Source organism: Bos mutus, chromosome 9, assembly GCF_027580195.1.
Source record: "Bos mutus isolate GX-2022 chromosome 9, NWIPB_WYAK_1.1, whole genome shotgun sequence".
Lineage (NCBI taxonomy): Eukaryota > Metazoa > Chordata > Mammalia > Artiodactyla > Bovidae > Bos > Bos mutus.
The window spans coordinates 90,023,851-90,168,029 of NC_091625.1; positions in this window are offsets into that span (position 1 = coordinate 90,023,851).

The following is a 144,179-nucleotide window of genomic DNA, read 5'->3' on the forward strand; positions in this document are numbered from 1 at the left end:
TGGATGGCATCATCGACTCAATGGACAATGAGTTTGAGCAAACTCTGGGAGATAGTGAAGGACAGGGAAGCCTGGTGTGCTGCAGTTCACGGGGTTGCAAAGAGTTGGAAACGACTGAGCAACTGAACGACAAAACATACATAGAAAAGTGCTAAATTGCTTAACTTGGAAGATCTGGTTTTCTTTAGCAATAATCTTTTGATGTTCAGACTACTTGCCCTTTGTTGCAAAACTTCTATATAACCTGGCTCCTTCTCTCACCTCCTTGGAGCAATCCTCTCAGGGTTACTTGTGATGCTTTCTCCTAGGCTTGAAGTCCTAAAACTACCCATAAAATGAAACAAAACTCTCAGCTTTTAGGTTGTGAATATTTTTAAAGTTGATAATATATTATAAAAAATTGTCCAAACTATTTCTTGCTTGAAAAGGCATGCACTTTTTTCCTTTCACACTCTATTTGAGAATTTCATATTTTTTGATTTGGATATAATTTTCAGTCACATTAAACAAAAGTAATCCTAATTATGAATAGACTTTTCAGCTACATTTAATGCACTCAAATACTATTTCTAAAGGATAGATGTCTAATGGATACAAACTGCAATGAAAAGAAGTGATGAATGAAGCTGCTATCCTAAAAGATAACAAATACCATGAGCAATTTCTTTTACAGTCCAAAGGCCAAAATTCCCTTTACAGTCCTTGGACAAATTTATTAGGAAGTAAGCTCTTTGTTTCTGTTTTATCTTCCCTATGAGAGAATTCCCTCTGTGGAATTCTCAAGAAAGTGCAGATCTACGTGAACAGCAGATAAATTCCTTCAACGCTCACCAAATATTGTTCTTTGTTTCTTTTTTTGTCTCCCATTCTTTTTCTGCCTCCTCTGACTTTGAGGTTTTTAAATATGCTCTATTTGTCAATTCATGGGACAATACTTTATTTCAGTTCAGTTCAGTTCAGTAGCTCAGTTGTGTCCAACTCTTTGTGACTCCATGGACTGCAGCACATCTAGCCTCCCTGTCCATCACGAACTCCCAGAGTTTACTAAACTATTTTAATTATAATATATTTTAAAGTATGAAGCGGAAGGCCTAGTCTGTCATTGGAGCTTTTTTTAATTCTTTAAGTTTTCTTACATGTTTACTTTTCTATATGAACTATAGCATTAACTTGTCTTACTCAATATAAAAAGATTTTTTTAATCGCAATGTGTTAAAATTTTAAATCAATTTTAAAAATGATATTTTATGATGTTGAATCATTCTTTAAAAAGGAAGAATGTCTTTCCATGCATCAAAACTATCATTTGTCTCATTTAAAATTGTTTAAACTTTTTCTAACATAGGGTTTGTATTTTTCTATTATAAATTTATTCATAAGCATTTACTCATATGATGTGGCTCTAGTAATACATGCCTCACCAAAACAAAATTAAGAAGTAATAGGATATCAGTTATACTATAAGTATTAAAGGAATTGCATCATTATTCAAAATGTTTCATAAAGAAAACCCAGAACCTAAAAAGTTTCATATGCAGTTCTGCTGATCATTCATGAAACAGAAACTCTGATAATAAAAAAGTCTTTAAAATATATTAAAAACTGAAGATGCTCTAACTAATAATACAAGGCTACCATAGCTTAGAACTCAAAACAAGATTAGTACAATATAAAAAAAGGAAAATCATAACATAGACTAAGAAAAATAATATATTAGCACAAGTTCAATAATATAGATAATAAAATTTATAGTGAAAAATAGTGGTTTATTCCTAGAATACATGTTTAGTTTATATTAAATATATTTAATCTAATTCATGACATTACTAAATTAAAGAGGAAAATAGAAAATAACACAGTTCAACAAAATTTATAATTTAGTATAAAAATTAAAAATTTGAAGAAATTCGCTTAACCTGAGAAAAGACATTTATAAAACTAAACTAAAACAAAATAGCTTATCATTATAATTACCATAAATTACTGTGATACAAGCATTAATATATATGCAAAGAAAAGAATGAGTAGGGATATAAAAAAGAAAATAATAAAAAGCCTACAGTTAAAAACAGGACAAAACAAAATAAATACACCAGTCTGTTCATGTCAACTTCTCCATTTATTGAAAACTATTTTGAAAGACATCTTTTTAAAAAAGAGACTATCTAGAAAGTTACCAAATAACTGAGGAGTGCACACAATTTCACTGTTTCTGTTGTGTTTACCATTTACCACATCATCAGGGATACTGTCAAAAGAAATAATACTCTTAGTTCAGTTCAGTCGCTCAGTCGTGTCCTACTCTTTGTGACCCCATGAATCGCAGCACGCCAGGCCTCCCTGTCCATCACCAACTTCCAGAGATCACTCAGACTCACGTCCATCGAGTCGGTGATGGCATCCAGACGTCTCATCCTCTGTCATCCCCTTCTCCTCTTGCCCCCAATCCCTCCCAGCATCAGAGTCTTTTCCAATGAGTCAGCTCTTCGCATGAGGTGGCCAAAGTACTGGAGTTTCAGCTTTAGCATCAGTCCTTTCAAAGAAATCCCAGGGCTGATCTCCTTCAGAATGGACTGGTTGGATCTTCTTACACTCCAAGTAACTCTCAAGAGTCTTCTCCGACACCACAGTTCAAAAGCATCAGTTCTTGGGCACTCAGCTTTCTTCTCAGTCCAGCTCTCACATCCATACATGACCACTGGCAAAACCATAGCCTTGACTAGACGGACCTTTGTTGACAAAGTAATGTCTCTACTTTTGAATATGCTATCTAGGTTGGTCATAAGTTTCCTTCCAAGGAGTAAGCATCTTTTAATTTCATGGCTGCAGTCACCATCTGCAGTGATTTTGGAGCCCAGAAAAATAAAGTCTGACACTGTTTCCCCATCTATTTGCCATGAAGTGATGGGACCAGATACCATGATCTTTGTTTTCTGAACCTTGAGTTTTAAGCCAACTTTTTCACTCTCCTCTTTCACCTTCATCAAGAGGCTTTTGAGTTCTTCACTTTCTGCCATAAGGGTGGTGTCATCTGCATATCTGAGGTTATTGAGATTTCTCCCAGCAATCTTGATTCCAGCTTGTGTTTCTTCCAGCCCAGTGTTTCTCATGATGTACTCTGCATATAAATTAAACAAGCAGGGTGACAATATACAGCCTTGATGTACTCCTTTTCCTATTTGGAACAAGTTTGTTGTTCCATGTCCAGTTCTCACTGTTTCTTCCTGACCTGCATACAGATTTCTCAAGAGGCAGGTCAGGTGGTCTGTTATTCCCATCTCTTTCAGAATTTTCCACAGTTTATTGTGATCCACACAGTCAAAGGCTTTGGCATGGTCAAGAAAGCAGAAATAGATGTTTTTCTGGAACTCTCTTGCTTTTTCCATGATCCAGTGGATGTTGGCAATTTGATCTCTGGTTCCTCTGCCTTTTCTAAACCAGCTTGAACATCTGGAAGTTCACGGTTCACGTATTGCTGAAGCCTGGCTAGGAGAATTTTGAGCATTATTTTACTAGCATGTGAGATGAGTGCCATTGTGTGGTAGTTTGGGCATTCTTTGGCATTGCCTTTCTTTGGGATTGGAATGAAAACTGACCTTTTCCAGTCCTGTGGCCACTACTGTTTTCCAAATTTGCTGGCATATTGAGTGCAGCACTTTCACAGCGTCATCTTTCAGGATTTGAAATAGCTCCATTGGAATTCCATCATCTCCACTAGCTTTGTTTGTAGTCATGCTTTCTAAGGCCCACTTGACTTCACATTCCAGGATGTCTGGCTCTAGGTCAGTAATCACACCATCATGATTATCTGGGTCGTGAAGATCTTTTTTGTACAGTTCTTCTGTGTATTCCTGCCACCTCTTCTTAATATCTACTGCTTCTGTTAGGTCCATATCATTTCTGTCCTTTATCGAGCCCATCTTTGCATGAAATGTTCCCTTGGTATCTCTAATTTTCTTGAAGAGTTCTCTAGTCTTTCCCATTTTGTTGTTTTCCTCTATTTCTTTGCATTGATCGCTGAGGAAGGTTTTCTTATCTCTTCTTGCTATTCTTTGGAACTCTGCATTCACATGTTTATATTTTTCCTTTTCTCCTTTGCTTTTCGCTTCTCTTCTTTTCACAGCTATTTGTAAGGCCTCCCCAGACAGCTCTTTTGCTTTTTTGCATTTCTTTTCCATGGGGATGGTCTTGATCCCTGTCTCCTGTACAATGTCACGAACCTCATTCCATAGTTCATCAGTCACTCTATCTATCAGATCTAGGCCCTTAAATCTATTTCTCACTTCCACTGTATAATCATAAGGGATTTGATTTATGTCATACCTGAATGTCTAGTGTTTTTCCCTACTTTCTTCAATTTAAGTCTGAATTTGGCAATAAGGAGTTCATGATCTGAGCCACAGTCAGTTCCTGGTCTTGTTTTTGCTGACTGTATAGAGCTTTTCCATCTTTGGCTGCAAAGAATATAATCAATTTGATTTCGGTGTTGACCATCTGGTGATGTCCATGTGTAGAGTCTTCTCTTGTGTTGTTGGATGAGGGTGTTTGCTACGACCAGTGCATTTTCTTGGCAAAACTCTTTTAGTCTTTGCCCTGCTTCATTCTGTATTCCAAGGCCAAATTTGCCTGTTACTCCAGGTGTTTCTTGACTTCCTACTTTTGCATTCCAGTCCCCTATAATGAAAAGGACATCTTTTTTGGGTGTTAGTTCTAAAAGGTCTTGTAGGTCTTCATAGAACTGTTCAGCTTCTTCAGCATTACTGGTTGGGGCATAGACTTGGATTACTGTGATATTGAATGGTTTGCCTTGGAAACAAACAAACAGAGATCGCTCTGTCGTTTTTGAGTTTGCATCCAAGTACTGCCTTTTGAACTCTTTTGTTGACCATGATGGCTACTCCATTTCTTCTGAGGGATTCCTGTCCACAGTAGTAGATATAATGGTCATCTGAGTTAAATTCACCCATTCCAGTCCATTTCAGTTCGCTGATTCCTAGAATGTTGACGTTCACTCTTGCCATCTCTTGTTTGACCACTTCCAATTTGCCTTGATTCATGGACCTGACATTCCAGGTTCCTATATAATATTGCTCTTTACAGCATAGGACCTTGCTTCTATCACCAGTCACATCCACAACTGGGTATTGTTTTTGCTTTGGCTCCATCCCTTCATTCTTTCTGGAGTTATTTCTCCACTGATCTCCAGTAGCATATTGGGCCCCTACTGACCTGGGGAGTTCCTCTTTCAGTATCCTATCATTTTGCCTTTTCATACTGTTCATGGGGTTCTCAAGGCAAGAATACCGAAGTGGTTTGCCATTCCCTTCTCCAGTGGACCACATTCTGTCAGACCTCTCCACCATGACCTGCCTGTCTTGGGTGGCCCCACTGGCATGGCTTAGTTTCATTGAGTTAGACAAGGCTGTGGTCCTAGTGTGATTAGATTGACTAGTTTTTTGAGTATGGTTTCAGTGTGTCTGCCCTCTGATGCCCTTTTGCAATACCTACTGTCTTACTTGGGTTTCTCTTACCTTGGACGTGGGGTATCTCTTCACAGCTGCTCCAGCTAAGCACAGCCGCTGCTCCTTACCTTGGACGAGGGGTATCTCCTCACCGCCACCCCTTCTGATCTTGAACGTGGAATAACTCCTGTAGGCCCTCCGGCGCCCAGGTAGCCACCGCTCCTTGGAGGTGGGGTTGCTTCCTTGGCCGGGGCCCCTGGCCTCCGGCATGGGGTAGGTCCTCCAAGCTACCTCCCCTGGGCTTGGGCATGGGGTAGCTCCTCCCGGCCACTGCCCCTGGCCTCGGACGTGGGGTAGCTCATCTCGGCTGCTGCCCCTTACCTTCGGACCTGGGGTAGCTCCTCTCCGGGGCGCTAAATGTGCCAGTCGCAGCTGCCTGCGCTAAAAATAATACTCTACTACATCACAAAAAGTATTATCAGTTCAGTTCAGTCCCTCAGTCGTGTCTGACTCTTTGCGACCTCATGAATTGCAGCACTCCAGGCCTCCCTGTCCATTACCAACTCCCAGAGTTCACTCAGACTCACGTCCATTGAGTCGGTGATGCCATGCAGACATCTCATCCTCTGTCATCCCCTTCTCCTCCTGCCCCAATCCCTCGCAGCATCAGAGTCTTTTCCAATGAGTCAGCTCTTCGCATGAGGTGGCCAAAGTACTGGAGTTTCAGCTTTAGCATCATTCCTTCCAAAGAAATCCCAGGGCTGATCTCCTTCAGATTGGACTGGTTGGATCTTCTTACACTCCAAGTAACTCTCAAGAGTCTTCTCCAACACCACAGTTCAAAAGCATCAATTCTTGGGCACTCAGCTTTCTTCACAGTCCAACTCTCACATCCATATGTGACCACTGGAAAAACCATAGCCTTGACTAGACGGACTTTTGTAGGCAATGTAATGTCTCTGCTTTTCAATATGTTATGTAGGTTGGTCATAACTTTTCTTCCAAGAAGTAAGCGTCTTTTAATTTCATGGCTGCAATAACCATCTGCAGTGATTTTGGAGCCCAGAAAAATAAAGTCTGACACTGTTTCCACTGTTTCCCTATCTATTTTCCATGAAGTGATGGGACCAGTTGCCATGATCTTTGTTTTCTGAATGTCAAGATTTAAGCCAACTTTTTCACTCTCCTCTTAGTATTATAGTCATGGCTAATTCAAATGTGAGATAGAGCTGGTCTGCAGTTGAACTAGAAAGGCTTTGTCACTAGTTTAGGGTATGCATGCATGTATACATTTTGTCTCTTACTACAATGCTTATCTGCAGCCTTTTGTCTCTTCCTTCACCATACTGTTTGTCTTTAAATAAAAACTTTATGTTAAATGAGTCTGGTCACTCATTTCAAATATACAGACTGGGGAAAACAATAGGAGTACCCACACAGGCTTACCTGGTGGCTCAAGCAGTAAAGAATCTGCCTGCAAGTCAGGAGACCTGTTTTTGGTCACTAGATTGGGAAGTTCCCCTGGAGAAGGGAATAGCGACCCACTCCAGTATTCTTAGCTCAGCTGATAAAGAATCCACATGCATTGCAGGAGGCTGCAGTTGGAGTCCTGCGTCGGGAAGTTCCCCTGGAGAAGAGATAGGCTACCCACTTCAGTATTCATGAACTTCCCTGGAGGCTCAGATGGTAAAGAGTCACCTGCAGTGGGGGAGACCTGGGTTCGATCCCTGGTTTGGGACGATCCCTTGGAGGAGGCCATGGCAACCCACTCCAGTATTCTTGACTGGAGAATCCCCATGGACAAAGGAGCCTAGCAGGCCACAGTCCATGGGGTTGTAAAGAGTCAGGCGCGATTTAGCCACTAAGCACAGCCAGTATTCTTGACTGGAGAATTCAATGGACAGAGGAGCCTGGTGAACTACAGTCCCTGGGGTTGCAAAGAGTCAGGCACGACTTAGCGACCAATATGTTTGCTTTTCACCCACTCAGCATAGCCAGCTGTCAGTAAAATTTTATATTTTCAGTGATCAGGTATGTACTGATTTTGTTTAATTCCAACAATCAGGTAGCTGAAATTCTTCTCTACAGCGGAAGCATATTTCACTGAAACAGTGTTCTTTTTCAACACTGATTAACAGGCTAACCAAAAGAATGAATTGTCATTTTAAAATGAGTATACATTAAAAAAAAAAAAAAAACAAAGACAGTGATCGCATTTATGACAAATTCTATTCCATCTGCTTAAAATAAAAAAGCATTAGTAAAATAAAAGTGACAATATATTTATCCCAAATCAGTAAATTAGTTTCAGCAAAATAATTATACATCAAATTACATTGATTTTAATATTATTGCTTTAGGATATTTTAAACACTATTTGTAAATATATTTGCTTTGAGGGTTATCTAATTGCTTTCAATTTAAAACATTATAACTTTATGTAAATACATACTTTTTTTTTTTAGTAAAATTCTTATTATACTGCTCAGTTTGAGAAAATGCTTTAGAATGTTTGTTCATTCACCTTTATGAATTTTTCCCTTATTATATTTTATGAACAGCCAAAAATCTAGAGATATCACACCCCAAGTGTAAATATTTCAACACTTGGGGTTATCCAAACTTAGTCAATTTTGTGGTCTGAAATTCTAAGATTTTTTTTCAAGAATCGCAGTGTGGAACTGTTTCTCCATTTTTATGGGTATGCCCCTCTGTCTATGCCAGCCATCTGATAGGTGCACTTAAGCCTAACCTGTTAGGTTAAATACCACTGGGTGCGTGGGTGCATGCTAAATCACTTCGGTCTTGTCTGACAGTTTGCTACCCTATGGACAATCCATGGGATTCTCCAGGCAAGAATACTGGAGTGGGTTATCATGCCTTCCCACATGGTGTTTAGTGGCAAAGAACTCGCCTGCCAATAGAAGAGACATAAGAGACCTGGGTTCAGTCCCTGGGTGGGAGGATCCCCAAGGAGGAAATGGCAACCCACTGCAGTATTCTTGCCTGGGAAATCCCGTGGACAGAGGTGCCAAGTGGGTTACGGTCCGTGGGGTCGCAAAGAGTTGAACACGACTGATGGACAGGGAGGCCTGGCATGCTGTGATTCATGGGGTCGAAAAGAGTCAGACACGACTGAGCGACTGAACTGAACTGAACTGAACTGAAAGCGACTTAGCACCACACCAGTACCTTCTCTGTACCAAGAAGATGAGGATGACTAAATCTCTAGAAACTCTTCTTTTAAGAAGTTGTTGTTTAGTCACTAAGTTGTGTCTGACTCTTTGTGACCCCATGGACTGTAACCTGCTAGGCTCCTCTGTCCATAGGATTTCCCAGGCAAGAATACTGCAGTGGGTTGCCATTTTCTTCTCCAGAGGATCTTCCCCACTTAGGGATTGAACCCGTGACTCTTGCGTTCTGCATTGGCAAGCAGATTCTTTACCAATGAGCCACCTGGGAAGCCCTTCTTTTAAGAAGAAAGAAAGTGAAGTTGTTAAGTTGTGTCTGACTCTTCGCGACTCCATGAACTATAGCCTACTAGGCTCCTCCATCCATGGAATTTTCCAGGCAAGGGTACTAGAGTGGGTTACCATTTCCTTCTCCAGGGACCTTCTAGATCCAGGGATTGAATCTGGGTCTCCTGCATTGCAGGCAGATGCTTTACCATCTGAACCAGCAGGGAAGCCCACAAGGTGCTTCTTTTAAGAAGGCAAGCACTTAAATCCCAATAACAACTTTACCCTTATTTGCTTAGCCTGCCTGGTAACCTCCTACTTCTGTCTCTCTCACCAACATCTACTTTTATCTTTTATTGGAGATGGCATTAAAAGTGGTGGTGTGGGCCATTTCAAGGAGTTATGTAGTATTCCTGGTCTCTTTCTTATATACTGAAAGTATACAGGTTATTAAACTTCTGTTTTTCTTCTGTTAATCTTTTTTTTTTTTTCTAAAAGCAGGGAGATCTCAGCCAAGAAACTAGAAGGGTAAAGGGAAATTTTTATTTTCCTCTCCTATAGAGTGATTTCAGAGAAGACCCAGTAGGGAGCCAGGAGTTTGATCCCCACTGGATGATAATGCAGCCCATTCTATGGTGTCATTACCCTTGCTGATTTCCTGATCTCCTGCAGTACTGCTCTGCAGAAGCCAGATATAGCCCCTGGCCTCCTAAACTGATATTCAATAGAGAGGGATGAACAAAAATAAGTTTATTTATTTATTGTTTTGTGAGATTTGACACCTCTCTAGACCGAATGTTGACCCCTGTTCCATAGCAAACCTCTAAATTCTGAATATACAGTGCCCATTGGAAATGGGTTGGTTTACTTTTATTTTTCCTACAGTCAGTTAAAAAACAAACATCATGTTCATAGTGTTATTAGAAATTTAATTTGCCTTGTTCCCAATAACACTAAGACTTCTTAGTCACAGGTGCTGCCCCCTCAGTCCTTTCCCTGTCTTCCTCCTTTTCAAATCTTCTGATTAAGGGCAGCCCACTATGAAGCCTTGGGTAAGGCTATCGATTTAGAGACTCTAATAGAGTCACATACTAGTAATTGATATTGTGTGAACGAACCTTTCAGAGCAAGTCCGATTTGATAGCTTGAGACCAGAGGGCCTGACTGTCCAGAGGCACTTGTGACAAAAGGGAAAAGATGTGACTGATACAAAGAGCTTCTAGCAGGCTGGCTTCTCTCAGGATCCTTGAATGTTTCATTCATTTGTTTGTTTTGTATTTTTGCAGTTCCTGCTTAAGTTTAGGTAACTGTTGCAGCCATTACCCTGAGCAGTCCCTTTGTCTGCCTCTGGTAGATACATGCCTGCCTGGCATACATTTTTCTACTCTGATTTTCAGGGTAGGTCTTATGCAGGTGCCTCCATGATGGGAGCATAGTGGGGACAGACATATTATACAAGCCAGGATCTCTTTCTTGCCTTGAAACTCCCTAAATAGAGAGTTATGATCGATGTTTTATAAAACAATGTTGTTAACCATCTGGTTCTACAAGGATTGAGTGATTGGCCCCTGAAGTTACTGACCTACAGTATGATCTGAAGAGCATTCAAGGGCAGAGGTCAGGAATAAGGCACTCTGTGCTCTGGGAAAACAGGCAGAACAGGCCCTCAGATACTTATTTTCAGGGAAAATTTGCATTAACCCAAATTCTTACATCTTCCCATAAATAGAAAAGTACTAAAACCATTGACTAATATATGTTCCATGTGACTAGCTGGCACCATCCTTCCATTGAGATGTGTGCCTGATTATAGGTACTCCCTTACCAAAAAAGCATATATACTGAACTCCTCCCCTTTCCTCTTTGAAACACTTTCTCTGAGATTTCTGTGAGGCTGTCTCTTGGGCTATAGTTCTCAGTAAGATGTGAAATAAACTCAACTTACAGCTTTTCGTGCATTTTTTTCCCCTACTCCACAGTTTTTTCACCATTTCCTTCTTAGTTAAAGAGCTTAAGAATCTGCCAGTTGTCTTCTTGTCTGCCTGAAAATATATCAGTCCTTGAGTGACTGTAGTATATTGGTACTATAAAAATTTCATCCTTTCCAACCATTTGCAGGTCTGGGCATCCTCCCTAAGTTTCCTGAGAGCTTTCTCTCTTTCTTTGTTTTCTCCTCTTTCTCCCTTTGCTGATATAAAACATTTCTTCTATCAATGCAATAATTATGGGCACAAATTATAGAAGGTGTCTGGCTGTCATCCTTGCACAAATAACTATTCTTATTCTTTTTTTCTGGAAATGATTTACTTATAAAAGAGTAGAAGACATAATTTCAGGTTATCATATTCTAGATCTCGGTACATTTTCAGTTATCGCTTCAAGAAATTCCATGCCTATGGATGGTTTCAGTAGTGAAATAAGTCTCTAAAGACATTCTAGAACAGGATACTTCTCCTAATTGTGGCCTTTAATAGGGCAGATATTCTAGCTGTGGCAAACACTGTTGCAAGCACCTTCACATTCAGCAATCTGCCCTGAACCCAAGAGCATCCAAGAATCTCTAGGAGGTCAGAATCAAAATAATGAGGTTAACACAACTTGTTAACCTCCAGCAAACTCATACTTACTTAGTTATATGCCATAGAAGCAGGATGAGAAATCGATTTACCTCTGTTGTTTAGTTGCTCTGTTGTGTCCGACTCTTTGCGACCCCATGGACTGCAGCATGCCAGGCTTTTCTGTCCTTCAAATCTCCTGGAGTTTGCTCAAACTCATGTCCATTGAGTCAGTTATGCCATCCAACCATCTCATCCTCTGTCCTCCCCTTCTCTTCCTGCCTTCAATTTTTCCCAACATCAGGGTCTTTTCCAATTAGTCAGCTCTTCACATCAGGTGGTCAAAGTATTGGAGCTTCAGTTTCAGCATCAGTCCTTTTAATGAATATTAAGGATTGATTTCCTTTGAATTGACTGGTTTGATCTCCTTGCAATCCAAGGGACTCTCAAGAGTCTTCTCCAACACCACAGTTCAAAAGCATCAATTCTTCAGTGCTCAGCTTTCTTTATGGTCCAACTCTCACATCCATATGTGACTACTGGGAAGACCACAGCTTTGACTATACAGAACTTTGTTGGCAAAGTAATGTCTCTGCTTTTTAATATGCTGTCTAGGTTGATCATAACTTTGCTTTAAAAGAGCAAACATCTTTTATATCATGGCTGCAGTCACCATATGCAGTGATTTTGGAGTCCAAGAAAATAAAGTCTGTCACTGTTTCCATTGTTTCCCTATTTATTTGGCATGAAGTGATGAGACCATATGCCATGATCTTCATTTTTGGAACGTTGAGTTTTAAGACAACTTTTTCACTCTCCTCTTTCACTTTCATCAAGAGGCTCTTTAGTTCCTCTTCATTTTCTGCCATAAGGATAGTGTCATCTGCATATCTGAGGTTATTGATATTTCTCCCAGCAATCTTGATTCCAGCTTGTGCTTCCTCCAGCCAAGCGTTTCCCATTATGTACTCTGCATAGAAGTTAAATAAGCAGGGTGGCAATATACAGCCTTGATGTATTCCTTTTTCAATTTGGAACCAGTCCATTGTTCCATGTCTGGTTCTAACTGCTGCTCTTGACCTGCATACAGAATTCCAAGGAGGCAGGTTAGGTGGTCTGGTATTCCCATCTCTTGAAGAATTTTCCAGAGTTTGTTGTGATTGACACAGTCTAAGGCTTTGGCATAGTCAATGAAGCAGAAATCGATGTTTTTTTCTGAAATTCTCTTGCTTTTTCTATGACCTAACAGATGTTGGCAAATTTGGTCTATGGTTCTTCTGCCATTTTAAATCCAGCTTGAACATCTGGAAGTTCTCAGTTCACGTACTGTTGAAGCATGGCTTGGAGAATTTTGAACATTACTTTGCTAGCACGTGAAATGAGTGTAATTGTGTGGTAGTCTGAACATTCTTTGAAGTTGCACTTCTTTGGGATTGGAATGAAAACTGATCTTTTCCAGTCCACTGTTGAGTTTTCCAAATTTGCTGACATATTGAGTGCAACACTTTCACAGTACCATCTTTTAGGATTTGAAATAGCTCCACTGGAATTCCATCACCTCCACTAGCTTTGTTTGTAGTGATGCTTCCTAAGGCCCACTTGACTTCTCATTCCAGGATGTCTGGCTCTAGGTGAGTGATCATACTACCGAGGGGTCACACCATCATGGTTATCTGGGTCATGCAGATCTTTTTTGGACAGTTCTTCTATGTATTCTTGCCACCTCATCTTAGTGTCTTCTGTTTCTGTCAGGTACATACCATTTCTGTCCTTTATTGAGCCCATCTTTGCATGAAATGTTCCCTTCAGTTCAGTTCAGTCGCTCAGTTGTGTCTGACTCTTTGCGACCCCTTAGTATCTCTAATTTTCTTGAAGAGATCTCTAGTCCTTCCCATTCTATTGTTATCCTCTATTTCTTTGCATTGTTCACTTAGGAGGAAGGTTTTCTTTGGAACTATTGCCAATCTTTGGAACTTTGCATTCCAACTGGTATATCTTTCCTTTTCTCCTTTGCCTTTAGCATCTGTTTTCTCAGCTATTTGTAAGGCCTCCTCAGGCAGCCATTTGCCTTTTACATTTCTTCTTCTTTACCTAGATGCTAAACTTGTGGACTTAATTCAAGTACATTTTAATGAATGTCACTTTTCTATGATAATAGACCATGCTGATTTGGCCAGAGGAACTCAAAGAGTTAATTGCTAGTCACAGTTTTCAGTGTAGAAAAGATTAGCTCAATTTCGTAATTACTTTTTTTAATTCATGCTTGTGTCCTAAGACACAAGGGGAATTATAAAGGAATCGATGGGTTTTCTAGTGAAAACAACTGTCATAATTAGGAAATCAAATCAAAACATAAAGAAATTCAGGTCTTCCCTGGTGGCTCAGATGGTGAAGCGTCTGCCTGCAATGTGGGTGACCTGAGTTCGATCCCTGGCTCGGGAAGATCCCCTGGAGAAGGAAATAGCAACCCATTCTAGTACTCTTGCATGGAAAATTCCATGGGCAGAGGAGCCTTGAAGGCTACAGTCCAGGGGTCGCAAAGAGTCAAACACAACTGAGTGATTTCACTTCACTTCTTCAAAGAAATTCAATGTCAAATGAATTGACACAGACTTTTTGAAAGCTTCAATGAACATTTCTGATTTTCTTATATCTTTCCTTCCTCATATGCATCCCCATCCCAGATATATTTCATACTTGCTATAATTGTTTACATAATACACAAAGATATTTTTATGTAAAATTGAAAATCCCACATCAGTATCCACAACTCATTTTCTGCCTTATCCTTTGAGCAAATGTTATTATTAAAGTACTATGCACCACCATTTGTCATCTTTTTAAAAGAAGAGGTTTTAACTTCTCATAAGAAAATACATAATTATTACATCAGTCAGATTAGCTAAAAAATACATCCCATGTAATTATTTACCTTTTTTGAAATATTCCTGCTGTAGAGAGACCAAAAAATCCTCACAAAATGTATGATGTGATATGAATACAATACATTCTGAGTATACTAAGATATGATATTAATTTAGAAAACAAATTTGTGATAAAACTTGCAAAATTCTAAAATCATACTTGATGTCTAAAACAACTATTTTATAATATTATCAATAGTCTAGTTAGTAAAAGGAATTTATAATATGTGATAATATTTCACGTCATAATTTTTATCTGAGATTTTAAATTTTAAAACTTAAGTTTTAAAAATGATTTATGTTCAAATTGAAGTTTTCATACAAAGAACTTTATACATGAATAGAAGATATAGCAAGTATAAAATATTAACTACTTTATTTCCCAGTGTGCAATATCATAGATCTTAATAATTTTTGATGACCTTCTAGCAAATATACTTAATGTTATACTAAAATGGTGGTCTCAAGACTATATGACTCACAGTGATGTTGCTTCCTTGATCTAAATTTCAAACAGAAATTAATCCCAGAAATAGTTCTAGGGGTACAGAACCTTAAGGAAGGACTCATTGATTTAGATCTGGGCTATCAGCCATGATTCTCTGATCTTATTTGATTTAAAGGAACGAATGACTCTTTGCTAGTGGAAAAGGGGATACTGGTATTCCACAGCATGGATCAGCAACAGTGTTCATTAAGTCATATATTATAGACACCTGTAATAATTACCTATAGATGGCAATACTTTAAATAATAAGTAATTGCTGGCCAAGAAGGTTTTTACTGAAAAGAAAAAAAAAAAATAATTGTAGCTGGTCAACTGTCTAAGTGTCTGAAAAACTTTGAGTAGAAAATACTCAGTTTAGAATTGTGAAATCCCATCTGAAGGCCTGAGTGAAAAGGAAAAGCTTATGTTCATATTCTCTTGCAGCCACAGGGCTGAACTTGATGATACTGAACTCAACATCTAAACCTGTGAGTGTTTGAATCACAGTGAAATTGGATTCACAATAGCTCAGGGTCCCACGTGTTAAAGCAAAGGTACTGACTGGGGAGAAGGAGGGTCCCAAAAACTGGAACGAAGACCCATGAATCCTAGAGATTGTCAGAAATAGTCATCTTAAGGAGTTAAACTTCTTTACCTGAGGAAATTCGAACATCCTCCCCAGAGATGATTGCCTTCAAGAGAACTGTATATCGTTCTCAGGATCTGCTCCTACCTGTAAGTACTTCTAGACTGATAAGCATCCCAATTTCATCAGACACCAGATGGTAAATACAAAGAATACAAATGTGACCTATGGAGGGGATGCAATGCTTCTACAAAGCCACAGTCCACAGCTATAGAAGGAGCCATACAAGGCAGCAGAACATTACAATAGCATTGCCTTGAACAGTCAAATAAAATAAATAAAGCGTGGCAATGAATTCTTGATAGAATTCTTATCACATTTTTTAAGCCCTTATATTATTTGAGCAGTTTTAGTAGCTTTAGGTTTACAACAAAATGGAGAGTGAGATAGAGATGTCCCATGTACCCTCACACCTTACACATGCCTGGCCACCCCATTATCAACATCCCTCACCAAAATTGTACATTTTTTAAAAAAGATGAACCTACACTGACATATCATAATCACTCAAAGGCCATATTTCACCTTAGAGTGTGCTCTTCTCAGTTATTCCTTTTTTGTCTGCAATTAATACTTAAATCTGTGGACAGATACTTAGAATCAGTGCATGCAAACTTTCACATAGTAGTTTTAAGATCTATTTGTGATTCTTACCTGAATCATCTATTACCATAGTGTTGAAACTAATAATTTTCAAATACCATTTACACTCTTTATTTGACATGTTTCTGTTAGGATGAGATTTCCCTTCTCCTGTGTGTATGTATGTGTGTATATGTATTCACATGTATGCACACATATGTCTTTGATATATGTATGGATTTATGGAATCCTATTTTATTGGGTTATAATCCATTACTGTCTTTATTTATATTGATTCTCAGCTGTCTCAGATTTGGCTGTGCAAATACTTTTAATCTGACTTTGATTTTTATGTCATGTAGGGCGACCCACTCCAGTACTCTTGCCTGGAAACTCCCATGGACAGAGGAGCCTGGTGGCCTGCAGTCCATGGGGTCACTAAGAGTCAGACACAACTGAGCGACTTCACTTTCACTTTCATGCATTGGAGAAGGAAATGGCAACCCACTCCAGTGTTCTTGCCTGGAGAATCCCAGGGATGGGGGAGCCTGGTGGGCTGCCGTCTGTGGGGTCCCACAGAGTCAGACACGACTGACATGACTTAGCAGCAGCAGCAGCAGCAGACTTGGTTTTATGATTTTGGGGGCACTTCCTAACTCTAGCACAAGATACTGAAGGTTGAAATTATACCTAGTTGCTCTAGTTCTTAATTAAACTATTTTTTTCAATCAACGCCAGGCTGCAGTCCACGGGGTCTCAAAGAGTCGGGCACAACTGAGTGACTTCACTTTCACTTTTCACTTTTCACTTTCATGCATTGGAGAAGGAAATGGCAACCCACTCCAGTGTTGTTGCCTGGAGAATCCCCGGTACGGGGGAGCCTGGTGGGCTGCCGTCTATGGGGTCGCACAGTCGGACACGACTGAAGTGACTTAGCAGCAGCAGCATTACCTTTTTACAAATGGTTTTTGGTTGTCTCAACATACACACATATATATTTGGAGAGAGGAACTGCATTTGTTATTTAATTAGCTTCAGGAACAGAAACACTTGAACTTTTCTTATGTCATTAAGAGAAATAATAACGTAGGGAAACTTTAAAAATACAATTTTCTGGAGGGAATTTGTTTCCTCTATAGTCTGTTTTTCTCAAGTTTTGTGACCCTTGATTCATAAGCTCTTCTGGGCATATTTTTGCTTCATTCTTCTTTATCTGTGTTTAGCTTTTCTTTTGCACTTGTTTATTTAGCACATTTTTTGTGTGTTCTTTTTGCTTCAGTCATTTTTTCCTCAGTTGTCTCAACATATTTTTTGCATTTTTACATTTGCTCCAATGTTTTGATGTTTCAACTATATTACAAAATAATTTGATATTTCAACTATATTATATAATAAATTTTTATATGTTCTCATATCTATATATGTCCCTCTGGTTGATTTCAAAGTCTTATCTATTCATGTTATCATACTGTGTTAAGTACAGAGGCATAATAACATTTTAATATTGATTTAATATTATATATTAACTATTTAATATATATTTGACACATTAATGATATAATATTCCCTGGACAGCTCTCTATTTTCTATTCTTGCATGTTTTTTTTTTTCATATCTTTTTCCCCTATGTTACCAACTTCATTAGGTCCAGAAAATACAAGTATTAGAGAAAACTTAAAACACGATAAAGCTCTTTTTTGTTCAAGTATGTTTTGTTTAATTTTTTATCTTTTAGATGTTATTATTCTCTAGAAAAATATGCATTTTCCATTGGTAACATAAAAATCTTTCACTTTGAAATATTGAATAAAAATTGAATTTCAAGCACAATCATGCAGAGCTAATCTAAATCAAATGATGGCTAACAAACACATGAAAAGATGATCAACATCACTCATTATCAGAGAAATGCAAATCAAAAATATAGGTACCATTTCACACCAGTCAGAATTGATCCAAAAGTCTACAAATAATAAATGCTGGAGAGGGTGTGGAGCAAAGGGAACCCTCTTACACTGTTGGTGGGAATGTCTTACAGCCACTGGAGAACAGTGTGAGATTTAAAAACTGGAAATAGAACTGCCTTATGATCCAGCAACCCCACTGCTGGCATACATACTAGACACGTGTACCCCAATGTTCATCGCAGCACTGTTTATAATAGCCAAGACATGGAAGCAACCTAGATGTCCATCAGCAGATGAATGGATAAGAAAGCTGTGGTACATATACACAATGGAGTATTACTCAGCCATTAAAAAGAATACATTTGAATCAGTTCTAATGAGGTGGATGAAACTGGAGCCTATTATACAGAGTGAAGTAAGCCAGAAGGAAAAACATAAATACAGTATACTAACGCACATATATGGAATTTAGAAAGATGGTAACAATAACCCGGTGTAGACAGCAAAAGAGACACTGATGTATAGAACAGTCTTATGGACTCTGTGGGAGAGGGAGAGGGTGGGAAGATTTGGGAGAATGGCAATGAAACATGTAAAATTTAGGAAACGAGTTGCCAGTCCAGGTTCGATGCATGATGCTGGATGCTTGGGGCTGGTGCACTGGGACGGCCCAGAGGGATGGTATGGGGAGGAGGAGGGAGGAGGGTTCGGGATGGGGAACACATGTATACCTGTGGCGGATTCATTTTGATATTTGGCAAAACTAATACAATTATGTAAAGTTTAAAAATAAAATAAAATTGGAAGAATAAAAAAAAAAAAAAAAAAAAAAAAAAAAAAAAAAAAAGACAATGTAGTACATATATTGTGTTATTAAAGTGATAGACTGTGTCTGTAGTACCTACTATTGAATTTTTAGAGCCAATACATTCTGGAACATAGGGAATACCCAATATACATCTATTGACTAGATAAGACTACATCCTGCACTAGGTTATTTTTCTCTACTCAGCTACTGCACATAGATAGGCACACTATGAACTGCAATTTCTTATTATTTAACCAATGACAAGACAAAGAAAATAATATGCTCATATAATTGCTGACATTATTAATCATATTCTGCGTACAAATACAAAAGGTAAACAGTCAGTGAAGAGTGTGAAAAGATGTGAAAATGAAGTCAGTTGAGGAGCAAACTGTTATATAAAGAAGAAGATTTGATTAGGAGTTCAATTTACCTGAAAGCTAAACCCATTAAGCTGAAAAGCTAAAAGTGATCCAGAGCATGGGAAGTAAAAATTGGTAAATTACAGTAGTGAATTGTGCACTACAACAAAATGATCTAATAAACCAGTAATTTGCCATATTATTATGAGCTACAAAGACAATTTAATAAAAACAATTTGGTTTATATTGCTTCCAGCCTACTTGTGTAGTTTCACAATCATCTTTTTTAAAAAAAGTATAATAGTTTTAGTCATAGGATGACATTCTTATAATTGAAAATTTGTACTACTAAAATTGTTACATAAAATATACCTTGTTACTACTTGAGGCACTTGCAGAGAAGCATATTTGGTAATGAATTTTAAAAATCTTCACTTTTTAGATAGATTTTTAAGAGTGCTCAGTTAGGGAAAGATTACATTTACCATGCTGATGTTGATTTCCTATAACTGTTCTGCACAAAATGTCCTCGGCTTTCTTTTTCCAAATCCTTGCATTGGTATCCATGACAACCAGAATATGCTTCCCCTGTTTATCAGATCGTAGTTCCTTGCTGTGGGGCAGTAAAAAGGTTACCACATATCCAAGTAATTAATATGATGTGGGGTAGTGCTGAAGGCCTGAAGCCAACAAAAATATGAATATTTATTCCTCACCCCATTTCAAGTGATAGTAATTAAATGCCAGAAAAGTAGCATATATAGTTAAATTGGATAATACGTTTCTGCCTTTTCACTGCCCCAATACATATTATAATGAAACTTTGCCCTTTATGAAGTCCTAAAAGATATATTTAATTTTACAGAAGATCAGGAACTGAAAACTGTAACACTCAGAATCATAAATCTACTAAGATAACTTTACTACTCTGCAAAACCATTGCTTCTGTCTTTCCTATTAAGAGGTTAAGCATGACAACAAAAATAAAAATTAAAAACTAAAAATTTAAGAGACTGAAATTATTCCACAAAATAGTATTTATAGTTAGACTTGAAAACTTTAGTTTGTTTTAGGGTTGGTGATTTTCTTACTTTTGCAGAAAAACAAGTCTCTGATCAATGTTAATATGTGTGAAATGTATTGGAGAACTTTAGAATTATATTTTGAGGTCAATATTAACTTTATTATTGTATAAACTTGAAAATAGGATTAGCTCCTCTGGATTTAGGCAAACATCTTGGTTTCTTCTCTAGTAGTTCCTTCAGCCTGAACCAAAAAAAAAAAAAAAGTCAAAATCCATTTTATTGAAGTTAAAGTCTGGTGAAAAGTACAGCAAGGCTGAGAATGGTGAGAGATTGGAGGAAGACACATCAGATCTGGGGTGTGGGTGTCTGTGCCAAGATAGTGGAGGTAAAGAGAAAGAACTCTTCAGTCTAGCTTCTTCCCACTGAAACTGCTCTTGCTAATACTGATTGCCGCCATCTTCCCAGAATAAATGAACACCAAACAGTCCTCATTTTGCTATTTTTCTTTTTCCAGCAGATTAGACACTGCTGGCCGTTTTCTACTTCCTAAAGTGCCTCTACTTTTTATTTTCAATGTTACCACTTCCAAGAAAGAAAGGCTTATTTCTTATTCCATCTGAAATAGGGACACTCCTATTCTCTTACAGAGAAAAATTATATATTTTTAGTCTATTCCATAGTACAATTTTAATTATAAGATTTATTTGTCTTTTTGGTGCTCTCTTACCCTAGACTTTGAGCTCCTAAAGATCAGGGACCAAATTGACACACCTGACGTGCAGCAAAATTTAGGCTCTTGGGAATTTATTTATCCTGATTCATTTCACTGCTTTGTTGTTCCAGCTCCAAATTTATTGCCTCTCTGCTGCAAATGTTCCTTTCAATATATGCTGTGCTAATAGAATTCCTTTAAGCATTTGTGTTTTAAAGTGCGCACCATAGTAATCTTTCTCAGTAGAGGGCACAGGAAGGACATTGTGGAAATAGGGGCCCTCTGGAGGGACTGTGGGCTTCCCCAGTGGCTCAGACAGTAAAGAATCTGCCTGCAATGCAGGAGGCCTGGATTCAGTCCCTGGGTTGGGAAGATTCCCCTGGAGAGGGGCATGGCTACCCACTCCAGTATTGTTGCCTGGAAAATTCCATGGACAGAAAAGCCTAAGCAGACTACAGTCTGTGGGGTCTATAGCCCTGCAGATACCGTGATCTTGGTACACTGAAACTAGTTTCAGACTTCTGGCTTCCAGAACTGTGAGGGAATAAATGTCTGCTGTTTTATGCCACTAAATTTGTGATTATCTGTTACAGCAGCCATAGAAAATTAACATAAGTGGACATTAACCATTTCTACTGCACTAGTAATCTAAAAAGGTACATTTAAAAAGATACATTATTTTAACTAAAACATTTCAAAAATTTAAATAAATAATCGAAGTGTTAATGTGAAGGTAATTATCTCTGGATGTCCAGATTCTTGCATTTCTATTTTATAGGTAGAAAAAATTCTAAAACAAAAACGTAGATGGCGTGTAAGATATAATAGAAAGTTCTCAGGAGAAAGAATGGAAGAGGCTTGCTGAGTTTACCCCTAACTTGGCTAAAAGTAATTTTTTATGTTCTAAATTATTCCTATTTGGAGTTATACTGTAAAAGCCAAAATCTCCCATATCCTCTTTGATGCGTGGCCCTGGAGAACCTACTGGTCAATATTCATGGATTTAAGGTCCAGATGAATTTTAGAGACATAAAGTGACAGGTACACTGTTACATAGCTGGTAGATGAATGTATCAGAACCATTTAAGAACAGTGCTTTTAATGTTTGTCTTCTTCAACGAATAGGGACTTTTTCTAGGTAAGTAATAAGACATTTGAACACAGATTTACCTGCAAGAGTTCTAGCCAGAGTTAATTTAAAATGGTTAAAAAACTAGACACTCCTTGGATATCCAGTGAACTCAGGGAATGGGTATGTACACTATGGTGTAATCAAACTGTAGATTTTTATACAGCCATTAAAAATCTTACCTGTAAAGACTGTTGAGTTATATACGGAGAAATACTATCAAGAAAATGTTCTATTGAAAGAGCAGACTCAATGTAACTAACTTTATTGTGTACCTACCAAGCACTTTAAAAAGCTGTGTTGCTTCTTTTTATCCTCTTAGCAATGTATTATATAGATGTATATTTTTAAAAGAATTTCCATTGAACGATGAAGAAACCAAGCCACAGGAAAGTCAACTAACTGGCTCAGAGTTACACAGGCAGAACAGGGAAGGTTGATTCCGTAGACAACCAACATGTTATATCAGACAGAAAACGAAAGGAAGACTTTTTGTTTCCTCAGTGGTTCCCTTGACTACCAATGCCCAATACCCTGGGCAGTTTCAGTTTCAGCATCTGAGTGTCAGCTTAACTTCCACCAATCACCCTGCAGGAACTTAATCTTAAGGAGAAGCTTGTTGACAGGGATTTCATTCTCAGTGGCTGGCATATCCGTACAGCAGCATCTACAGTATGTCAGGATTATGAACCTGCATATTTGAATATTTTCCAAAAATGCTACATAAAACTAGCTTTAAAAAAATCTCAAGTTATAAAATAAGATAATTTAGAACTAGAAAAGGAGGAGATAAAAGTGAACTCAAGGAACAAGAAAATCTGCAGCAGAAAACTTACTGCAGAGTGCCAGTCTCCAGTTGTTTCCGGGATTGAAACACTCTATAAAATAGATAACCAAGAACCTACTACACAGCACAATAAACCATACTCAGCACCTTGTAGTAACCTATAATGAAGTAGAATAAGCACATAAACATGTATAACTGAATTACTTTGCTGTAAATTTAGTTTAAGTTTGTTGTTGCAACATATGATATGTCTGTATAAGAACTTGCTAAATAGTCCATGTAGAATAAATACTGGATCCTTTCCCTCTTTCAATACTGAGGACCATGAAAGGTTAAGAAGAGCAAGACAATCTTAAATGTCCAAGGAAGTATTTTTCAGAATGCTATAAAGTATTTTTTAAAGTGTCATCACTTTCTCCAAGAAATAGAAAAGCTTACTGTTGCAATGATCATTTTATTTCATAGGTTTCAAACTATGAGAAATTTTAGTTTAAATTTAGTTTAAGTTTCATCACAATGCTGGTAGTTTCTATGTCCTTTTATAGTCAATATTGAAAGAAAATCCCATGGACAGAACACCTGTCCATGTTGTTGATGACAACAACTGTGTCATCACAAAAGAGTTGGACACGACTTAGTGAATAAACAATGACAACAACAACAAATCGAAAGTCAATGGAAAATCATGGCTATATCAATACTATAAATATAAAAATAAAAATAAAAAGAAGTACAAAAAGTGTTCCCATATGTTCTACACATAATATCTGAGTATAAAAATAGAAACTGAATACTGTATTCCATTTTAATCAGCATTCTTTGTCTTGATTTTTAAGTTTGAAGAATATATGTAGAAGCAATCAGGGAACAAAGAAAGTAATTTTTGAGGCATCTGATTAATTTTGTCTTTCAAACTATTTAAATATCTACTCTTCCTGTGCCCAGGGCTCAATCCTTGAGTCCTTTCTGTTCTTTGTATACCTTCACTTCATATAGCAAGGTGATCTCACCTAGTCTCATTTTTAAAAATAAAACCTGTTTTGTAATGATTTGCAACTTATATCTTCAATCAAGTCCTATCCTCTGAACTACATTTTAGAGTATTTGGGCCGACTAAAACATGAAAGCATTAGAAAAGATGTCTAGAGTTTGTGATTTACTGATTTTATATTGTAACATGACTTGCTTTACAGATTTAAGATTATCAAAATTTCCATATAGCTATCTAAAGGGTGTCCCAAAATGAAAATATCTAAAACAGTGCCTAGTTTTAATCCTACCACCAAGATTCTTTAGTAACTCTCTCTTTTTTTTTAAATCTCAGTTGATGGTGATTCTACTCTTCTTCCTGCTCAGGAGAATAATCTTGGTATCATTCCTAGGTGCTGTCTATCTTGTACCCCACACCTGATTAATCGGCTATCAATGCTGGTTCTGCCTTTGAAATGTACCAAGAATTCAAACACTTCTCATCTCTCCTCTTGCAACTTCTCTAGTTCAAATCTTCATGCAATGTGTGTGTGGTCAGTCGTATTTGACTCTTTGCAACCCCATGGAGTGACTGTAGCTCACCAGAGTTCTCTGTCCATGGAATTTTCCAGGCAAGAATACTGGAGTGGGTTGCCATTTCCTGCTCCAGGAGATCTTCCTGACCTAGGGATTAAACTCACGTCTCTCATTGTCTCCTGCATTGTCAGGCAGATTCTTTACCACTAGTGCCACCTGGGAAGTCCTTATCTTCATGCCTCATATAAATTAATACATCAGTCTTCAAACCTCCTTTGGCCTCTGGACACCTTCAGCCTGAGTATTTAACAGAAGAAAAAAATAATAATTAAAAACATTTCTTCAGACTCATGGAATTATAAATTATGAGTGTTGGAAGTCATTAGTCTCTGATTCAATATATTTATCTAATAAATAAGGAATTTTTGCCCAGAGGATTTTTCTCAGACTTACACTGATAGCCGCAAAGGGGGCCAGAAAAGGCTATAAATGAGGTGAAAATCAATCTGATATTATGAGATATAATAGCTTCCTATTACATCCTAAAGATGGGAACAGCTTTTCTTGCTTCTTTATAGGCAACAGTACGTGAACTGAGAACTTCAAGATCTTCACGCTGGATTTAGAAAAGGCAGAGGAATGAGAAATCAAATTGCCAACATCCATTGGACCATCAGAAAAGCAAGAGAGTTCCAGAAAACCGTCTATTTCTGCTTTATTGACTACACCAAAGCCTTTGACTGTGTGGATCAAAACAAGCCATGGAAAAGTCTTCAAGAAATGGGAATACCAGACCACCTTACCTATCTCCTGAGAAACCTGTATGCAGGTCAAGAAGCAGCAGTTAGAACTGAGCATGGAACAACAGACTTGTTCCAAATTGGGAAAGAAGTACATTAAGGCTGTTTGTTGTCACCCTGCTTATTTAACTTATATGCAGAGTACTTCATAAGAAATGCCTGGCTGGATGAAGCACAAGCTGGCATCAAGATTGCCGAGAGAAATATCAATAACCTCAAATATGCAGATGACATCACCCTTATGGCAGAAAGTGAAGAAGAACTAAAGAGCCTCTTGATGAAAGTGAAAGAGGAGAGTGAAAAAAGTGCCTTAAAATTCAGTGTTCAGAAGACGAAGATCATGGCATCCAGTCCCATCACTTCATGACAAATAGATGGGGAAACAATGGAAACATTGACAGACTTTATTTTTGGGGGCTCCAAAATCACTGCAGATGGTGACTGCAGCCATGAAATTAAAAGACGCTTGCTGCTTGGAATAAAAGCTATGACCAACCTAGACAGAATATTAAAAAGCAGAGACATTACTTTGCCAACAAATTTCCATCTAGTCAAAGCTGTGTTTTCCAGTAGTCATGTATGGATGTGAGAGTTGGACTATAAAGAAAGCTGAGCACTAAAGAATAGATGCTTTTGAACTATGGTGTTGGAGAAGACTCTTGAGTGTCCCTTGGACTGCAAGGAGATCAAACCAGTCAATCCTAAAGGAAATCAGTCCTGAATATTCTTTGGAATGACTGATGCTGAAACTAATGCTCTAATCCTTTGGCCACCTGATGTGAAGAACTGACTCACTGGAAAAGACCCTGATGCTGAGAAAGATTGAAGGCAGGAGAAGGGGACGACAGAGGATGAGATGGTTGGGTGGCATCACTGACTCAATTGACATGAGTTTGAGCAAGCTCTGGGAGTTGGTGATAGACAGGGAAGCCTGGCGAGCTGTAGTCCAAAGAGTCGGACATGACTGAGCGACTGAACTGAACTGATAGTCTATTCCAAACAAAACAGTCAGTGTGATCCATGTAACGCCTAGTTTAGATCATGCCACTGCCAAGTTCAAAGCACACTATCCATATTATTCAGAAAGAAAAGGAACAGAGGGAGAGATGGGTGCCTACTTGCACCTAAATGTTTCAGCATGATGCAGTTGTGAGTTAATTTTAAGATCCATCTCCCATTTTTCTCCCTCTGCTCTCTCCACAGTGTGTCACTAGAGCCACATTGTTCCTGGAACACATCAGCTACATCAGGGGCATTGAGCTTACAGTGCTGTCTGCTTGGAAACTCTTTCCCCGTCTCCATTTCTTAGTCTTTTCTCAGCAGTCCTCCTCTGTGAAATATTTCTTAGCTGTCTCCTCTAAAGTTCCCTCTCCTCTGATGCTATTTTATTCTCTCAACTGCATTAAGTTTTTAATTCCCCCACTGTTGGCATTTTTTATTACTTAACAATTTTTTTTTTGCTATTTATTGCTTGAATAAATAGCATAAGAATAAATTCTTATTTGTTGTTTTTCTTCCCCCTTAGACTATAAGCTCCATAAGAAAGGGATTTTCATTTTTTTCTGTGAATAAAGATTAACTGTATTACTAACTATTTGCAACTTACTCAGAACATGTTCGCTGCTTAATAAGCATATGTTAAATTAATAAATAAATGTTACCTCTGTTTTGAATTCTTTTATTTTATATGACTCCATTTAGAATTCTCACTTCTTGAGTAACATCATCTTCTACCAGTTTATGTATTTATGCAATATTATAATTTCTCCAAAATTTTCTACTGCACATTCCCATGAAGTTTGTTGAATATCATGATGTATTATATGCCTGACCAACAAATTGTTACATGTTTATTGGGATTTTTGTATTTGTTTAAAAATATGTTTTCATATTAATATCACATTAATTGGATTTCTAGGGCTTCCCTGGTGGCTGACAGTAAAACAACCTGGTAAAGAACCTGCCTGCCTCTGACCCGGAGAAGGTGGTCTCCGCCTTCCTGAAGGTGCCCTCCGTGTTTAAGGAGGAAGCCTCGGTGAGGACAGCCATACAGGATGCAGTAGATGTTTTGATGAAGACGGCCTTCAGCTGCTCCACCTTCTACTCCAATGCCTTCCTCACCCGCTCCTCATCCACATGGGTCTGCTCAAGAGTGAAGACAAGATCAAGGCCATTGCAACCTTGCCGGGAGCCGGCGAGAGACATTCCACTCGTGACAAAGGTCATGAGGAAGGAGGCTCGGCATACGCAAAGGCGGGATCGAGCCTCAGGAGTCCCCCCGGATATTCTCGAGCATCTACCCCCAAAAAACCAGAGTCTGCCTACTTTATTGCTTTGTGCTCTCACCTCTGACTTTACTGGGGGCTGTCCCCCACCAACATCTCGCTCTCTCTGACAAAGAGTTAACTTACAGCTCCAATTAATAAAGTTCCTGGGCAATAAGGAGTGTTTAAATCCAAACCCCTCAGATGGCTCTCTAACTCGCCTGACAAGTTTACCCGGACTCTACAGCTATGCATACGATTGTTTACAGTCTCCCAGCCTCGAGAGGCACGGGAAGCTTAAGATATTCAAATAGCTTAGAGCCTCTCAGAGAGTTAGAAACTGTCAGAATAAAACTAGTAAAGGATTTCATTGATGAAAAAAAAAAAAAAATATGTTTTCAAGAACTATTTTGAGAATACTGTCTTTTTAAGTGTTGGAGGTGATATTGCTGGGGAGAAATAAACGTACAGAAAATCAAGAAAATTAGATGAAAAGAAAATGAACATGGTCCTATTTAATGTCCTGTGAAGTGAAAACACATCAAAAGACTAATCACATGGGGTAAAGAGGCTACACTGGTACATTTTCTTTTTCATTCAACTCTTCTCTTCCATCTTACTGGTAGCTGTGAATGCAAGCATGTGAAATAAAACATTAGTCTTAAAAATAGCTATCTCTTATTTATCTTTGCATTTTGCAACCCTCCTTAAAAAATTATAGTTGAGTGTATATAAAGAAGAAAAACTTTAAAATTTCTTTTCCTCTATCTCTTCCCAGATCCAGTTTCCATGGAAATAAAGCCAATGATAGAAGTCAAGAAGGAATCTCAATGAATGAATAATAAACATAATAGGAAACATTTTCCAGGGTCCTTTGGCTACTTTGTTAAGCACTTTAACACATTATGTCATTTAATACTATTATATCATCTTGGAGGGAAATTGAGTCTCAAAGAAAAGAAAGTTTTTATATAGTCACAGAGTAAGTAAGTCTTAGAATCATAATTTAAGTTAAAATCTGTCTGACCCAGATTCTGAGCTAACACCTAGGACATTTCTTCTAAATTTATGCTTGCTTTTTTTGTTTTTTAACTCAAATAACTATTTGATTTCAATGGATTTCTGTGAAATATCAAACACATTGAACATTTAAAATTTCACTTAATTTACATAATAGAATTTTTTTAATTTAAGGAGAGATATTACCTTGTTTTTTCATAGGGATCATATTGAAAAAATATTACAAAGATTTACTGAAAATTCTAACATTAATTAAAAGAATATAAAACAATATGAAAAATCTTCTATAAATTCATTAAACAAGTAGTAATGTTATAATAAAAAGCCCAGTAGCCTCTCATGTTCTGAAATCATTTCTAATACTAAAATGTTTATAATCCTCCTGAGTCCTTTAAAATGTAGATCTTTAATGTTTCCTTTTCCTGAATCTGCTCTAAGTGTTCTTTTGCCTATAGAAAATGAAAATAGTGTTCTGATTTTAGGTTCTTTTTTATTACTTTTTTTCTGAGTGCTTTCAAGGTTCTTCATAATCAAATTGACTTTTCTCTTTAAAAATATTCACAAACATGATACTAGTTTTTGTTTAGTTTTTGTTTTTTTGAGAGTTATCTTTCATTTGGTGGACATACTGAGGGCTTCAAGCATGTGGGCAAGCAGCATTTCAAATAACCTGAGCAAACTGCTCTGAGGAGGCCAGGCAGGGTAGCCAGGATATATTGGAGTTTTACTATCTGCAACAAAGGGCAGATAGTAGGAATAAGAAGTTACTATTAATAAAAGAAAACTGGATATCTCAAGTTAAGGAATTTAGCACATTTCTGTGTATGGGAAGATGTAAGAGTCTGGGCTCACCGAGATATACCTTTGATACGCATCTCAGCTATCTGGAGCCAAAATCCTGTGTTTTCAACATTCTGAATTTCCTCAGGGTTCACCATATGGAGTGGCTGCAGTCTAAAGGCTGCTAGATGGCCGGTATTCTTTGTTTTCTAATTGAGATCTCTCAGGGATTAGCTTTTAGCAAATGAATTGTTTCTACCCAGCAAGCATTTGTCAGATTAAAATTAGGTTCTTGGCAACTTCTCAACTTTCTGTTGATCGAAAATCAGTGATTGCCTGCCAAAAACTTAAACACAGATCTTTAAAATAATTAGCACTTTATTGTGTACTGAAGGAAATTGCTTTTTATGAAAACCTGCAGATTCATAGTTCATATACTGGCAGAGCTGGAAGGAAAAACAAACAAACAAAAAAAACAAAAAACAACTTCCAGCTTTGTTTTCCTTCCAAAAACAAGTTGGCTCAAAAAAAATCTCTTTGAACCAATTTTCTCTTTTTGTAAATCTGGAAATCTATGCCCAAAGAAATGAGGTGATTTCCACAACATCACTTTGATAGCCAGAAAAAGAGTCAAGAAAAAAATATGGGAGAGCTAAAAGTCCATGGTTTCTGTTTAGAATATAACTTCCTAACAGTTTTCTGCTCCTGCTCATGATCTCTATAGCTTATTCTCAGCACAGCTGCCAGGATCATCTCTTTAAAATGTAAATCTTTTGCACTTTACTGATGAACCCTTGAAAATGGCTTCCTATCTCAGGATGATAGCCAAAATCTTCAAATGTCTCCAACTCTCCACATAATCCAGTCCCTTTTTAATCCTCCAACATTATCTCCTACTTTTACACCCTTTAAATGTCTTCAGCTATACTTAACTTCTAGCTGTTCTCCCAACTTGATTGCTGATATTTCATTGTTAGTTACCTCTTCCTGAAAGTCCTTCCACTGAAATACTGACATGACTAACATCCCCTCAAGTTTTAGCTCAAATGTCACCTTTTCAATGAATCTTGACTATCATATTTCAAACTACAACCCATACCTCTCCTTCAATCAGCCCTTTTAATTCCTCTTACATGCCTTTATTACTTTCACAGCTTGTAACATTTTCTAACAAATATACCTGCTTATTTATCTGCTATTTTCCTCTTCCTGCATTATATTGAAAACTCTGAAAGAGCAGATTTGTCAATTTTGTCCTCTGGTATATACTAAGCCTCCAAACAACCACAAGCACCTAATACATATTTAATGATTGAGCAAATACATGAATAGGCTAGCAGTTGTTTTAATCTTAGTGTTAACTAGACCTTAATAAAATTAAAGTCTGAAAAACCAAAAGTTAAACCAATTATTATAATTAAAAAAAAAAAACCCTAAAGAAAGCACATTATTCACACTACAATATAACTGGCACGGTGTCATATTATGTTCAGTTGCTAAGTCAAGTCTGACTCTTTGCAGCTCCATGGACTGTGGCCTGCCAGTCTCCTCTGTCTTCTCATATCTCCTGGAATTGTTCAAGTTCATGTCCACTGAGTCAGTGATGCTATCTAACCATCTCATCCTCTGCTACTACCTTCTCCTTTTGCTTTCAACCTTTCCCAGCATCAGGGTCTTTTAAATGAGTCTGCTCTTCACATCAAGTGACCCAAGTATTGGACCTTCAGCTTCAGCATCAATCCTTCCAATGAATATTAAGGACTGGTTTCCTTTAGGACTGACTGGTTTGATCACCTTGCTGTCCCAGGGACTCTCAAGAGTCTTCTCCAGCACCACAATTCAAAAGCATCAATTCTTCGATGCTCAGCCTTCTTTATGGTTCAATTCTCCTATCTGTACATGGCTTCTGGAAAAACTATAAAGTACACAATTATTCAAGTGCAATTTCTTCAGATTTGGAGAAGTATAATAGGAGCTAACTTTCTGTGGGTTGATACTAAAACTTAGGCATATGATTTTTGGAATAAGAAACTGACAATGCTAATTAATTGTGTCTCTGATGGTTAGTGTTTTATCACAAATGTTGCTCCAAATGTTAGCTTTTCAAACACTGCATGGTAAAAGCATAAACATTAATGTAGCATCTTGAACTACTAGTTTTCTTTAATTTAAAATGTCATTTTATGCAGTTTGAAATTTGGAAAGCACTTTCACATGGAGTATACCATGTGATACTCACAAATTTGTTAAACAGAGAAATGATTCCTTTTCGCATATCCTGAACTTCCATACTGCAACCTGGGCACCTTGTAGTAAACTCTGAGATTATAAATTACTGGAAAAATAGTTTACAAGCAATTCTGTACTGGCAAGATCTAGCTGCCACTTTCCCACCAATTAAATGCTATTTATTTTTCTACTAATAATTCAATTATTATCTCATTTGTTCATTTGCTCTTTCTCAATATTTCCATAGCACTTTGCAGTGCTAATATTTGTGATGATAGACTCAGATATACATTTTATCATATTTTAGTTGTACTCTATCTCTGTTTTTCCAATCAGAAAGTGTTCTAGCTGGGGCTATGGATCATATAATGGGAAGAGCACAGGATTTGGAGCACAGCAGATCTGAGCTACAAGCCCAGCTCTATCACTCACTAAAAGAATCAATTCAGTTCAGTCTGTCAGTCGTCTCTGACTCTTTGCAACCCCATGAATCGCAGCACACCAGGCCTCCATGACCATCAGCATCTCCTGGAGTTTACCCAAACTCACGTCCATCGAGTTGGTGATGCCATCCAGCCATCTCATCCTCTGTCATCCCCTTCTCTTCCTGCCCCCAATCCCTCTCAGCATCAGGGTCTTTTTCAATGAGTCAACTCTTCACATGAGGTGGCCATAGTATTAGAGTTTCAGTTTCAGCATCACTCCTTCCAATGAACATCCAGGACTGATCTCTTTTAGCATGGACTGGTTGGATCTTCTTGCAATCCAAGGGACTCTCAAGAGTCTTCTCCAACACCACAGTTCAACAGCATCAATTCTTCAGCACTTAGCTTTCTTTCGCAGTCCAACTCTCACATCCATACATGACCACTAGAAAAACCATAGCCTTGACTAGAAGGATCTTTGTTGGCAAAGTAATGTCTCTGCTTTTCAATATGCTATCTAGGTTGGTCATAACTTTCCTTCCAGTGAGTAAGTGTCTTTTAATTTCATGGCTACAATCACCATCTGCAGTGATTTTGGAGCTCCCCAAAATAAAGTCTGATACTGTTTCCACTGTTTCCCCCTCTATTTCCCATGAAGTGATAAGACCAGATGCCATGATCTTCATTTTCTGAATGTTGAGCTTTAAGCCAACTTTTTCACTCTCCTCTTTCACTTTCATCAAGAGGCTTTTGAGTTCCTCTTCACTTTCTGCCATAAGGGTGGTGTCATCTGCCTATCTGAGGTTATTGATATTTCTTCTGGCAATCTTGATTCCAGCTTGTGCTTCTTCCAGCCCAGCATTTCTCATGATGTATTCTGCATATAAATTAAATAAGCAGCGTGACAATATACAGCCTTGACGTACTCTTTTTCCTATTTGGAACCAGCCTGTTGTTCCATGTCCAGTTCTCACTGTTGCTTGCTGACCTGCATATAGGTTTCTCAAGAGGCAGGTCAGGTGGTCTAGTATTCCCATCTCTAAGAATTTTCCACAGCTTGTTTTGATCCACACAGTCAAAGGTTTTGGCATAGTCAGGAAAGCAGAACTAGATGTTTTTCTGGAACTCTCTTGCTTTTTCCATGATCCATCGGATGTTGGCAATTTGATCTCTGGTTCCTCTGCCTTTTCTAAAACCAGCTGACCATCAGGAAGTTCACGGTTCGCATATTGCTGAAGCCTGGCTTGGAGAATTTTGAGCATTACTTTACTAGCATGTGAGATGAGTGCAATTGTGCAGTAGTTTGAGCATTCTTTGGCATTGCCTTTCTTTCGGATTGGAATGAAAACTGACCTTTTCCAGTCCTATGGCCACTGCTGAGTTTTCCAAATTTGCTGGCATATTGAGTGCAGCACTTTCACAGCATCATCTTTCAGGATTTGAAATAGCTCAACTGGAATTCCATCACCTCCACCAGTTTTGTTCATAGTGATGCTTCCTAAGGCCCACTTGACTTCACATTCCAGGATGTCTGGCTCTAGGTGAGTGATCACACTATCGTGATTATCTGGGTCATGAAGCTCTTTTTTATACGGTTCTTCTGTGTATTCTTGCCACCTCTTCTTAATATCTTCTGCTTCTGTTAGGTATCCTTTAGTAAATTCTTGAAGTTCTAAGCTTTGGTTTCTTATTTGGAGAAAGAAAATTCTACTGATTGTCAGACTGTCATAAGAATTAAAAATATTTGTGCAAAGAAGTTGACCTATTTATTTAGCAAGTGCTAATATAATTCTTATGGAATATCAGGCAATGTTTTAACTGCTTTATATTTATTTACCTTAATCCTCATAATATCATGACTTTTGCTTTCATTTAGTTTATTTTACATATGAGAAAACTGATGCATGGAGAAGTTACTCAAACTTCACAAAGTCTTCCAGGCAAAAAACTATAAAATTGGGAGCCAAATCGACAGACTGGCTTTAAAGTTTGTGCTTTGACAATTTTGCTATCCTGATACTCCAGGAGGGCAGAAGCACAGTGTAGGTAAGTAAGTGGCGGTGGCAAGGTCACAAAGCCAAACGTAGTGCAAGTAGAATTAGCATCCTCATGATCTTCCTCCTAAATGAGATCGTAGTCTAATATGTCATACTTCTACTGTTCACTTTAAAAAGGCAAGTAAGAGTTGTGAGTGAAGTCTTATTTGAGGTTAAATGAGAACTTTAGCCTGAGAGACAGTATCCCAGATAGCTCTGAGAAACTGCTCCAAAGAAGTGGGGGTTGGAGGAAGGTCAATATATATGTGATTTTGGTGAAGGGGGAGTACATTCATTCAAACATACATTTTTTGCAGAAGGTTTCTGCTAGTCTCATGAAGGTTATTACTAGTCATGAGGAGCAGACATCACCATGAATGATTTTAGTGCTTTTATAGATATAAGGAGATACAAGAATTGGGCTCATAGAATAAGCTCCTGAAAATATCTGACTATCTGAAAACCTGTTCTGCCAGTTTTTCTCAGAATACAGAGTGCCTCATTTCTGCTTTCCACCCCTGAACTCTTCAGAGGGTGTTGAAAATCAGCAGCTGCAGTAGCACATGATTTAATCCTTGTAGAGGTAGGTGGCAAGTGCCAATTTGTAGTTGACACTATCAATTAAGTGCATTTGTAAATTCATAAATCAAAGTCAACTTGAGTCATTTAAGTCTATGTAAGCTGTGGGTTCACTTAACCAGATAGCAGATGTTCTTTCTGCGCAGGAATCATGGGAATAATGTCTGCTACTGAAATCAGGTTCTGTCATTAAATAAGTCAGTTTATAATAATGCCTTTTGTAAAATGAGAAGTGCTATGTTACCAAAAGTGTTCAATACCAAAGTTATTGATTTTCAGAATAGACCACTTTCTAACATGTGAGTTAGCAAAAAGTTAGCAATAAACTTTTCAGGATAAGAGAAATGAGATGAGTTATGTTTTAACCTTGAAATTGCTATCTGGCAAAGATTGTGTTATATTCATTTATTATTTTTTCCTAATTTCTCTCTTTTTAGTCCTTTCAAGCAAACTTTACTGACTGTAACATTGATTATTGGATTTTTCACAGCCAGTGTGAGGATTGCCACTGAGAAGATTATGAACTTTCTTAGTAAGGAGATTTCAAATACTGTGTTTTCCCTCTAGGAAATTTGAGAAGTGCTTAAGTTCCTGATTTAAAAAACAACAAAATCAATTTCCCTTGTATTGCCATTTAAAATACTAATTTGGTAGATGGCCAATAATAATCTTCAAAGGTCACAAGTGGTTTTAAAATTTATTTTAATGGAAAAGTTTCAGAAATGAATTACAGACTTTAATTTTTACAATATTATGTATATTTGGTTTTTGCCTTCCTGGGATTCAGAATCACGTGAATTTTATGTAGAACTAGTAAAACACACTAAAACGTAGTAAATACTTTGGAATTTCATGTAACTTTATAGAGAAGAGACATAAAAATCCCAGATATGGATTAAATTTAGCTTAGTGAAAGTGAAGCTGCTCAGTCGTGTCCGACTCTTTGCGACCCCGTGGACTGTAGCCTGCCCAGCTCCTCCGTCCATGGGATTCTCCAGGCAAGAGTACTGGAGTGGGTTGCCATTTCCTTCTCCATTTAATATTCTAAGAAACATAATTTTTGTTGATTTTCTTGATTGTAATGGTTAATCTGCATGGGTTACCATAGAAACTTTAAAATCTTTACTGTATAGACTATTTTAGAGAGAGACAAAAATAATGGTCACTTAAATAACAGAGAAAACTTTTAAAAAGCACATATAAACTATTTTAAGCATGTATATAAATGTATTTCCTGGAGAAGGGCATGGCAACCCACTCCAGTGCTCTTGCTTGGAGAATCCGATGGATGGAGGAGCCTGGAGGGCTATAGTCCATTGGGTCGCAAAGAATCAGACACAACTGAATCAACTTAGCACGCAAGCATAAATGTATTTAAAAGACTAACAGATGTTGATAGACTGATTTTTTATAGTGGACTATGGTTTCAACAGTAGTTACCACTTTACTGACAACTGCAGAGAAATGCATCACTTTAAGTCCATATTCTGCTCACTTACTAGGTTCTCTAATATAGAAAAAGTAACATTTCAACATCCCTCTGGCTTCATTAACATAATGCCACATAATTAAGTTATAATAATTTACTTACAGGAAGAGTATTGGAATTTGGCATTGTGATAATCTGAAAGAGCCTTCCCTGAGTTCTATGTTTCATTTTTTAGAATGACTGGGAACCATTTGTATTTCTGCATTTTTTTCTAAATGAATGCACTTGTGTCACATTAAGTGGGGAAACTGGAGTTTCTTACTATATCCCCTATATCCAAGCTTCCTTCATTCTTTCCCTAATTTCTACTGAAAGCTCTAAAATAGAACAATTAGAACACTCCATATCTTTGGATATATTTATTAGTGTAGCGACTGGCAGATTACCTTTAAAAAAAGATGCCCTTTTCATAGTGTATCTTTGAACCTTTTTTCTGGGAGCTCTTGTCTTCTCTTAGAATGTGTGGTGTGTACTAAGTTGCTTCAGTCATGTCTGACTCTTTGTGACTCCATGGACAGTAACCTGCCAGGCTCCTCTGTCCATCAGGATTCTCCAGGCAAGAATACTAGAGTGGATTGCCATGCAATCCTCCAGGGGATCTTCCTGACTTAGGGACTGAACCCAGGTCTCCTGCATTACAGGCAGATTCTTTACCATTTGAGCCACCAGGGAAGCCCCAGAAGACAAAGGAGGGCATTAAACAATATAACGTATTTACCATTTGCCAGAAATTCTGCCGTAACCTTTAACTTTTTAAAATAGTGAAAACTTTTCCTGTGAAGACTGCTCCCTAAATCAAAATAATTTGAATATGTACTTTTCTATGTCAGTTAATATTTTGTCATAGACCTATCTCTTTTAATAGTTCATGAATCAATCTAATTCTTGAAATTTCAAGAATTTTCATTAGATTTATACAATGGGGATTAGGAAGAGTGCTCAATATGGCACAGTAGGAAGATCCTGAGCTCACCTCTTCCAACAGGCACAAGAAAATTATAAATACATGGTGTTGTTGTTTTGCCAGGCTCCTTTGTCCTCCTCTATCTCCTGGAGTTTGCTCAAATTTATATTCATTGAGTCAGTGATGCTATCTAACCATCTCATGTTCTGTCATTCCTTTCTCCTTTTACCTTCAATCTTTGCCAGCATCACAGTCTTTTCCAATGAGTCAGCTCTTCACATCAGGTAGCCAAAGTATTGGAGCTTCAGCTTCAGCAGCAGTCCTTCCAATGATAATTCAGGGTTGGTTTCCTTTAGGATAGATTGGTTTGATCTCCTTGCTGTCCAAGGGACTCTCAAGAGTGTTCTCCAGCACCACAGTTTGAAAGCATCAGTTCTTTGGCATTCAGCCTTTTTTTATGGTCCAACTCTCACAACTATATACAGAGCAATTATTGATGACCAAGACTAACAGAAAATATCTCCTACATCTAAATATATAAAGAAGGGACCACAATGAGAGGAGGAGGGGGGTGAAGATACAGTATAGTTGAGGACCCGTAAGCCCAGGGTGAGTGACCCACAAACAAAAGATTAAATATAATTGCAGAAATTCTCCCCAAAGAGCAAGACTTCCAAGCTATATTGGTCTCCCTAGTCTGGGTGTCCTGCTTTGGAAAGATGAGGTTCCAAAATGTATAGTTTTGAAGGCCAGTCAGGCTTAATTTGGGGAGACACAGAAGGCTAGCATGAGAAATAGAAATTTCATTCTTAAAGGGCATGCACAAAATGTCACAAACTTGGGGACCCAGGGAAGAAGCAGCAGTTTGAAAAGAGTCAGAGTCAGACCCATATACTGATCTTGGAGACCCTCCTGGAGAGATTCACCTTAGGGCTGGACAAGTGCTGTACCGTCTTTATCCACTGTTCCCCTTCCAGCCGGTTAATGAGAAATCCTACCATTTCTAACATATTTTCACTCTTATTGCTATCTGTCTGATTTTAATTCTGACCACTCCATGCATATAATATTATAAAAAGCTTCTTGGCATCTTCCTAACCTTCGATTTTTCTCTGCTCTAGTGTCAAATGAACTGTATTGAGATGTCATTTGCAATCAGGATTCTTCTTCATTTGTAATTCTTTGAGACCCTAATTTGCTTATCTCTTATAACCAAAGATGTTAAGCTAGCATTTGAAGGCTTTCAAAATATGATCCCACATCACATTTATAAATTTTCTTTTTGTGAATTCCCATGAAAATAAACTCTAAGTGTATATTAACATTCTGAATTGCATTCATTGCTTATGAAAGTCCCATTATTGGAATTCCTGGGGTTTCCCACTCTTTAAAATATTCCTTATTACTGTGAGATATTTTACCTATACAAAAAGCAAAGAGAGAAATGGAGCTTTCTAGCAATATAGTGCTAATAGCTGTTTTAGAGGAAACTATTACCTGAAATAAAAATTTGAACCATGTGAAAACAGTTTTTGTAGTTCAAAGAAAATAGAATAATAACAATATTAAATGGTTTGATATAATAAAACTAGGTTTTAATAAAGCATATTTAAGGTACATCTCTAGACTCATAAGAAGTAAACAAAATAGCTAAAGTCCAAAAATCAAATCATAAGTAAGGAAATTTGGAATTTCCCTGAGTTACTTAGGACAAAATGTTCTGAGTTTGAGACCTACTATTGGACTCATACAAGATGAGAAAACTGAAACTCAGAATGTTGCTGTAAGACTGGAAATAACCTAATTTGGCCCCCTGGCTAGTGTCATAACAAAACTATTCTCTTCATAAGAGATCAGTCCCAAATTAGGCCCCTAGTGTAATACCAATAAAGTGTGAACACATTCAAGATAAGCTACAACAAGCAAGAAACAAAATATATCCCTAAGCTCTTTAGTGGAGAAGGCAATGGCACCCCACTCCAGTACTCTTGCCTGGAAAATCCATGGATGGAGGAGCCTGGTAGGCTGCAGTCCATGGGGTCGCTAAGAGTCGGACACGACTGAGCGACTTCACTTTCACTTTTCACTTTCACGCATTGGAGAAGGAAATGGCAACCCGCTCCAGTGTTCTTGCCTGGAGAATCCCAGGGACAGGGGAGCCTGGTGGGCTGCCGTCTATGGGGTTGCACAGAGTCGGACACGACTGAAGCAACTTAGCAGCAGTAGCAAGCTCTTTAGAAGCAGAAATTATTGATGACTGCATATAAAATATCTGTGAATACATTGCTTAATAAATAAACAGTAAATATAAGCAAGATTCAGCTTCAACATGGAGATTTAGAGAGCTGAACATAACATGACATCCACTGGACAAACTGCAACATAATGACTTTTCTTGAATTCATCAGAAAACTAAGTTTTCAGGGCAAACAATCAACTGGAAATCTGGTGAGAGAAAAAAAACCCGTGGGGAGAAAATAGACCCAATAATCTGTTTTCCTAGAACAGATTCTTCTGTATCTTCTCTAAACTGGTAGAAGTTTCCACCCATAATTGCCTAACAAATGGCTAAAAGCAAGTGTACGCTAGGTGAGAGTATGAAACCCTGGAAGTTGAGGGGTTAGTCATGGGGAGCCTGTATGGTCTTCATCCCAGTGGGTTCTCACAAGAGAAGAGGGAGATTTGGAGATGTCCAACTGAATCCCCTCTCCAAGTATTGACTAGAGAAGAAAAAACAGATGCTGCTTTATCTGCAGAGATTCTTTTTCCTATTTCCCTTTTGGGATGGAAATCCTAACAGGCCTTAGTGAGTGAAATTTGCTCAATTGTGTCTTTGCGACCCAAAAGCATCAACTCTTCTGTGCTCAGCTTTATTTATGGTCCAACTCTCACATTCATACATGACTACTGGAAAAACCTATACAAAGTTGGCAAAGTAATGTCTCTGCTTTTTAATATGCTGTCTAGGTTGGTCATAGCTTTTCTTCCAAGCAGCAAGTGTCTTTTCATTTCATGGCTGCAGTCACCATCTACAGTGATTTTGGAGCCCAAGAAAACTAAATTTGTCACTGCTTCCACTTTTTCCCTATTTGCTATGAAGTGATGGGACTGGATGCCATAATTTTAAGCCAGTCTTTTTTCACTCTCCTTTTCAAGCCAGTCTTTTCACTCTCCTTTTCACCCTCATCAAGAAGCTCTTTAGCTCCTTTCACTTTCTGCCATTAGAGTGGTGTCATCTGCATATCACCCTATGACCTCATTTAACCTAGTTCCGTCCTTAAAGATCCTGTCTCCAAATCCAGTCACATGGGGGTTGGGGCTTTGCTATCCAAAGTTTGCAGACAAGCAATTCAATTCAATGAGATATATTAGAAACTGAGGTTTAGTTGTCTGAAAACAAGCATTACTTTTCCCTTCATAAAAAATGAAAATAAAGTTGGATGTAAAATTTTAGGTTGATATTTATTTTCTCTCAGCACTAAAAGCCTGCAATTATGTTCTTACAGATGAACTGCATTTAAAATTAAATACGGCAACTGAAAATTCCCTTTGAATTTGTAGCTGACAAACTCCTAACACTTTTTGAAAATCTCTTTTCTTATTTTTAATTTTTGAAGTAACTTAAAAAAAAGCTTTTATTTTGAGATTCACATGCTGTATAAAAATAAAACAAATAAATTTATATTAAAAAAAATAATAAAAATAAAACAGAGTGATAGTGCTATACCTATTTTCCCTCCATGGTAACATTTGGTATAACTTGTAGCGCAACATCGGAGAAGGCGATGGCACCCCACTCCAGGCCTCTTGCCTGGAAAATCCCATGGACGGAGAAGCCTGGTGGGCTGCAGTCCATGGGGTCGCTAAGAGTCGGACACGACTGAGTGACTTCACTTTCACTTTTCACTTTCATGCTTTGGAGAAGGAAATGGCAACCCACTCCAGTGTTCTTGCTTGGAAAATCCCAGGGACGGTGGAGCCAGGTGGGCTTCCGTCATGGGGCCACAGAGTCCGACACGACTGAAGCGACTTAGCAGCAGCAGCAGCAGTAGTGCAACATCATAGCAGTAAATTGACACTGATACAATCTATTCATTTTTTTCAGAAATCAACTTCTTTACATGTATTCATTTCTGTGTGTGTGCGTGTATGTGTGTGCATTCTGCAACTTTAAAAAATGCATAGTTCACATCCACCAACACAGCCAAAACACATACCAGTTCTATCACAGCGTTCACCTTTATAACCACAACCTTCCCACCTACCACCCCCAGCAACTACTAATCTATTAGTGGGTCTCAATCTTGATAATTTTGCCATTTCAAATATGTTATGTAAAGTAACATCATACGGTGTATACCTTTTGGGATAGATTCTTTTCACTCAGTATGTTTTCCTTGAGATCCATCCAAGCTGTTGTGTATATCAATGGCTTGTTTCTTTTTAAAGTTGAGTAGTAGTCTGTGGTCTGAATATTCTACAATTCTTTTAAATCATTCACCCCACAAAGTACATTTCACTTGTTTCCAGTTTCTGTCACATATAAATTAAGTTGCTATGAACCTCTGTGTACAGGGTTTTGTGTAAGCATAAGTTTTCGTTTCTTTCAGATAAATGCCCATGACTGCAACTGCTGGATCATATAGGAAGTACATGTTTAATTTTCTAAGAAACTAGCATATCAAGCCCAGTGTATGTACCATTTTGCATTGCTACATTCCCTCACATTTTGGCTTCTACAGTTGCTTTTTTTTTTTTTTTTTAATTTTATTTTATTTTTAAACTTTACATAATTGTATTAGTTTTGCCAAATATCAAAATGAATCCATCACAGGTATACATGTGCTCCCCATCCTAGTTGCTTTTAAGAAATTCACTTCAGTTTTCTTATCTTTACTTATCTTCCTTATCTCTATGATAAATCTGCCTTTTATTTCTGATGTTTAACATTTTCTTCTCTTTGTTGTTATTGTGTAACCCATAGGTAGGTTTATATTTACTTATTATGTGTAACAATAATTGTGTTTCATGGACATGAAAATTCATAGAGATTATCTACCTGCTACAGTTTCAGGCAATTCATGTTTCATACTCTCTTTCTCTGGAATCTGTTAAATGTATATTAGATCATCCTTTTATATCCTCTTTTTTTTTTTTATAACAGAGTTTTTTGTACTTACTTGGTTTTCTCCAAGGACATCAATTTGTTTATCTCTTGCCTGCTAATAGCTAAATGCATAATTTAAAACACTGATTTCTCCAGGGACTACTCTTGACCATGTTAGAAAGCTCAAAAAGCTTAAATCCAGCTTCTGACACAAATAACAATGGTGACACATTATACTGTAAATCATTCTCTTAAAAACAAGTTAATAATTAAGACAAACAGGGAAATTAGCAGAAGTGCTATGGTCCCAAAAATTGATGCCAGAATGAAAACAAAACATCTTTAGAGGGAAGATGATTAGATCAATTTGCATCCTTTCACTTGAAGATACTTGAAGATTAATTTCGATTTCCTCTTCTTTATCAGCTCTTACATTTTTATGCTAGATATTCTCAATTTCATTTTTAATGCAAATATTTGGCCATAAAATTGGAAAAAGTGTAAATTTTTTCCAAACAAAATAGTTTCCACTTTATCTATCTTCTTAAAACATCTCCTATTTCAACTTGAACTTCCTGTTTCATTGAAGTATTTTTATGACTAAATTGACAAATTAAGGGTAATTGAAGATATACTTATATTCTATATACATGTATTTTGGGGTAATTTCCAAACATATAGTCATATCGAGTTTGATCCAAAGTAGTTAAAATGTTATTTGAATACCAACGTATTTTATACTTGTGAAACGTATTATTTGAGATCTAGTTTCCTAGAAGACACTCAGTTCAGTTCAGTTCAGTAGCTCAGTCGTGTCCGACTCTTTGCGACGCCATGGACTGCAACATGCCAGACCTCCCTGTCCATCACCAACTCCTGGAGTTTACTCAAACTCATGTCCATCCTGGAGAAGGCAATGGCAACCCACTCTAGTACTCTCGCCTGGAAACTCCCATGGACAAATGAGCCTGGTAGGCTGCAGTCCAAGGGGTCACAAAGAGTCAGACATGACTGAGTGACTTCACTTTCACTTTTCACTCTCATGCATTGGAGAAGGCAATGGCAACCCACTCCAGTATTCTTGCCTGGAGAATCCTAAGGACAGAGGAGCCTGGTAGGCTGCCATCTATGGGGTCGTACAGAGTCAGACACGACTGAAGCAACTTAGCAGCAGCAGCAGCAGCATGTCCATCCAGTTGGGGATGCCAGCCAACCATCTCATCCTCTGTTGTCCCCTTCTCCTACCTTCAATCTTTCCCAGCATCAGGATCTTTTCTTGCATCAGGTGGTCAAAGTATTGAAGTTTCAGCTTCAGCATCAGTTGTTCCAATGAATATTCAGGACTGATTTCCTTTAGGATGGACACTGCACTCCTATAAATGAACATATTCTAGACAGCGTGTAACTGGCATTGTTTTGCTCTCAAATTATTTCCAGTACAAATTGAGGGATGAATGTGAATGCAGGTCACTATAAGAAACAAACATCACCCTTCTGTATGCTTAACTTCCTTTGGAGTTTATTCCATCTCACCCCAGAAAAACTCTCAGAGTTATGATGTTACCCACAGAAAGAAGCCTGTAACATGCTTGCTCTGTGGCACCATTCTTAGTGCTTTGTTGTTTAGTTGCTAAGCATCCAACTCTGGCAACCCCATAGACTATAGCCTTCAGGCTCCTTGTATCCATGGGATTTCCCAGGCAAGAACCCTGGAGTGGGTTGCCACTTTCTTCTCCAGGGGATCTTTATAAGTCAGGGATTGAACCTACATCTCCTGCATTGGCAGGCAGATTCTTTACCACTGAGATATCTGGGAAGCCTGTTCACAGTGCTACTATGCCTCCAACAGGCCTCTCTTTAGATACCTTCTTTAGGCGTTTCTGCTGCTGCTGCTACTGCTAAGTCACTTCAGTCGTGTCCAACTCAGTGTGACCTCATAGACGGCACCCCACCAGGCTCCCCCATCCCTGGGATTCTCCAGGCAAGAACACTGGAGTGGGTTGCCATTTCCTTAGGCATTTCTAGTAGAGGTCAATACTGGGGCTCAGCTGGTAAAGAACATGCCTGCCAATGCAGCAGATGCAAGAGATGTGGGTTCAATCCCTGGGTCAGGAAGACCCCCCTGGAGTAGGAAATGGCAGTGTAGGAAATGGCAACCTGCTCCAGTATTATTGCCTGGAAAATTCCATGGAAGCCTGGCAGGCTACAGTTCATGGGGTCACAAAGAGTCAGACACAACTAGCACATAAGCAAACTCATGCACACAGAAGACAGTATAAAAAACAACATTGCTACATCCTTCTAGCTACAAGTTTGTTCCATTAGAGAATGGAGAAAGGAGTAGGATGCAAAAGGTGTTTGCTTGCTGTTTCAGCTCTGAAGATTTAAGGAACTGGAAAGAGGAACTATCATTTATTGCACATACATAGAATTAGAAAGAATATTACTACATAGCACTTAAAAATACTCTATCACCGCAGGCACTACAGAGAACTTTTGTGAAACCCTGACAAGTTTCAGTGACTAAATAAAGTCTCAAGCTTTGTATTGGTAATTCATGATTATTTATCTTCTGAGTATTTTTTATTAAAAAGGACATTCGACGTTAACATTTTCTGAGTCTATTAACATTTCCTTGGGAGAATGAATCTAATACTTTAAATGAAATTTCAGATTTCATCATAATTCTAGGCATAAAACATTCAGTTCAGTTCAGTCGCTCAGTCGTGTCCGACTCTGCAACCCCATGAATCGCAGCACGCCAGGCCTCCCTGTCCATCACCAACTCCCAGAGTTCACTCAGACTCACGTCCATCGAGTCAGTGATGCCATCCATCCATCTCATCCTCTGTCGTCCCCTTCTCCTCCTGCCCCCAATCCCTCCTAGCATCAGAGTCTTTTCCAACGAGTCAACTCTTCGCATGAGGTGGCCAAAGTACTGGAGTTTCAGCTTTAGCATCATTCCTTCCAAAGAACACCCAGGACCGATCTCCTTCAGAATGGACTAGTTGGATTCCTTGCAGTCCAAGGGACTCTCAAGAGTCTTCTCCAACACCACAGTTCAAAAGCATCAATTCTTCAGCGCTCAGCCTTCTTCACAGTCCAACTCTCACATCCATATATGACCTCTGAAAAAACCATAGCCTTGACTAGATGGACCTTTGTTGGCAAAGTAATGTCTCTACATTTGAATATGCTATCTAGGATGGTCATAACTTTCCTTCCAAGGAGTAAGCACCTTTTAATTTCATGGCTGCAGTCACCATCTGCAGTGATTTTGGAGCCCAGAAAAATAAAATCTGACACCGTTTCCACTGTTTTCCCATCTATTTCCCATGAAGTGATGGGACAAGATGCCATGATCTTAGTTTTCTGAATGTTGAGCTTTAAGCCAACTTTTTCACTCTCCTCTTTCACTTTCGTCAAGAGGCTTTTTAGTTCCTCTTCACTTTCTGCCATAAGGGTGGTGTCGTCTGCATATCTGAGGTGATTGATATTTCTCCTGGCAATCTTGATTCCAGCTTGTGCTTCCTCCAGCCCAGCGTTTCTCATGATGCACTCTGCATATAAGTTAAATAAGCAGCGTGACAATATACAGCCTTGATGTACTCCTTTTCCTGTTTGGAACCAGTCTGTTGTTCCATGTCCAGTTCTAACTGTTGCCTCCTGACCTGCATGTAGGTTTCTCAAGAGGCAGGTTAGGTGGTCTGGTATTCCCATCTCTTTCTGAATTGTCCACAGTTTCTTGTGATCCACACAGTCAAAAGCTTTGGCATAAAACATTATGTATATATATTTAATTTGAATAAAGCTGAGAAAAATCAATTATGGGATCAGATATTAAAAGATACCATAAACAAGCTTCAGATACTCCAAGCATAAAAATGATGGGGCAAATTTTGATGTAAACAAGAGAGAGATTAAGATTTCTTTGGAAATGAAAAATAAAAACAATCCATATATCTTCACTGATAACAAACAAGAATATATTACTAATGAGCAAACAGAAATTATAATGTTATTATACTGATAATTACTCTGATAAAGGAAAAGAAGATGTGAGGTTTAGGGTGGAACAAAGAAGGAAAGTTTTCATATTATAATGATTTTCAGAAAGAATAAATTTATGTGCCAAGTAGATTAAAGGAAATACATAAAAATAGCATGGCTTACTTCAAATGCATTAGTTAGATGTTGAGATGTATGGGAAATTGAAATGTAATAGGTTAGACTGATGAATATGTCCGAGATCTCTAAACTACACATATATTATCTATATGTTGGGAAGTACTGTCTTTGAATATTGTGCCTACTGGTCTACTTTGCATACCCACTAGAATGGCAGCAACAGAAAATGACAAATCTGAAACTAATAATTAATAGGAGATTGCAAAATATTTAGGCTCCCCATGTCTCACCTCAGGTTTCAGAACTTCAAACTCTCAACCTAACCTACACTTGCTTTTAGCAATCCATTAAACAAACATATGTGGAAGCTCCTACCAGTTTAGAGAGCATTCAGCAGAATCTGTCCTAGGTGAACAGATGCTTGGGTCCAGTTTCTCCCCACGGGTTCTTGTCTCTCACCAGATTTCCAGTTGATTGTTTGCCCTGAAACAGTTTTCTGATGATTTCAAGAAAAGTCATTACATTGCATCTTGCCCAGTGATTTTCCTGTTGGAAAAGGTGGGTGTCATGTTATGTTCACTCTAAATCTCCATGCTGAACCTCTTGCTCATATTTACTGTTATCTATTAAACATTGTATTCACAGACATTTTATATGCAGTCATCAATAATATCTGTTTCTAAAGAGCTTAGGGATATAGTTTTGATTCATGCTTATTGTATCTTGTTATTTTGTATGAGTTCTTATTTTATTGCTGTTACAGCAGGGGCCTAATTTTGGAGTGCTCTCTCATGAAAAGGATAGTTTTGCTCTGACACTGGCCAGGGGCCACTTTAGGTCATTTCCGGTCTTATAACACCATTTTAAGGTGCGGTTTTCTCATCTTGTTTGGGTCCAATAGTAGGTCTCAGACCCAGAATTAGAACATTTTGTCCTCAGTGACTCAAGGAAATTCCAAATTTTCTTACTTATATCTTTCTTTTTTCTTTTACTTTAGCTGTTTTGTTTACTTAAATATGTTTTATTGAAAACCTGAACCTAGTTTATGAAGCTGAACTGTCTTGTCATAAAATTGTTTTTAAAATATTTTCTTATCAAAGAATAAAAAAAAAAGTTTAGGGTTTTTTACTTTTAAGATAGCAATTTGAAAAGGAATTTAGCTTTATCCTAAATTAAATGCATTTGAAAACTGAGCTGAAATAGTGTTTAATGGCAGAATTTATGCCCTTATGCCTTTGGCAAACCTTTTTTTAAAAGTTAAGAGCTAATTAAATTAACAGCAAATTAATAAAAATCAGATGCTTTTGGGTCACCAGTCACAGCTATTCATGAATATGAGTCTGCTAAGACACCTGGAATCAATGACATCCCATCTCTGAAATGTACTACAATTCACTTTCAGATCAGATCAGTCGCTCAGTTGTGTCCGACTCTTTGTGACCCCATGAATTGCAGCACGCCAGGCCTCCCTGTCCATCACCAACTCCCGGAGTTCACTGAGACTCACGTCCATTGAGTCAGTGATGCCATCCAGTCGTCTCATCCTCTGTCGTCCCCTTCTCCTCTTGCCCCCAATCCTTCCCAGCATCAGAATCTTTTCCATGAGTCAACTCTTCACATGGGTGGCCTGTTGGGGGTCAGAGTGAGGCACTCCGCCCGTGGCAAAGGTCATGAGGAAGGAGGCTCGACATACGCAAAGGCAGGATCGAGCCTCAGGAGTCCCCCTGGAAATCCTCGAGCATCTACCCCCATAACCAGAGCCTGCCTGCTTTACTACTTTGTGCTCCCACCTACACCTCTGACTTTATGGGGGGGCTGTCCCCCACAACCTCTTTCGGAGAAGGAGTTAACCTAGAGCTCCAGTTAATAAAAACTCCTGGGCGTGACAAGAATGCTTTAACCTACAAACTCCTCTGAAGGTCCTCTGGCCTGCCTGACAGGCTCGTCCGGCCACATGTGATTGCTCACAGCCTCCCAACCGTGAGAGGCACGGGATGCTTTAAACCTAAAAACAGGTTCTTTAGAGAAGTTGGAAAACTATTTAAGTATAATGGGCTGATTAGAAATTGTATTGGTTAAGGGTTTTTCATTTGTTGAGCCAATGTTTGTTGCTAAGTCTCCATATCCCCTGCCCTTACACACATTAATGAATATATAGAAGAAATAAGTATTAACCTTTGATATTAATCACGTTAGACCTTAGGCTAAGTAAATTCTTTCCTTAACTAAAACCCACTACACCCTCACCCTATAGGAATGTAACTATTTGGGGGGCGTCTGTTTTAAGAATAATCACCCCTGGAGAAATAAGTGTCCTGGTTGACTGACCGCTGTCACGAGGAGAGGGTCATAAATTGTCAGCAGGCCCCCTGGCCAGAAGACGATGTAACACCCCTAAGACCTCTGTATACATTTGTATGAAGCACCTGACTTTGATAAAAGTCAGGACTGCTGACCCCGCGTGACTTTTGCATAACATCTCAGTGTATAAAAGTAGACCATGGAAAATAAAGAATTGGGATCAGTTTCTCGAAATACTGGTCTCCCCATGTCTCTCTCTCTCTCAAATTCTGGCTGAGTCTCCATCTGGAGCACGGAACCTGCCATGCTTACTAATTATGCCTGGGCTTCTAAGATCCGACCGGGGAGGCCTCAGTGTCTCCTCTCCTTCAGGAGAACGGAAGGACGCCTGCGGCCTACCTAAGTGGTGCAAGCTTCTTGTCTCTAAGTTTTATTGGTCTCTGGCATAAACCAAGCTATTCAGCCTCTTTTCTCCACTGAATTTCCCTACTGAGCTATCCTCATTCTATTACGCTTTACATCTCTTATTAATATCTAATTGAAGCTATTGTATCCTAATCCTCGCCGACGCCATCCCGGCTTCGAACTCCCTGGATCAGCCGAGGCTGGACCCTGGCAGTGGCCAAAGCATTGGGATTTCAGCTTTAGCATCATTCCTTCCAAAGAAATCCCAGGGCTGATCTCCTTCAGAATGGACTGGTTGGATATCCTTGCAGTCCAAGGGACTCTCAAGAGTCTTCTCCAACACCACAGTTCAAAAGCATCAATTCTTCGGCGCTCAGCCTTCTTCACAGTCTAACTCTCACATCCATACATGACCACAGGAAAAACCATAGCCTTGACTAGATGAACCTTTGTTGGCAAAGTAATGTCTCTGCTTTTCAATATGCTATCTAGGTTGGTCATAACTTTCCTTCCAAGGAGTAAACGTCTTTGAATTTCATGACTGCAGTCACCATCTGCAGTGATTTTGGAGCCCAGAAAAATAAAGTCTGACACTGTTTCCACTGTTTCCCCATCTATTTCCCATGAAGTGGTGGGACCGGATGCCATGATCTTCGTTTTCTGAATGTTGAGCTTTAAGCCAACTTTTTCACTCTCCTCTTTCACTTTCGTCAAGAGGCTTTTTAGTTCCTCTTCACTTTCTGCCATAAGGGTGGTGTCGTCTGCATATCTGAGGTGATTGATATTTCTCCTGGTAATCTTGATTCCAGCTTGTGCTTCTTCCAGTCCAGCGTTTCTCATGATGTACTCTGAATATAAGTTAAATAAACAGGGTGACAATATACAGCCTTGACATACTCCTTTTCCTATTTGGAACCAGTCTGTTGTTCCATGTCCGGTTCTAACTGTTGCTTCCCGACCTGCATACAAATTTCTCAAGAGGCAGATCAGATGGTCTGGTATTCCCATCTCCTTCAGAATCTTCCACAGTTTATTGTGATCCATACAGTCAAAGGCTTTGGCATAGTCAATAAAGCAGAAATAGATGTTTTTCTGAAACTCTCTTGCTTTTTCCATGATCCAGCGGATGTTGGCAATTTGATCTCTGGTTCCTCTGCCTTTTCTAAAACCAGCTTGACCATCAGGAAGTTCACGGTTCGCATATTGCTGAAGCCTGGCTTGGAGAATTTTGAGCATTACTTTATTAGCATGTGAGATGAGTGCAATTGTGTGGTGGTTTGAGCATTCTTTGGCATTGCCTTTCTTTGGGATTGGAATGAAAACTGACCTTTTCCAGTCCTGTGGCCACTGCTGAGTTTTCCAAATTTGCTGGCATATTGAGTGCAGCACTTTCACAGCATCATCTTTCAGGATTTGGAATAGCTCAACTGGAATTCTATCACCCCCACTAGCTTTGTTCGTAGTGATGCTTTCTAAGGCCCACTTGACTTCACATTCCAGGATGTCTGGCTCTAGGTGAGTGATCACACTATCATGATTATCTGGGTCGTGAAGATCTTTTTTGTACAGTTCTACTGTGTATTCTTGCCACCTCTTCTTAATATCTTCTGCTTCTATTAGGTCCATACCATTTCTGTCCTTTATCAAACCCATCTTTGCATGAAATGTTCCTTTGGTATCTCTGATTTTCTTGAAGAGATCTCTAGTCTTTCCCATTCTGTTTACTCAGGGCTAATTTGCAGCTAATTTCTTTTCTCTGCCACAATGTGAACAGATGTTAATAATAGCGAATCAGATATGAATAATAGTGAATTAATAATAGAAAATAGGGTGAAAAAATTCAATTTTGTATCATGTTTCAGTATTTACAAAGCAATTCATTATCTTGATTTAATCTTTACAATACAATTGTTATATAGGTAGATCAATGGGACTTTTTGTTTTCCTATTGCTTTCATTTTTTTCTGATGAAAAAATTAAGCTCTTTGAAATTATGTGATTTTCCCAAGGACATACAATTAATGAATGAAAAAACCTGATTCTAGTTACAATAGTCCATCTCTTAATTCAGTAGATGCTCTTTCTACTTCATCATTCTATAAATTAGAGTATCTCAGAAGAATTAAAAAAAATATTCAGGATTTTTTCATTTCTATTAATTCCTGTAGATTTGCTCTTTTGACTCTGAGAGGAAAAAAAATCTAGTCTTTCTCATATTAATGCGTTTACAAAATAAGTTACTATTAAACTAGAGTGGGGTAGGGGGAATGTTTGGGCAGGAGAATATTAAGAACCAGAGAAGGAACAGATTGTTTTTTCTTCAAAGGAAAAATAAACTCAACTGACATTCAACATTACTTTTAAAGAACTTCTTAGAAAATGTTTCAGTTCAGTTCAGTTCAGTTCAGTCTTTCCGTTGTGTCCAACTCTTTGCGACCTCATCAATTGCAGCATGCCAGAAAATGTTTAAGCTCACATAAATTTCTATCTTGCTTCTGCTGTAGTTCAGAGTTTAATTTATTACATGTTCTGAGAGAGGCATCCTAGAAGAGATAAGTTGTATATCATTAGTATGACACACATGTGAGAAGGTTAACTTTCTGTTGTACTTAGAGATAAAATGTATATACATTACAGTACAGGTTATTCTAGTGAAAATCACTGACTCTCAATTTGGTCCAAAGCCTTGGAAAGAAGACATCAGTATCTTATACCCAGAATAAGGTATCCAGTGCAGTGATCTGCAGCTTCAGCAGCTTTGCTTACTGGACAGGCTAATCCCCCTTGATCATTACACAAGGGTGATCATCTTATAGCTCATGAAAAAAAGGAGAGCTCTTTCCCCTTTTGTTTGTCTATTTCAAATATCATCTCCATGGTGACCTTTTCAATTGGAAGAACAATGAGTGGTGTAGGATTTAAGCAGTACTCACTTTGAGGGAAGACTGTGACACTCAATCCCCAAACTTCCCCTGGAATCTCAGCCAGGGCTGCTGCACTTCACAGTTTTCATAACGCTTGGCAGAAATGCATGGCAGAAATATCTTTTGCTTTGATATGTGGAAGGCTTTTTAACATATTAACCAGGTGTTTTATATTTCTAACTTTCTGATAAATACAGATATTATAGTCATGTTTCTGAGAAAAATTATGTAAGTTCTTGAGAACCAAATTCACTGAACAAGTTACTGAAAACAAGGATGAAAATGCCTTTACCTAGAGGTACTTCTGCTTCCCTTGTGATGACTTACACTAATATTCTGTGGGCTGGAAACTTGCTGTGACACAAAAGCTACTTTTATCCGCCTTAAAGAATGAATTTTGGAGAGAGCAGTGGATTAAGAAAAAAGATACTATAAAGTTGACAATTTCAAAGTAAAAAATGTAAATCCAAAGATTTTTTTTTTTTTAAACCTCATTTTCTTTCAGTTCAGTTCAGTTGCTCAGCCGTGTCCGACTCTTTGTGACCCCATGAATCACAGCACGCCAGGCCTCCGTGTCCATCACCAACTCCTGGAGTTCACTCAAACTCACGTCCTTGAGTTGGTGATGCCATCCAGCCATCTCATCCTCTGTCGTCCCCTTCTCCTCCTGCCCCCAATCCCTCCCAGCATCAGAGTCTTTTCCAATGAGTCAATTCTTCGCATGAGGTGGACAAAGTATTGGAGTTTCAGCTTTAGCATCAGTCCTTCCTGTGAACACCCAGGACTGATCTCCTTTAGAATGGACTGGCTGGATCTCCTTGAATTATTTTGTATACAGGGGTTCTAATAGTACACTACAGTTAGCCAGTCCTATAGCTGCATTGTTTACAGCATATTGCCTATGGCATGACCTATCTATGGGAACCCATAACTAAGTTACTAGAAAAAAAATCCTGAACTAAATGCTGGAAGAAACAACTACTTTATTCAAGACTTCATGATATATCCTTGCCAAAGGTTACTTCTTTCCCCTTCACCTCTTTACTCACATTCTGCTCTTTTAAATATACTCCAAAGTGTATTCATGAATGAAAGTGCTATAAGAAATCATAGAGGTTTCCAGTAGTCATGTATGGATTCTAGAATTGGTTCATAAAGAAGGCTGAGTGCCGAAGAACTGATGCTTTCAAACTGTGGTGGTGGAGAAAACTCTTGAGAGTCCCTTGGACTGCAAGGAGATCAAACCAGTTAATCCTAAAGGAAATCAACCCTGAATATTCATTGGAAGAACTGATGCTGAAGCTGAAACTCCAATACTTCAGCCACCTGATGTGAAGAGCCAACTCATTAGAGAAGACCCTGATGCTGGGAAAGATTGAAGGCAGGAGGAGAAGGGCACGACAGAGGATGAGATGGTTGGATGACATCATCTACTCAATGGACATGAGTTTGAGCAAACTCTGGGAGATAGCTGAAGGACAGAGAAGCCTGGCAAGCTGTATTCCATGCAATTGCAAAGACCTGGACACAACATAGCAACTGAACAACAGTCTCAGAATGCTGTGGTTAGAGGGATCCATAGTTTTAATAAATGGAGCAGGGTCAATTCAGTTCAGTTCAGTCGCTCAGTTGTGTCCGACTGTCTGCAACTCCATGAACTGCAGCACGCCAGGTCTCCCTGTCCATCATCAACTCCCAGAGTCCACCCAAACCCATGTTCATTGAGTTGGCGATGCCATCCAATCATCTCATCCTCTGTCGTCCCCTTCTCCTCCTGCCCCCAATCCCTCCCAGCATCAGGATCTTTTCAAATGAGTCAGCTCTTCTCATCAGGTGGCCAAAGTTTTGGAGTTTCAGCTTCAACTTTGAAGGACTGATAGCCTTTAGGATGGACTAGTTGGATCTCCTTGCAGTCCAAAGGACTCTCAAGAGTCCTCCAACACCACATTTCAAAAGCATCAATTCTTTGGCACTCAGCTTTATTTATAGTCCAACTCTTATATCCATACATAAGGGTATTCTGCACTAAAAAGTGACATTTGGGCCAGTGCCTGAAGGAAGTGAATAATACATTTGGACTAAATTAATCCTTTGTCAGGTCACACATGTGTCTCATATCTAGAATTCTCTGAGAATTGGAAACCCCTTATAAGCAGAATCACTGCCTTAGTGATCACTTAGCATCTAGTTCAATATTTTATGATGAAAATATTTTCCTATATTTTGTCAAATATATTAACTGCATAGCATAAATCTAAAGTGAGATAGCAAATATAAGTTTATAAACATTCAGTACCTAAGACTTTTGCCTGCTATCTGTCAAGAATTTTTTAATTATCCAACTTTTAATTAACAAACTTTGTCAACAAAAAATTCATTTCTCCTAGAATTAATTAGAAGTCATAATCAGATGTTTTAGGGACATAAATTTAGAGTTTTTAATAATGGTCAAAAGGTTTAAATTGTATTAAATGAACATTTTATCATTGAATTTATGCTAGTTAATTCCTTGATAATATACCAGCCTGGCATATACAGTGGCTATCCTATTTTTAAGTAAAACATGCAATTTTAAATTTATGTCAGATGTGTACACTTCTAAATTCTACTTGACTTAGTAAATGACTTTTAAAAAATTGAGTAGTTTGGTTTTTTTTTTGGTAATTTTCAGCTAATAGAAAAACTGAGCAGATAGTACAGAGTTTCCATGTACCCTTTCTCTGTCTCAGTTTCCCTATTTTTAACATCTTGTGTTAGTGTAGCACATTTTTAAAAATTGATGGAACAATCCTGATACATTTATTTTTAACTTTAGTCTGTAAATTGCACTAGGTTCATTCTTTGTGTTGAATGGTTTTATGGGATTGGCCAATGCATAATGTAGGTATCATGTTAATGATGATACATTTTCAGTACTAACTAATAATTTTAACGATGGTTTGTTTTCCACAAACAAATCGTGGTAGGCTTGCTAGCCTACTAGACTAGAGGTTTTATTTTAGTAGTATCTTTGTACAGGAAAATAGCTGCTGCAGTGAAAACCTTGTCTCAACTATGAATTTTTAAAACAGATTATCTGGCAAGTATAACAAGGCTCTTTCTACTCTTAGATACTTTATTAATAGGTTTGCATTCTCACATGCTGTTACTCTCTAGTAACCTGTAATATACAGGCTCATGTGAGCACACACACTACACACCTGCCTATATCTGTATTCAAAATAAGATCAGTGTATGGGTTATTTTATCATGTATTTCTGTTTACTGGTATTTGTTTATCTGGGAAAGTATTCAACTTTGTGTAGTTGACATCATTTGGATAGCCATAGGGCTTCCCAGAAGGCACTAGTGGTAAAAAAAAAAAAAAAAAAACACATCTGCTACCAAAAGCAGGAGACACAAGAGACACTGGTTCAATCTCTGGGTCAGGAAGATGCCCTGGAGAAGGAAATGGCAACCCACTCTAGTATTCTTGCCTGGAAAATTCCATGGAGAGAGGAGCCTGGAGGCCTACAGTCCTTGGGTTCCCACAGTTGGACACGACTGAGTGAATAAGCACACACATTCACATATATGCACATAAATGACCACTACAAACATTAAAGATCAGTGACCATGAGACACACAATTAATTATTCAAAACAAATTTTGAGGTATCTTTTTGCTTTTATGATGTTCAAGCTAATAACAAAAACCTTGCATGCTAAGCTGCTTTCAGTGGTGTCTGACTCTTTGTGACCCTATGGACTCTCTGCCGGGTTCCTCTGTCCATGAGATTCTCCAGGTGAGAATAGTGGAGCGGATGGCTGTGCCCTCCTCCAGGGGATCTTCCTGAGCCAGGGATTGAACCCATCTCTTAAGTCTCTTGCCTTGGCAGGCAGGTTCGTTATCACCAGTGCTGCCTGGGAAGTCCAACAAAAATCTTAGTTGTTTTCTTTGAAAGATTTAAATATTCTATCTGTTCAGTCTTTGATAAGTCCTCTACACAGTAGTAGTAAATACCTAATTGTGCTAATTCCAAATTACTCTCTGGCATTTTGCCAGATAGACTGCCAGGGCTCTTTTTGACGGAACAGAATGTTCTGAACTGTTTTCTGTAAAGCTTCTAATTGACTTTGATATAAATTATGTCTCCTCTAATTTAAATCTCAATCAAATAGAAAATGTTATATTGCATTTGAATGTAATTAGGCTGAATTCAGTAATGGATTCCAAGACTGTTGATCTAAATACCAAATAATTCAGAGGCCATCAACGTATTCACACTTTAACATATTCAGATTTTGTTGAACATCAATATATTTTTGTATATATCTCAATTCTTGCATTTTTACAGATTATATTTCATAACGAATTAAGAGGAAAAAACCAAATTATCCATAAATTATCAACATGGAGTCCCTAACTATATTCTTAAACATTATTAAAGCCACATCTATTTCTGGAACTTAATATTGTAGGAATAAAAATAACTAGTGCAATGGGTATTAATATGCTATCATTTTTCAGGCATTCAGTAGAGAGTAGTCACTGACATGGAAGACAAACTTATGGTGGTGGGGTGGATAAACTATGAGTATAGGATTGACAGACACACACTTCTATATGTAATATGGATTAAAATATATCCATAAATAAACACTCTCAAGTGTAAGGTTTAAAAAAATGCATATAAATGAAATTCATAAGATAGAGTCCCTTGGACAGCAAGGAGATCAAACTAGTCAATCCGAAAAGGAAATCAACCCTGAAAGTTCATTGGAAGAATCAATGCTGAAGCCGAAGCTCCAATGTTTGTCCACCTGATTTGTAAAGCTAACTCATAGGAAAAGCTCAGATGCTGGGAAAGATTGAGGTCAGGAGGAGAAGGGGATGACAGAGGATGAGATGATTGGATGATGTCACTGACTCAATGGGCATGAGTTTGAGCAAACTTCCAGAGATAGTGAACAGGAAAGCCTGGCATGCTGCAGTCCCTGGAGTCGCAAAGAGTCAGATAGTACTTAGCAAATGAACAATGAAAACAATTTATAAGTTTATTTAGAGTTCTGATTCTGATAATTTCAGAATCCCTAAAAAATTAAATACTGTAGATAAAATAGATCAAGAAATAAACAAAAAACTGCTTGATAGTATCAGACGATACCAGAAGCAGACAGAAACTGGAGACATATAAACTTTGAAAGAACAAAACCACTAGATGGGAAACATTTTGTACTGCTTTCTTCCTAGGAAACTCCCTAGTTTTTACAGGGCATTGACAGAGCCCCTTATATCAGACTCTTGACATAAAGCATTAGTTTATAACATGTGGAAGTCGTATTCAGTTGGAAAATGGTACAAGCACGCTCACCTCCAAGACACGTTTAAGGCAAAGGACATGTATCAGCTACATGCGAAAAACTCTTATGAATAACATAAGCAGAATGACAAAACCCACTTATAAATGGGCAAAAATTTGAACCAACAGTCCACAAATTAGATATACAAATATTCAGTAAGTTCACACAATGATGCTTGTGATCTATTACACCACAACTCATCCATTGGAATGATTAAAATGAAAAGACTGACATTAACTCTCATACACACCTGGTAGCAATATTAAATGGCAGAACCACTTTGGAAAACTACTTGGCATTTCTTAATAATGTAAATATGCATCAACCATAAGATCCAACAGTTCTAATTCTAGATATTTACTTATGAGAAATAAAGGCATATGTCTAGACAAAGACTCTTGCATAGCAGCACTGTTCATAGCAGCTTTATTCATAACACCCCCAAACCGGAAGCAGTGAAAATGCTTGCTAACAAGTGAATGGATAGAAAGCCTATAGTGCTTTCTATGCCATGGGAGCGGAGTTTGGGGGAGAACGGATATATGTATATGTATAGCGGAGTCCCTTCACTGTTCTCCTGAAGGTATCCCAGCATTGTTGATTGGCTATACTGTACTACAATTTAAAATAAAAAAAATTTGAAAAAAAGAAGCACTATGGTACGTCCTTACATTGGAATACAACTACTAATAGAAAGTCACACACTATTTATACACTCAAGATGTATTGACTATCATAAGTAGTATGCTGAAGAAAAGAAGTCAGACACAAAGCACAAAATTAATTTAGTCAGAAAGGGCAAAATTAATTTATAATGACAGTAAGCATATTAATGACTAACAGAGAAGGGTGTGTTTGTGGAGATTTCTTGCCTTTGTCAAGGGAATTTGGGGGAATACAGAAGTATTCTGTGTATTAATTGCTTATACAAGTGTATATGTGCTGTGCTTAGTTGCTCAGTCATTTCCAACTCTGTGATCCCATGGCCTGTATCCTGCCAGGCTCCTCTGTCCATGGAGATTCTCCAGGCAAGAATACTGGAGTGGGTTGCCATGCCCTCCTCCAAGGGATCTTCCCAACCCAGGGATTGAAGCCAGGTCTCCCTCATTGCAGGTGGAGTCTTTACCATCTGAGCCACCAGGGAAGCCCACGAGTGTATATACTTGCCCTGAATTATCAAAGTGTGCCCTTAAAAAGATGTCCTTTAATTTGTAGCTTGTATCTAAACAAACAAAAAAATGTAAGCAATAACAACATGACTTCCATTCACTATATACAACTGCCTGTATTCTGTCATCTCCCTTACTTTTCCAATAGCTCTAATCTGACATATAATTTTTACTTCTTTACATATAATGTCTCCACCACTACAACATAAGCACTTCAAGGGCAGGGATGTTTGTTTGAATTAAATATAAAATAATTTCATTATGAATAGTCTGACATTTATAAATATTTTTAGAGTAAATAGTTGTTTAATGTGAATTTTCTTTCTCCCCTTTAATCTTATTTCCTAAGAGGAAGGTAGCTGAGAAGATATTTTAAAATAGTAACCTGAAAGTAAAAACAAAATATCTGTGCATAGTAGCCATGATTATAAAATATGTCACACACAAAACTTTGCATTTAAAACTTAAGAGGTCCTTTAATTAAGCTCAAGTATTTTGATAGTCCTTTCCTTGCTTAAATAATAATGGGGTTATCTAGTCACATCTCAAAAATGATATTTTTTTTGTGTGTGGAATCCATGTAATCTAACGCCATTTTCACAATTCAGTCAAGGTTAGCATTAAGAAATGGTAACAAGGTAGTTAATATTAAAACTTCTGTGAACATTATTTTTTGACTGACTTTATTTCACTTTACCAGCTTAATCTTCTATATTCTTTTTTCTCTCAGATTTCCAAGATGAGAACAGAAAGAAATCCCACTCTGATGGAATAGAAATAGCAAAGAGCTGTTGGTGAGGCTTGAGGACAGATCTGCGACTTTTACTTCCAAGAACTCAAGAGGCAAGACAGCTACAAAAAGAAACACTTCCTTCAAAATTCTTTTTCTAATCAGCAAGTATAGTTATGATACCTCTTAAAGCACAGTTCTACAAACACAGAATTGGTGAGTCTCATAGCAGAACAGATTTTACCAATCACCCACTTGAATCCATTATGACTTTGCTAATTTTGGAAGTATTATGAGCCCTGCAAAAACATTTACCTCCACAGTGAGGTTCTCATGCAGAAAAGATCATTGCTCAAAGCACTGGGGTTAGTTTCAAACTACTCCGGAAATAAATGGATTGCTAACACAAGTAATGACCTGAACGTTAATTAATTAAATAAAACAAAAATATTGTTCAGTTTGCTGTGTCTTAGAGGTGACTTTTGATATACAGTCTAAAGTAGCAATATAAGAAAACTTCTTGTAATGAAATAAAAAGATAATGCTTTTTTGTGAAAGGATTCATTAGTCTTTCTCATGCTGAAGGTACCTCATGCTGAAGGTACCTGGTAAGCTCAGAGATCAATCAAATGTATTGGGGAAAATGAATACACTATAGATATTAGATTCCTTATAAAGACAAAGAGGAGATATTTCTGCAGTCTTTTCGAAATGTGACTTTAATACTAAGAAAGGATACTCTTAATCTGCAACTGATGAGTCAAACCTCTCTCCTTAGAATCAATTCTTCCTAAATACCCAGGAAGAAAGATTTTCAAGGGAAATTTACATGGCTAGCCAGTAATCCCCACAAAGCCTGACAGAGGCCCCATTTACAGAAAAAGACATGAATGTCCAATTTGGACTATGAGAAGTTGCTGTTCTGTTACAGAAGGTAATTGTCTAGGAGAATATTATGAATCCTACATGGGAATTACATTGTGCTTTTTCTGGAAGAAAAAGAAACCCCATTTTCCTTAATCTCTGACGAGTTTCCTATGCTGAATCACATAATATGAATAGAAATCTTGGATTAATCAGAACAATACTGTTTTGAAATTCATCTTTCTTCATTTAATGGGCATTCCATTTGCTGCTGTATTTCATATCTTTTCTTTCCTTTTATCTCTTTCCTAGTGTTTTTTCTTGTTTTTGCTTTCACTCTTTTAGCAAGTACTATTTTACTCATCAAGTCAAATCATAGTCTTCTGACTTCTCATAGCTTTCCTTTACATCAGAATATTTATAGCTAATTTTCATCCAATTTTCCTAATTGCTCCTGCTTCTGAATTCACCAGTTCAAAATTACTGTGTTCTCCATATTTCCAACTCCAATATAATAAAAAGAAACCTACTGGGGACTATTTTGTTCTTTATTCTTAAGCCACAATGCAAGATTCCCCAAGCTACCTCTCATTCTCATGAAATGACTTCAGAGACCTGATCTTTAGAGATTTATACACCTGCATTCATACATTTTGTTGGAAATAATTATGAGGCCCCTGTTCCTTCACTTTCCAGTTTGTCACCGTTATCCATCCATTTACCTCCTTCCTGCCAAGTAATTCACATGTTTCTCAGTTTTTCTTTCACGGATTTAGTTCAATCCCTCATCTTCTCTCACTTGAACATAAAATTTCTCTTTGTCTGTATTCATCTCTTTGTAATCTTTCAAACTGACTTTAGAATGATATTCATAAAATCTGTCTTGTTTCATTATTCCCCTGTACACACATTAAGTAAATCTTTATAACCTGAATAAATCTTTAAATCTCTGCATCATATCCAAGAGACTTTAAGATTGGAAGCCTACTCAAAGCCTGCTTTAAGTACTCCTTAATGACAGAAAGTGAAGAGGAACTTAAGAGTCTCCTAATGAAGGTGAAGGGAGAAGGCGATGGCACCCCACTCCAGTACTCTTGCCTGGAAAATCCCATGGATGGAGGAGACTGGTGGGCTGCAGTCCATGGGGTAGCTAAGAGTCAGACAAGACTGAGAGACTTCACTTTCACTTTTCACTTTCATGCATTGGAGAAGGAAATGGCAACCCACTCCAGTGTTCTTGCCTGGAGAATCCCAGGGATGGGGGAGCCTGGTGGGCTGCCGTCTCTGGGGTCGCACAGAGTCAGACATGACTGAAGTGACTTAGCAGTAATGAAGGTGAAAGAGGAGAGTGAAAAAGCTGACTTGAAACTCAACATTCAAAAAATAAAGATTACAGCATCCAGGCCCATTACTTCATGGCAAATAGAGGGGGAGAAGTGGAAACAGTCACAGATATTATTTTAGGGGTTCCAAAATCACTGTAGTTGATGACTGCAGCTATGAAAATTAAAAGACACTTGATCTTTGGAAGGCAAGCTATGCTTTATTAAAAAGCAGAGACAATGGCCTGACAATGGCCTGTATAGTCAAAGCTATAATTTTTCCAGTAGTCACGTACGGATGTAAGAGTTGGACCATAAAGAAGGCTGAGTGCCAAAGAATTGATGCTTTTGAATTGTGGTGCTGGAGAAGACTCTTGAGAATCTCTTGAAGATCAAACCTGTCAATCCTAAAAGGAAATCAACCCTGAATATTCATTGGAAAGGCTGTTGATAAAGTGAAGGTCCAATACTTTAGCCACCTGATGTGAAGAGCCAATTCACTGGAAAAGACACGTATGCTGAAAAAGATTGAAGACAGGAGACAGGTGCAACAGATGATGAGATGGTTAGGTAGCATCACTGACTCCGTGGGTATGAATTTAAGCAAACTGGGAGATAGTGAAAGACAGAGGAACCTGGCATGCTACAGTCCATAGGGTCGCAGAGTCAGACATGATCTAGTGACTGAACAACAACAAGATATTTATTTTTCAACAATAAACTATTTCAATATAAGAAACTACTTGAGTCTCCCATGTCCTTTTGGGTATCCTCTTCTCTCTGCCAGGAGTGTTCTGCTCTCTATCTTTTCCTCACTTCTACTCATCCTTTAAATCCTACCTCACATAATACCTTCTATGTGAAGCCTTTCTTTAAGTCCCAGGATGATATATCTACTTTCTCATGCTGTACATAAATGCAGAGTCATTATCAAGCACAACTTAAAGTTGATTAAACTTATCTTTTAAAAATAATATTACAATACATCTTATTTATTAAAGTGAATAATTTCTCACTAAGAATTTCCTGTAGCTAGATGACCTCCCTGGTCAAGACTTCTTCAAATGCAGGGGTTGTGAATTCAATTTTTGGTCAGAGAGCTAAGATTTCCACATGCCTCATGGCCAAAAAAATCAAAACAGACAACAGAAGCAATATTTTAACAAATTCAATAAGACTTGGATTCAACAATTAATTCAATTATCTGATTAATCTGCCAGATTGTACTTGCCTCAAAATATGGACCAAAATGAACAAGGTTGTATTGTCATTTTAAATCATTTTCAATGTAGTTGTAATATTTGCTTTTGGGTTAAAATAAATCTAAAGCTGGATTGGATTTCCTGTGTGCTACTGGTATTTTAATCAGTAATGTTATCTCTATTCCTTCCGTGAATGTTGCTGCACAAGAAATGTAGCTTACACTATGAATAAACCTATCTATGCACATAATCCAAATGCATAATTGTTAGCTTGTAGATAGTTTCAAAAACTTGGAAATCCTTCAACAGACATAAAGGATTTTCAGAGGGAAGGTTGTAAAAGTTGTCAATGAAAAGCTGAGAAAGGTCAAGGGAGAATGAACTCTCTCACGTAGTCTGATTGTACGTTCCTGAAAAGGTTAAACCTGAGGTGGTCCACTGATTTTCTAAGTTCATAATAGTGAAGGAAAGTATAAAACAGCTTTGTGGTCTTCCCTTCACTTTCTGAGTTCCTTGACCCAAATGCACACAGCTGTGCATTTGTGAACTGTTTTTTAAATTAAAAATTACTCCTAGTTATATTACTAGCTGGATATAATGGAAAAACACAGAGGTATCCATGAATTCTAGACCCAGATCTGCTATTTACTTGTTCTGTGACCTTGGTTGGGTAATTACACTTAATCTTCTTGGCTTTCTTCTCTCAAATGAAGAGGAGCTTTCTCTACAGAATCCATGTGAGGATTAAATCACACAGTAATCTCAATGAGAGGAGGAGAGATAAACTGGCAGATCGGGATTGATGCATACAGCAGCAGCAGCTGCAGCTAAGTCACTTCAGTCGTGTCCGACTCTGTGCGACCCCGTAGATGGCAGCCCACCAGGCTCCTGCGTCCATGGAATTCTCCAGGCAAGAGTACTGGAGTGGGTTGCTATTGCCTTCTCCAATGCATTAAAGTGAAAAGTGAAAGTGAAGTCGCTCAGTCGTGTCTGACTCTTATCGACCCCACAGACCGCACCCTACCAGGCTCCTGCGTCCATGGGATTCTCCAGGCAAGAGTACAGGCATGGGTTGCCATTGCCTTCTCCACGACTATATATAAGACTTCCCTGGTGGCTGAGCTGATAAAGAATACACCTGCAATGCGGGAGACCTGGGTTTGATCCTTGGGTCGGGAAGATCCCCTGCAGAAGGGATAGGCTACCCATCCCACTATTCTTGGGCTTCTCTTGTGGCTCAGCTGGTAAAGAATCCACCTGCAATGCAGGAGACCTGGGTTTGATTCCCTGGGTTGGGAAGATCCCCTGGAGAAGGGAAAAGCTACCCACTCCAGTATTCTGGCCTGGAGAATTCCACGGACTGTATAGTTCATGGGATCACAAAGAGTTGGACACAGCTGAGTGACTCTCAGTTTCACTTTTTTATATAAAACAGATAACTAATGAGAACCTGTATAACACAGGGAAATATATTCAGTATTCTGACCTATATGGGAAAATAGCCTAAAAAAATAAAAAGAGTGATATAGGTACATGTACAACCGATTCACTTTGCTGTACACCTGAAACTAACACCGTATTATAAATCAACTATATCCAATAAAAATTAAAAAATAAATAATGGCTTGAGGTTACTTCGTAAATGCCAAAGTGCTACACCAATGTCAGGACTTATTTATTTGGCTGGTTAGCTCTCATCATTTCCCCCCAGCCTTCCCCTCTTCCTGTCTTCCTCTGTTATATTAAAAACATCACTCTCTGTCCATGACCTGCAGGTTGAAAACATGAGTCATTGTTACTCCACCTCTGAATCAGTTCAACCATCACTGCCTTCAATTAGGCCTAAACTCTGTCCATCAGGTTGCTCCCCTCTTGCTTTTTTCTATTCCCCAGCCAAAGTTTTTGCAGGCTTCATTATTTTCCTGACAGGCTGTTGACTGATCTTTTTTCTCCTCTTTAAGTTCATTGTCAAAAGTGGCTGAAGTTCTTTTCTACTAAAACAGATTTTTATCAGACAACGCACACACACTCCCCAGGCTGACATTTAAAGCCCACTAGAGATTAATAACTTTCCTCCATTCCTACTCTACATGTGGTTACAGGAAGTTCCAGTAACCAAAGCTTTACCTTCCATCCATCACACCCACTACAGTCCAGCTTTTCTGCAATAACTCAAACTATCCAGTCACTTTGGGAAAATTGTGTCCCTCTACCACTTATGAATGTCCTTCATCTCTTAAGCTCTATTTCATATCGCTTCTCCCACCTTTATCCTGGCTCTCTAGTTATAATACATTTCTCCCTTTCTCTTTCATCTAAATATTCTCTGTATTCACTGTCTGTATCAAATACAACCCCAAGTATTACCAGCTTAATATAGCTACCATTTACCATCTCAGGCAGTTTCTGAGGGTCAGGAATTGAGGAACGACTTACAGGGCTATTTCTAGCTCAAGGTGTCATCCCAAGACTAAACTGAGGGACTTCTCTGGGGGTCTTAGTGGTTAAGACTCTTGCCTTCCAACGTGTGGAGCATGGGTTCAATCCCTTGTCATGAACTCAGATCCCACTTGCCACACGGCACAATCAAAAGTATAAAAAATAAAATGAAATTCACAGCAAAATGATTAATGTACAGAAAAAATGACAATACATTAAAACAAATTTTTTATCTGAGATTGAAGATACTGTTTCCAATTTCACTCACCTAGCTGTTGGCATGAGGCTTCCATGCAACCTCACAAGGATGCTTCCTGAGGGACAAGGGTTTTCCCAGAGCAAGTGATTCAAGAAAAGGATAGTAGCACTTAAGACAGATACCATAGTCTGTTTATTCCTTGATGTCAGAAATGCGGATACTGTCACTTTTTCTCATGCTGTTGGTCTCACAGTGTGATATGGGAGAACATTATACAGCGAATGTATGCCAGGGGGCATGGATCTTTGAGATGTTGGAGACGCTCTGCGGGCACATTGTTTGTGGTCACTGTGATACCCTTCTTATGGCTCAGTGGTAAAGAATCTGCCTGCCATGCAGGAGACACAGGTTGATCCCTGGAATGGGAAGATCCCCTGGAGAAGGAAATGGCAACCCACTCCAGTATTCTTGCCTGGAAAGCACCATGGACAGAGGAGCCTGGAGGACTAGCTCCCATGGGGTCGCAAAGAGTCAGACATGACTGAGCAACTGAACAACAATAGACTCTTCACCATAGCAAGATTCATCTCATTCTGGGCTTCCCTGGTGGCTTAGAGGGTAAAGTGTCTGCCTGCAATGGTGGGAGATCTGCGTTCAATCCCTGGGTCGGGAAGATCCCCTGGAGAAGGAAACGGCAACTCACTCCAGTATTCTTGCCTGGAAAATCCCATGGACAGAGAAGCCTGGTAGGCTACAGTCCATGGGGTAGCAAAGAGTCGGACATGACTAAGCAACTTCACTTTCACTTTTTACTTTTCTCCTTCTAGGCACCAAACACTCTTCTTTTGTTCATTGCACTCTTATATCATCTGGAAAAATTATTTATACAGAATAAGTCCCAATTAAGTGCTATTTTACATGAATTCATATTTATTATGTTCAAAGTGAAAGTAAAAGTGTTAGTTGTTCAGTTATTTCCAGCTCTTTGTGAGCCCATGGACCATAGCCTACCAGGCTCCTCTGTCCTTGGAATTCTCCAGGCAAGAATACTAGAGTGAGTAGCCATTCCCTTCTTCAGGGGATTTTCCCAACCCAGGGATGGAACCTGGGTCTTTTGTATTTCAGGTAGATTTCTTACACCTGAGCCACCAGGGAAGCCCTATTGTGTGTGAGGTTCTGAATTATTTATAACCTTGAGAAAGGAGAGGTCCTGAGCTTGATTTTCTCAGGGAGCTAGTGAGTCATATGCTAAAATGCATGTATAAGTTGTACTCTGAACTTGAAAACACATATTCCAGACATATGTCAGTGTTAAAAAGACAGTTTATGAAAGACATTTGGGTAGCATTACTGTCATTTCATCACCACTATTAAATTTAGTTAATAGTACGTGCTCTATCAATCTACTGACGGTGGTTGAATATGCATACTTTTTTATAGAGAGAATGTGGTGGATGGCAGAAAAACTACAACCCTGAATATAAGTTTCAGAGGACTTATATTCCAAGATAAATTAACTTTTTTTAACTTTAAACAGTTTGAAGGGTGCCTGCTACCCTCAACATGAGATAAGTTTGCTCCAACTCTAAAAGAGAGATAAATTTTCCTCTTGTATAACTGAAATTTCTACTGAAGATTAGAGTAGACTTTGAATGTGAACAGGCAATGAAAAGGGTAAACATTTATCCAAGATGATAGCAAAATTTAACAATTACATATTCATAGCTTGAGACTTTCTTTATAAGCTGAGAGAGGTCTGCTTCTCTGTCTTTCTTTTCCATGTTTCCATCTTTCACCAACAGTGCCCAAATTGGTTCTGTGACATGCCATGTTAACACGGGACGTGAATCCAGGACACGTTCTCATTTGGAACTGACAATTTAGAGCCTACAATTGAAGGTGGTCTACTTCCACGGGGTCAGTATCTGCTTCTTCCTTCCTCTAAGAAAATTTTACCTATTAGGTTAATTGCTAACTTTAAAAATATGATTCCAAGCTCCCCAAAGACCAATTAAATCAGAATCCCTAGAAGCAGAACCCTAGCATTATCATTTTTCAAAGATCCTCAGTAAACTTTAATATGCATCCATCATTGAGGATCACTAGGGCATGGAATATGCAATGACAAAGAAGGACTTCCAGAAAGCAAGTAAAATGTGTAGTTTCATTTTGTGCTCAGCAAGTCACAGAATTGGAATTTTCCTAAGCTGAGAGAGAACAACTAGATTGGATGTGAGTCACTGAACTGTTAATATGCAGATGAAATATTCTCTTCTTGAGTAGTAAGTCCAGAGCCATGATATTCTTTTGGTCATGCTATTAATATCAATGTTTTTCATATTTAAGAATATACATAATTGCAAAAACTGGACTCATTTTCTAGTTTGTTTCTCTTATGAGTCATCATATATTTTCAAGTAAGAGAAGACCATACTTATTTCTCTGGCACAAATTATCAAAATAAATAGCAGATTTGGGACTAGACTTCATGTATTCAGACTGACAGCTCTATTTTCCCCCATTACATTGCAGTAAGGTCAGTTATACAACTTGAGGTATGATACTCTTGGTATATATGCTTAGCAAGTAGAGAGGGGAATTGTGTCTTCCTACAGATACCTGTACTGTTAACCAAAACAATGCTCAGATCTGATGGAAATTAAAACTCAGCCTAAGTTAACTTCTTAATGGACTCAGCTTCTCACCAACCCATTTTTAAACTGAGTTTCTGAAAAATCAAATTTCCTTTGTATGTGTTAAGGAATGCAAAGGAAAGATTATCTGTGATCTTGGTAAAGAGGGCCTCTATTTTTTGTACCTATGAAGAGATACTTTTAGTTACTAAAAAATAAACAAGAGAAAGCTTGTTTTTTTCTTTTTGGCTTCTTGTCTACTATCAAGTACCATTATATATAATTAACAGTAAGTTACAAATAAAATAAACACAAAAATATAATCAAGGTTTAATATAGTTTGAGAAAACATGACCTTCTAAGAAGGATGACCTTAATATAAAATGCCAAGTCTTTGATTTCATGTAAATCTCTCTCCTCATTAAAATGTTAAAACGTGCCACATCATAAAGATGAAAGCCAGTTTTCATCCAATATCAAAGCATTGAAACTTAAGTTTCATCAGCATTTTCTTTTAAATTAAATTATCCTCTCACAAACTAGATGAAAAATGAAATTATATTAAAATCAATGCTCTTCCTCATTTTTTCAAATATGAACTATAATAAGTTTTAAATGATGGTTATCAGATAATAATCATCTGCTTTAAGTTCTCAGCAAACTGGATTAACGTTGAGATGGGAATCAATTTGTTCTTATCATTTGGAGAAATAGCTTGGATATATTTACATATCCTTCAAGCTTTGTGCCATACAAATACAGTTTTTATTATGCTTTGTTTTCTGTTTTACTGTGAGGAAAGATTCTTTACAATCTGTTTTGTAAAATAAAAAGAATGTATGGTTTTATTGAACATGTGCTTGTGTGCAGCACAGCAGAAGGGACTCTGGGCTGGGAATCGGGTTAGGAGAGCTTCTCTCACTGCTAGTGTTGCAACAAAAACAGAAAGAGTGAACAACCCTTGGCACATACCGGCCAAACAGGCCTGTGCTAGACTCTCTGCCACCCGACCCCATAGACTGTAGCCCGCCAGGCTCCTCTGCCCATGGGATTTCCCAGGCAAGTATACTGGAGTGGGTTGCCATTTCCTTCTCCGGGGATCTTCACAATCCAGGAATCAAACCCAGTTCTACCTGCATTGCAGATAGATTCTTCACCATCTGAGCCACCAGAGAAGCCCAAAAGAGTTAAACTAATCTTAGTCTTTAGCTTTTACAGCTGCCAAACACTTGTAGCTGGAGTTGTCCTTCGCAAAGCTAATTACTCTCTGACTCCATATAAATTACACTCCGCACCTGCTACACTTTCCCGCTACACTCTCCTGTAGCATTCTGCATTTCAGAACGAAGGTCATGGGCTGATAGCGTCAGGGACACAAGTCTCAGTTGCTGAGTTGTCTGGTGCTAGCTGTGGCCATTTGGAAACTTTGTAAGAGAAAACAACAAAAAGCAAGATCTTCAAGAGGTTATAAATCCTCTTCCTATTCCTGAGAAAGGGAGGTGCACAGTTCTTGAGGCGCTAGCCTGCTGTGTTTTCCTTTTGCCTGGCAAAAATAATAATGTTACTCTTTTCTATTTCCTCCAAACTCTATCTCTGTATTTCTATTTGGCATTGGTGGACAGGGAGCCAAGATTTTGGCAACACTAGCAGTAGGGATCCCTTTAATCTCAGTCAGGGTCCATGCCTAGCACAGTAGATGGTCCTCAGCAAACATTTATAACAGAAGAATTTGAGGGTAAGAAATGCATGGTGAGGCTTTTCATTCCCTTCTAACTGTAAAATTACACCCAAAGAGTTAATGTAATTACATATGAAATACCAGTTCCCAAGTGAGTTTGGTCCAATTATTTATATTGGATTTGCCTTAAAATTTTCTCCAGAGATGAAGAAGTTATATTGTTTTGACTATGCCCCTGTGTTGACATAAAGTGATCACTGGTCCAAATTAACATAACATTTAGATATATTTTTATATCACTTGGGAGAGAAGACCTTTGTGATGGACACAGGTTATGCTGCTTCAACACAAAACAGTTTGATCTTATGACTTTCAAACTCATGCTCTCAACTGACAGCAAAGGAAGACTGACATTTGCTAAGGCATTAAAAACAATCCGGTTGCTACTGGCTCTGTTCAATTGACTTAGAAAAGGAAATGGAGCTTTTAGTTTCACAGCCTCTGACACACAGGAACATTCTAAAAAGGTTTAGGAATACAGGTATAGTGAACCAATCTATCACACTGAATTTAAATCTGTGTTATTAATAATGTATACATAAAGCATACTAAGGGATCATGAAATATTCAAATTTGATTAAGAAAAAAAGCATTTTTAATTTGGTAGAGTTTTTTGTTTGCATTATAACTATCACCAGAAAAAAATAATTCTAATAATTTTTATTTATTTATTTTTGGCCAATCTGTATGGCATGCGGGATCTTAGTTCCCCAATCAGAGACTGAGCTTGGTTCCTTGGTAGTGAAAGTGTGGAATACTAACCACTGGACTGCTAGGGAATTCCCCAAGCTTTAAAATTGTTAATTACAAATTATTACTATTGTAATATCATATATGTACTGACAAAACTGTGGGCTAATTTTCCTATGAAATATGATTTTTTTCCCCCTCAGATAGACATGAACTCGTTGTCAAAAGTGGCAGTTAGCTAAGGTATATGATCCAATGCAAATGGGAAGTGTCAATATTTTTATTATTACTGTTGCCAGTAACTTTAAAATTTGACAGTAAGTTGGGTTGGGAAGATCCCCTGGAGAAGGGAAAGGCTACCCACCCCAGAAGTCCGGCCTGGAGAATTCCATGGACTACAGTCCATGGGGTGGCAAACAGTTGGACACACCTGAGGGACTTTCACTTTCACTTTCAATATGATATTTCTCAGCAAGAGCTCAAATGATAATTTTATTATCATGACTTCTCCTAAATGAGTAGTTTTTAAACAAACAATTCAGAATCTCATCAGGATACAACCCCAAATTCTGGGAATTTCTCAATGCAGAATATTACTTTAGAATGTAAAAATCCATTTGGACAGTCATCTCAGAAAAATTGAATGATCAGATGACATGGATTTGGAATCTAAGTGAAAAGTTATCTACTGTCAGAATTTTTGTGATGAAAATAAAAAATCAGCATATCTACAGTTTTTAACAGTACCTAACAGAAAAGGGATATATATATTATGTAGCAAGCAAGAAATATTCTGTGTCACATGATTCTATATAGATAAACAACATAGCAAAAGTTTTGCATATTTGCATATTTGCATAACTTACCAAAACAAAGGCTTAGATAAAAATGTTTATAATTTACTGACATAAACAGATTTCCAGGATTTTTAATATTTGCATAGCTATGTGCACCTAGCTAAGTAGCACCATGTTTAAGAAAGACTGAGTAGTTTTATATGCCATCAAGTGAAATATCAGTCAATTGTATGATGAGAGTAACCAAAATGCCAAAGTAACCACCAACTCGGTTAATGCAAGGATGGTATTAAGGATAAAAGATATGGTGCCTCTTTACATTGTGTTGTTTAGTCATCAACTGGAGAAAGGATGTAGTTGTAAGTTCTGGGTACCACCCTTTAAAATGATATTAATAACTGTATACTGTTTAGAACAAGAAGAGTGAGTAAGTAATAAATGATCTTTAATCCATACCATATGCATAATAATTAAACAAAATAGACCAAGTTCTGAGTACAATAGGTCAAGATAAGAGTGTTTAAACCTTTGATTAATATTGAGCAACTTCTTAAAATTAGAAGTTTTTTGAAAATTAAAGCTTTTTTATGTCACAAAATGCTAATCTTTACTAACATTGCTAACATGCAAATACTTTTACAGGTATTACATAAGGGGGAGGTTAGCCTAGATACTCTTTAAAATAGCTTTTAAGATTCTGAGATTTCAGCTTTAATTCACTTATGTAATGACCTATTTGCTCAGTGTAAAGCAGGATAAAGCAACTATTTTATTTATCTTTTACAAGTCTGCACTAGATAGGTTACCAGTAAGATTGTTGTTCTTGTTGTTCAGTGGCCCAGTCGTGTCTGACTCTTTGCAACCCCATGGACTGCAGCACACCAGGCCTCCCTGTCTCTCACCATCTCCCAGAGTTTGCCCAAGTTCAGGTCCATTTCATTGGTGATGCCATCCAGCCATCTCATCCTCTGATGCCCTCTTCTCCTTCTGCCCTCAATCTTTACCAGCATCAGGGACTTTCCCAATGAATCATCTGTTTGCATCAGATGACCAAAATACTGGAACTTCAGCTTCAGCATCAGTCTTTCCAGTGAATATTCAAGGTTGATCTCCCTTAAGATTGACTGGTTTGATTTCCTTGCTGTCCAAGGGGCGATTGGACAGTAATTAAGATTGTGTGTGTGTGTGTGTGTGTGTGTTAGTTGCTTAGTCATGTCAGACTCTCTGCAACCCCATAGACTGCAGCCCTGGAGTAAAAAATGGCAACCCATTCCAGTATTCTTGCCTGGAGAATTCCGAGGACAGAGGAGCCTGGTGGGCTTCCATCTATGGGGTTGCACAGAGTCGGACATGACCGAAGTGACTTAGTAGCAGCAGCAGCAGCAGCAGCAGACTGTAGCCCACCAGGCTCCTCTGTCCACGGGATTCTCCAGGCAAGAATACTGGTGTGGGTTGCCATTTCCTTCTCCTAAAGGAACTATAGAAAGAAAGAAAGTGAAGTCGTTCAGTCATGTCTGACTCTTTGTGACCCCATGGACTGTAGCCTACCAGGCTCCCCCATCTATGGGATTTTCCAGGCAAGAGTACTGGAGTGGGTTGCCACTTCCTTCTCCAGGTAAGATTACTTCTAGCCAAAAATTAAAAACTGGACAGTAAGTAAGATTACTTCTACCCAAAAATTAAAAATAATACTCTTTCCATTATTGTAACAACTTTATCACCCTGGTTTTGATCATTTTGGTGGAAGGGTATATAAGAATACTCTGTGCCACTTCTGTCATCCTGCTGTAAATCCAACATTATTTTAAAATAAAAATAAAAAAATATTCTTTCTCTCAAATTGAACAGAATGGATAGTAAAATAGAAAAAAAAATAGAGAGTGACTTTTACTGGATTAATAATATCTAAAGTATTTTTTATTTCTTTTCTTAGCCATATGTATGTAGCATATGCACAGTTGAATACTACAGCTGATTACTTTTCTTGCTATTTTGTATAAGTATAGTCATTTCTTCAACTGCAAGCTAATTATACTTTGAAACAAATAGGAAATTGCATAGCAATATTCAGAGTATTTTATGTTCTTAACAGAATTTGCTAATCAAGTATGGATACCTGTGGGCATCCTCCTCTCTGGACCCTGCTGGAGAAGGGGTATGGGTGGGAAAGGAAGGGAATTTTACATTCCTTAGTGTTGGTAGCAAGAGATAGAGGAGTTAAGCAAGCAAGATCCAAAGCCATTGCAAACCCACTCCAGGTGTTGGAGTTTGGTTCCCTGAGAAAATATGGAGACTCTGAAATTTGCAAGCAGGAGCATTTATTGGAGCAGGTATTCAGGGAAAAGGAAAAAAAAAAAAAAAAAACCCAAGCTAAAAAAAAAAACCTGTGAGAAGTAACTTAGGCCTGGGTGGAGGTAGAGGTTGAACTATGCTGTGGTTGCCTCAGAGGCCACAGGGCTGGGACAGCCCTGCAAAACTGAACCTTATGACATCGCATTGATCCGTTGTTGTAGGTGCATGTGACTGGGGGAGAGGCCATGGCCTTGGATCTATTTAGCTGAATGTCACACGAGAGACATAGCACTGAAAACCGTCTGCCAGCAGCTTAGAGAAAGAGTCATTCCTGAGAGGGAGCTCTTCAGTGCAGTTCGGTTCAGTTCAGTCACTCAGTCATGTCCAACTCTTTGCGACCCCATGAATCACAGCATGCCAGGCCTCCCTGTCCATCACCAGCTCCAGAGTTCACTCAAACTCATGTCCATCGAGTCAGTGATGCCATCCATCCATCTCATCCTCTGTCGTCCCCTTCTCCTCCTGCCCCCAATCCCTCCCAGAATCAGGGTCTTTTCCAATGAGTCAACTCTTCGCATGAGGTGGCCAAAGTACTGGAGTTTCAGCTTTAGCATCAGTCCTTCCAATGAACACTCAGGACTGATCTCCTTTAGGATGGACTGGTTGGATCTCCTTGCAGTCCAAGGGACTCTCAAGAGTCTTCTCCAACACCACAGTTCAAAAGCATCAATTCTTCAGCACTCAGCCTTCTTCACAGTCCAACTCTCACATCCATACATGACCACTGGAAAAACCATAGCCTTGACTAGACGAACCTTTGTTGGCAAAGTAATGTCTCTGCTTTTGAATATGCTATCTAGGTTGGTCATAACTTTCCTTCCAAGGAAGGAGTAAGCATCTTTTAATTTCATGGCTGCAATCACCATCTGCAGTGATTTTGGAACCCAGAAAAATAAAGTCTGACACTGTTTCCACTGTTTCCCAATTTATTTCCCATGAAGTAATAGGACCAGATGCCATGATCTTAGTTTTCTGAATGTTGGGCTTTAAGCCAACTTTTTCACTTTCCACTTTCACTTTCATTAAGAGGCTTTTTAGTTCCTCTTCACTTTCTGCCATAAGGGTGGTGTCATCTGCATACTGAGGTTATTGATATTTCTCCTGGAAATCTTGATTCCAGCTTGTGCTTCCTCCAGCTCAGTGTTTCTCATGATGTACTCTGCATATAAGTTAAATAAGCAGGGTGACAATATACAGCCTTGACATACTCCTGGTCTAGTCAAATCTACGGTTTTTCCAGTAGTCATGTACGGATATGAGAGTTGGACCATAAAGAAGGCTGAGCATCAAAGAATTGATGCTTTTGGACTGTGCTGTTGGAGAAGACTCTAGAGAGTCCCTTGGACAGCAAGGAGAGATCCAAACAGTCAATCCTAAAGGAAATCAATCTTGAATATTCACTGCAAGGACTGATGCTGAAACTGAAGCTCCAATCTTTGGCCACCTGACGTGAAGAGCTGACTCATTAGAAAAGGCCCTGATGCTGGGAAAGATTGAAGGCAGGAGGAGAAGGGGAGGGCAGAGGATGAGGTGGCTGGATGGCATCACTGACTTATTGAACGTGAGTTTCAGCAAGCTCCAGGAGATGGTGAAGGGCAGGAAGACTGGCATGCTGCAGTCGGTGGGGTTGCAAAGAGTCGGACATGACTAGGCAAGTGAATAACAACAGCAATACCACAAGCAGTTTATCTCTTGCACTGCCTGGATCAAATCATTTCATATAATGAATCTGCACAGCTTCTCAAGGATTTTGACTGGTCTCTTTTCATAGATAAATGTTCAAGAGAAAAGTTAGAGTGACAACCTCCAACCTCAGCACAGTAACACACCAAGATTGCAAATGAGTGCTCATTACTTTTCTCCTCTACTACTCATTCTAGCTTCCCCTCATTCTCAGCTAGTTCCTCTTTGGGTCTCGGCGACTTACCTGGTAGGGTGGCCTGAGCACCATCTCTGTGAAGGCTGAGATGTTGTCACAATGCCCTTCTCAGGCTAAGGCTGCTGTTCTTGTCTTTTTTATCTTCAGAATATGGCGAGGAAGGACCAGAGCCTCTCCAGTGGATCACTTGAGTGTGAAATATTTTCTTACCAGGCCACTTGTGCAAAAGCAGCAATAGACCTCCTTTGGATAACAAGTGTATTACCCCTAACAGAAAGATGACTTTTTTGCTTGGTGGATGGTCTCTTGGAAATTTGCAAAAGGGACCCAAGAATAGTAATGACTTGAAGTATAATGGGTCTCTCGCTGTGTTTTCTGGTGGAAATCTTACTCTTCTGTAAACTAGACCATCTAGACATGTGGAACTTGAGATGAGAGAGAAGGCACAAGTTCCCCAAGTGGATCACTAAGAGCAAAGACAAACAGGCTTTCCTAATGCTATCCTTTTATTCCCAGACCATATAGGGGACATTGCATAACCACAGTGGGTATTGATTTAATCTTCACTTTCCATTATAAAGGATGATGCCCCATCATTTCAAGTTCCGTCTCTAAGCTAGCACTTAAGCTGCACTTTCAGAAGATGCATTGAAAATTTTCATGACAGCTGCAAAGAGGGAAAAGGATATACTTCTAGATCTATTTTATGTATGTGATCTTGGTGGAGGAATTATTTATTCTTAGTTGAGTTACTTAAGAATAATATGTACTGGGAGGAGGAGCTAAGATGGCGGAGGAGTAGGATGGGGAGAACATTTTCTCCCTCTCAAATTCATCAAAAGAACATTTAAACGCTGAGTAAATTCCACAAAACAACTTCTGAATGCTGGCAGAGGACATCAGGCACCCAGAAAAGCAACACAAGTCTTTGAAAGGAGGTAGGAAAAAATATAAAAGACAAAAAAAGAGACAAAAGAGGGAGGGACAGAGTTCCGTCCCAGGAAGGAGTCTTAAAAAGAGAGAAGTTTCCAAACACCAGGAAACCTTCTCACTGCCAAATTTGTGTGGAGCCTTGGAAGCACAGAGGGCAACATAACAGGGAGGAAAAATAAGTAAACAATTAAAACCCGCAGATTATGAGCCCTACGGTAACTCCCGTAGCGGAGAAGCAGTGCAGACGCCTGCACACGCCATTAGCAAGCGGGGGCTGGGCAGGGAGGCGCGGCGCAGGCTGCATCGCTTAGAGTAAGCATCTGGCCTGAATACCCCGAGCGCTATCTGAGCGAAATAATTTGGGCTAGCAAACCAGACTGTGGGATATCTATCACGCGAAAAGCCAGCCCTAACCTAAGACACCGCCAGGCCCATGCACGGAACAAAGGACTGAACAGAGATAGCCGGCTGCAGACCATCCCCCTCCAGTGACAGGCAGCCAGAGCCGGAAGGGGGCAATCGCAGCCCCAGAGAAACATTATCTATAAAACTGTAAGCAGGCTTCTTTGCTAACTAAGACTTCTTGGGGGTCTGGACAGTCAACATCCGCCTGAGAAGGTGTGCCGGTTGTACACCTAGATAACTGAGCGGCAGGGAGGCGATAAGTCGCAGCAATCGCGCTCACCAAACACCTCATCACCTGAGCTGCCTGGACCTGGGAAGGGCACAAAATGCAGGCCCAACCGAGTCTGTGCCTCTGAGGACTACCCGAGTGCCTGAACCTGAGCGGCTTGGACCTGGGAGGTGCAAGCAGCCCAGGGCCGGCCTCGGATGGTTCCCGGTGGAACAACCTAGAGCCTGAGCAGTGTGGGCAAGGGAGGCTACACGCGCCATGAGCGGGGGCAGGCCCAGTGTGGCTGAGGCACTGCGAGCACACGCCAGTGTTATTTGTTTGCAGCGTCCCTCCCTCCCCACAGTGCGACTGAACAAGTGAGCCTAAAAAAAAAAAAAAAAAAAGTGTCCTCCACCGTCCCCTTTGTGTCAGGGTGGAAACCAGACACTGAAGAGACCAGCAAACAGAAGAAGCTATAACAGAGGGAACCACCTTGGAAGCTACAGGCAATAGATTAAAACCCTGTGGTTAGTACCGTCTGCATAGGAAGGGGCCTATAGATCTTGAGAAATATAAGTCAGACCAAGGAACTAGCTGAAAATGAACTGAACCCACAATACCAACAACAAAACCAGAGAAAGTCCTAGATATATTTTTACTATTTTTACAATCATTCTTTCTTTTTTTTTAATTTAAAAAAATTTTAAGTCCTCTATTATTCCTTTAATTTTCACTTTTATAACCTACTGTTACTTTTTGAAAAAAAAAAAAGAAAAAAAGACCCTATTTTTTTTTTAAAGCAAACTTCATATATATATTTTTTATAATTTTTTGACCTTTTTTTTCGCCTTCTTTTCTTTAACATTGTATATCTGAAATTCCAAACTCTACTCTAGATTTTTAATTTTAGCTTTTTGGTATTTGTTATCAATTTTGTACCTATATATATTTTTTTAATAATTTTTGTCTTTTTTTTTTCTCTCTTTCTTTCTCTTCTTCTTTCATATAACATTGTATACCTGAAATTCCAAACTCAACTCTAGATTTTTAACTTTTGCTTTTTGGTATTTGTTATCAATTTTATACCTATATTTTCTTTATAATTTTTGTGACTTTGTTTTTGTTTGTCTGTTTGTTTTTCTCTCTCTTTCTTTTCCTTCTTCTTTTCTTTAACCTTGTATTTTTGAAATTCCAAACTCTACTCTAGATTTTTAATTTTTGCTTTTATGTATTTGTTACCTGTTTTGTACCTTTAAGAACCCAATCTTCAGGACCCATTTTTCACTAGGGAGCGAGATTACTGGCTTGACTGCTCTCTCTCCTTTTGGACTCTCCTTTTTCTCCACCAGGTCGCCTGTGTCTCCTCCCTAACCCCTCTCTACTCTACCCAACTCTGTGAATTTCTGTGTGTTCCAGACGGTGGAGAACACTTAGGGAACTGATTACCGGCTGGATCTGTCTCCCTCCTTTTCATTCCCCTCTTTTATCCTCCTGGCCACCTCTGCCTCCTTCCTCCTTCTTCTCTTCTCTGTATAACTCCGTGAACATCTCTGAGCGGTCCAGTTGTGGAGTGCACATAAGGAAGTGATTACTGGCTAGCCCACTCTCTCCTCTATTGATTCCACCTCATCTCACTTGGATCACCTCTAACTCCCTCCTCCCTCTTCTCTTCTCCATGTAACGCTGTGAACCTCTCTGGGTGACCCTCACGGCGGAGAAACTTTTCATTTTTAACGTCGATGTTTTATCAATGGTGCTGTATAGGAGAAGTTTTGAAACTACTGTAAAAATAAGACCGATAACTGGAAGCAGGAGGCTTAAGTCCAAACCCTGACTCCAGGGAACTCCTGACTCCCAGGAACATTAATGACAGGAGCTCATCAAACGCCTCCATACCGACACTGAAACGAAGCACCACACAAGGGCCAACAAGTTCCAGGGCAAGACATACCAAACACATTCTCCAGCAACAAAGGAACACAGCCCTGAGCTCCAAGATACAGGCTGCCCAAAGTCACCCCAAAACCATAGACATCTCATAACTCATTACTGAACACTTCATTGCACTCCAGAGAGAAGAAATACAGCTCCACCCACCAGAACACCAACACAAGCTTCCCTAACCAAGAAACCTTGACAAGCCACCTGTACAAACCCACACACAGTGAGGAAACACCACAATAAAGAGAACTCCACAAACTGCCAGAATACAGAAGGGACACCCCAAACTCAGCAATTTAAACAAGATGAAGAGACAGAGGAACACCCAGCAGATAAAGGAACAGGATAAATGCCCACCAAACCAAACAAAAGAGGAAGAGATAGGGAATCTACCTGATAAAGAATTCCAAATAATGACAGTGAAATTGATCCAAAATCTTGAAATCAAAATCGAATCACAGATAAATAGCCTGGAGACAGGGATTGAGAAGATGCAAGAAAGGTTTAAGAAGGACCTAGAAGATATAAAAAGGAGTCAATATATAATGAATAATGCAATAAATGAAATTAAAAACACTCTGGAGGCAACAAATGGTAAAATAACAGAGGCAGAAGATAGGATTAGTGAAGTAGAAGATAGAATGGTAGAAATAAATGAATCAGAGAGGAAAAAAGAAAAAAGAATTAAAAGAAATGAGAACAATCTCAGAGACCTCCAGGACAATATTAAACGCTACAACATTCGAATCATAGGGGTCCCAGAAGAAGAAGACAAAACGAAAGACCAAGAGAAAATACTTGAGGAGATAATAGTTGAAAACTTCCCTAAAATGGGGAAGGAAATAATCACTCAAGTCCAAGAAACCCAGAGAGTCCCAAACAGGATAAACCCAAGGCAAAACACCCCAAGACATATATTAATCAAATTAACAAAGATCAAACACAAAAAACAAATATTAAAAGCAGCAAGGGAAAAACAACAAATAACACAGAAGGGAATTCCCATAAGGATAACAGCTGATCTTTCAATAGAAACTCTTCAAGCCAGCAGGGAATGGCAAGACATACTTAAAGTGATGAAAGAAAATAACCTACAGCCCAGATTAGTGTACCCAGCAAGGATCTCATTCACCTATGAAGGAGAAATCAAAAGCTTTACAGACAAGCAAAAGCTGAGAGAATTCAGCACCACCAAACCAGCTCTCCAACAAATACTAAAGGATATTCTCTAGACAGGAAACACAAAAACGGTGTATAAATTCAAACCCAAAACAATAAAGTAAATGGCAACGGGATCATACTTATCAGTAATTACCTTAAACATAAATGGGTTGAATGCCCCAACCAAAAGACAAAGACTGGCTGAATGGATACAAAAACAAGACCCCTACATATGTTGTCTACAAGATACCCATCTCAAAACAGGGGACACATACAGACCGAAAGTGTGGGGATGGAAAAAGAGTTTCCATGCAAATAGGGACCAAAAGAAGGCAGGAGTAGCAATACTCATATCAGATAAAATAGACTTTAAAACAAAGGCTGTGAAAAGAGACAAAGAAGGTCACTACATAATGATCAAAGGATCAATCCAAGAAGAAGATATAACAATTATAAATATATATGCACCCAACACGGGAGCACCGCAATATGTAAGACAAATGCTAACAAGTATGAAAGGAGAAATTAACAATAACACAATAATAGTGGGAGATTTTAATACCCCACTCACACCTATGGATAGATCAACTAAACAGAAAATTAACAAGGAAACACAAACTTTAAATGATACAATAGACCTAATTGATACAGTTAGACCTAATTGATATCTATAGGACATTTCATCCCAAAACAATGAATTTTACCTTTTTCTCAAGCGCACATGGAACCTTCTCCAGGATAGATCATATCCTGGGCCATAAATCTAGCCTTGGTAAATTCAAGAAAATAGAAATCATTCCAAGCATCTTTTCTGACCACAATGCAGTAAGATTAGATCTCAATTACAGGAGAAAAATTATTAAAAATTCCAACATATGGAGGCTGAACAACACGCTGCTGAATAACCAACAAATCACAGAAGAAATCAAAAAAGAAATCAAAATTTGCATAGAAATGAATGAAAATGAAAACACAACAACCCAAAACCTGTGGGACACTGTAAAAGCTGTCCTAAGGGGAAAGTTCATAGCAATACAGGCATACCTCAAGAAACAAGAAAAAAGTCAAATAAATAACCTAAGTCTACACATAAAGCAACTAGAAAAGGAAGAAATGAAGAACCCCAGGGTTAGTAGAAGGAAAGAAATCTTAAAAATTAGGGCAGAAATAAGTGCAAAAGAAACAAAAGAGACCATAGCAAAAATCAACAAAGCCAAAAGCTGGTTCTTTGAAAGGATAAATAAAATTGACAAACCATTAGCCAGACTCATCAGGAAACAAAGGGAGAAAAATCAAATCAATAAAATTAGAAATGAAAATGGAGAGATCACAACAGACAACACAGAAGTACAAAGGATCATAAGGGACTACTATCAACAATTATATGCCAATAAAATGGACAATGTGGAAGAAATGGACAAATTCTTTAAAAAGTACAACTTTCAAAAACTGGACCAGGAAAAAATAGAAAATCTTAACAGACCCATCACAAGCACGGAAATTGAAACTGTAATCAGGAATCTTCCAGCAAACAAAAGCCCAGGTCCAGATGGCTTCACAGCTGAATTCTACCAAAAATTTCGAGAAGAGCTTAGCCTACTCAAACTCTTCCAGAAAATTGCAGAGGAAGGTAAACTTCCAAACTCATTCTATGAGGCCACCATCACCCTAATACCAAAACCTGACAAAGATCCCACAAAAAAAGAAAACTACAGGCCAATATCACTGATGAACATAGATGCAAAAATCCTTAACAAAATTCTAGCAATCAGAATCCAACAACACATTAAAAAAATCATACACCATGACCAAGTGGGCTTTATCCCAGGGATGCAAGGATTCTTCAATATCCACAAGTCAATCAATATAATATACCACATTAACAAATTGAAAAATAAAAACCATATGATTATCTCAATAGATGCAGAGAAAGCCTTTGACAAAATTCAACATCCATTTATGATAAAAACTCTCCAGAAAAAGCAGGAATAGAAGGAACATACCTCAACATAATAAAAGCTATATATGACAAACCTACAGCAAACATTATCCTCAATGGTGAAAAATTGAAAGCATTTCCTCTAAAGTCAGGAACAAGACAAGGGTGCCCACTTTCACCATTACTATTCAACATAGTTCTGGAAGTTTTGGCCACAGCAATCAGAGCAGAAAAAGAAATAAAAGGAATCCAAATTGGAAAAGAAGAAGTAAAACTCTCACTATTTGCAGATGACATGATCCTCTACATAGAAAACCCTAAAGACTCCACCAGAAAATTACCAAAACTAATCAATGATTATAGTAAAGTTTCAGGATATAAAATCAACACACAGAAATCCCTTGCATTCCTATACACTAATAATGAGAAAATAGAAAGAGAAATTAAGGAAACAATTCCATTCACCATTGCAAATGAAAGAATAAAATACTTAGGAATATATCTACCTAAAGAAACTAAAGACTTATATATAGAAAACTGTAAAACACTGGTGAAAGAAATCAAAGCGGACACTAACAGATGGAGAAATATACCATGTTCATGGATTGGAAGAATCAATATAGTGAAATGAGTATACTACCCAAAGCAATTTATAGATTCAATGCAATCCCTATCAAGCTACCAACGGTATTCTTCACAGAGCTAGAACAAATAATTTCACAATTTGTATGGAAATACAAAAAACCTCGAATAGCCAAAGCTATCTTGAGAAAGAAGAATGGAACTGGAGGAATCAACCTACCTGACTTCAGGCTCTACTACAAAGCCACAGTTATCAAGACAGTATGGTACTGGCACAAAGACAGAAATATAGATCAATGGAACAAAATAGAAAGCCCAGAGATAAATCCACATACATATGGACACCTTATCTTTGACAAAGGAGGCAAGAATATACAATGGATTAAAGACAATCTCTTTAACAAGTGGTGCTGGGAAAACTGGTCAACCACTTGTAAAAGAATGAAACTAGAACACTTTCTAACACCATACACAAAAATAAACTCAAAATGGATCAAAGATCTAAATGTAAGACCAGAAACTATAAAACTCCTAGAGGAGAACATAGGCAAAACACTCTCCAACATACATCACAGCAGGATCCTCTATGACCCACCTCCCAGAATATTGGAAATAAAAGCAAAAATAAACAAATGGGACCTAATTAACCTTAAAAGCTTCTGCACAACAAAGGAAACTATTAGCAAGGTGAAAAGACAGCCTTCAGAATGGGAGAAAATAATAGCAAATGAAGCAACTGACAAACAACTAATCTCAAAAATACACAAGCAACTCCTACAGCTCAATTCCAGAAAAATAAATGACCCAATCAAAAAATGGGCCAAAGAACTAAATAGACATTTCTCCAAAGAAGACATACAGATGGCTAACAAACACATGGAAAGATGCTCAACATCACTCATTATCAGAGAAATGCAAATCAAAACCACTATGAGGTACCATTTCATGCCAGTCAGAATGACTGTGATCCAAAAGTCTACAAGCAATAAATGCTGGAGAGGGTGTGGAGAAAAGGGGAACCCTCTTACACTGTTGGTGGGAATGCAAACTAGTACAGCCACTATGGAGAACAGTGTGGAGATTCCTTAAAAAACTGGAAATAGAACTGCCTTATGATCCAGTAATCCCACTGCTGGGCATACACACTGAGGAAACCAGAAGGGAAAGAGACACGTGTACCCCAATGTTCATCGCAGCACTGTTTATAATAGCCAGGACATGGAAGCAACCTAGATGTCCATCAGCAGATGAATGAATAAGAAAGCTGTGATACATATACACAATGGAGTATTACTCAGCCATTAAAAAGAATTCATTTGAATCAGTTCTAATGAGGTGGATGAAACTGGAGCCTATTATACAGAGTGAAGTAAGCCAGAAAGAAAAACACCAATACAGTATACTAACACATATACACGGAATTTAGAAAGATGGTAACAATAAGCCTGTATATGAGACAGCAAAAGAGACACTGATGTATAGAACAGTCTTATGGACTCTGTTGCAGAGGGAAAGGGTGGGAAGATTTGGGAGAATGGCATTGAAACATGTATAATATCATGTATGAAAAGTCGCCAGTCCAGGTTTGATGCACGATACTGGATGCTTGGAGCTGGTGCACTGGGACGACCCAGAGGGATGGTACGGGGAGGGAGGAGGAGGAGGATGGTTCAGGATGGGGAACACATATATACCTGTGGCGGATTCATTTCAATATTTGGCAAAACCAATACAATATTATAAAGTTTAAAAATAAAATAAAATTTAAAAAAAGAATAATATGTACTATCAATTAATTATAAGTAGATACAGTAGGTACAGATAGGGCTACATTAAGGGACTATGTGAAATCCAAGATAATAACATTTATTTTTTAAGTTGAAGTGAGAACACAAGTGATTTCTAAAATATATATATATTATTTAATCACTAAGAATCCAAGGGCACAGAGACTGAATTCATCAAAGATCGGTAAGCCACAGTGTTTCTGCCTTCATGTTCAGCCTAATAAAAAGTAGATTTCAGAGTCTGGGAGGCATGTTCATTTATTTGTTCTTCATTTATTTATCATATATTGTTTTAACATGTACTATTGCTTAACATGTCTGAAGTACAGTGTATAATAGGAAAAATGTGATCTACAAAGAGATGATGATAAGAGATAGGAAAATAAATAAGACATGGCCTGGATCGGGGGTGGGGTAGGAGAGGAAAAGTATTAGACTAATAATGTTCAAAACCTTTTAGAAAAAAAAAGTTATCTCATTTTCTCAGAGCAAGGACCACAGATGTGCTTTTATTACTCAGACAGTACAGATAAAGAAATCGCCATGCATTTTTAAATCTCAGGGCCAGTTTTGAAATCAACCTTTTTAAATTCAAGTATGAGAGCCTGATAATTAAAAAGGTCTTGTTATTATTTACAACCCTACAACCCAATTGCAAACTGCAATTTGCAACTTAATTTTTAAATTACAAACCCAATGTGAATTGAGAACTTTAGAAGATATACGATCTCTTAGGAGCAGATAGAGATTGGAAAACATAACCTAACTAATCAAGCCCTAAGCAACCTAGAATTGAGTTTATTGGGGTTCATGTGGATGATTGTGTATTCCAATGTACACCAAAGAGACACTTAGGAATTTTTTAAAGTCAGGCCTGCTGACAGCTAGCATGATTATTTTCATAAGTGAATTCCAAGTGGTCTGTTTCCAATCTCTAAATTTCTTTGGAAATTCTGAGAGCCATTCTTCCTCAGAACCTCCAAAACTAATTTGTAAAGTATTGGATTATAAAATTCATGTAGTGGTGATACTTTATCAAACTGTGCTTGTTCTTTTGTAGTCATCAGGCATTAGGATGTACTTACATATCTTAATTTCAAATGGGTTATTAAAATGTTAAGATTATATATTTCAAATGGTCATTAAACGGGCTTTTTAAACACATCAATCAGAGAAATGAGTCATTTTTCTTTTATTTCATACTTAAAACAATTACATTCAGCAAATCCCAGGCAGTGTTGGAATGACTAGATGCATTTTTACATTGACTTGTATTTGAATTTAATGCATTGACTTTAGGTGTAGATTTTCCATGACCACTCTCTTCTCATTAATGAGATAGCACAGTCAAGTGCAAAGATTCAGCATCAGGAAGACCTGATCCAGAAATTGCTCTAGTGCCATAGAGAGGGGTCTACATATCACAGCTAAGCTTTTGTTTTCTAACCTGTAAAGTGAAAATAACATGTCTACTTACCAGGACAGTTTTCAGGTAAGCAGAGTTGATGCCTGTAACTTTACCAACACATAATTAATATTCAATAACACAATATCACAGAAATGGTAGACAATGTCACCTAAAATGCTCCTTTCTTAAGGTATTTTATATCATCCTTTTATCTTGACAGAACTAATGCTAGTCATTTTTCATATCTGCCTTTTGTCATATCTAGCAATTGCACACCTAGCTGTGCAAAGCTATCTACCACTTTTCCTTTCTCTTCCACCCTGCAAAACAAACAAACAAAAAATTGTCTTAAGAATAAATAAAATTGCATCAAGAATAATTTAGTTTTCCAAGTTTGTCTGTTACTCCAGACAAGTGTTTTTCCCAAAGGCTCTTTACATTGTATCTTGCGCTTTAAAGTTTGACTCTTCTACTATCTCTTGCCTGAGTAGTAGAAATATGAGTCAAATATCTGATTTCCTGTGCTCCAAGATGAGGCTAACCAGTATCGCACCATCATTACTTTATAAATATTTGTTTTTGAGTATCACACCAATTCCTCTGTTTCATGTTCTCTTTATTAAAACATTTCTAAAATTCTTGAGATATATATCAACTACTCTCTGAAATTTGGAGCTCCTTTCCACATTGCCTAAAGGTTATTGACATTGATTTTTCACTGGCTTAGAAATAATCTTATAATTCTCTATAGAGTACACTTTAAGAGTCTGTTCACTTATATTATTTCTACATGCATATTAAGTGTATATGATTTTAATAATTTTCCATCCCCCATACAATTTCCATCAGTGATTATAGCTTTGTATTCTGTACCACCTTTGATGGAGGGCAATTAAATGTTGTCACAGGGGAATCAGCAAGTGAAGTCACTGCACACACGAGCAATTATTTTTTAATTTAGACTCAAAGCCAGTAAATTTTCTTCACGCCAAAGGAGATTTAAAAATCATGCCTACCAACAGCCCAGTGTGAGGAATAATTGCTTATTGTTATCAATCAACAATATCCAATTTAGATAGAGTGGGTGCTGTAGAATTCCACAGCCATAATTTTGTAAATCATTTTTGAGAAAAGGAAAACATTTGCAGCCATTAATGAATTAGAACTCAAAGTAATGGGAAAACAAAAACTGACAAGAAATAAGTACTATGGGTCAGAAACTAGAAACAAATGTACTTGACTCTGATGCACACCCAGGAGAAGATCAACACTGGGCCAGAACTAGGGGGCTCTGGACACATCCTTATGGATGTCGCCATCCTTCATCTCTCCCTCATGAATTATTTGCTATTTCTAACTATGCAAAGTTCAGAAAATATTTAAAGCTTACAAAGAGCATAGAAGGTATTTTTCATGTTTCAAGAAATGTTGCACATTTCAAGGCAAATCATTTCCTTAAAAAGAGGTTGCCCTCTCCTTCCTTATTTTAGTATGCATTTAATACTTCAGTGTTTCTGCTGCTTATCTAACCCATTCTAAGTATAAGCATGTTTATGATCTCATAGATCTTCTCTGAAGATCAAGATTTTTTGTGCATGCGTGTTTTACATCATTTTCCTATGTTGTCACAAATCTCTCTTCTTAACAGATTCTCCAGTTATTACCTATATACGGAAGGGTCGACAGAGAATGATATATTTGGATGGCATCACTGAATCAATAGGACATAAGTCTGAGCAAACTCTGGGAGATAGCAAAGGACGGGGAAGCCTGGCATGCTGTAGTCCACGGGGTCACAAGGAGTAGGACACGACTTAGTGACTCAAAAGCAACAACAATTCTCCTGATCAACCTAGAAAGTAAGTGTAAATTGGGGGGAAATTAAGAATGTTCAAGAGAGCTGCATTCTGTATAACAGAAAATGGTGCAGTTTGTAAAAGAATGACACAGTGTGGAGCATTTATTATTCATGTAAGAATGAGCTGAGGGAATTAGAAACCTTTTAAGAATAGGAAGAAAATTATTGGAACTTGCCAAGATTTTAAGTTACTCTGCTTACTTTGTCTTTATGGCCACTAATGAGATGGGAGTTAATATTCAGTGAGGATACATAGGAAAAAATAAACATTTTAATTGTTTAAAACATAGAACATCTTAAACATAGTTTAAAAGCATTTAACATTACCATCATAATAGACAGAGTTTCAGAAATCATCATTACAATTTTAACTGAGAGGTAGAAAGGGTATAATCAAGATTTTAAATATCTATTTATATAACAGAAGCCAAGAGATCAAATTTTCTTCTGCTCTGTAATTGCTTTGAAAAATCTGAGCTAAAAAGATAATTTTGTATTCCTTTAGCAGTCAGACATCTCCGAGATATGATCAATCAATGCCAACAAGTTAAATTGAACAAAACCTTTCTTATTTAGATAAATGTATTCTAAAGGTTTTCATCAAGAAAAGTATAAAAGTATAAAGAATCTTCTGGGCTTTTATTTTGGTTCCCTGAAGGACCCTAATAATTACAGGGGACAGAGAAAAGCACTGATTATTAAACATAGATATAATGTAATTTATATAGTAGCCTCCACACACACACACACACACACACACATACGCACACATACACAAACACACACACGTACACACAGGTTAGTCTGTGTTGCTACTGCTTAGTCACTTCAGTCACGTTCGACTCTGTGCAACCCCCCGAACTGTAACCTGCTATACTCCTCTGTCCATGGGATTCTCCAGGCAAGAAAACTGGTGTTGGTTGCCAAGCCCTCCTCCAGGGGATCTTCCCGACCCAGGGAAAGAACCCAGGTCTCCTGTATTGGAGGCAGATTCTTTACCGTTGAGCCACCAGGGAAGCCCCAAATCTATGTAGTAGCAGCATCAAAGATCAAGACAAATCACATGTCCTGAACATAATTAGTACACAGTGAGGTTTTAGTGTGGGCTTCCCAGGTGCCTCAGTGGCAAAGAATCTGCTTGTAATGCAGCAGACACAAGAGATGCAGGTTCAATCCCTGGGTTGGGAAGATCCCCTGGAGAAGATGTCAACCCACTCCAGTATTCCTGCCTGGGAAATCCTATGGACAGAGAAGCCAGGAGAAGTACAATCCATGGAGTTGCAAAGAGCTGGAAGCGAGCATGAGGTTTAAGTGTGTTCCCCAAGTAGATTTATAGCCTGACATTCAATCATATCATCTTCAAAGACCATGTTAATGAAAACAGCCACTCTGAGACTGAGAGAGGTTCAATTTCCAATGCTTACAATATCATGATTCTTTTTTTATTATTATTATTATTTAACTTTACAATATTGTATTGGTTTTGCCATATATCAACATGAATCCACCACAGGTATACACGTGTTCCCCATCCTGAACCGTCCTCCCTCCTCCCTCCCCGTATCATCCCTCTGGGTCAAAAAAAAAAAAACAACTAGAGAATCAATATGAAGCAGTGGTCATGAAAAAAGGTGAAGTTTTGGAGCCAAATAGAACGAAGTCCAAATCCTATTTATTTTAATTATTAGCAGTGTAAATGACCTAATGTGTCTGAATTTCAGTTTTCTCACTGGTAAAAGGGCAAAAATAATATCTAATTCATGTGATTGGATGAAATAAGGTAGATAAAACAACTACCATTCAATAGAGATCAACAGCTGTTTATTTTCTTTAAAAAAAAAAAGAGGAAATGACTATAAACTTAAATATGTAAACAGAATCACTCTGGATGATGGAGCTTTGGGAAAGCACAGATAATTTACTTTCAATGTGCTAAGAGACATGAAAGAATAAAAAGCTATTTCAGATTGTAAAAAAAGCATGATTCTAAGCTTGCCACATGTTGAGTATATATCAGATACACATTTTAGTCAATGTTTCTAGATACTTATACAATATTTAATAGTAGTAATTAATTTGGAAAAATTATATTACTGACCTAGTTAATCTTTTATCAATGAGTTACGAAGCTTTATATAGCTTATCTTTCTTTCAAATACTTTCATTAATAATTTCTGATACTGAGTTGAAGGGAAACTTCTCGAAATTAGATAAAAGCTGAAGAATGGTGACATGTTAGATATGAGAGATTAATAATGCCAGAAATAAATTATAAGAATATTCTCCCATACTAGTGATAGCATGTTTTCTTAAATTATTTTTAAAAATTTCAGCTATATATGGAAAAGGATACTTAATCATTTCAATCTACCCATTGCTATAGCACATTTACTTAAGAGTGCATACATATTGATTTCTGCTATTCATGTTTTTGGTTTTAAAAACAATGAGTATTACATGTAAGTTACCTTAGGCAACAATTATAAGTCCCTCATTTTCATTTTGATGCATAAAAATAATCATAGCAGTTGAAGTATAGTATTAAAAGCATATTGTTAGAATGCTGCTTCTATAAAAACAAAGAAAATTCAATCACAAAAAACAAAGTCAGTGTGTGTGTGTCCGTGTGTGTGTGTTAGTCGCTCAGTTGTGTCCGACTCTTTGTGATCCCATGGACTGTAGCCCGCCAGGCTGCTCCTCTGTCCATGGAATTCTCCAGGCAAGAATACTGAAGTGGATCAGTCAGTTCAGTTCAGTCCAGTCTCTCAGTTGTGTCTGACTCTTTGCGACCCCATGAATCACAGCACGCCAGGCCTCCCTGTCCATCACCAACTCTTGGAGTTCACTCAAACTCATATCCATTGAGTCGGTGATGCCATCCGGCCATCTCATCCTCTGTCGTCCCCTTCTCCTCCTGCCCCCAATCCCTCCCAGGATCAGGGTCTTTTCTAATGAGTCAACTCTTTGCATGAGGTGGCCAAAGTATTGGAGTTTCAGCTTCAGCTATCCAGTCCCTTTTCCATAGGATCTTCCCAAACCAGGGATCAAAGCTGAGATTCCTGCATTGAAGGCAGATTATTTACCATCTGATTCATAAGGGAAGCCCCCAAAGTCAGTGAAAGATCATATATTCCATTTGTCCCAGATGCTGGTCCATGGGAGCTGCCTAACTGGTAAATATATTGCACCAGTCCAGCTTATTTAAAACATCAAATGCCTGATCCCACTATGAGACACCTTTTTTTCATAAATTGTAAATGGACCCTAAGATCTTTATATTCAAGTTGTGCTCCTGGGTGTGCAGTGCAGATTCATTTCAGAGATTATAAACCATCAGACACTCAAGCCTCATTCCACCCCAGACTTGCATTTTTAAAGGTCTCCAAGTAATCTGCATGCACATGACTGTTTGAGAAACAGTGGTCTACATTGTTGAGTTGGGGGTTATCTTGCTTTCAAAACACCCATATGAACTTCATTCATAACTGCCCGAGTTTGGAAGTAACTAAGATGTCCTTCAGTAGGTGAATAAATAAATAACTATGGTATATCCAGACAATGGAGTATCATTAATTACTAAAAAGAAATGAGCTATCAAGCCAGAAAAAGACAAGGTGGAAGCCTATATGTATATTACTAAGTGAAAGAAGCTAATCTGAAAAGGTTATGTACTGTGTGATTCTAACTGTATGACATTCTAGAAAAGGCAAAGCTAGGAAAATATTTAAAAGGAAGATCAGTGGTTGTTAGGGTCAAGGAGTGGGGAGAGATGAATAGATAGAGCACAGAGGATTTTTAGGTCAGCGAAAATACTCTGTATAATATAATAATGATGGGTATTTGTCATTATACATTTGTCCAAACTCAGAGAATATACAACATCAAGAATGAATCCTAATGGCTACTTGACTTTGGATGATTATGATGTGTCAATGTTAGTTCATGATTGGTAAGTAGGCACCATTCTGGTGAGCAATGTTGATAAGGGGGGAGACTATGCATATGTGTGAGAAAGATGAATATGAAACAGTTTCTGTAGCTTACTCTCAATTTTGTTGGACACCTGAAATTGTTTTTTAATCTTTAAAAATACCAAAGTGATCCCAGATTTCAGAAACACTGATCTCATCCAGTTTCACATTGGTATCTCAACGTCAAAGATGAGAATATCAAATAACATTATTTTTCATAGGCCAGTTGAACTCAGGATAGCAGAGGATTAAAGAAATTATAACTAGAAGGCATTTTTGTGTTTACTTACTTTTAAAATCTGTGTCTTTCTTCTTCAAGATTCTCCCAACTGATGAAACCAGCTGAAAGCATAGACACTCTTTTGGCAACATTTCCAGAGGAAGACGCCACAGTGATCAGTTACCATAGATCATAGCTGGATGTGAGGAAACTGAGAAAATGACATGTGAGGATGAAATTTAAGATTTTTGAGAAAAAATTGTATTCCTCAGTTATCAAATGTAGAAAAACTTTGTCCTTAATGTGTTAAGAATTATTCTAGACAAAGGATTAATACAAATGATCTGGGACGTGGGTCAAGTAAGTGCATTTAGTTAGAAAGCACAAAGCTTGTATATGGAGAAATAAGTCATTATGATGAATGACACCAGGTTATCTTTTAAAAAATTTCTTTTAAACTATCTATGTACGAAATTACTTAGCCATCACTGTGCTTACTGAATATTTACTTATGAAATTATAGATTTCATTTGAACTTGATAGATATTTTTCTTGCTTTCCAAATTATTTACTGTTGGTGCAGAGACAGCAAAAAGCTATTGGAGTTTCCAAAGACATAGCTTACACATGCAAGCAAACCTTTTTAACAGTTCTCTTCACACCAAAACGTGTGTGCTTTAAGGAACTGAAGGCATTTTTCTTAATTTTTTTCAGAAGCAGAGTAATAACACGTAAAGAACAACAGAACTTGTAGTCATTTCTGACTGTAAGAGGAAAGCAAGGAGGTTCCCCAGAGACAACTGAACAGGATCAATAGATCTGGGCTGCATTCAAGTGACTTTGTATGAACTCAGTGGAAAAGACTGAAGATGGTCATGAAAATAATATACTGGGCAAGGGCCAAATCACTGCAGTGACTAAGGCCAGCAAAATCTGGAAAAAGCAAGAAATAAATCCAGAACAGATCATAACAGATGTAACAACATAGCCAATGGGCTTTATTTTTTCCATAAAATCTTAGTGAATACTCTTTATAAGTTTATATGTGATTATGATAATATAGACAATATGTATGTGTGTGTACCTGTGTATGTTGTGTGTATGTATATACATATGCATAAAAAACATATAGGGAGAAAATTGTGTTTCTTGTTCATTAATCTTTGTATTCAAGTAACATATCCGAGTTATAATGTGCCAGACAATGCATGAGGGAATGAGAATCTAGATTCATTAAATCACTTACATTTAAGTGATTTACATTAAAACACTTACCTTCTTTGTTTTACTGGAGGATAGTTGCTTTACAATGTTGTGTTAGGTTCTGCAGTACAACACCGTGAATCAGCTATATATACATACAGCCCCTCCCTCTTTAGCTTCCCTATCACCCCCTCATCCCACTCCACTAAGCCACCACAGAACACAGAGCCAAACTCCCTGTGCTATACAGCCTCTTCCCACTAGCTATCTATTTTATACATGGTAGTGTATGTATGTCAGGCTTTCCCAGTGGCTCAGCGGTAAAAAATCTGCCTGCAATGCAGGAGACCTGGGTTTGATCCCTGGGTTGGGAAGATCCCCTGGAGAAGAAAATAGCAACCCACTCCAATCTTCTTGCCTGGAGAATTCCATGGACAGTCCACGGTGGCTACAGTCCTGGTGGCCACAGTCCTGGTGGGCTACAGTCCATAGGGTTGCAAGCGTTGGACATGACTGAAGCAACTGAGCACGCCCATACTAGTGTATGTATGTCAATCCTAATCTCTCAATTTGTCCCACTCTCTCCTCCAACCCCCTCATCCACATATCCTTTCTCTATGTCTGTGTCTCTATTCCTATCCTGCAAATAGGTTCAATTGTGTAATTTTGTAGATTTCACATATATGTATTAATATAGGATATTATTACTAAAGTGGGAGAATTCTGAAGTGAGTTTAAGAACTGGGGTTAAAACATGTATAAGGAGTGTCTATATTTTTCCAGTAGTCATGTGTAGATGTGAGAGTTGGACCATAAAGAAGGCTGAGCATCAAAGAATTGATGCTTTTGAACTGTAGTGTTGGAGAAAAATCTTGAGAGTACCTTGGACTGCAAGGAGATCCAACCAGTCAGTCCTAAAGGAAAACAACCCTGAATATTCATTGGAAGGACTGATGCTGAAGCTGAAGCTCCAATCCTTTGGCCACCTGATGTGAAGAGCTGACTCATTTGAAAAGACCCTGATGCTGGAAAAGATTGAAGGCAGGAGGAGAAGGGGACGACAGAGGATGAGATGGTTGGATGGCATCACCGACTCAACGGACATGAGTTTGAGCAAGCTCTGGGACATAGTGAAGGAAGGAGATGTCTGGGGTGCTGCAGCCCATGGGGTCACAAAGAGTTTGATAAGACTGAGCAACTGAACAAATAAGAAGGAATGGTCAGATTTGGGAGTTGTGGGATGGTGGGGGAGTGGAGTAGTATATGACAAATATTTCACATAGGATAGGTACTTTGAATTACATCTTCAAAGATGCAATGGTGTTAAATAGGACAGGGGAGCAGGGTGGGCAGTGTCGTGCCAGTGGAGAGAATTCCAGATAGCAGGACACTTGGAACAGTTAATGCTGCCCTCCTATGAAATGAGCAAAAGATTTGCTTTTTTTCCTTCAGGATAACATTTGTGATGACCAAAGGGAAAGGCTTTCTGGGTCTTTCATCTTTTTTCTGATTATAAATAAATAAATAAAAAGCTGTTTTCACAGTTTGACTTCCCTCTCTTCAAAGATAAGGGTGGGAGAAAGGTCATCCTGCTAACAATCTGAAAAACTGACAAGTTTTCCTGTTGGGGCTCACTTTGGACAGTTTTATTTAGCCTTCATAAAATTTTAGTGTGAACCAGCTCTAACTGGTATCCCGACAACAGCTTTGCCGCTTGTCCCTGTGTGGTTGGTGTCGGTGACATTAATAGACAAGTAACTAATACACAGGGAAGCATGATTAAATAGATGTCTCTTCAGCTCTTGTGCAGATTCTGAAAAGCCAGTTAGAAAAACAGTCCTCTTTATTTCTTCCAAGATGTGAGCTGGAATTGAAGTGGAGCTGCTGCATCTCCCCAGAGATCGATTTTTCTAAACCTGTAGTTCAGATCAGTCAATGTGATTATTCCTCCTGCCAAGCAAAGTACCTGCCTGCTCAGAGTCACACCGGGTGAGAAAGATGTTCTTTGTGCTGCCAAAGGATTTCATGTAAATAAGGGTAATAATCATGTTCTCATCACTTGTCAAACACTCCTGTCTTTCTAAAGAAAAAGAACTGGATCAGAGCTTCAGGTTACAACTTCAGTAACGATTTCATAGATCTAGTTAGATCACCCTTTCAAAATGGGTCGAAATGTATAGAAGTGGAATATTGTTTTTGTTTGTTTTTCTAGTGAAACACTGAGGGCCACTCAGCTTAAAATCACAGAAAACATTTTTAAATAGAAAATCTTCCTGGTTGAATCATACAATTTACTCTCTTTCACACCCAGAAGTACTGTGAAGCTGTAGGAAGGAGACAAAGTCAATGCTATTCTCCTGTTCCTTAAAGCCTGATGACTCCCCACAGCCTGCCATAGCCTCAGGGAAAAGGAAGGATAAGTCGTTTTAAAATTGCCTGTTCAAGGTGATAGTATCCACAGAATAAAGGAGGTCTGAATTATCAGAATGGCAAATGTAACTTACTCAAATTTTCATATTTCTTTTAATACCAGGAAAGTCTTTTTGCTGAGGAGACATCAGAAGTAAAAAAATGCTTCTTCAAATCAGGAGGATCCTTAGGTAGAATACATCAACTTAGAAAGGGGTGAAGGTGCTATGGACTTTTATTCAAAATATCAACACATATATATATAAATGTGCATTTTGTGTGTGTATGTGTGTGTGATTCATACACCCACGTGTTCCTTATTAAAAGTAGCATAATATTTTGAAGAGCTTCCTTGTTTCAATTGAGTTACTGTAGGAAAGGAAAAAAAATTGACATACTTCTGTTTCTGAATGTAACAGGAGTATGAAAGTCTTTCTTTTCTGAAGGAATAGGCACTATTATTTTGCATTTTGTTAGTCTATGAATGTGCTTAAGTGATTTGAACAGTTCAAGGAAATGGGAAGTCACTGTTCAGGCCAGACCATCAGAGTCTTAATTTGACATCACTCTAGCAGTAGGAGTGTTAAAAATCATTTTTTACAGAGTGTTGAGAACTAGTCTGTAATAAGACCATATTTATTTTTCTGTCATTGTCACCGTGCTGGAGTCTGCTAGCCATTTTATCATTGCGAGTGATTAGATAGTTTAAAAATCACAGATGTCAGCATTTGCCTGCCACACTGCTTCCGTTTCTTAAAGTGTTTGGAGAGAGGTCACTTGTGCTCATGGAAGAATTATGTTCAGTCATACACAAGGCAGAGCAAAACTAAAACTGATTTCTTTGGGGGAAAAGTGTAACAATTTCTATGGTTCATGCCAGTCAATTCTCACTCTCATCTGAGAATACATTTCTTTTTCATTATTGATGTTGTGGTTGAATAGAAAGAGCAAGAACCTAGAGTCAAGGGACCTGAACTAAGTTTTCTGCTCATCTGTGAGAACAAAGCAAGGCATTTATTTACCATTTTCGTGGCTTGGTTACCATATCAGTCAAATGCAGGATGAACTAGTTGATTTCCAATATTACTTTAAATTCTAAAGATCTGTGATGCTATGATCGTTAACATTGCTATTGTTATCTTTTAAGAGCCTTGCCTTGTCTTCTATCAGATACTTTAGAAAGCAAGTCATCAACAATTCCTCACCCTCAGAATATTGTGACATAAAATGTATGACATTTTCAAGGATTTGAAGAAAAGAGAGATGATTTCTTAACTGAAAGTTTAGCCTTAGCTACAGCCACAAAATGATATTGAGCCTCCTGAACTGGAAATTAGAGTCTTTTCTGGCTTCTAATGCACACAGTGATTCAGGGAAAAGCACAAACTCAAATTGGAGCAAATTGGGAATAAAAGGTGGCTGTTGTAGCAACTGCAGCAACAGGAGGAAGGGAATGATCAATCTTCCACAGTATGAACTGGCTACTTCAGATATCTGCGATTTTATTGAAACAGAGAAAGATTTTAGTTTCATGAAAGGATCAGAGATCTGTTCTCTTAGAAAGATTAGTATTAATATTTCCCAATTATTTTGTACATAAAGGTTAAATTTGGGGGCTTCCCAGGTGGCTCAGCAGTAAAGAATCCATCTGCCAATGCAGGAGACGTGGGTTCCATCCTTGGGTCAGGAAGATCCCCTGGAGCAGAAAATGGCAACCCACTCCCATGGATGGAGAAAATCCCATGGACAGAGGACCCCGGCAGGCTACAGTCTATGGGATCTCAAAAGAGTCACACAACTTAGAGACTAAGACAACAGCAAAAGTTAAGTTTACATACACCAAATGGCCTGTTTTCCAAGAGAAATATATAGCTCACACATAATAATGCCTGTATTAGTTCTCTAGGGCTGCTATAACAAAGCATGGCATTCTGGGTGGCTTAAGCAACAAACATCAATTTTCTTGGTCCCTGGAGGCTGGAAGTCCAAGATCAGGGTCCTGGCAAGGCTGGGTCTTTCTGAGGACCATGACAGAAAGCTATCTTCCAGGTTTCTCTCCCTGAGTCTTACATTGTCTTCCCCCATGTGTGTCTGCATGGAAATGTCTTCATATAAGGACACTGTACATATTGTTAGGATCCACCCTAATGGCCTCATTTTAATTTAATTACATCTTTAAAGATCTAGCTCCAAATACAGTTATGTGCTGAGGTACTGGGTTTAGAACTTCACTCTACAAACTTCATGGAGTGCACAAGTCAGTCAATAGAATGCTAACAAGTGCAAAGTGTTTTTGAAGAGTTTTACATGAATTAATACATTTGATTTTCATAACAAATTGTAAGGCTTTAAGAGGTTGCATGATTAGCTCAACAAGGAAAAGGAAAACAAGGCTTCTAACTCAAGTCATCTGACTGCCACACACATTTTTAATTACATTTCAGCAGAGACTAACTCAAAGTCCCCCAATCCCATTTTCTCTTCTCAAGTACAAAGGAAGATTGCTTTTCCCATCTTCCCTTGCAGTTAGTTTGGGGCTATATGATTTACCTTTGTCCAATAAAATATGACCTCAAACAAAAAATGCCATGCGTCTATACCTAGTTTACCTCAAACACGTTTCCTTGATCTTTTTCTTTACTCCCTAGTCTCTCTCTGTTTGTATATGCTAAGCTGCTTCAGTTGTGTCCAATTATTTGAGACCCTATGGCTCAGTCAGCCAGTTCAGTCAGTTCTGTAGCTCCGTCATGTCTGACTCTTTGTGACCCCATGGACTGCAGCACACCAGACCTCCCTGTCCATCACCATAGCCTGACTCTATGGCTACTGAACATTAAGTCAAATGCCTTATGATTATAGAGTGGAAGTGATGAATAGATTCAAAGCATTAGATCTGGTAGACAGAGTGCCTGAAGAACTATGGGCAGAGATTCATAACATTGTACAGGAGACAGTGACCCAAACAAAATAAAAAGAAATCCAAGAAGACAAAGTGGTTGTCAGAGGAGTCCTCACAAATGGCTGAGAAAATAAGATAAGTGAAAGGCAAAGGAGAAAGTGAAAGACATACCCAACTGAACACAGAGTTCCAAAGAATAGCAAGGAGAGATAAGAAAGCCTTTTTATGTGAACAATGCAAAGAAATAGAGAAAAACAATAGAATGGGAAAGACTAGAGATCTCTTCAAGAAAATTGGAGATACCAAGGGTACATTTCATGTAAAGATGGGCACAATAAAGGACAGAAACAGCAAGGACATAACAGAAGCAGAAGAGATTAAGAAGTGGTGGCAAGAATACAGAAAACTATACAAAAAAAGATCTTAATGGCCCAGATAAGCAGGATGGTGTGGTCACTCACCTAGAGCCAGACATCCCAGAGTGTGAAGTCAAGTGGGCCTTAGCAAACATTACCACAAACAAGGCTAGTGGAGGTGATGGAATTCCACCTGAGCTATTTCAAATCCTAAAGGATGATGCTGTTATAGTGCTGCATTCAATATGTCAGCAAATTTGGAAAACTCAGCAGCAGCTACAGGACTGGAGAAAGTCAGTTTTCATTCCAATTTCAAAGGGCAATGCCAAAGAATGTTCAAACTACCATACAATTGTTCTCATTTCACATGCTAGCAAGAAAATTCTCAAAGTCCTTCAAGTTAGGCTTCAACAGTATGTGAACCAAGAACTTCCAGAGGTACAAACTGGATTTAGAAAAGGCAGATATACCAGAGATCATATTGCCAACACCTGTTTGATCATAGAAAAAGCAAAAGGATTCCAGAAAAGCATCTGCTTCATTGACTACGTTAAAGCCTTTGACTGTGTGGATCACAAAAAAACTGTGGAAAATTCTTCAAGAGATGGGAATACCAGACCACCTTACCTGTCTCCTGGGAAACCTGTATGCAGGTCAAGAAGCAACAGTTAGAACTGGGCATGGAACAACAGACTGGTTCAAAATTGGGAAAGGGATACATCAAGGCTTTATATTGCCACCCTGCTTCTTAAACTTTTACACAGAGTATATGCAAAATTACAGGCTGGATGAAGCACAAGCTGGAATCAAGATTGCCAGGAAAAATATCAACAACCTCAGACATGCAGATGATACCACCCTAATGGCAGAAAGTGAAGAGGAATTAAAGAGCCTGTGATGAGGGTGAAAGAGGAGAGTGAAAAGCCTGGCTTAAAACTCAACATTCAGAAAACTAAGATCATAGCATCTGGTCCCATCACTTCATGGCAAGTAGAAGATGAAAAATTGGAAGCAGTGACAGGTTTTATTTTCCTGGGCTACAAAAGCACTGCAGATGGTGATTGAGGTCATGAAATTAAAAGACGCTTGCTCCTGGAAGAAAAATTATGACAAACCTAGACAGTGTATTAGAAAGCAGAGACATTAGTTTGCCAATAAAGGTCTGTATGGTCAAAGCTATGGTTTTTCCAGTAGTCATGTATGGATGTGAGAGGTAGACCATTAAGAAGGCTGAGCACCAACAAACTGATGCTTTCAAATTGTGGTGCTAGAGAAGACTCTTGAGAGTCCCTTGGCCTGTAAGGAGCTCAAAACAGTCAATCCTAAAGGAAATCAACTTTGAATATTTATTAGAAAGACTGTTGACAAAGTGAAGCTCCAACACTTTAGCCACCTGGTATAAAGAGCTGACTCATGGGAAAAGACCGTGATGCTTGGAAAGATTGAGGACAAGAGGAGAGGGGCGACAAAGAATGAGATGGTTGGATGGTATCACCAACTCAATGGACATGAGTTTGAGCAAACTCCGGGAGACGATGAAAGACAGGAGAGCCTGGAGTGCTGCAGTCCATGGGGTCATAAAGAGTTGGACATGACTTAGTGACTGAAGACCAGCTACTGAACACAGTGCTGTGGAGGACCCATGGAGTTCTGGGAATATGATGGCCCCAAAATACAAAAAAAAAAACCCAAAAACTGTGACCCCCTGAATCACTCAGGAAGAGATTATTAAAAAGTAAATGGAAGGTAATATGAATGAGATGTAAATGTATATTTTGTTAAGCTACTGAAATGCTGTGGCTCATCATTATATCAGCATCAATTACCCTGACCAATAAACGTGACAGCATAATAAGCATTTCTTACTTGGAAGAAATCTAAAATGATACAAGCTTCTCATTTTGTAGAAGAAAAAATGCTAAGTTTCAGAGAAGTCAAGTGACCTTTTCAGATCAGAATATGTAAATCATATTATGATAGAGAAGAACATTCAGAATTAAAAATAAACTTAACATAAGGTTTGATATTTGTAGGAAAACTACATACTTTCCTGTCTCAGTTTTACCACTTATTATTGTTCAAGGAAAATCTTATTTATTTTTTTTACATAAGAATTTGAATATAGGCTCTGGAGGAGACAGATACTTCTGGTTACATTGATTGCAAGCAATGCACTTTTTACGTTTTTAGGACCAAGAGATAGTGGGGAACCGTCCTATGAAAGTACTGGTTATACTTGTTGTATGACTCCCAAGCTCTTTATATGTCAGAGATGAAATTGAACTATAGCTGTCTTTTTAAATTTGGATGTGAAGGTGTTCACTGACTCAGTCGTGTCCGACTCTTTGTGGTCCCATGGACTCTAGCCCACCAGGCTCCTCTGTCCATGACATTTCCCAGGCAAGAATACAGGAGCAGGTTGCCATTTCCTACTCCAGAGGATCTTCCCAATCCAGGGATAGAACCCGTGTCTCCTGCATCTCCTGCATTGGCAGGCAGACTTTTATCACTAGCGCCACCTGAGAAGCTCCTTATTAAGTTTAAAATATAATTAAGATAAATGTATTTGCTAATAAGTAGTTGAATATTCTATAGAGATGACTGTGATCATCTTAAATATATCCTTTTAAAGCTTAGGTTATATTTTAAAAGTTCACATTCATCTTTATAGAATATTTAACTATTTATTCCCAAATAAATATATGGAGTTAAAACTTAACTGGACCTTTAATACTCTGAATTATATCTGTAATGTTGGAAAATATTTTAATCATAAAATGGTATTATTGTGGGGTAACAGGGTAGAGGGAAGCAAGATCAGGGAGAAATACACTGAGACACAAGCATACATGAAATTAGAGATTATCAAAAGTAAAGAGAGGAGCCAAAACATTGAGAAAAATCTTTCTATAACCCCCAGAGCTTATTCTCTGTAGAGGGTAGCAATGTACCACTGAACCTAAAACTCACTGAAGGTAAGACTATCTTTAGTAAAACTGAAACCAAACTCAACTCTTGATTGGATTAACTCATTTCTCCACTCCATCCTGCTTCATGTTCCTGGAATGACAATAAAACAGGCAAGCCCATTTTCAGGCATAAATAATGTTCATCACACATATGAGTGACATTCAACCAAAAATTGAAACCCAAATGCAAAATAAAACTTGATTTTATTGTGGTTATCATTTCCCAATAAACACCTGTATCAAATTATCATATTGTATGCTTTAAATTTACATATTTATATGTAAATAATAATAAAACTAGAGGGGAAGAAAAAAGTAAAAGTAACATTAAATAATAAAGCAACCAATAGAAACAGATTTATAAAAGATTTGGAATGATCAGGTAAGGATATTAAAGAAACTGTGATTAATATACTAAACCATCTAATAGAAAAGGTGGATAGTTCTGAAATTTTAGAAAAGAGGCAGAAATATAAGAAAAAGTCAAATGGAAATGCTGCCAAAAAAACAAGATATCATAGATGAGTAATTCCTTCAACATGCTTAACAATAGATGAGATAGAACTGAGGGAAGAATCAGTGATCTTAAAAACAGGCAGATAGAAATTATCCAAACTGAAAGACAAAGAGAGAAAAGAGTAAACAATTCAAATTTTATCTGAAGAATAGGGGAAAGCTTAATTTCATGGACTTTAAGTTTGGAAATAATAAAGTAAACCAAATCCATAGTGCTATAATTTTTGTTGAAAGTTGTTATGGGCTAAATTGTGAACCCCAAAATCTATATGTTGAAGTTCAAATCTCCACTAAGTCAGAATGTGACCTTATTTGGAAACAGTCATAGCAGATGTAAAGATGTAATTAGTTAAGATGAGTTTATTTCCTAAGTATGGTTTTTTATTTAAAGTTCTATTTGGAAGGGGCTGAAACTCCTTGGCCACCTCATGTGAAGAGTTGACTCATTGGAAAAGACTCTGATGCTGGGAGGGATTGGGGGCAGGAGGAGAAGGGGACGACAGAGGATGAGATGGCTGGATGGCATTACCGACTCGATGGATGTGAGTTTAAGTGAACTCCGGGAGATGGTGATGAACAGGGAGGCCTGGCGTGCTGCGATTCATGGGGTCGCAAAGAGTCGGACACGACTGACTGAATGAACTGAACTGAGGGTCGTCTATTATGGGCTTGATTTTTTTATATAATACTAAATGAGGAACCAACAATATATTTCTATGAAGAGTCTTTCTGCCTGACATTTAGGATTACAGCTTCAGATATTAACTGAAATAACAGTTTGTAGTTTGTTTTTTTTTAATTTGAAAAGCTTTGAAAAATTGAAGATTTCAAGCCCCAGGGAAGCTTTTGACTACTAAAGATTTTTCTAATGGAAAGAAAACAAAAGAATATCTTGTGACCTGTCAAGAGTAAACAAAAAGACTGTAGTTAAAAGGTTAATGTGTCATTTAACAGAATTTTCTCCAGAATCTGGGCAGTGAAGTGACAAAAAAGTGGGATGCTGTCACAAAGGGATGGTGAACAAGAACAAAATTTAAAAAAATAATAATAAAGCCCACATTTCTCTTAGAGCAGCCAACCTACTTATATGAACACTGTGAGAATGGCTTGAAAGAATATTAGGAGTACCGATAGTTTTTCAGAAATTCCAAAAGGAAAAATGGTCATTGTTACCCAATAAATTCTTTTTTTTTTTTTTTTTCACTCAACTAAAGGGTTATTTTTTATTTTTTTATATATTTTATTTTATTTTTTTAACTTTACAATATTGTATTGGTTTTGCCATATATCAACATTAATCCGCCACAGGTATACACGTATTCCCCATCCTGAACCCTCCTCCTTCCTCCCTCCCCGTACCATCCCTCTGGGTCATCCCAGTGCACCAGCCCTAAGCATTCAGTATTATGCATCCAACCTGGACTGGCAACTCGTTTCATATATGATATTATACATGTTTCAATTCCATTCTCCCAAATCATCCCGCCCTCTCCCTGTCCCACAGAGTCCAGAAGACTGTTCTATACATCAGTGTCTCTTTAGCTGTCTCGTATATAGGGTTATCGTTACCATCTTTCTAGATTCCATATATATGCATTAGTATACTGTATTGGTGTTTTTCTTTCTGGCTTACTTCACTCTGTATAATAGGCTCCAGTTTCATCCACCTCATTAGAACTGATTCAAATGTATTCTTTTTAATGGCTGAGTAATACTCCACTGTGTATATGTACCACAGCTTTCTTATCCATTCATCTGCTGATGGACATCTAGGTTGCTTCCATGTCCTGGCTATTATAAACAGTGCTGTGATGAACATTGGGGTACTCGTATCTCTTTCCCTTCTGGTTTCCTCATTGTGTATGCCCAGCAGTGGGATTGCTGGGTCATAAGGCAGTTCTATTTCTAGTTTTTTAAGGAATCTCCACACTGTTCTCCATAGCCGCTGTACTAGTTTGCATTCCCACCAACAGTGTAAGAGGGTTCCCTTTTCTCCACACCCTCTCCAGCATTTATTGCTTGTAGACTTTTGGATCACAGCCATTCTGACTGGCGTGAAATGGTACCTCATAGTGGCTTTGATTTGCATTTCTCTGATAATGAGTGATGTTGAGCATCTTTTCATGTGTTTGTTAGCCATCTGTATGTCTTCTTTGGAGAAATGTCTATTTAATTCTTTGGCCCATTTTTTGATTGGGTCATTTATTTTTCTGGAATTGAGCTGTAGGAGTTGCTTGTTCTATTCAATGTTTTTTTCTGTTTTGTTTTTACTCTGAATAAGTAAGGGTAGCTTCAGTTCATGGCACCCCACTCCAGTACTCTTGCCTGGGAAATCCCATGGACAGAGGAGCCTGGTGGGCTGCAGTCCATGGGGTCACTGGGAGTCAGACACGACTGAGCGACTTCACTTTCACGTTTCACTTTCATGCACTGGAGGAGGAAATGGCATCCCACTCCAGTATTCTTGCCTGGAGAATCCCAGGAACAGTGGAACCTGGTGGGCTGCCATCTATGGTGTCGCACAGAGTCGGAAATGACTGACGTCACTTAGCAGCAGTAGCAGCAGCTTCAGTTCAACAGAGCAAAATTACTGGACAAAGAAATCTAAAACCACTGTGAACCCAATTCAAAGTAACCTTTGCTCTTTTCTGTAGGTCTTTAAAGAGACATAATGAAATGGTTCTGGTTAAGTACACAACTAGAAGAGGATGCTTGCAACATTACAAACAGAACATTGACATGAAGAAAGCATAAATAACTTTGTCAAATCCTCACAAAAGCACAAAGAATCCAATGAAAAGATGAATTCCAAGGAAATGGTAACTTCACCAAATAATATGTGCAAACATGCTATTTGATAGCAACCGGGTAAATTTATGGGGAAAGAGTGGAAACTGTCAGATTTTTTTTTGGCTCCAAAATCACTGCAGATGGTGACTGCAGCCATGAATTAAAAGACGCTTACTCCTTGGAAGGAAAGTTGTGACCAACCTAGATAGCATATTGAAAAGCAGAGATATTACTTTGCCAACAAAGGTCCGTCTAGTCAAGGCTATGGTTTTTCCAGTGGTCATGTATGGATGTGAGAGTTGGGCTGTGAAGAAGGCTGAGCGCCGAGGAATTGATGCTTTTTAACTGTGGTGCTGGAGAAGACTCTTGAGACTTCAGACCCTTGGACTGCAAGGAGATCCAACCAGTCCATTCTGAAGGAGATCGGTCCTGGGATTTCTTTGGAAGGAATGATGCTAAAGCTGAAACTCCAGTACTTTGGCCACCTCATGCGAAGAGTTGACTCATTGGAAAAGACTCTGATGCTGGGAGGGATTGGGGGCAGGAGGAGAAGGGGACGACAGAGGATGAGATATGGCATCACTGACTCGATGGACGTGAGTCTCAGTGAACTCCGGGAGTTGGTGACGGACAGGGAAGCCTGGCATGCTGCAATTCATGGGGTTGCAAACAGTCAGACAGGACTGAGTGACTGAACTGAACTGAACTGGCTAAACTGAAAAGAAAAATCTGGCATGATACTGCATCCATTATTAGAAACAAGCTACAATCTCTATCTTTGAGGCTGTTGATCAGACTGCAGGAAAAGTGACACTGGTTTCAACATAAAGAAGCAAAACCAGTTTGGAAGGCAATATGAAAGTTCACTGAATTTGAAAATGGGCATACTCTGGTCTAAAATGTTTCTCTCTCATCTCATTTTAATCTTGTATGTAGTAGAAAATATTAGCATAACTTAGATATCCATCACAATTATACTTGCAAAAATCTTTAACAGAAGCAAATGTATTTTCAGGAATATATAAAAAGAATTATACACCATAACCAGGCTGGGTTTACTCCAAGGGATGCTAGAGTGGTTAAATATTTGAAAATCAGTTATACATATTTACCATGATCCACCAAATTAATAGACTAAAGAAAAGTCACATAACTATATCAGTTTATTCAGAAAAAGCATTTAGCAAAACTCAAAGTCCACACATGATTAAAAACTCTCAGAAAAATGGTAATAGAAGAGAATTTCTTTAACTTGATAAATGGCATCTACACAAAACTTACACCTCACATTATACCTAATGTTGAAAGCCAAAATGCTTATGTTGAGGAGTCCATAGCTGGTGCACTAAATTAAGAATATGCAGATTATGACCTGCTGCAAGAGCAGGCAGAAGACACCCACTCTAGGGTGGAGAGCAAGCTCCCTCAGCATCTGAGCTCTCACTTTGGGGAAGTGAGAATCTCAGAGTCATTTTAATTGAAGGTGCAGCTTCAATATGCTCACATAAAGGCAGTGAAGTCACAGGATTTATTACTTACAGATCCTGACAAAGTCAGGAGAGGCCCAGCGAGCTGGGGGTAAAGGCAGTGAATATGAGTGAACAGGACTTTGAAAGAAGGTAGCCAGCATCCATTACTTATAAGGTGGCTGGGGAAGAGGTCACTAACTTTATGGGCTTAATTCTGAGAGATTATTTTAAAGGGTACCCAATGAAGAGCAAAGCAAAAACTTGCGTTGCAAATCCTAAACTAGTTTTGATCTAAATGTCCAGACTCTGTGTGTGAGTAAGGTTGTCATACAGTAAATGCCTAAGCAGCAACTAAAAATAGCTGTTTGTTGTTGTTTTTTTTTTTAATCACAATGCTTTACCCCTAAGATCGGAAAGAAGGCAAAGATGTACATTCTCATCAATCTGGTTCAACTTTATGAAGAAAGTTCTACCCAATGCAATAAGGCCTCGAAAAAAAAAAAAAAAAAAAAAAGAAAAAAGGTTGGGGGGAAGCAAAGAAAGTCACAGAAGTTCATAGAAGTCAGAAAAGAAGACATAAAACTATCCTTATTTGCAATGACATGGCTATCTATGCAAAATAGTCCCAAGCAATCTACCAAAAATCCTCCAAACCCTTCTTAGAACTAATTAGTGAATTCAACAAGGACACACCCAAGATATAAGATCAACACAAAAAAATCAATTGTATTTCTATATACTAACTTTAAAACACAGACAAACATCAACATTAAAAGAACTACATATATGATTTACATTTTTGGCTGGCATTGTGTTTCTAGTGGACAGTGCTGCTTTAGATAAAGTACTTGGCACTCTATGCTATTTTGTAATTGCTTTTAATTCCATGTATTTGCTTTACTTTAATTCAGTTGATGTAGTCTTAAAGTTTGCCTAATTTATTTTGTCATAAGTTGAAAAATATGCTATCTAAATTTTAAGCATTTTTTAAAATGAAGTATGCTTAGCAACACATCTATACTTGAGATAAGTAGATAGACGATAGAGATGGATAAATAGATAGATGGATATCTTTATTTGAGAAAGCTTGAATTTTAAAGGCAGCCCAAACTTTGCTTTTAGGCCAGAGAGAAATGTATCTGCCTTCAGGTCTTTCAAATCAAGTAACTGTATCCTGGTGCCCCCGCCCCCTGCCCCTACTCACAGACATATGTTACACTGTTCAACTTTTCCAAATAGAACAATGTGTTCTGCCCTATAGGATCTAATGAGACTGCTAAGACTCTTACCTTATGATTGCGTTAAGTATTCCAGAGAACTATTTAATGTCTTGCTGCTGTGCCACTTATTTTGATTTGCAGGATCGAACTCTGAACATAAACAACATATGCACTTGAGTAGACTTTTCCATCAGTAGCATTTTCAACATACATATTGTTTAGCTTCTTGAACTTCCTCAGAATAACATTTTATAAACAAGTTTTTGACTTTGGTGGTAATCCTGGAAACACACAAACTCATACTCAGAAATGCTGTGTCATTTATTCTGTTTTCTGGAAAAAGTCCCTACTCCAAAATAATTCTTCCTATGGCAAATAGATGGGGAAACAGTGGAAACAGAGGCAGACTTTATTTTGGGGAGCTCCAAAATCACTGCAGATGGTGACTGCAGCCATGAAATTAAAAGACGCTTACTCCTTGGAAGGAAAGTTATGATCAACCTAGATAGCATATTCAAAAGCAGAGACATTACTTTGCCAACAAAAGTCCGTCTAGTCAAGGCTGTGGTTTTTCCAGAGGTCATATATGGATGTGAGAGTTGGACTGTGAAGAAAGCTGAGCACCGAAGAATTGATGCTTTTGAACTGTGGTATTGGAGAAGACTCTTGAGAGTCCCTTGGACTGCAAGGAGATCCAACCAGTCCATTCTGAAGGAGATCAGTCCTGGGTGTTCTTTGGAAGGAATGATGCTAAAGCTGGAACTCCAGTACTTTGGCCACCTCATGCAAAGAGTTGACTCATTGGAAAAGACTGTGATGCTGGGAGGGATTGGGGGCAGGAGGAGAAGGGGAAGACAGGATGAGATGGCCGGATGGCATCACTGACTCGATGGACGTGAGTCTGAGTGAACTCCGGGAGTTGGTGATGGACAGGGAGGCCTGGCGTGCTGTGATTCATGGGGTCGCAAAGAGTTGGACACGACTGAGCGACTGAACTGAACTGAACTGATGACCACTTCCAATATGTATATTTTTTTTCACTCCTTTGAGTTCGTGTTTCATTTTAACTGCACACCTGATCTTATTAGCACCTTCAACTCTCTCATGACTTTTTGTACTTATCAAACATGATGGGCTTAAATTATATGTAAAACATCTCAACACTAAGCACAAAATGAACATAGAGCATGGTTAGAAATGGTGTGATAAAGGAGATGAAAATGACAGTGTACAAATTATAAGGCCCTCTGTGGCAGGCAGAGATGATAATATTTCCTCAGGAGAGAACCATTGCTCACAACTGAAAATTCATAGTTTGAAATGTCATAATAGAAGAGCTTATGTAGCAAATTATAGGGATGTGGTAACTAAGTTTTTTGATCACATTAAAATTAACATTGTGCTGTTAGTTAACAACTCTGTCTTCTGCACTCAAAAATTTAAGAGGGTTGATCTCATATTACCTGTTTGTACCACAATTCAAAACTAATAACTTAAATGAAAATATCCTTGAACTATCTCTATTTCATTTCCAAAGTTTGACTTACTGTTTTTATTCATAGTCTGTTATTTTAGAATGATAGCATCTTAGTCTATTTGGGCTGCTGTAACAACCTACCATAAACCAGGTAGAATATGAACCATACAAACTTATTTCTCAGAGTCCTGGAAACTGGGAAGTCCAAAATCAAGGCATGGGCAGATTTGGTGTCTGGTGGGACCCCACTTTCTGGATCATAGTCCTAGTATCTGTAACCTCAGATGTTGGAAAGGCCTGAAGTTACTCTTTTATTGTTGTGGTTCAGTCGCTAAGTCATGGCTCACTCTTTGCAAACCCACAGACCATAGCCTGCCAGGCTCCTCTGTCCATGAGATTCTCCAGGCAAGTATCTGGATTGGGTTGCTGTTTACTTCTCCAGAGGACCTTCCCAGACCAGGAACTAAACCCATGTCTCCTGCATTGACAGATGGATTCTTTACCGCTGAGATACCTAGGAAGCCCACTTTTTTTTTTTTTTTTTTTTAAATAAGGGCACTAATCTTATTTATGAAGGCTCCACTCTTATGATTTAATCACCTAACAAATGTTCCATCTCCCCTTTGCAGTTAGGTGTCTTTTGGCGGTAGGGCGGGGCGGGGCGGGGGGGGCGGTGTGTGTGTGTGGATGTATTTAAAATGCTTTACAATGTTGTGTTTTTAGCTTCTTCTACACAAGAAAATGAACCCGCTGTATGTACATATATTCCTCTCTCTTGGACCTTTCTTCCACCCCTCATCCCATCATCTAGGTCATCACAGAGCACCAAGCTGAACTGCCTGAGCTAAACAGTAGGCTTTCACTAGTTATCTATTTACACATAGGAGTGTACATACCTCAGTCCCAATCTACCAGTTCATCCCATCCCCCTTATATCCACCTCTGTTCCCTATGCTGTATTTCTATTCCTGCCCTGCAAATAGGCTCATCTGATTTATTTTTCTATATTCCACATACACGCCTTAATATATGATTTTTTTTCTCTTTCTGACTGACTGATTTCACCCTGTATGGCAGATTCTAAATCTACCTATGTCTTTAAAAATGACCCAACTGCATTCCTTTTTATGTCTGAGTAATACTCCATTGCAGTTAGGTTTAAGAATATGAATTTGGAAGAACATGAAAATTCAATCCTTAGCAGATAGTTAATTAATAGTATGGGTTTGATTACTGTCAATTTGGCATCAAAGAGTATGGAATTGTTAGATACTGCCCTCCTCTGTAGGAGAAAGAAATGGCACCCCACTCCAGGATTCTTGCCTGGAAAATCCTGTGAACAGAGGAGTCTGGTGGGCTACAGTCCATAGGGTCACAAAGAGTCAGACACAAATGAAGCCTCTTAGCACACATGCATGGAGAAGGCAATGGCACCCCATTCCAGTACTCTTGCCTGGAAAATCCCATGGACGGAGGAACCTGGTAGGCTGCAGTCCATGGGGTCCCTGAGAGTCGGACACGACTGAGCGACTTCACTTTCACTTTTCACTTTCATGCATTGGAGAAGGAAATGGCAACCCACTCCGGTGTTCTTGCCTGGAGAATCCCAGGGACGGAGAAGCCAGGTGGGCTGCTGTCTATGGGGTCGCACAGAGTTGGACACTATTGAAGTGACTTAGCAGCAGCAGCAGCAGCACACATGCACACACCCTCCTCTGCAAGTACAACTTAACAATGTAATGGAACTAATTCTATAATTCTGTGGTTCAAATGTGCTTGTCTACAAGGAGAAGATAATAAAGCTACATGGCAAACTCTTGAGTAGAACTGAGTGAAAATAAAACACCTAATATGATACCCAACACCAAAGAAGACTTGCTAAGTGAAATGTACTATTTTTTAAAAATAGTAATAATAATAAAAAATTCTGTTTTTAACATAATCCATGTATTTATCCATTAAATCAATTTTAGGAAATAATAATTAGGGACTCAGTTTAAAAATGTCTTTTCTATGCTCATAACGTTTTAAGAAAATGATAAGAATGGATAAGGAAGTTGTGGTACATATACACAATGGACTATTACTCAGCTATAAAAAAGAATGCATTTGAGTCAGTTCTAATGAGGTGGATGAAACTGGAGCCTATTATACAGAGTGAAGTAAGCCAGAAAGAGAAACACCAATACAGTATATTAATGTATATATATGGGATTTAGAAAGACGGTGACAATGACCCTATATGCAAGACAGCAAAAGAGACACAGACGTAAAGAACAGACTTTTGGACTATGTGAGGAAAGTGAGGGTAGGATGACATGAGAGAAGAGTACTGAAGCATGTTCTTTACCACAGGTAAAGTAGATGAGCAGTGCAAGTTCGCTGCATGAAGCAGGGCACTCAGAGCTGGTGGTCTGGGACAACCCAAAGGGATCGGGTGGGGAGGGAGGTGGGAGGGGGGTTCAGGATGGTGGGACACACGTATGCCCATGGCTGATTCACGTCGATGTATGGCAAAAACCACCACAATGTTATATAGTAATTAGCCTTCAATTAAAATAAATAAATTAATTAATAAAAAAGAATGTGCCAACTGAGATTATTAACCTCAAATGTATAAACATCAAATAAAGTTTATGTAATAAATTATGAGACAGTCCCCCTCCCCTCACTCGGTCAGAGCATGGGTCTCTTGGAGTGTTCTGCCTTTAAGCCAGGGAACTAGACTCTTTGAGGGTATCATGAGAGGGCAGTTGTTTATCATTTTGCAAACTTATTTTCATCATGTGGATCCACTACATATTTAAAATAACAGCAATAAACAAACAATAATGCCAACAGCAACAGTAATTTGAAAACATTATAATTCAAGTTGGCTGAGTTGTCTTCTCAATGTGCCAGCATTTCTTTTTCTTCAAAATAAGCATTTTTGGCACTATTATGAAATCTGCTTTGTGGGAGAACATCTGATTGTATTTTCACATCCCCACAACACTTAGTTTTCCAGACATTCCCTGTGAAAGCAAATAGAACTTCTTTGTGTGGCCTTATTATCTAGACACTGGATTTCACTGGTATGCCTGTTCACTTGGGATATTCAGATAATGTTGCTTACTTGACCACATTATCTTTTTTTTTTTTTAACAAAATATGTCATATTTACATTTATCCCAAGGATAGAAGTTAATGCTACTTCTTCCTGACAATATATTGTTGATACATTATAAATTTAGCTTCTTCAATGCAAACAGAGCATATTGGAGAAATTCCTACTCCAGGGAAGCTATGCATACAGAAAATGAAATCAGGCTAAATGATCAAAGTTTAAGCTGAAAGGATACTCTTCTGCTGTTATTTCTTGAAGTGCATATAAAGTGTCACTAAACTTTTATAAAATTACTTACTTTTCAAGAACAGCTTTACTTCTAAAGAGTGTTTTGATAGATATTTCTTTTGTATTCCTAAATTACATTTTAATTAATTTAATTTTGTTGAATTACAAAACTAATCTTACAGGCAATATGAAAAGATATGACCAAGAAAGTGAAAAATCACCTTTAATCCATGGAGATGAAAACACCATAATAACATTTTAGTAAATACTTTGCTGAGATTTTCTGGAAACAAATGAATACACACTCATATTCACATAAGGTTTAAATACACACTAGATCATAATGTGTACCCTATTTTGTAACTTGAGTTTTCAGATAACATTACCTTGCAAACATCTTTTTAAATTGATAATATAAGTATAATATAATGTCTAATTATATAGATCTAAATTTTTATTTGACTAATACCCCTTTAGCTATTTCACAGTGTTCATAAGTATAGTTTATGTAGTAATAATCATTTTCTTTTACATTGTGACTTTTAGCCTTTTTTTGGGGGGGAGGGGAAGTTCCAGAATTAAAATTACTACACACTAAACGGAAGTATCTCAAACCTTGCTTAAATTGGAACTTACCAACAATGACCATCATTAATTTTTGTTCTTTTCAATCTAGATAATAAGATTAGTTTCTCATTATGGTGACAATTTGCATTCTTGGATTTCTGAAAAGATTAAACTTTTAAAAATTTCTTTTTGTCCACTCAAATTTCCTAGTTATGCACTTTGCCTCTTTGTAGAAGTTTTACATGATTTGTAGGTCTATATTTTAAGATATCAAGACATATATGTGCATATATATGTTTATTTTCTAAAATTTATTAGTTATATAATATTAATTATAAGAGATAAATAATTTATCTAATTGTGTAATAAATTATATCTTACTGATCTGATGTGGTTTTCCTTAGTTACATGTGAAGCTAAACATCTTTGTATACTAATTGAACACATGAGTCTTTTTTCTTGAGATTTTCATATTGGTTGTCAATTTCTCATATTGACTTCATTTCTAAGATGTGTTACAATTAATTTATTCCCAATATATTCTTTTTTTTTGAAAATTTTCACAGAAACTTTTATATGGGTAGTTCATTATCTCAGTTCATCACTTTTTATGTTATCATTTTCATTGTTTCTTTATGACTTATGGCTTTGATTTAAAAATCAATAACAATCTTACCTTTAGTGAAAATTTAGTATTTAATTCATTGTGAATTTTTGTATTTGTTTTGACTTTTAAATTACTTTCACATATTAAATATTATGTTTTAAATATTATTGTGATTATAAGTTTTTTGCATCTTCTTTAATTGTTCACAAAAGATGAATAAGGCACCATATTATTCAGTGCCAGGCCTGGATTTGAAAGGTCTTCCATCTCAAAATTATAAAATTAATCCCTTATGATTTTTCTAAAAGCTTTCTAGTTTTAATTTTTACACTTAGTACTCTAATGCATCTGGCATTTTATGATATAAGTTTTTATTTAAAAAGTAATTATCCCTTAGGTATTTTTCCTATCCAAACATTTTCCAAATTTTCTGCAAATTTGTTTTAGTTTTATCCTTCACAAAACAGATCATAAATCAATAGATGAGCAGCTAGAAACCAGACCAAAAACTTAACTCTTTTTTTCTAAGTGTCTTTTTTACACAAAGACATTCATATCTATATAACAGGTATGTTTAGCATGAAAATAAATTTTAAGCATGCATGGATAAAATAGAAATTCAAAAATTCAATAAATGATAAAAAGTACTCATTATAATTACATTCAAATTTATTTCATTTAGATATTTCTGTACAGATCAGACATTTCATGTTTCATCTTAGAAAATACATAATATTTCAATTTATTTTTTATTTCTTTTTTCTCTTTTTGGCCATACCATGTGGCATTTTAGTTCTTCAACCAAGGATGGAACCCAGGCCTCCTGCAGTGGCAGTGCAGAGTCCTAACCACTGGACCACCAACGAATTCAGGATTTTTTATAACAATGAGTAAGATGTACAATTTGCATTGAACTTTAAAAGGGATAATAACCATATTTAAAATGTTTTACCTAAAAATGTATTATGTGCTTATAGAAATTTAATTTTTATTTTGTGATGAAATAAGTTTGCTCAGAGAATACTATTCTACTAAACCAATCCATTGCTATAATAAATTTAGCTTTAGTTTTAATTTAATTTCTACACTCATTGACTTATCTAGTCAGCATTTTTCAAATATATGTTGTGTTAGGAGCAAAGCACAAAGCATTGTTGAGAGGAAAATGTAGGCAAAATTATTATTACAGAAGAAGCCCAGCTCACTGTATAAACATTCTAGTAAGAGTCAGGGAAAGACTTATGAGTCTACAGTTTTATTAGCTTTTCATAATTTATTGCATATTTTAGCACTTAATTTCTTGGTTGATTAACTTCTAGGGCTTTTTCTATTTTCTACTGTTATAATTGTGGGGGTACAATAAATGTGCAGCATTTCTAAGAAGTTGTAAAGTGATCACAAATATAGAACATAGTAGCTTGTACCTATAAATATTTGTAACCATGAATGATATATGTTGCAAGAATAATTAAATTTTATCCTTAAAAACAAGATTTGGATACTAAGCACCTCTAGCTGCCTTGAATTTTACTTTGCATTTGTTCAGGTAGCTTAACTGTTGTAACAAAGGAACCTCATAGCATATCTTGGCCCAAACACAGTATAAATTTATTTCCTGATCATGGAATAAATAGTGCATACCTGCTTAGTCACTTCAGTTGTGTTCAACTCTGTGACCTTATGGACAGAGGTAGCCCACCCCTGTCCTTGGGATTCTCCAGGCAAGAATACTGAAGTGGGTTTCCATGCCCTCCTCCAGGGGATCTTCCCCACCTAGGGATTGAACGCAGGTCTCCCACACTGGCAGGGGGTTTCTTTGCCACTAGGGCTACCTGGGAAGCCTGGAATAAATAGTACTGACTGGTAAGCGGATCTGTGGAATGGAGTTGGGGGTAGATTGGGTTACTCCCTCATGCAATAAGACATAGATTGTGAGTCTGTGTGATCTCCTACTTGAGGGTTGAAAGGTCGCCCTGAGAACATCTCCATGACAGGCAACCTGAAGGGGAAAGAAAACAGGAATGAGGAGAACTTTCTATGAAACAGGACTGGCAGTCAATGTATATCACTTTTAACTTTCATTCCATTGACTGTAAGTCACATGCTCAAACCCAGTTTGAGAGAGCTAGGGTATGAAGTTCTTGGAAGGTAGTCATTTCCCAAAAATAGCTATCCATATGGAAGGAGGAACATGACTTTTTGGTAGACAGCTAGCAATCTCTGTCATATTCTTGATGTTGAAAAAAAAAAGCTGCAAAACAACCAACTTATAAAATGAAGAGTGCAAAAAAATATTTAACATTACTTGATAACTTCAACAAATCCATGAAATTTACTATCAGTCAGGCTATGTCTTAGAATATGTTCTAAGAAACTGAATTTGGAAGATCACATCAACTCTCTAAGGGAAAGCAGTCACCTACTGAAGGTCTAGTCACCTAGAGATGGTTAGATAGCATCAGTGACTCAATGGACATGAATTGGAGTAAACTCTGGGAGACAGTAGAGGACAGAGGTGCCCGGCATGCTGCAGTCCATGGAGTCACAAAGAGTTGGACACAATAGTGACTGAATAAGTGAATGTCTAGAGTCAGTTATTGGACCGGAACCTGTGGTCCGGAGTCAACGATAAGAAAGTAAAGGAGAGAAAGAGGCTTATATTCCTTGGTTTATGCAGAAAGCTAATAAAGTCCCTGATATGGGGCTTGCTCTGTTCACGGAGGCCTCAGGCGCCCTCTCAATGGGGTGAAGGTGCAGAGCGCCTTCTTGAGAGGGTCTTAGAAGCCCGGGCAGGAAAGTGAACTCAGAGAGCCTCTGCACTCCAGGATCAGCCTGAGAGAAAGAGAGAGAGAGAGAGTGAAAGAAAGCAAGACACGGGGACCAAAGCTCTGATGGAGCAAAGATGTTTTAATCAACATGGTGTGGGCATATATACTGTAGTTATTTTCAGCAAAGATAAAGATTAAAATTCCAGACTTACAAAACATAGGCGATCCATATTAAAGAGAGAGAGTTGTAAATAATCACTTTTACCATATGGTTCACAAGAAGGAAGAGGGTAATTATCACCATATAGAAAAACTAACAGAGGAAATGCCTGGATCTCTCAGCCCAGGGAGAGCCTTGCCTCTCCTCTTAATAAGGAACAGAGGATTCCTGACAGATCCAAAACAGCACACAGGAAGCCTCCTGTGAAATGCTTCCTGACAAGTTATATTGTTGGAGATTGACAGGAGGAAGGAGCCAAAAGCCAACCTTGTCCAGGTCCAAGATCAGCTTCTGTCAGTTAGAAGGTGTGTAAAGATAAGGTTTAAGCCTTTCTAGATTTGTGGTAGGCAGTATATAGAGGATGTTCTTGTTCTTCCCATTTATGGCATCATCTTCCCATTCACCTTCTTACTCTGAAATTCAAGTGTTACTGTCACAACATAACTGAGAAACAGAAGACAAAGGCAATGTAAAGAGAGCGCTGACCTGAAGATCTGGAAACCTGCCTTCTATTCTGTGATGTGACATGACTTAATGTCATCATTTTTGACAATTATGCTTGCTGACTCTGTTTCCCCATCTGCAAAGCAGGAAAATTGTGCTAAATGAACTCAGTGGTTGTTTCCAGAGCTACATTTGAGCCACAGAAGGAAAACTAGAGTCAATAAGTGTTTTGACTAGAGTCAATAAAATTTTATTCTGCTGATGTTGAGCCCTAGTCAGTGCTCAAGATGTCAACGATTCTTTTGCATTGGCACAGTTGGATAATAGACATCAAATCTGATTATTTTCTAACTATAAAAGCATTCCTTGGGGTTTGAAATTGAAAGACACTTGATACCCTGCAACATTTCATATTGATATTATTTTTTCTATCTAATAAACTAGAGACTTCTCTTAAGTTGGCAAAACTCTATGATTTCATGATTTGTGGTAACTCTCCTCAAACTGATTTCTTAAGAAATTGTGTTCTAGTTAGTTGGAAAGTGTTATTAAGGCCACAGGTGATTCAATGAAACCTGTGAGACTGATAAATCACTGCTAAATATTCTACAGAGTAAAATAAAAAGAATACAAACAAGAATTTGGAGCAATTCTTTTAACAATACTCACAAATATATGCATATTCATGTGCAAAAACATATACACACTTTATTACTTTATCTTCAACAATTTAGGTTAGACTAGGAAATGCGATTTCATTCTGAACAAATGAAATGTGCATGAATATACTGAAAGTATACCACATAGATCTGATTTAATAAATTGAATCTATGTGGTATATTCTCAATACATTCATGTCGAGGAAGTCACCTTACCCCGTTCCCTCCAATATGTGTAATCTAAAATTCTTCCACTATACAAAGGAAGTGAGAAAGAGATTTAAGGGACTAGATCTGACAGACAGAGTGCCTGATGAACTATCGACTGAGGTTCCTGACATTGTACAGGAGACAGAGAGCAAGACCTTCCCTGCCGGGGTCCTGCCCCAGCTGATCCAGGGTATTCGAAGCAGGGACGGCGTCGGCGACCTATTTATTTAAATATTTTATCAAAGATATAAAGAGTAATAGGATGAGGATAGCTCAGTAGGAAAATTCAGTGGAGAAAAGAGGCTGAGTAGCTTGGTTTACGCGGGAGACCAATAAAACTTCAAGACAAGAAGTTTGCACCACTTACGTAGGCCGCAGGCGTCCTTCCGTTCTCCCGAAGGAGAGGAGACACTGAGGCCTCCCCAGTTGGATCTTAGAAGCCCAGGCATAATTAGTAAGCATGGCGGGTTCCGCGCTCCAGATGGAGACTCAGCCAGAGTGAGAGAGAGAGCGACATGGGGAGACCAGTATTTCGAGAAACTGATCCCAATTCTTTATTTTCCATGGTCTACTTTTATACACTGAGATGTTATGCAAAAGTCACGCGGGGTCAGCAGTCCTGACTTTTATCAAAGTCAGGTGCTTCATACAAATGTATACAGAGGTCTTAGGGGTGTTACATCATCTTCTGGCCAGGGGGGCCTGCTGACAATTTACGACCCTCTCCTTGTGACAGTGGTCAGCCAACCAGGACACTTATTTCTCCAGGGGTGATTATTCTTAAAACAGACACCACCCAAATAAAGTTACATTCCTACAGGGTGAGGGTGTAGTGGGTTTTAGTTAAGGAAAGAATTTACTTAGCCTAAGGTCTAACGTGATTAATATCAAAGGTTAATACTTATTCCTTCTATATATTCATTAATGTGTGTAAGGGCAGGGGATGTGGAGACTTAGCAACAAACATTGGCTCAACAAATGAAAAACCCTTAACCAATACAATTTCTAATCAGCCCATTATATTTATACTAATAGTTTTCTAACTTTTCTAAGGAACCTGTTTTTAGAAGGTTTAAAGCATCTCGTGCCTCTCACGGTTGGGAGGCTGTGAGCAATCACATGTGCCGGACAAGCCTATCAGGCAGGCCAGAGAACCTTCAGAGGAGTTTGTAGGTTAAAACACTCTTATCACGCCCAGGAATTATTATTAACTGGAGCTCTAGGTTAACTCCTTCTCCGAAAGAGGTGGTGGGGGACAGCCCCCCGTAAAGTCAGAGATGTAGGTAAGAGCACAAAATAGTAAAGTAGGCAGGCTCTGGTTATGGGGGTAGATGCTTGAGGATTTCCAGGGGGACTCCTGAGGCTCGACCCTGCCTTTGCGTATGTCGAGCCTCCTTCCTCATGACCTTTGCCATGGGCGGAGTACCTCACTCTGGCCCGCAACACTTCCCCAGGAAAAAGAAATGCAAAAAAGCAAAATGGCTGTCTGAAGAGGCCGTACAAATAGCTGTGAAAAGAAGGGAAGCAAAAAGCAAAGGAGAAAAAGAAAGATATACCCATTTGAATGCAGACTTCCAAAGAACAGCAAGGAGAGATAAGAAAGCCTTCCTCAGCAATCAATGCAAAGAAATAGAGGGAAAAAAAACAAAAACAAAATGGGAAAGACTAGAGATCTCTTCAAGAAAATTAGATATACCAAGGGAACATTTCATGCAAAGATAGCCTCAATGAAGGACATAAATGCTAGAGACCTAACAGAAGCAGAAGATATCAAGAAGAGGTGGCAAGAATACACAGAAGAACTATACAAAAAAGATCTTCATGACCCAGATATTCAAGATGGTGTGCACTCACCTAGAGCCAGACATCCTGGAAGGTGGAGTCAAGTGGGCCTTAGAAAGCATCACTATGAAGAAAGCTAGTGGAGGTGATGGAAGTTCATTTGAGCTATTTCAAATCCTGAAAGATGGTGCTGTAAAATTGCTGCACTCAATATGCCAGCAAATTTGGAAAACTCAGCAGTGGCCACAGGACTGGAAAAGGTCAGTTTTCATTCCAATCCCTAAGAAAGGCGAGGCCAAAGAATGCTCAAACTACTGCACAATTGCACTCATCTCACACACTAGTAAAGTAATGCTCAAAATGCTCCAAGCCAGGCTTCAGCAACACGTGAACCATGAACTTCCAGATGTTCAAGCTGGTTTTAGAAAAGGCAGAGGAACCAGAGATCAAATTGTCAGCATCCACTGGATCATCGAAAAAGCAAGAGAGTTCCAGAAAAACATCTATTTCTGCTTTATTGACTATGCCAAATCCTTTAACTGTGTGGATCACAATAAACTGTGGAAAATTCTGAAAGAGATGGGAATGCCAGACCACCTGACCTGCCTCTTGAGAAACCTATATGCAGGTCAGGAAGCAACAGTTAGGACTGGACATGGAACAACAGACTGGTTCCAAATAGGAAAAGTACATCAAGGCTGTTTATTGTCACCCTGCTTATTTAACTTATATGCACAGTACATCATGAGAAATGCTGGGCTGGAGGAAGCACAAGCTGGAATCAAGATTGCTGGGAGAAATATCAATAACCTCAGATATACAGATGACACCACCCTTACTGCAGAAAATGAAGAAGAAATAAAGAAACTCTTGTTGAAAGTGAAAGAGGAGAGTGAAAAAGTTGGCTTAAAGTTCAACCTTTAGAAAACTAAGATCATGGCATCTAGTCCCATCACTTCATGGCAAATAGATGGGGAAACAGTGGAAACAGTGTCAGACTTTATTTTTCTGGGCTCCAAAATCACTGCAGATGGTATTGCAGCCATGAAATTAAAAGATGCTTACTACTTGGAAGGAAAGTTATGACCAACCCAGACAGCATATTAAAAAGCAGAGACATTGTCAACAAAGGTCCGTTTAGTCAAGGTTATGGTTTTTCCAGTGGTCATGTATGGATGTGAGAGTTGGACTATAAAGAAAGCTAAGTGCCAAAGAATTGATGCTTTTGAACTGCGGTGTTGGAGAAGACTGCTGAGAGTCTCTTGGACTGCAAGGAGATCCAAGCAGTCCATCCTAAAGGAGATCAGTCCTGGGTGTTCATTGGAAGGACTGATGCTTAAAGTGAAACTCCAATACTTTGGCTACATGATGCAAAGAGTTGACTCATTTGAAATGACCCTGATGCTGGGAAAGATTGAGGGCAGGAGAAGAGGATGACAGAGGATGAGATGGTTGGATGGCATCACCGACTCAATGAACATGGGTTTGGGTGGAGTCCGGGAGTTGGTGATGGACAGGGAGGCCTAGCATGCTACAGTTTATGGGATTGCAAAGAGTCAGACATGACTGAGTGACTGAACAGACAGAATAATATTTACTTGATAACAGTATCAAGTGGTATACCATAGTTTGATAATTACAAAATAACCATTCTTTTAGAAATTTAGGTGAAACTGAAAGAAAATTATGAAATTTTTTTTAAAATTAGAGGCATAGACAGCATTCATAAGTGTTGTTTTATTTTAAATGTGTAGAAACCAATTTACATGAAATATGCAAATATTACATACCTATATATACATATATATACACATAAAAATAGCTATATCTCTATGTATTAACATGTTTTTGCATAATTACCTTTACATAATCATTGCATAATAACCCTCAATTGTTCACTTATTCTTCTAAATTAAATCCAGCCTACATAGTTCAGCAAGATGTGCTTTTGTCCTGAGAAATAAAGCTCGACCGAAAATTGAATTTGCCTGGCTTTCAACTGGCAATTATCTCCTAACCTTGCCATACAGACAGTTTTTAAGAAATTGGTACCCTACTGTGGTTTTGATACAGAACAAAAAAGTGTCATGAAAAAGCTAGTCAATAGGTCATCTTCAAAGTATGATTTTCTCACTTAACATTGAAATATCACAATATTTATGAAGCAAAATTTTATTGCTTCTTCAACTCCTATCCCTTGAGGCACCAAAATTCTAACAGATTGGCTATAACATTCCACAACACGACTTGTCCTCATACAAACATATGGCTGTGCATGTGCGTGCGCGCACACACACAACACACACACACACATATTTATTGTTTGACTGTTGCTTACTAAAGTATTACTGTATTAGTGCTAGACAGCAGAAAGTATTCCAACAATTCTCATGAAAATTAAGTGGCAATAGAATTGAGTAGCTGGAGGAAAATGAAGGAAGGATATAGGGGGTAGAATTGAAGGGAACTATGAACAAAGATCCCCTGGAGAAAGTAATGGCTACCCACTCCAGTATTCTTGCCTGAAGAATTCCATGGACAGAAGAGCCTACTGGGCTACAGTCCATGGGGTCACAAAGAGTTGGACACAACTTAGTGACTAACAAAGATCCACACATGAACAAATGAGTTTGGGCTATAGAGAGAAGAAAATTGTTTGTAATTGGGTCAACACTGTTAATATTTCTAACAGAAGGAATAAAAGAAGATGAGCAAAGTGATAAGAATATATAAGTATTCACTTTTGAGTATGTTTATCAAAATACCAGAGTAGCGATTATGAAACCATAGGAAAGTAAGTTAAAGAGGCATTTAAGTACTATGTGTTTAAATCCTATCACTCCTAAACAGCGAACTTATGTCTGACTGATCAGACATTTGGCTTTACATAATGGGGCTTCCCAGGTGGTACAAGTGGTAAAGACTCCCCCTGCCAGTGCGGGAGACTCAAGAGATGCAGGTTCAGTCCCTGGTCAGGAAGATCCTCTGGAGGAGGAAATGGCAACCCACTGCAGTGTTCTTACCTGGGAAATCCCATGGAAAGAGGAGCCTGGTGGGCTGTAGTCCATTGGGTTGCAAAGAGTTGGATATCACTGAGCATGCATGCAAACAAACAAACAAACAAACAAACAAAAAGATCTATAAAATGAACCCAGAATATTAAAAAGAAAAAGAATAGTTTAAGTTAAAAAATTGAGAGCATTGAACATACTACACTAAATTTTATTTTTCAGCTTTAAATTAAAAATATCAATGTTAATCAACTGAGGTGAGATAATAGCCTCACTTTTAACAGCTATGCTATTTGTTTTATTCAAACAAATCAATTTCTATTAATTCTACAGAAAGCTTTATTTAAAAAGAATTAGATTTTAATTTAGACATGCTGTAAAGAGCAATACATGCTGTAAAGAGCAATATTGCATAGGAACTTGGAATATTAAGTCCATGAATCAAGGCAAATTGGAAGTGGTCAAACAGGAGATGGCAAGAGTAAATGTCTACATTCTAGGAATAAACGAACTAAAATGGACTGGAACAGGTGAATTTAACTCAGATGACCATTATATCTACTACTGTGGGCAGGAATCCCTTAGAAGAAATGGAGTAGCCAATCACGGTCAACAAAAGAGTTCAAAATGCAGTACTTGGATGCAATCTCAAAAACAACAGAATGATCTCTGTTCATTTCCAAGGCAAACCATTCAATATCACAGTGATCCAAGCCTATGCCCCAACCAGTAATGCTGAAGAGGTTGAAGCTGAACAGTTCTATGAAGACCTAAAAAGAGCTTTTAGAAGTAACACCCAAAAAAGATGTCCTTTTCATTATAGGGGACTGGAATGCAAAAGTAGGAAGTCAAGAAACACCTGGAGTAACAGGCAAATTTGGCCTTGGAGTACAGAATGAAGCAGGGCAAAGGCTAATAGTGTTTTGCCAAGAGAACGCACTGGTCATAGCAAACACCCTCTTCCAACAACACAGGAGAAGACTCTACACATGGACATCACCAGATGGTCAACACCGAAATCAGATTGATTATATTCTTTGCAGCCAAAGATGGAGAAGCTCTATACAGTCAGCCTAAATAAGACCGGAAGCTGACTGTGGCTCAGATCATGAACTCTTATTGCCAAATTCAGACTTAAATTGAAGAAGTAGGGAAAACCACTAGACCATTCAGGTATGATCTAAATCAAATCCCTTAAAATTATACAGTGGAAGTGAGAAATAGATTTAAGGGACTAGATCTGATAGACAGAGTGCTGATGAACTATCGACGGAGGTTCCTGACCCTGTACAGGAGACAGAGAGCAAGACCATCCCCAAGAAAAAGAAATGCAAAAAAGCAAAATGGCTGTCTGAAGAGGCCTTACAAATAGCTGTGAAAAGAAGGAAAGCGAAAAGCAAAGGAGAAAAGGAAAGATATACCCATTTGAATGCAGACTTCCAAAGAACAGCAAGGAGAGATAAGAAAGCCTTCCTCAGTGATCAATGCAAAGAAATAGAGGAAAAAAACAAAATGGGAAAGACTAGAGATCTCTTCAAGATAATTAGATATACCAAGGGAACATTTCATGCAAAGATGACCTCAATAAAGGACAGAAATGCTAGAGACCTAACAGAAGCAGAAGATATCAAGAAGAGGTGGCGAGAATACACGGAAGAACTGTACAAAAAAGATCTTCAAGACCCAGATAATCACAATGGTGTGCACTCACCTAGAGCCAGACATCCTGGAATGTGAAGTCAAGTGGGCCTTAGAAAGCATCTCTATGAACAAAGCTAGTGGAGGTGATGGAAGTCCAGTTGAGCTGTTTCAAATCCTGGAAGATGATGCTGTGAAAGTGCTGCACTCAATATGCCAGCAAATTTGGAAAACTCAGCAGTGGCCCCAGGACTGGAAAAGGTCAGTTTTCATTCCAATCCCTAAGAAAGGCAATGCCAAAGAATGCTCAAACTACCACACAATTGCACTCATCTCACATGCTAGTAAAGTAATGCTCAAAATTCTCCAAGCCAGGCTTCAGCAGTATGTGAACCATGAACTTCCAGATGTTCAAGCTGGGTTTAGAAAAGGCAGAGGAACCAGAGATCAAATTGCCAACATTAGCTGCATCATCAAAAAAGCAAGAGAGTTCCAGAGAAACATCTATTTCTGCTTTATTGACTAAGCCAAAACCTTTGACTGTGTGGATCACAATAAACTGTGGAAAATTCTGAAAGAGATGAGAATACCAGACCACCTGACCTGCCTCTTGAGAAACCTATATGCAGGTCAGGAAGCAACAGTTAGAACCGGACATGGAACAACAGACTGGTTCCAAATAGGAAAAGGAGTACGTCAAGGCTTTTTTTATTGTTTACTGTTAAAATAACAAGGTTTATTTTTACCCGGCTTATTTAACTAATATGCCACATCTCATTAGCCTCCTCTTAGCTGTGACAGTTTTTCTGATTTGTCTTGTTTTCAATAGCCTTGACAGTTTTGAGGAGTACTAGTCAGATGCAATGGCACCTCACTCCAGTACTCTTGCTTGGAAAATCCCATGGACGGAGGAGCCTGGTGGGCTGCAGTCCATGGGGTCGCTAAGAGTCAGACACAACTGAGTGACTTCACTTTCCCTTTCACTTTCATGTATTGGAGAAGGAAATGGCAACCCACTCCAGTGTTATTGCCTGGAGAATCCCAGGGACGGGGGAGCCTGGTGGGCTGCCGTCTATGGGGTCGCACAGAGTTGGACACGACTGATGCGACTTAGCAGTAGCAGCAGCAGCAGAGTACATCATGAGAAAAGCTGGGCTGGAGGAAGCACAAGCTGGAATCAAGATTGCCGGGAGAAATATCAATCACCTCAGATATGCAGATGACACCACCCTTATGGCAGAAAGTGAAGAGGAACTCAAAAGCCTCTTGATGAAAGTGAAAGAGGAGAGTGAAAAAGTTGGCTTAAAGCTCAACATTCAGAAAACTAAGATCATGGCATCTGGTCCCATCACTTCATGGCAAATAGATGGGGAAACAGTGGAAACAGTGTCAGACTTTATTTTGGGGGGCTCCCAAATCACTGCAGATGGTGACTGCAGCCATGAAATTAAAAGATGCTTACTCCTTGGAAGGAAAGTTATGACCAACCTAGATAGCATATTGAAAAGCAGAGACATTACTTTGCCAACAAAAGTCCATCTAGTCAAGGCTATGGTTTTTCCAGTGGTCTTGTATAGATGTGAGAGTTGGACTGTGAAGAAAGCTGAGCGCCAAAGAATTGCTGCTTTTGAACTGTGGTGTTGGAGAAGACTCTTGAGAGTCCCTTGGAATGCAAGGAGATCCAACCAGTCAATCCTTGGAAGGACTGACGCTGAAGCTGAAATTCCAATACTTTGGCTACCTCATGTGAAGAGTTGACTCATTGGAAAAGAACCTGATGCTGGGAGGGATTGGGGGCAGAGAAGGGGACAACAGAGGATGAGATGGCTGGATGGCATCACCAACTCGATGCACATGGGTTTGGGTGAACTCTGGGAGTTGGTGATGGACAGGGAGGCCTGGCATGCTGCAATTCATGAGGTCGAAAAGAGTCGGACACGACTGAGCAACTGAACTGAACTGATCTGATATCCCATATATCTTCTGGAAACATGCAAATCACTATTTTAACTAAAAGAGAAGTTATTATTTGGGCCTATATTCATTCATTTGGGTAACACAAAATACAAGCCTAGCTAGGGTGAAACACATGTACTGTTTTTGCACTGAATCATTAAAATAGCTTTATCATCATACAATGTATGTAAACAAATGGAATCTGAATCTCACAAGTAGTAAGACTGTTCGTAGTGTACACAGAATTTCTGTGAAATTCAGCAAAAGAATTTACTCTAGGTAGGGCAAAAGCCATGGTATCACAGCCTAGCAAATAGAAGTTTCTTTTCACCAACTGGAAGAAAGACTTTCTTTAGGCTGATGCATATTGTTGCCAAAATATCCACTTTACACTGGGGAGAAGAGATTTAATTTGGTTCTCATTTGCCTTTCAGCTGGACCTCTTGTATAGTTGTATAGTCAACAACATGCACAACCATGCATGGTGTTTATTTTAGGCACAGAATAAATAGCAAATGCTAATTTATAAATTGAATGAAAAGCAACATGTATACACTAAATAGTTATGCATTTTAGGGTTACTAGATTCAATGATAAATAATGTGTACTAAACAAATCTTTATGTTAACTAGCATTGCTTCTAGAATATGTTGACCCTTAGATTCTGGAAATATTACATTAATGGGGAAAATGTATTATTCTTTCTGAACTTTATGCATCAGCCAAAGTTCTCTGGAGAAAAAGACCAGTAAGATGTATGTAGGTTGTGAGAGAGATTTATCTTAAGGAATAGATTCACTGATGTTGAGGGCTGCCAAATCCTAAATGAGACCCAGAGAAAAGTTAACACTATATAGTCTTTAGTCTGAAGGCAGTGTGCAGGCAGAATTCTTTCTCCCCCAGAGCACCTCAATTTTTCTCTTAAGGCCTTCAACTGTGGATGAGACTCATCTCTATGATGGCAGTCAATCTGCTTTACTCAGTCTACTGATTTAAATGTTAATCATACCCAAAATAAAAACTTTACCTGCTGTGTGCTGTGCTTAGTCTCTCAGTCGTGTCCAGCTCTTTGCTACCCCATGGACTGAAGTCCGCCAAGCTCCTGTGTCCATGGGAATTTTCCAGGCAAGAATACTGGAGTGGGTAGCCTCTTCCTTCTCCAGGGGAATCTTCCCAACCCAGGGATTGAACCCAGGTCTTCCACATTGCATGTGGATTATTTACTGTTGAGCCACCAGGAAGCCCTGGTTAACATACAGCCTCAGGGTTCAAGATTTTGGGAAAGGATGAGCGTCTAATGGGAGAAAACCAGAAGCCAAACTTCAGAAGGCAGACTAGCAAAGGAAGGATTTCCAAAGAGAAGTTCCGTGGCTTCCTTCCAACCTAACTTGAGCCTCAACTACAGCTAAAGGTAAGAGTTATGGTTCCCAGGAAGGAGCACAGCAGGGAGGAAGGGAAAAATACACTCCATTGCTTACACAAAGTCCTGCCTAGCGCAGACCCTACCGCCACCTGGTTACACCCAAGTGGAGCTTCTCACTTTACCTTTCCCGTATCCCTCTGAGTATTAAAAGAAGTTTAAAAGAAGGGGGAAAAAAAGGAAAATCTACCACCCCGCTCAGAACACCCCTCCCCACAAACACAAATGGAAAGAAACAGGGAGCATGGCACGTCTTGGGTTCAGGAAAAAAAAAAAAAAACGGGAAAGGAAAATGAGGCTGGTTTGGTACTCAGCTTCCTAAGCAGGTTCCCCTCGGCCTGCGCGGGCGCCATGCAGCCACCTCCCGGTGCGTCCGCGTCCCCCCGCCCCGCAGCGGTGTTTCTCTGCTTGTCGCATCAACCGAGGTTGCGACGATGGGTGCGAGGAGGTACTGGTAGGAAGGAGTATGGACTCGGGGATTGAGGTGCCAAAGGCCCCCACCCCTGGAGGTGGGAAGGGAGCGGATTCACGTGTGCTGTTTACTCTTCTTTTGGACATGCCCTGCCTTCTGTCTGTCCCTCTCTTGCTCTCCTGCCACCGGGAGGTTATGAGTTTGGGGAGTAGAAGGCCCTGGCTGTATGCTCAATGCCACCTTGAGGGTGTGTGGCTGTAGGGGGAATGTAGAAGACGATGGATGGGCAGAGGGCAGAAGATCCTGCCCTCCCCCTAAAAGGGAGAAGAGGTTCAAAAATGCTGTGATGAAAAAAATAGTCGAACACTACCCGCTCTCACGTTAACCCGACCAAGTCTACCGGAGTCTTCCAGAGTTCTGGATATTTCCGTAACTTTATGGAAATATCTAAACTTATTTTTGACCAAACATCTGAATGTTATATCCTAGTCAAGTTGACACATAAACTTAACCATCCCACACCCCCAATGTCTATAAAACTTATGTTTTCAATCAATTTTCCCTAGAGACACACCCATTATTCTGAAAACCTCAATTCTGATTATCTACTACTTCCTCCTTTCTTCTGTCTTTCCAAGAGCATGAAATCTTTCTAGTTTAAACATAATTGATGAAAGTATAAGTTTCTTGTTCAGAAACACTTCCTAAATAACTAGGCATAAAAATGCTTCTCGTATATAATTTGAGAGATTTTCATTTCGTGTCTAAATCAATTTTAGAAGTAGAGCTTTCAATTTCAATCAATCAGTGCCTACTTCATGAATATATTTTTTCTCCTTTGAACCAATTTGCCATTAGCTGAAATTCAATTTTCTCGTGAAAGTTGTTTGGGATAAGTGAACTGTAATTTTGCATTTAAGCAAGCACAATTTTGTCAGTTTTATTCTGAAACAATGGAAAACATCTATGTTAAAGAAATAGTTTACAAAGTTTATTTCCTTGACAAACAATATAATTTTTATTCAAAAAAAAATATCTTTCACAACACTGAAGAAAGCACAGAGGTTCCAAGTTAGAGGCAGGTATACAAAATCTATAAAAAGAAAGAAATCTCAGAATGGTAGAGCAAATTTCAAGGACAAATTATTTGACTCACTGGGTAAGTCTTTAAAATGTTTGTATTAACTTATTGACTCTTTCGTGTTCTAGCTTGACCCCAGTGGTGGCCTGAGATATTTAAAAATTGAATAAACACCAACAACACAGTTACCCCAAAATGTCCTCAGTTATTCATCCCGCTTTGTATAGCTGTTCTTTACATTGTGACTTTTCAGCTTCTTGATTCTCAGCTGTCTTTTGAAGTTGCCTTGGTACCAAATGTGATCTAAGCAGAAACTGAAAAATCACTTCGAAATTTTGACTTTCATCTCCTCACGCTCTTAGAATTCAGCCGCTAACATCTGAAGAAGCCTTGTGGATATAAAGAGACTCACCATGTAATTGCACTCAGAGCTGCAGGTGACAGCCAAATGTATTAGAGTGGCCAGATCATTGCTAGCCAGCTCTGTCAACTAATCAAGACAAACTAACAAGTACAGATGAAATCAGCCTTATTTTTCCACAGTAGGCCTTTTGTAATGTGGGGTAAGATGTGACGGAAGGGAAAGCATTCTGACTATGTTTAGTGTCAGTTTTTTAGGGAGCCTCTACTGCTGGACCGTTAATTTTACAAGTATTTCACAGTTTTCCTCTTCCCTTAGACATGATAGGATGGCAAGAGTAGGCTGGGGTTAGGTTCTTTCCTTCACCATGTCAGTCAGGCTCTGATAAAATTCTAGCAGTTGTAGGTCTTAGATAACCAGTTTCTTTCAAGGAAGATTTTATTAAACACAGAATGCTCTGCTGTATTTCCAAGTGGCTTCTTTCTCCCTCTCTTTTCTAAAAGCAGGAAGGAATTTTTCGCAGCTATTTTCTATTAGCACCTTGTCAAGCCTCTGTAGGTAAAACTCATAAAAGCAATGAGAGCTGCTCCTGGAGTTTTCATTTCATGTATTTGTCCATATCTAGCCTCTAATACCAGAGAAGGCAATGGCAACCCACTCCAGTACTCTTGCCTGGCAAATCCCATGGACAGAGGAGCCTGGTGGGCTGCAGTCCATGGGATCGCTAGGAGTTGGACACGACTGAGCGACTTCACTTTCTCTTTTCATTTTCATGCATTGGAGAAAGAAATGGCAACCCACTCCAGTGTTCTTGCCTGGAGAATCCCAGGGACGGGGGAGCCTGGTGGGCTGTCGTCTATGGGGTCGCACAGAGTTGGACACGACTGAAGCGACTTAGCAGCAGCAGCAGCAGCCTCTAATACGGGTTTCCTTGGTGGGTCAGACAGTAAAAAAATCTACCTGCAATGCGGGAGACCTGGGTTCGATCCCTTGATGGGGAAGATCCCCTGGAGAAGGGAATGGCAACCCACTCCAGTATTCTTCTTGCCTGGAGAATTCTTTAGACAGAGGAGCCTGGTGGGCTATAGTCCATGGGGTCGGAAAGAGTCAGAAACAACTGAGCAACTAACACACACACACACACACACACACACACACACACACTCTTTCTCTCTCTTTCTAACAATTCATCAAATATAGTTCAGGTTTTCCTGCTTCAGCCCTGGTTCCACAGAGGTTTATGTGATTCTCTTTTTCTTCCTGTCTGTGTGTCCAATTTCGGGGCAGTGATCTGTTCCTTGACCTCACATTTCTTACGTGTTTAAAAAGAGGTGTTGATTTCTCAATTTGTTCAGATTTGATCTGTTGTTAGGTCAGAGTGGTGACTTTCAAGCTCTTTATGGGTAGAATCAGAAACTGGAAATCCTCTTCTAAAAACATTTTAATGTGTTTAAAAGGGAGAACCAAATTTTTGGAGAGCCAAAAAATATTTAAATGGCTTAAAATTAAAGTAAACTAACTTTTGTAAAATTTTAAATTATTGATTTTCATTTCCTTAATAGTTATTCAGTTTGGTTCATATTATTCAGTTTTAGGATTCCATAGTGTAACAGTTCACAAAACTTAATTTGAATATATTTATATGGTTACAATATAGCTTCAGAGGTCTTAAAATGTCTAAATAAAAATGAAAGATAATATATTATTATACCTTTAACTTTAAAATATTTCAATTGTTTATTTAAGCCCTACAATTAAAAAACATTGATAATTAAAAGACTTAAGTGCCCTTGACTCCTAATTAACAATATTCATTTCACTGTGCATTACATTTTCAAAGACAATAAATGGTTTTGATATGAGAAAGTCATCACAGAGTCACATTCAGTTCAGTTCAGTTCAGTCACCCAGTTGTGTCTGACTCTTTGTGACCCCATGAACCGCAAAAACGCCAGGCCTCCCTGTCCATCACCAGCTCCTGGAGTCCACCCAAACCCATGTCCATTGTGTCAGTGATGCCATCCAACCATCTCATCCTCTGTCGTCCCCTTCTCATCCTGCCCTCAATCTTTCCCAGCATCAGGGTCTTTTCAAATGAGTCAGCTCTTCGCATAAGGTGGCCAAAGTATTGGAGTTTCAGCTTCAACATCAGTCCCTCCAATGAACACCCAGGACTGATCTCCTTTAGGATGGACTGGTTGGATCTCCTTGCAGTCCAAGGGACTCTCAAGAGTCTTCTCCAACACCACACTTCAAAAGCATCAATTTTTCAGTGCTCAGCTTTCTTCACAGTCCAAACCTCACATCCATACATGAACACTGGAAAAACCATAGCCTTGACTAGATGGACTTTTGTTGGCAAAGTAATGTCTCTGCTTTTGAATATGCTATCTAGGTTGGTTATAACTTTCCTTCCAAGGAGCAAGCATCTTTTAATTTCATGGCTGCAATCACCATCCACAGTGATTTTGGAGCCCAAAATATAAAGTCAGTCACTGTTTCCACTGTTTCCACATCTATTTGCCATGAATTGATGAGACCAGATGCCATGATCTTAGTTTTCTGAACATTGAGGTTTAAGCCAACTTTTTCAGTCTCCTCTTTCACTTTCATCAAGAGACTCTTTAGTACTTCTTGACTTTCTGCCACAAGGGTGGTGTCATCTGCATATCTGAGGTTATCTAATATTTCTCCCTGCAATCTTGATTCCAGCTTGTGCTTCCTCTAGCTCAGCGTTTCTCATGATGTATTCTGCATTAAGTTAAATAAGCAGGGTGACGATAAACAGCCTTGACGTACTCCTTTTCCTATTTTTTTTTAATTTATTTATTTATTTATTTTATTTTTAAACTTTACATAATTGTATTAGTTTTGCCAAATATCAAAATGAATCCATACAGGTCTGTTGTTCCAGTTGCATTAGCTAGATAAATTCCAATGTTGTACTTTTATTAATTTTTAAATCAAGAAACCTATTTATTTAAAAATTTATATTAGTTCGCAGGTAACTCACAATTTTGTAAAGTTGCATTTAATTATAATCACAGTGACTAAATTCCCAAATATGAATATTCACTAAGACAGTTTTTTGTCATCATTTCAACAAATTTTCCCTGAATACATTTATTTATTCTCTTTATTTCCACTAACATGCCTGTATTTATATGTTATTAGGCTTTTATGACATTATTTGTTTTATTTCATATTTGTCTTACATAGAGAAAATGATCAATAAATATTTTATAAACTGGGAAAATTGAAATTATAAGATAGAATGATGCTTAATAATTTTACAGTGAAGATTAAAACTGCAAAGCAGATATAATCAAGCTAACTGATTATTCCCTTTGCCCTTTTCTAAAAGAAAAGCAAATGGCCTTTGCATTGATCATATTTAGATCATGGCTGAAACACTTTAATGATTGTTAATAATTTCCAGACTCATAAAAATTATTTCAATGTAATAAATGTATGATTACTTATTAATACTGGAGAAAACTATTTTAATGAAGCTCTAGATTTTAAATGACTTACATACAATATTAGTAAGTTAAAAAGCTATTTAAATTAGTTTTTAAGAAATGCCTTACAAAAACATGTCACCACACCACACACAAAAAAATTGTATACAATCCTTGATTAATGAACTACACAGTAAATTTTAAAATTTGTACATTAATTGTATCTTATGCAAATGTATTGTGAAATTTTTTAATTTTGCTACTTGAGTACATAAATTACAATCTGAAGGTCATTTAGTGAGGGTAGATTTGGAGCAAAATTGTTTGAGTTAACCTAACAATTTTGAGTTTTAGTAACTAAGAGTATTCTTTGTTTCTACAGGGACACACTTGACTTTTTGTTGTTGCTGTTAAGAATGAGTATGTTACGTTATTAGAGCACTCTCCTCCCTAAATAAGACTAATAATGACAATATACAGACTCTCATTATATACTTTTATAAATTGGTCTCTCAGTAAACATTATAACTTCCTTTATATCAATTATGTTTCAACCATGCCTTCTGATAATACAGGTTATTTATGAAGCTTCAGATAACTTTACATTAGTTCTGTGAGTACCAAATGAAAAGTAAAACCTCCAAAGATCAATTATTTTAAATAGGTATTCTAATTCCTTTAATGTTAAAAGTTTTACCTCAATTTGTGTAGTAGCACACCTTGTACGAAGCTCTAGAAATATTTAACAAAGTACCCTATCCAAGTACCCTATTCAAAGTACCCTATTTGCTTTGGAGTGAGCAAATACAGACACATGTAAGGTACAGTTTACCAACTACATGCCTTTGAAAGACTCCATCACTATTTTCTTCATGAGTTAATAAAATATCATAGCAAAATTCATCTCACCTGAATGTTTTATTTATTTGTATGTTGCTTTAGAGTACTGAACTATTTAGTAATGTAGAATTGCAAAGTGGAATATGCATCAAATTAAAAGTTTATTACTCTGTTTCTAAGGTTTCTACTTTTAGCTGTAGAAAGCATAGTTATACATTCAGTTCAGTTCAGTCATTCAGTCGTGTCCGATTCTTTGCGACCCAATGAATCACAGCACGCCAGGCCTCCCTGTCCATCACCAACTCCCAGAGTTCACTCAAACTCAAGTCCATCTAGTCGGTGATGCCATCCAGCCATCTCATCCTCTGTCGTCCCCTTCTCCTCCTGCTACCAATCCCTCCCAGCATCAGAGTCTTTTCCAATGAGTCAACTTTTTGCATGACGTGCCCAGGGTATTGGAGTTTCAGCTTCAGCATCAGTCCTTGCAATGAACACCCAGGACTGATCTCCTTTAGGATGGATTGGTTGGATCTCCTTGCAGTCCAAGGGACTCTCAAGGGTCTTCTCCAACACCACAGTTCAAAAGCATCAATTCTTAAGCACTCAGCTTTCCTCACAGTCCAACTCTCACATCCATACATGACCACTGGAAAAACCATAGCCTTGACTAGACAGACCTTTGTTGGCAAAGTAATATCTCTGCTTTTCAATATGCTATCTAGGTTGGTCATAACTTTTCTTCCAAGGAAGGAGTAAGCGTCTTCTAATTTCATGGCTGCAGTCACCATCTGCAGTGATTTGGGAGCCCAGAAAAATAAAGTCTGACATTGTTTCCACTGTTTCCCCATCTATTTCCCATGAAGTGATGGGACTGGATGCCATGATCTTCGTTTTCTGAATGTTAAGCTTTAAGCCAACTTTTTCACTCTCCTCTTTCACTTTCATCAAGAGGCTTTTTAGTTCCTCTTCACTTTCTGCCATAAGGGTGGTGTCATCTGCATATCTGAGGTGACTGATATTTCTCCCGGCAATCTTGATTCCAGCATGTGCATCTTCCAGCCCAGCATTTCTCATGATGTACTCTGCATATAAGTTAAATAATCAGGGTGACAATATACAGCCTTGACATACTCCTTTTCCTATTTGGGACCAGTCTGTTGTTCCATGTCCAGTTCTCACTGTTGCTTCCTGACCTGCATATAGGTTTCTCAAGGGGCATGTCAGGTGGTCTGGTATTCCTATCTTTTTCAGAATTTTCCACAGTTTATTGTGGTCCACAGAGTCAAAGGCTTTGGCATAGTCAAGAAAGCGGAAATAGATGTTTTTCTGGAACTCTCTTGCTTTTTTGGTGATCCAGCGAATGTTGGCAATTTAATCTCTGGTTCCTCTGCCTTTTGTAAAACGAGCTTGAACATCTGCAAGTTCATGGCTCACATATTGCTGAAGCCTGGCTTGCAGAATTTTGAGCAGAATTTGAGATTATACAGTGAAAGTGAGAAAGAGATTTAAGGGACTAGATCTGATAGATAGAGTGCCTGATGAACTATGGACAGAGGTTCGTGACATTGTACAGGAGACAGGGATCAAGACCATCCCCATGGAAAAGAAATGCAAAAATGCAAAATGGTTGTCTGAGGAGGCCTTACAAATAGCTGTGAAAAGAAGAGAAGTGAAAAGCAAAGGAGAAAAGAAAAGATATAAACATCTGAATGCAGAGTTCCAAAGAATAGCAAAGAGAGACAAGAAAGCCTTCCTCAGTGATCAGTGCAAAGAAATAGAGGAAAACAACAGAATGGGAAAGACTAGAGATCTCTTCAAGAAAATTAGAGATACCAAGGGAACATTTCATGCAAAGATGGTCTCAATAAAGGACAGAAATGGTATGGACCTAACAGAAGCAGAAGATATTAAGAAGAGGTGGCAAGAATACACAGAAGAACTGCACAAAAAAGATCTTCACGACCCAGATAATCACGATGGTGTGATCACTGACCTAGAGCCAGACATCCTGGAATGTGAAGTCAAGTGGGCCTTAGAAAGCATCACTAGGAGCAAACCTAGTGGAGGTGATGAAATTCCAGTGGAGCTATTTCAAATCCTGAAAGATGATGCTGTAAAAGTGCTGCACTCAATATGCCAGCAAATTTGGAAAACTCAGCAGTGGCCACAGGACTGGAAAAAGTCAGTTTTCATTCCAATCCCAAAGAAAGGCAATGCCAAAGAATGATCAAAGTACTGCACAATTGCACTCATCTCACATGCTAGGTATACATTACTTTGTTCTATTAAAACAATTAGTACCTTTTTAAAAATAATTATTTTTTAAGTTTCTTTTAAAGCTAGGTGATTTTTTTTTGTAAATTTTTTGGCCTCATCACATGGCACGTGGGATCTTAGTTCCCCAACCAGGGATCAAAATCATGCCCCCTGCACCAGATTTGCAGAGTATAAACAACTGGACTACCAAGGAAGTCCCTTTGTTTCAGTGAATTTTCCAAGGAAGAAGGAGAGACCTTGATATAAGGTATAAGATATATAATATATGATATAAGACGAAGAGGATTTTATTTATTCAATTTCTAAGTCATCTCGCTTTATTTTGGGGTGACTGCTACAATGAATACTGTCTATATAGTCCCAAAGATTGACTTAAAATTTAAAATGTTGCAAGGCTTGAATCTCATTATGATTTATTACAAACATATTTCCTTTCCTTTCTTTCAGCCTCTGTAAATAGCATAGTATGTTAAATTAAGAATTATTACTGATGCCTGCTCTTACTTTTAAAATGACCAACTTAAATCTTCATCATCAATGGGATGAGAAAAATTTTATCAAGCTATACCTCAACAACAATACAATATGGAAATATGTAAATGATTCTTATGCTAAAAAGGTCTCTCCAAAGATGATCAAACAAAAAAAGATTACTAGTTTAAAATAAATTTCCTTAAATTAAAGAAAAAAATCTTATACTGTGGAACCTGGATAATTTCCCTTTGGAAAGTTTGAGTCCATTTTAACTTGATTTCATAGGAAGACTTGTTTTTAAATGTAATAACTAATTCATCTATTTTAAAAAGCTATTAAAAAAGTCAATTAAGACGTCTAAGTATATCTTCAAAAAGGCCTTATAAACTGACAGTACCAAAGTAAGATTACTTTTCATAATTATATGAACAATTCTTTGTCTCTTTCACCATTTAAAAGAAGTCCAGAAAATGAAAATGAGCTTCTTTTATATTGCTTATCAGCTAAAACTACCCAGGTGGTGCTAGTGGTAAAGAAATCGCCTGCCAATATAGCAGATGCAAGAGATACGAATTCCATCCCTGGGTCAGGAAGATCCCCTGGAAGAGGGCACGGCGACCCACTCCAGTATTCTTGTCTGGGAAATCCCATGGAGAGAGGAGCCTGGCGGGCTACTGTCTGTGGGGTCAAAAGGGTTGGACAAGACTGAGCACACATTGATATCAGCTAAAACTAATGTACATGTGTTTAGCAATGATTTGCTTTCTTAAAAACTGGACTTTCACAAATGAGTATGAATAGCAAACCAGTTGTTTATCCAAGAAAAATGGAAAGATCATCTTTCTCACCACAACTATTTTGCAATTTGGCATTTCCTAGCAGCAAAGGAATTGTTTTAGCAATATCCACACTTGAAGGCATATTATCTTGGTGAATTATGTTAGACAGGGTTAGTTTATTCCTTACAATCAGCTTTGATTTTGCTTTGCTAATCTTTAATTAATTTTTAAGTAGCAGTATCAGTGTTAGTTGTGACCCCATGGACTGTAGCCCACCAGGCTCCTTTGTCCGTGGAATTCTCCAGGCAAGAATCCTAGAGTGGGTTGCCATTTCCTTCTGGTCTAAAATATTTTTAGTTTGTGATGTGGTGTTGATGTCAACTACTATGATTAGGCAAGTATGAGTTTCCAAGGCCAACATGAAGATTAAACTTCATTTTAAAAATGTCTAGGAATAACAAGCATCTTTTAAATAAAGTCTTAATATTTGAATCAGCAATTAATATTTGCTTCCTTTTCATTCTAAATAGATTCTACGTTGTTTTAGTTGCAAACACAAAATCAACATTTTAGATAGTTTAAATGATAATGTAAATAAATGGTTATTTACAACCACTCAAAATTTAAATACTCTTAAACAGATGCAAGTAAGATAAAGATCTTGCTATTGATTTGTCAGTTGTCTGACACTTAAGTGGTTTGCTTCTAACAGCAAAAATGATGGTGTGTTACATTCAAGATTAGGTAATAAAAGATGGGCACGTCTATCTTGCTTGCATATTCTCTCTCTCTTGCTCTTCTATCATGCTAATTCTGATGAAGCAAGCTGTCATATTGTGACCTGCCCTAAAGAGAGAACCACATGGTAAGGACCTAAAGAGGAGTCTCTGACCAGTGAAGTAATGAGGTGACTAGAAAAACAGCAGTTGGGAAACTAACTCTATCAAAAAATACATGAGTGAGATGGCCAACAAACACATGAAAACTTTTTTATGAAGTGAGGTAAGAGGGGTATCTGAAATAAGATGAAAACTTCTGACACCAGATGTAGCTGGGTGTGTCTCATACTACACGCAATGAACTGAGGAGCAGCTGGATGCTAGAGGTGTGTGCACATGTGCATTCGTATATTTTGAAGCTGTTGGGTTTAGCCAGGGAGTTTTCTAGTTTACCTAGTATTCCTCAAAGATGAAAGTTGTTCCATAATACATCGGTCACATTTGAAAAAATTTATGTCTTAAGAATGAAAGCAAAATTGACTGTAATATCTTTCTATTCATGTTTCAGAATCATCAGTTTTGAAAGCTAATGAAAACCTCAGTCTTTTTGTCTCATTTCCTCATTTTGCTTCCTTGTATGACTCATTCTACAACAGAAGAGCAATTCTCATCTTTTCAAATTTTATTTAAGCTCTGGTGATATAACAGATCTAGACTTAGCAATAAAGCACTTTTTTTTACCAGTATTTCTCTGACCTTGAACCTTCTGCCTTGTTCCTGAATACATGATTTTGTCTTATACGCAGTTCTAGTAATTGGTTTCTTTCTTTCCACATATTTTGAACCACACACAAAATGATAATTTCACTAAGACTTGGTGTAGGCAAGAAGCATCTCCACGGAGATTATATAAAATTGTATTGTAAAGGAAAATAAGGATATTGCCTTTGAATGAAATGGATGTGCCTTGTCACTAATATAGAAAACAGAGAGCTAACTGCAAGATGATTAAATTCACCTACCACACACTAAAGATGGAACTTATATAAAGATGGCTCTGTTATTAATTATTGCAGGAAAGAGGGGTAACAGATCAACTCAAAATATGCCATTATCATCTTCATAATAAATAATCTGTGTATACTTTACTGAGATTAAGATTTTTTAAACAAACAATAACAGACAATACACTGGAAATATAATGATTCAAAATGTTGCCATTGACTTTCTTTGAGCTGATTCATACAAAAAATTTTTTTAAATATTTCTAACTTAATTTTATCTTCTTGTTTCATTTATCTTCATTTATTTGGCTTAAAAATTCAAATAATTGGAAAAAACAATTAAAATGCTTAATGTAAAGTTCACAACTGTTCATTGAGTACAATTTTGCCTATTCACTGTCTTGGTCCACTGGCTCTCTGGCAGTGTCCCACAGCTAGAGCTCTGCAATTGTACCCTGTCTCAATTTGCTGTGGAATCCAATAGGTTAAAATTAAGGTCAGCACTTACAGATGAGAATCAAGAAGTGTAAATGGACCATCACTGAAGGTGATTCTTTCATAAGGCCACTGAGGAAAGCATCATAGTTGATGTATTACATTCAGTTCAGTTCAGTTCATTTCAATCACTCAGTCGTGTCTGACTCTTTGCAACCCCATGGACTGCAACACGCCAGACTTCACCATCCATCACCAACTCCTGGAGCTTGCTCAAACTCATTTCCATCAAGTTGATGATGCCATCCAACCATCTCATCCTCTGTCATCCCCTTCTCCTCCTGCCTTCAATCTTTCACAGCATCAGGGTCTTTTCCAGTGAGTCAGGTCTTTGCATCCAATGGCCAAAGGATTGGAGCTTCAGCTTCAGCATCAATCCTTCCAGTGAATATTCAGGATTGATTTTCTTTAGGATGGACTGGTTGGATTTCTCTGCAGTCCAAGGAACTCTCAAGAGTCTCCTACAACACCACATTGAAAAGCATCAATTCTTTGGCACTCAGCTTTCTTTATGGTCCAGCTCTCACATCCATACACGGCTACTGGAAAAAACATACCTTTGACTAGATGAATATTTGTCAGCAGAGTAATGTCTCTGCTTTTTAAAATGCTGTCTAGGTTGTTCATAGCTTTTCTTCCAAGGAGCAAGCATCTTTTAATTTCATAGCAGTCACCATCTGCAGTGATTTTGAAGCCCCCAAAATAAAGTCTTTCAGGGTTTCCATTGTTTCCCCATCTGTTTGCCATGAAGTAATGGGACCAAATGCCATGATTTTAGCTTTTTGAATGTTGAGTTTTAAGCCAGATTTTTCACTCTCCTCTTTCACGTTCATCAAGAAGCTCTTTAGTTCCTCTTCGCTTTCTGCCATAAGGGTGGTGTCATCTGCATATCTGAGGTTATTGATATTTCTCCTGGCAATCTTGATTCCAGCAAGCACTTCATCCAGTCCAGCATTTCACATGATGTACTCTGCATATAAGTTAAATAAGCAAGGTGACAATATACAGCTTTGATGTACTTCTTTCCCAAAATGGAACCAGTCCATTGTTCCATGTCTGGTTCTAACTGTTGCTTCTTGACCTTAAATTGCATAAACATCATAATGCCTGTAAGGTTTTATACCACTGCTTTCAGGATGTTGATTTTTAAAATTTGGGATAATTTTCATAATTTTTGCTACATTATATCTAATTATTTTCTCTTAAATAGCAATTGTTTTCTCATCACGGGTATTGTGTATACTCATACTGAATTTATTTTAATTCTCTTTAAAATTCACTTCCACATTTTGAGCCTGTATCTTGGGACATGGATTTTATAAGGACATAATATTCTAATTCAAATTTTTAATCATTTTAAGCAATCTTGTCTTTGATCATAGCTTGTGTCTTGATATTAATATAACATTTGGAAAAAAAATAACTTTATTGTATTATTCTGAATACACTCCCAAGAATACCTCTTGAGAACTTTAACAAATTATGTGACAAAACCTTCATTAGAAAAACTATCAAGAAAAGCAAGAGAGCATCTTTAGCTCTGCAATAAGAGTCAACTCAGTACCTTCCCTTAGAAAACTGGTATTGATTCATGCATGATCATTCAGCAGTTTTTATTTCATTTCTTCATGGCACCCCTCTCCAGTACTCTTGCCTGGAAAATCCCATGGACGGAGAAGCCTGGTAGGCTGCAGTCTACGGGTCGCTAAGAGTCGGATATGACTCAGTGACTTCACTTTCACTTTTCACTTTCATGCATTGGAGAAGGAAATGGCAACCTACTCCAGTGTTCTTGCCTGGAGAATCCCAGGGATGGGGGAGCCTGGTGGGCTGCCGTACATGGGGTCGCACAGAGTCCGACACGACTGAAGCGACTTAGCAGCAGCAGTAGCAAGAGTCAACTTAGTACCTTCCCTTAGGAAACTGCTATTGATTCATGCATAATCATTCAGCAATTGTTATTTCATTTCTTCATCTGGTTTTTGATGTTCAAAATGTCCCCTTTCATTTCGATGCCATTCAGATAATGTAAGAATGGTATGCCATGTGATAGCTAGTAATAAAAACCATGAATGAAGGTCATTTCTCATGTACCTGGACACCCAAAAACTCTTGAGAAAATTTTAGGTGCACAGTACTTAAGATATAATGAGATTTCACAAAAGAAAAATAATCTACCTAAAAGCTTTATATTCTTTAAAAATTCTATTAGGGGAAGCAGGAATGTTATGAAGCAAGCTAAGAAGTGTGGGATGATTTATCTTGGTGATTCCTTCAGGTGATTATGATGAATGCTATTAAGACCACAGACTACAAGTAATAACATAATAAATGAGTGTTTTATAAAAGTGAAGAGTAAAGGAGGTACTTGAGGAATTGAATAATGTATAATAGAGTATCTGGGCTATCTTTTTCCCTTAAAAGTAAATTTTAATTAAGAATTAGAGCTGTAATGGGCATTCTAAGCAATTGTATTCATCGAATTTAAATGAAAAATATGTAGGTCTCCAAAATCATTTTCCTATGAAGTAGAAAAAACAACTTTGAAAAATAGAAAAAGGAAGAAGAAAATACCGTAAAAAATGATTAAAATGAAGTAAATTAAAATAAGTCAAGCTACATTAACTTGCTTGGATTCCTAGTTACTTTGCCTTGTTTGCAAAGCTTGCCTCATATTACTATTTTCCCTGGTAATATAAGCATTTCTTGAAAATTTTTCTCCTGGGAAAAAAGTAATAATGCCCAAACAACCAAGGAGGAAATTATAGAGTGATGCAGTAATCATAATATCTTAAATAGTCTCAAATTAAAAAATATGCAACTGTAAATAGGAACCTGTTGGCTGCTTACCACTGTCTTTGCTGGGATGAGTGTCAAGTGCACCTATTACACAGAACCTGTAGAATTTTGGAACCTGTAGCCTGCACATAAATTGGTACATACGTTTAAAATTTTCCTTTAATTGACAGTATAAGAGCTCTCTGTTATTAATACAGATAGTTGTTATGCTGCTGCTGCTGCTAAGTCGCTTCAGTCGTGTCGGACTCTGTGCGACCCCATAGACGGCAGCCCACCAGGCTCTGCCATCCCTGGGATTCTCCAGGCAAGAACACTGGAGTGGGTTGCCATTTCCTTCTCTAATGCATGAAAGTGAAAAGTGAAAATGAAGTCACTCAGTCGTGTTCAACTCTTAGCAACCCCATGGACTGCAGCCTACCAGGCTCCTCCATCCATGAGATTTTCCAGGCAAGAGTACTGGAGTGGGGTGCCATTGCCTTCTCCGATAGTTGTTATAAGATATGATTATAGCTCTGGTCTAACTGCATTCTACTCTTTAATTCATGTCAATGATAATAACAGGCACAAAATGTGCATTACTAATCAATGTTGGAACAATAAGGATATATTCTGTGTTTTTTGATTCTTTATATATATATACATATACTAAAATGTGTTTACAGACTAGAGGGTAAGATTTGGACTTTGGAGCTAAATTCTCAGATGTTAAACATTGGTTTTCTGAGCAAACCACATAACCTCTCTATGCCTCAGTTTCCTTGTTAACAAATTGAGGTAGCCATGAGGATTAAATCATTCAGTTCAGTTCAGTTGCACAGTCGTGTCCGACTCTTTGCAACCCCAGGAATCTCAGCACGCCAGGCCTCCCTGTCCATCACCAACTCCCGGAGTTCACTCAAACTCACGTCCATCGAGTCGGTGATGCCATCCAGCCATCTCATCCTCTGTCGTCCCCTTCTCCTCCTGCCCCCAATCCCTCCCAGCATCAGGGTCTTTTCCAATGAGTCAATGCCGGGAGCCGGTGAGGCATTCCACTTGTGACAAAGGTCATGAGGAAGGAGGCTCAGCATACGCAAAGGCGGGACTGAGCCTCAGGAGTCCCCCTGGATATTCTCGAGCATCTACCCCCCAAAAAATCAGAGTCTGCCTACTTTATTGCTTTGTGCACTCACCTCTGACTTTACTGGGGGCTGTCCCCCACGACCATCTCGCTCTCTCTGTCAAAGTGTTAACTTACAGCTCCAATTAATAAAGTTCCTGGGCAATTAGGAGTGTTTAAATCCAAACCTCTCAGATAGCTCTCTAACTCGCCTGACAAGTTTATCCGGACTCCTGCAGCTATGCATACGATTGTTTACAGTCTCCCAGCCTCGAGAGGCACGGGAAGCTTAAGATATTCAAATAGCTTAGAGCCTCTCAGAGAGTTAGAAACTGTCAGAATAAAACTAGTAAAAGATTTCATTGATGAGCCAATGCTTGTTGCCAAGTTTTCACATCCCCTGTATTGTATCCTTGAATGTGTATTAATTAATATAGTTGGTATGTAGAAAAAATAAGTAGTGACCTTGGTGTTAGCAACTTTAGACCCTTAAGGTAATAAATTCATTCCTTTGTTGGAAACCCATTGCATCTCTGCCCTATAGGAATGCAATTTTATCTAACACCTTCGGAAGATGGCGCCAAACCTTAAAATAATTACTCTTAGAGAAAATAAGTCTTTGTCAAGAGTCATAAAATGTTAATAGGCCTTCTGGCCAGAAGATGATGTAAATCACCTAAACCATTTGTATACGATAAATTTGCAGGAAAGAAACCCTGGTTTTTGATAAGGATCAAAGACTGCTGACTTTGCATCCCCTATTATCCTCTATGTGTAACTTAGGGTATAAAAGCCCCTGTTGAAGATAAAGCTACAGGCCTTGCTCACCAAAGGTTGGTCTCCCCATTTTATTCTTCTCCTTAACTTCCAGCTGAGTCTCCATCTGGAGCGCGGAGGTCCTCTGCGACCATTTATTTGCCTGGGCTTCTAAGACCCACTCGAGA